Source organism: Oreochromis aureus, linkage group 3 (genome assembly GCF_013358895.1).
Source record: "Oreochromis aureus strain Israel breed Guangdong linkage group 3, ZZ_aureus, whole genome shotgun sequence".
In the NCBI taxonomy this organism is placed as follows: domain Eukaryota; kingdom Metazoa; phylum Chordata; class Actinopteri; order Cichliformes; family Cichlidae; genus Oreochromis; species Oreochromis aureus.
Genome location: NC_052944.1, coordinates 50,496,298 through 50,640,476, shown reverse-complemented (window position 1 = coordinate 50,640,476; position 144,179 = coordinate 50,496,298). Strand labels below are relative to the sequence as shown.

The 144,179-nt window shown below is 40.6% G+C and overlaps 7 protein-coding genes, 1 long non-coding RNA gene and 2 other non-coding genes across 14 annotated transcripts; 6 read left to right on the top strand and 4 right to left on the bottom strand.

Moving 5' to 3' along the window:
* Positions 1-18,014: 18,014 nt before the first annotated feature.
* Positions 18,015-18,096, bottom strand: trnas-uga. Its single transcript has one exon. It is a non-coding gene; the product is annotated as a tRNA-Ser (tRNA).
* Positions 18,097-18,976: 880 nt separating this feature from the next.
* On the bottom strand, positions 18,977-19,058 carry trnas-uga. The gene has a single exon. It is a non-coding gene; the product is annotated as a tRNA-Ser (tRNA).
* Positions 19,059-22,054: 2,996 nt separating this feature from the next.
* LOC120439205 (type-2 ice-structuring protein-like) lies at positions 22,055-25,204 on the top strand. 2 transcript variants are annotated; one of them, XM_039609984.1, is made up of 6 exons: positions 22,055-22,512; positions 22,593-22,628; positions 23,876-23,985; positions 24,089-24,223; positions 24,601-24,712; positions 24,850-25,204. In XM_039609984.1, the coding sequence occupies exons 1-6, from the start codon at positions 22,452-22,454 to the stop codon at positions 24,915-24,917; spliced, it is 522 nt and encodes a 173-aa protein (XP_039465918.1). In that variant the 5' UTR covers positions 22,055-22,451; the 3' UTR covers positions 24,918-25,204. The 2 variants fall into 2 exon arrangements, with proteins under 2 accessions (XP_039465918.1, XP_039465917.1); XM_039609983.1 differs by having other exon boundaries at positions 22,055-22,521.
* A 26,218-nt stretch (positions 25,205-51,422) lies between these two features.
* LOC116318832 (ladderlectin-like) lies at positions 51,423-54,307 on the bottom strand. Its single transcript, XM_031737983.2, has 6 exons — positions 54,200-54,307; positions 54,042-54,119; positions 53,668-53,777; positions 52,759-52,881; positions 51,998-52,109; positions 51,423-51,759 (listed from the first exon to the last, which is right to left on the bottom strand). The coding sequence occupies exons 2-6, from the start codon at positions 54,100-54,102 to the stop codon at positions 51,692-51,694; spliced, it is 474 nt and encodes a 157-aa protein (XP_031593843.2). The 5' UTR covers positions 54,103-54,119; positions 54,200-54,307; the 3' UTR covers positions 51,423-51,691.
* Positions 54,308-61,769: 7,462 nt separating this feature from the next.
* On the top strand, positions 61,770-65,869 carry LOC116318831 (ladderlectin-like). The gene is made up of 6 exons (XM_039599269.1): positions 61,770-61,814; positions 61,895-61,972; positions 62,235-62,344; positions 63,075-63,197; positions 65,272-65,383; positions 65,587-65,869. The coding sequence occupies exons 2-6, from the start codon at positions 61,912-61,914 to the stop codon at positions 65,652-65,654; spliced, it is 474 nt and encodes a 157-aa protein (XP_039455203.1). The 5' UTR covers positions 61,770-61,814; positions 61,895-61,911; the 3' UTR covers positions 65,655-65,869.
* A 9,283-nt stretch (positions 65,870-75,152) lies between these two features.
* Positions 75,153-78,172, bottom strand: LOC120433263. Its single transcript, XM_039599263.1, has 2 exons — positions 77,873-78,172; positions 75,153-77,285 (listed from the first exon to the last, which is right to left on the bottom strand). Exon 2 carries the CDS (start codon positions 77,021-77,023, stop codon positions 75,404-75,406), a length of 1,620 nt encoding a protein of 539 aa, XP_039455197.1. The 5' UTR covers positions 77,024-77,285; positions 77,873-78,172; the 3' UTR covers positions 75,153-75,403.
* Positions 78,173-90,832: 12,660 nt separating this feature from the next.
* LOC120433270 lies at positions 90,833-91,617 on the top strand. The gene is made up of 3 exons (XR_005608445.1): positions 90,833-90,876; positions 90,957-91,035; positions 91,564-91,617. It is a non-coding gene; the product is annotated as an uncharacterized LOC120433270 (long non-coding RNA).
* A 6-nt stretch (positions 91,618-91,623) lies between these two features.
* On the top strand, positions 91,624-93,027 carry LOC116332534 (ladderlectin-like). The gene is made up of 4 exons (XM_039599282.1): positions 91,624-91,670; positions 92,460-92,594; positions 92,766-92,877; positions 92,951-93,027. Exons 1-4 carry the CDS (start codon positions 91,650-91,652, stop codon positions 93,016-93,018), a joined length of 336 nt encoding a protein of 111 aa, XP_039455216.1. The 5' UTR covers positions 91,624-91,649; the 3' UTR covers positions 93,019-93,027.
* Positions 93,028-102,068: 9,041 nt separating this feature from the next.
* Positions 102,069-110,150, top strand: LOC116334932 (sialoadhesin-like). The gene is made up of 10 exons (XM_039598798.1): positions 102,069-102,289; positions 106,525-106,881; positions 107,004-107,228; positions 107,448-107,801; positions 107,948-108,178; positions 108,301-108,549; positions 108,661-108,924; positions 109,114-109,201; positions 109,291-109,348; positions 109,663-110,150. Exons 1-10 carry the CDS (start codon positions 102,190-102,192, stop codon positions 109,708-109,710), a joined length of 1,974 nt encoding a protein of 657 aa, XP_039454732.1. The 5' UTR covers positions 102,069-102,189; the 3' UTR covers positions 109,711-110,150.
* Positions 110,151-113,786: 3,636 nt separating this feature from the next.
* Positions 113,787-143,895, top strand: LOC116319915 (B-cell receptor CD22-like). Of its 4 annotated transcripts, none has more exons than XM_039598782.1 (12): positions 113,787-113,839; positions 114,477-114,554; positions 115,418-115,774; positions 115,897-116,121; positions 116,338-116,691; positions 116,838-117,068; positions 117,191-117,439; positions 117,554-117,817; positions 141,351-141,432; positions 142,413-142,467; positions 142,802-142,944; positions 143,040-143,895. In XM_039598782.1, the coding sequence occupies exons 2-12, from the start codon at positions 114,503-114,505 to the stop codon at positions 143,110-143,112; spliced, it is 2,085 nt and encodes a 694-aa protein (XP_039454716.1). In that variant the 5' UTR covers positions 113,787-113,839; positions 114,477-114,502; the 3' UTR covers positions 143,113-143,895. The 4 variants fall into 4 exon arrangements, with proteins under 4 accessions (XP_039454716.1, XP_039454702.1, XP_039454723.1 ...); XM_039598768.1 differs by having other exon boundaries at positions 113,802-113,839; positions 114,455-114,554; XM_039598789.1 differs by lacking the exons at positions 141,351-141,432; positions 142,413-142,467; positions 142,802-142,944; positions 143,040-143,895 and adding exons at positions 118,006-118,093; positions 118,183-118,240; positions 118,555-119,009 and having other exon boundaries at positions 113,802-113,839; positions 114,455-114,554.
* The last annotated feature ends 284 nt before the right edge of the window (positions 143,896-144,179 follow it).

The window sequence follows — 144,179 nt, the reverse complement described above, 5'->3', positions numbered from 1 at the left end:
GTCATACACAGGAATTTGAAATTACAATGCTCCCATGGCCCTCAGTGTACACTAAAACAATCTAAAGATAAAGAGATAAAAATAAAATAGGTGTCTTATGCTTGCGTCTTACAACGCAATATAATACTATACAATTATATAAACGGCATTGTCCAACACAATCACAGTGATTGTGGGCAAGTTTGTGTGCAAGTGGGGGCGGGGCAGTCAGTGAAAAGCCAATGTTGGTGGTTCAGAGTTTTGTATGTTTGGCAGGGGTTGGGGGATTCAGAGGGAAGAGGTGAATGCAAGTCTGGAGTTCGTGTGAGTGAGAGCAGGAAGTGAATTCAGCATCCTGACAGCCTGATGGACGAAGCTGTCTCTCAGTCTGCTGGGGCTAGAACCATATTAATTATTTTTAATAAGCAAAAGCAATCAACTTTACGTAAAGGAACAGTAATAATCACAGTAATTATCACCTTTTCAGCAGATTTAAATGCTGAAAAGGTGACAAGGACTTATTGAGGGCCTGTCACCATCATCAGGTTTAAATAAATAACACATTTGTGATGCAAAGTGATGCACGTTTTCTCAGAATCTCATGTTAAATTACAACAGGCAAATTGTCTTTTCACACTTCCCCCCACAGGAAATAAAAAGGAACACATGTTTAAAAAGATTTACAATCAGCTACATTATCAAGTGTACTAATATTACACAATGAATATGCATGCAAAATCTATGCATCAACCTCTAAAGTACATATGAAGGAAGAGTGATGAGAGTCCATTTAGTGGTTTAAAAAACATTTTCACAGCCTCACTAAAGCCTACAAGTTTAAAAAATGATTTAATTATTAAGCTTCAAAGCAAATATATTCAACTTGTTGTTTGTAGAGTGCATTTATTAGAACATATATGTAGAGCTACCTTTTTACTGAGGACTGGCTTCCATCTGGTCACTCTACCATATTGGCCTGATTGGTGTAGTGCTGCAGAAATGGTTGTTCTTCTGAATTGTGCTCAACAGAGTAGTGTTGGATGCCTGTCACAGTCACCACTGGGTTCTTAGTCTACTGCAATTGCTCAGACTCGCTGGGTGGCAAACTCTGGGAAGAGTCCTAGTGGTTCCAAACTTTCTTCCATTTACGAACGATGGAATGGGACAGTAAGAACTTCCAGTGGCAGCAAACAGCGCTTTCCATCCCGGAGTGGTAGCTGAGGCAGAATCTGTGGTTCATCCTTGAATATGAGTACATTTTCAATGGGATTCACCTGGCTCTTGGTGGTCCTGAAGGCGCTGCGCTTCTCCACATCTTGCTTTGCCTGCACTCGAGCCTCCACAGTGGAGACTGAGTGCCACTCATCGATCTTTGGCTGCTTACTGTCCCGCATCTCTTTTCCTTCCTCATCCGCCTGCCTCCTTACCAATTGGCTCTTCATCTCGATGTGGCTCAGCAGCTCTGCTTCCCATCTCGGCTTGTCGAAGGCTCAGTCATTCATTCTCCCTGCTTTCTCCACCAAGAGGAGGCAAGCCTCCTCATGTCGCTGCTCTTCACATTCGGAGCAGTTTCCTATGGTCAGTAAGACAGACTTTTTTCTCCTATTCACAAGTCAAAGACTACTGTTCAAACCTCCACTAGCCTAGCAAACGCCAAGACTGCTAATTGTGAACTTTCTATTTCCATTAAAACTGTTCCACCCTCTGAGGCTTTCATCAAGGACATTTCCGCCTGTGAATCTGATAATTTTTCTCATCCTGTGACCATCCCAGAACCTGTCCCTCTGCCTGTTCCTGCTCCCAGGAGTCTCAGACCCTGCATTCCCTGCACCCACTCCAGCTCCCCAGGTGAGTGTGGATAAGGCCCAGCCAGTCCCTGTCCGTGTTTCCAGAGTGGCTGGGGCTCAGTGTGTCCCAGCACCCATACCAGTTTCTCATTTGGGGCAGCTAGGAGGCCGGGACTGTGACACTCACCAGTCCCCGGCCTCCTTTCTTCCACTTAGCCACTCTCCCATATGCTCTTCCAGTATTTCTCCATCTCCAGCTGGTGGTGCTGTTCTCATATTGTGCCCCTGCCACTGAAAGTACACCTTTGATGGTTCTGTGGAGAACAGCTGGTTTATTCTCTTGCCTTCTATCTCTCTGGTGTACCTCTTCAAGCAGCTGGCCAAGGCTGTGAGTCTTTGCTTGGCAATTTCCATGGCCTCAGGTATGGACAGCTTGCTGTACTTCTTAGGCACCTTCTTCATTGCACCTTTCAGCATCTCTGACAGTTGCTACCTTGATCTTGGCCTCTAGTCACTAGGAATTGCTCTTTGTGGCTGTTCATCTTGTAGGCAGCAACATACTGACACTTGCGTCTTCCATCCCACTTGGGACTTAGTACCCAATGTCGGTGTGGGGTAATATGATATCATCCTGCCTCATAGTGTGTCACAGCTATTTCAGCTCACTTTCATAATGTTTCATAGTAATTGTTTCATTGAATACCACTGAGTCACCTAATCCCCGTGCACTGTAGAGAAGCCATCTAGCTGATTAGCTAATAGTTTATGTTTTCCTTCTTTTGTTCACTACAGATGTGTTTCGACATCATTGTAAATAAAGTAATTGTTCACGTCACAGCTCGAAGTCTCAGTTTGAACCTGTTTTGTGTCCACTCCACGCTCTGGTGTCAGCCCATGAAAAGAACACACCAGTTTTTCCAGTTGTTTATTGCAATTCAAGTCGTTCAAGTCCAATGAATACCTTGAAATGGTACAAAGGTAAGTGGTGAACTGCCAGAGGTTTAAAAAAAAAAGGTAAGGTTACACAAAACTGAAAAATAATGTACATTTCAGAATTATACAAAAAGGCCTTTTTAAGGGAAAACAAAATGTGTTAACATTTTAAAGCTAACTTACATACAAGCCCTCTGTCTGCATAAAAGCAGTGTTGGAAAACACTGTGCTACCATACGCTTGTGAGCATCAGTTGAACAGTGTTATGTCTGCAGAAAGTCATGTGTTGCTACAAAAACTGTGAGAAAAAGGCAGTTAACAATGGAAGAGAGACAGACCATCATAACACTTAAAAATGTAAGTCTTTCCTACAGAGAAATTGCAAAGAAAGTTAAGGTGTCAGTGAGTACAGTTTCCTTTACCATCAAAACGCACTCAGAAATTGGGCAAACTCTGAAAAGAAGATATCTGGCAGAGCCAAAGCCACAACTGAATCAGAGGACAAGTTTCTGAGAGTTAACAGGTTCTGTGAAAGGTGGCTCACAGGACAACAGTTCTTCAAGAAGCTCACTTCTTGTATTAAGAATAAAAAAAAAAAAAAGCAATAATAATAATGTCATGGTGTGCTGTCCAGCAGGCAGGATAAGGACCCAAATGCAGGACTCAAAATGGAGGGGTGAATAAAAGGAGGCAGCTTTATTTCTGCTGTAGATAACTCTTCATGCAGAAAAAAAACGAAAGCCAGGAACTAGAAATACAAACTAAAATCCAAACACTAAGACACTAGGAAGTTAATGAACTAAACTGAGAAACAGAGCTAGGAAACTATGAAGAGTACAGAGGGTAAAACACACAGCCTGGTGAGGGTACAATGCAACGAATCATCACTTTCTCAAAAATATTTGTAAAGGTAGACAACATGACTGGGTGTTTCTTTTTAATCGATTGGCCTTTAAAAACGTGAAATCTTACTTGTGACCCAATATTTTGGTTGATGTACATGTAGTGTATCTTGATATCAAACAGTATTGTCTATGAGTTTCTGGGCAGAGATAAATATAACCAGATTTATGCCTTAAAATTAAAGCCGGATGTTTTACTTGCAGTGCTAGGCTGCTCCCTAACCTCACTGGCACTTCGACATCCTCTTCAGGAAGCCTTACTGTTTGGCATGATTGTAGCTAAAAGACATATTCGTAGAGCTTGGAAATCACCATCTCCTCCCTTGTTTAGGGTTTGGCTATGTGACATGATTGCATATTTGTATACTGAAGAGGTTCGTTATCATCTGGCTGACAAGGACTTTCAATTTGTTGAAATCTGGGGCCCTTTTCTCAATCATATTAATGGGGATTCAAAATAATTTTAACCCATTTGACTGCACTTTGTGTTTATGCAAAACCACACTTCTGCTGGAGCCTGATTCTTTCCTGGACTTGTTCCCACATTTTTTTTTTCTTGTTCCTCTTTTTCTGTTGTTGGTTTTTTTCTGTTTTTTGGGGGGGGTTTTGTCTTTATTTCTGTGCTTGGATGTTATTGTTTTTCAATTTTGTTTCCTTTGTCTGGTGTGATTATGTGTCATTTTGAACTTAAAATCTTATAAATAAACACAAAAAAACATTCAAAGCTCCAATCTTACTTTATCTAAAATGCCATTTCTCTGTGTGTTTGGCTGTGTCACTTCCTCATGTTGTGACAGATGATGAAATAAGAACTTGTATATATTATCTTTGCTTTCCTTCAAAATTTGTAGCTACAGGCTGATGCTAAGAAAGAAGAAGAAATGGTCATTCTGCATCCCTCTGACACACATTCTGATGTTTTGTAACTTTGCTGTATCATCTGCATCACCATGAAGATGTTTCCTGTGCGTGTGTTTGTTTGTGCTGTGATGACTCTGACCCATGCTGCTGGTGAGTATTGTTAGTATTTCACTGTACAGTTTTACTTGTGAATGTGGCAAAAGATTCAACAAGTGTCCTTTTTTTTAGTTTCCCAGAAGGAGGGACTGCAACTAATCAAACAGGTCAGTCAGCATACTGCAACATTTTTGCAAAAATGTTTAAGTTTCTGTCTAATTATATATGGTAAATGGCTCAGATTTGTATAGCGCTTTACTAGTCCCTAAGGACCCCAAAGCGCTTTATACATCCAGTCATCCACCCATTCACACACTGGTGATGGCAAGCTACGTTGTAGCCACAGCCACCCTGGGCCACACTGACAGAGGCGAGGCTGCCGGACACTGGCGCCACCGGGCCCTCTGACCACCACCAGTAGGCAATGGGTGAAGTGTCTTGCCCAAGGACACAACGACCGAGACTGTCCAAGCCGGGCTCGAACCGCAACCTTCCGATTACAAGGCGAGCTCCCAACTCTTGAGCCACGATCGCCCTAATTATATATGTCATCTGCAGCTACACAACATGATTTGAAATTTAGGTCCCCTTTATTTTCTATTTACATTTACATTTCCTTCATCTTTGGGGGGCACTGTCACTTGGTGTTCGCTCTCTCTGCGGTAGAGTATCATTTCCTGTTCCAACACACAGTGGTGTGTTTGAGTAGTTTATCTGCATAGCAATTTAATTTAAACAGTTAGAGAACTTCTTTTTTCATAGTATAATCTTCACGTGCTTCATCCGAAGCACCCTCTCTGTGTACTCACTCACTAATTATTCACTCAGTGCGTCTTTACTGTTTCGCTAGCTTAGCTCGTAGCCGACTCACTAGCAGCATGGCCTCTTCACCTGTTCCTGCACTTTCCTGCTCATTGTGTCGGATGTTTAGTGACTCCCTGGCCTCCGTTATCAGCATTGATACTTGTAATAAATGTAGCCTATTTGCAGCTCTGGAGGCCAGGATTACTGAATTGCAGACTCGGCTTCACACCCTTGATTCACCCGTAGCTAGCCAGGCCCCTGTAGCAGGTGCAGCCGAATGTCACGTATGCCCCGCTAGCTGTCCCCCAGCAGACCCTGAGCAGCCAGGGAAAAAGGATGTCGGTGATGGCGAGGAGGAAGCATAGTCTTAAACAAAACCTGAGAACTAGAATTACTAAAAATTACTACTAAACTACTAAGAATTCTTGAAAGTGTAGTTAACAGCTAACAGATCATCTGCAGAGAAATGGTTTATTTGAAGAGTTTCAGTCAGGTTTCAGAGCCCATCACAGCACAGAAACAGCTTTATTGAAGGTTACAAATGATCTTCTTATGGCCTCTGACCAGGGGCGATTATAGGATCAGAGCTTCAGGGGTGCTGAGCACACAGAGAGCGGCCCAGCCAGGCAAGATAAACTTTACTCGTCACAATGAGACTTCTTCCCTGTCTCTGTCAGTCCCTGCACCCTGGTTGGTTCTTTCTGCATCTCCCCATCGCTACCTTTTCTGATCTCTCAGCGTCCCTCCCTGTTCTTCTCCTCCTTGTGTAATGAAATGAACCAAACACTAAATCATATAGATAATTAGGAAAATGTAATGAAGGTGTTCTGTTCAGAATGAAGTCTAATGATATAAGGTCATGGTTCTCAAACTGTGGTACATGTACCACCAGTGGTACGTGAGCTCCCTCTTATGATACTTGGAGGAAAGTCATAAATAGTTTTTGAAAATAAAAATACTTCAAACATGTACAATTCGATCAAAAGAAGTACAAAGAGAGCACTCTGCTTCTCTTTACAGCTCCTCACTCCACCAGGCCACTGTTTGGCACTTTCTGATGCACCAAATGTGGTGCACATACTGCTAGATGGTCCAAAAGTTGGCCTACCGATTATTGGCTAAGGTTTTAGTAGAGTTGTTAAAATATATCATCAATTTTAATCTCCCCAATCAATGGTAAATGGCCTGTATTTATACAGCGCCTTAACAGTCCCTAAGGACCCCAAAGCGCTTTACATATCCAGTCATCCACCCATTCACACACACATTCACACGCTGGTGATGGCAGGCTACATTGTAGCCACAGCCACCCTGGGGCGCACTGACAGAGGCGAGGCTGCCGAACACTGGCGCCACCGGGCCCAATCAATGTTAATGTTATGTTGGAATGTTGTTAAAGAGGGTAAAAAAAATCTTTGTTTTGCAGATTCTGTATAGCAGCTTTAATATAGGGAGAGCACAACTTCCCGATTGTATGAGTAAAATTAGTTTTTTTTCTTTGTCAGTTAAACAGTTTCTGTTTTGCCTGTCACTATTCCCTGTCTGTTTTCCTACCTGGTTCTTCCTGACCTTGTACTTTCTCCTCGTGTCCCCTCTTTCCTCTCTCCTCTTTGGACTGACAATCATACACAAATAGATTGTATTTAATCAGATGAAAAATTACATTAATATGAAAAAAAAAATACAATTGTAAACATACACGGCAGACCCAGTGGCATTTTGATCATTTTATTAATACTTTGACAGTTGCTGGACCCACACAGAGCGGCAGCTCTCCGCTGCCAGCTCAACACATAACAACCAGCACATTCGCCAAAAACTCCGAACTTTTAATCCAGTGAGGCGTGATTGCAGATGCTGCTCAGGTGGGTCAATCGCACCTGCAGCAAACCACGCCCTCCACACACCCCTATCACCTGAATGAGGCCGGGAACCACCCGGCCGAACCTACTCCCCTCCCCAGGAGCGGGAACCGGCCGCAAGCCCCTGGGCCAGCGACAGGAAGGTGTCTGTTCTAGTGGCTGCCCACCCATCCAGCGGCGTCGGTGATGAGGTGGGTCCGGGGGTCACCCCCGTATCCAATGGCAGCCCCGGAGCTGGACCGGGGGCCACCCATATGGCAAGCAGCGGCACAGCTGGCGTGGCATTGAGCCGGGCTAACAGGCAGCTGGGCAGGCGCCCAGCACGCTGGACCCCACCACGCACCGGCCACTGGTGGAGGTGAGACCACTCTCCTCAGCCCCGAACTAGGCAGCTCCCTCGCTGCACCTCCGCTCCTCCCAGTTGGAGTGGCTCCCGCGCTGCGCCTCCGCCGCTGCCCCTCCCGGCTGGAGCGGCTCCCCGCGCTGCCTCTCCCCGCCGCTACCGGATCCTCGGCTTTTTTCCGGGGTGCAGGAAAGGGCACCGGCCCCTGCCACAGCGCCCGTTCCTACGTGAAGGGTGGGAACGAGCGCTGTGGCAGGCTGCGTGCTGGCTGGTCGCACCCTTTGGCCGGAACAGGCGCCGGATCTGACCGGTTCTCCTCCACTGCCACGCCGTTGGAGCACACTGGTGGGGTTGGCGGTGGTCCGGACCAGAGCTGGGCAGCCAGGCCCTCCATCCTCTGCAAGTGGAGCTCAGTCTGGACACGCAGTTCTTCTTGCCGGCGTTGTGCCACTACTGCCTGCTCCCGCTGGGTGGCCGCCAGTTCAGCCACCATTCGGGCCAGCTCCTTGCCTTGCCGGCCTGGTCGTCGGTCTGCTGTGCCCCCCATCCTGGGTTTCGGCACCACTGTAAACAAAGCTCTCCCGCTGCCAGCTCCACATAACAACCAGCACATTCGCCAAAAACTCCAAACTTTGTAAGCCAAACTTGCTCATGTGGGTCAAGCGCACCTGCAACAGCACCGCAAACCCCGTCCTGCCACAACTATTAAGATCACTAATAAAAAAGTCCTCTCTCAGTGTACTTTGAACCAAAAGGCAAATAACCAAACCACATGCACATCTAATAAAAGCTATAAATATTGAAACACTGAGCCAACATTATTCTTGATTGACTGATCATTTGATCTTACAATTTTACCTGAATGTGGTTCCTTTTTTTTGAAAAAAATTCCTTATATCCATTATGAACCTGGCTGTCTCTCTGTACACACACACACACACACACACACACACACACACACACACACATATACTTACACAACGCACAGACAAGGTATTCTCTGTATGTAAGACGTTATATGTTAATGACCCTATGCATATTCATGTAACCACAATAAAAGGAGTGCTATAGGGCTTTGGAGCGTGATGTCACTGGAGGTGGGCCACGCCCCTTTCCGCCATGACAGTAGGCTAGACACAGGATACAGCTTCAGCTATGGTTCGTACGTGTTGTGTTATCAGTTGCAACGTTTGATCACACGATCGTGAAGGCAAGAACCTGGATAATGGGCTCTCTTTTCATCGTTTTTCAACCTGGAGGCAACGTGAGGGATCCCATGTATCCGATATTACTAAACAAAGACGTCAGGCTTGCATTGCAGCGGTGAGACGAGCGGATCGAGCTCTGTGCAATCCCCAGCTTTTTGTTGGTTTGGTCTCCGCATCTTCTTTCCGGTGAGTTCTAAATTAATTCATATCACTATTAAAATGCTTTTAGTGTTATTTTCAATGTGCTGAGGTCATAGATAATGAGATAAAACATGCTAATGTGTGATGCTGCAGAACCACGTCATGTCATCATGTCGACTGAGTAGCTTATGATTTAGCATTATTGCAGGCAAACCAGCATATGAAATGGATGTAACAAATCCAGACTGGGCACCAACACTGCTCATGGGCCTCTAAAACATACTAAATTGCTCTCATTGTACACTAATCCGCACATAACTTCCAGATGAATCACACACCTGTCATGTGCACTAATTTTATCTTACAGGCTTTTATGCAGCTGCAGAGTCTGAAGGTGTGCCCTGTGCAGAAGTAATCGATGAAGATCTGACAGAAGAACAACAACAAAATTACAATGTCATAGCTGTGGACAGCAGTTGTGTTGGACAAGTGGAGGTTGAGGTACCACCTGTAAATGTGGACAGTGGCGATCGGACAGACAGCATCACAGAAGCTAAAGGGCAGACGAAGCATTGTGTGTGCAATGAACAGGGCAGAGCAGAAATAAACACAACACTGCTTGATAAGATTGTTAAGGTTTGCTGTGTTTTGGTGAATATGTGCCCCAGTGTGGTTGTCAAACCAGCGCCAAATGAAACTTGCTCTTGTTGAGTATTCATAAAGCTGTTGTGTTGCATGTGTAGTTCATTGTAAATAATTGTACTTTGTGTGAAGTAGTTTCAATAAAACAGAAAAGAATAGTATACATGTTTTTTTTTTTTTTATTCTTGATCTTATCACATGTACTTAGCAAGTACATAGAAATGAAATGCAAACTATTTACATGGCAACACACAGCTGGCATCAATCTTGAACCACAAAATGAAACATTACAGGCTATTTAGAGCAGCACGTTGTTTGGTGAAGTATTTCCCAACAAGTTCAGGAAGGCACACTTTAAGAAAGAAGTCTTGTGCTTGCTTTAAACGTGGTTCCCAGAAATCCACATCAGGGAAGATGCGTATGACAGGTCTCTCTGTGTCCACACAACGAGGTCACAGTGCAGTTTCATTCAGTCGTTGTGAGTGCAGTACCTGAAACACACAAGAACCACTTTTAATAAAAGGTCTGTAATGAACCAAGGCAAATATAGATGGGTTGGCTGTACGTGCAAATCAAAAACTGTAACAAGGAAGTTGTTTAGAAAGTTATCATGTTCAAACCGACTTACCTTTGTCTTAACGACAACGTACTCGCAGCGTGGAGGCATAAAGATGGACAAATCTTGCACCCAGCCGTTCGTGAATTGGATGTGGGCCTCCAGGATTTATAATTTTAAACTGGTTTGCTGTGTATGCGCTGACTCCACAGACAAGGTATGCAAAGATCGGGATAGGACAAAGGCGGTAAGATAAAATTAGTGCACATGACAGGTGTGTGATTCATCTGGAAGTTATGTGCGGATTAGTGTACAATGAGAGCAATTTAGTATGTTTTAGAGGCCCATGAGCAGTGTTGGTGCCCAGTCTGGATTTGTTACATCCATTTCATATGCTGGTTTGCCTGCAATAATGCTAAATCATAAGCTACTCAGTCGACATGATGACATGACGTGGTTCTGCAGCATCACACATTAGCATGTTTTATCTCATTATCTATGACCTCAGCACATTGAAAATAACACTAAAAGCATTTTAATAGTGATATGAATTAATTTAGAACTCACCGGAAAGAAGATGCGGAGACCAAACCAACAACAAGCTGGGGATTGCACAGAACTCGATCCGCTCGTCTCACCGCTGCAATGCAAGCCTGACGTCTTTGTTTAGTAATATCGGATACATGGGATCCTTCACGTTGCCTCCAGGTTGAAAAACGATGAAAAGAGAGCCCATTATCCAGGTTCTTGCCTTCACGATCGTGTGATCAAACGTTGCAACTGATAACACAACACGTACGAACCATAGCTGAAGCTGTATCCTGTGTCTAGCCTACTGTCATGGCGGAAAGGGGGCGTGGCCCACCTCCAGTGACGTCAACTCCAAAGCCCTATGGGGAACCTGGCTGAGAGTCCGACGGAGGTCCAGTGGGTGGAACGACACTTGGCTCCAGGCAGGTCTCCCTCATGCATGAGTAGCATAAGGAACTTTGCCTACTTGGTGTTCAATGCTTTTGCTGTGTAGTTAAATTGTCTCGTTCCAGCGGTGGGCCTGTGCTAGACAGACCCAACAGTTTCCAAAACCCCACAGTCAGGACATGCTATATTGTATTTAGATGGAAGCTAGCGAGCTAACTTCCTGCTAACTTCTAACTCCGTTAAATGTCATAAATTCCGTTTTCATGGATGCCTGGATGTTAAACTCAATTATTACACCTGGTAGAGCAGAACGCTGACCATTTTATTAAAGAAGAAAGACTTTAGACAGTTTTTCAACTCTCAGTAATGCCACAGTGATCGTTTGATATATGGACCTGCAGCGGAGTTTAGGCCCAGACACGGCTAGTGACGTCAGACTTAAAGACCGGATTATTTGAATCCAAAATCAAATTTTTAAAAATGCATTAGGTTAATTTTAATTTGACAAATTTTACTAATGTAATGTCACAAAATGACATGTATTCTAGACAGACAATTGAGATTGAGACCCCTGCAATATGTAGTACATGTGGGAGATATATGCAATATCTCCTACATGTTTTATCATTGTGCACACATTTTACAGTTTACAACTCAGGTTTTATTATATCATAGTATTTTAATACAGTTATGTTCGTACAGTTCTGTTTAGCCATCTGGGTTATGGTGACTGTTGCTAAATTGGATGGCCATAAGGCACACCTATATGCTTTTATTTTGGATTTCTGTGAAATCAGCAATTTGTAACACTGATGAAGCGCTAATGAATTAATACAGGCTAGGTATTGAGTGAAATATTAGGTTATTATTAATCAGAAGATTTAGGAATGCTACTGGAGCTGATGGGCAGTAATTAATTCTTCCTGGCATCGTTGTATTTTTTACTCAGTTGTATATAGCATTTGTATTCTATTTTTATATTATTGTATATTTTATTCTGCTGTATATAGTATTTTACTTTATTCTATTCTGTACAGTTGTGTACTGTATTTATTCTTATTTTATTCTATTCTAATTTTTGCTTCATAACTTTTGCACTGTCCACTTCCTGCTGTGACAAAACAAATTTCCCACATGTGGGACTAATAAAGGTTATCTTATCTTAATAAATACACACAACACAAAATGCTTTTCCAGGTACCATGTATTTAACCAAACCCCAAAGAAAAATAACAAAAAAAGAAAAGGAAAACTTAAATAATCACTCCTGCTGCAGCTATTCAATCAATCAAAAACCCAGTGGGGGTGCACAAAGACAACTAAGCAAATTCTTCTGGCTTATGGCTTATACCAGGCAATATAGATTCTCAAAAAAAACAAAAAAAAACAGTTCCCCATAAATAACACATGTTAACATCAAAACCACTGATCCACACTGAAGTCCATGAGTTTTATCTAAATGTCCATGAGAGATGTCCAAGCGCTATTGTCCATAAACGGGGGGAATGGTGTGTATGATTGTGGAAATCAGTGCGTTTGGAAAATGGGGACAGAGCGTCGTCTTTGATAGCTTCCTACCCAACCAGTGGAAGCTTCAATGCAGAATGAGTCCTGCTCCTAGCCGTTCATGGGCTCGCCATCCTTTTTCACACTCAAAAAGGTCCACCTGGCCTGTCACAATGCCATTCATCCAACACTTCTGGTTCATCCAACAATACCCATGACACTGTCCTGAGGTTGTCAATTGTGCTTGTATAAAACCTGCCACCTCTCCCACCTCTGTTTTGTTCTGTCTGCAAAAGTCGGTTGTTGCGTAAAATCCTTTTGAGTGTACGTTTGCTGATAGTAACGCTATGTGATTCAGCTAATAACCCAAGCATTTCCTCATTTTTGAAGCCACGCTGAAAATACTCAGCAATTTGTGAATTCATCACCGGTCGCTGTAATACTGTTAGCATATCTGTAGCATTTGTAGCTGAGGGCTTCAGCTTCCGGGTAACAAGGAAATGACGTCATTCATGTAGATTACTGATTGGCAGAGCTAACTCAAAATTTTCAGTTATTTTTTTGAAATTTTGAGTAATTTTTCTCAAAATTTTGAGGTTTTTTTTCTCAAAATTTCGAGTTACTAAGTCGAAATTTCGAGAAAGGTAACTCGAAATTTCGAGTTATGGATCTTTTTTTTTTTTTTTTTTTTTTTGTGGCAGAAACAGGCTTCCATAGGGCGTGAGGTTCTGGGGGCACTCCGTCTCTGGGCTGGGGCCCTGGCCAAGCCTCAGGGGCTTGGGTCCTGGTTGGTGTGTTGCCGGGGTTGTGGGCGGGTGGGTGTATGGGGCCCAGTCCTGGCGCAGGGTGCCGCCTGTGCATCGAACCACCTGGGGGCTCTTCAACTGGTGGGGAGGTTGTCACATCCTGCAGGAGATTTCCTCTCTTCAGGAACTCTCTCTGCAGGAGGGGAGATACAGGAGAGGTGGAGGAAGATCTCAGCCTGGGCGTCTATTGTCTTGTGTAGTCTGGAAGATGAGTGGATGATGGGGTGGGTGCAGTTTTTCTGTGGTGGGGTCAGGTGGACTGTCCCGGGCTCTGTGGGGCCGGGTGGCGTTGCTGCACTGGGCCCGGTCCGGATGGGCCTGGGCCCCTTTCCTGGCGGGTTGCAGAGTATGGGGTGCCTACTGGGGTCAGCGGGGAGCTGGCCCCAGGAGGGGTCACTTGCCCTCCCTTCCTTCCCTCCCCATCTCCAGCTGCCTCTCTCTTCCCGCTCCACCACAATCACCCACACATGCAGGGCTTTGGGGTAGGGGTGTGTCACCAGGGTGCAGAGGAGACATCCCCCCTCTGTCCCCTTCTGGCTGCCTCTGCCTCAATTTTATCCCACAACTTAGACATTCACATTACTCACACTCTCATTACACATACATATAGGATCTTGGGGTGGGCACGCTACACGGATTCCAATTACCATCAGGGTGTACACCTCACCCCTGGCGTCGCTGCCCACCTCTCAATTTTAAATACACGTAGACATTGAGGGCTAGCAGGAGGGGCTATACGCTTACCTGCTGCTCTGGCAGGTAGCTCCATGCCCTCCTGGGTTTTAAATGCACCTTAGAACACACATACATCAACACTACATATGAGCGGGTGGAGGGAGGTTTGAGTCTTCCCACACCCCGTTCTCTGCGGCCTGCTGGAGCGGGGGCTAGGAGATGGAGTTGGCCGTCCGACTGGGGTCTGGAATGTGGGGCCTCCCTGCTGCTGCGGAGTCGGGGCAGTCTGCTTCTCCCCACCGCAGGGAAAAGGGTAACACCACCTGGGTCTGGGCGCAGTTTCCCCTCCAGGGGCAAGGGCACGTAGACCCGGGGCTTAGAGTACGCTTGGGGAGTGTGATTGTGTGTACAGTGTCTCTCTATGTCTGTCTCCACGTTGGGTGAGTGTTGAGTAATTGTATATGAGAGCATGAGGGTGGGAATAGATGTTTGTATCTGTGTGTGCCTGTTTGTCTGTGTCTATATGTCAGGTTGGGTATCAGACACCACCTCTCTGGGGACATCTCAGGCCCTCCAAGGTTTGGAGGCCCATCTCCCCACCACTTCCCTGCCGGTGGCAGACTCCCTCGGACATCGGTGCGTTGGTGGTTCTTTGTGTCCGGGTGGGCGCCCAGGTACCCACCGCTCACTCCTTGGCAGCTGCTTATCGGGGCATGGAGCCTGGGGCTCGCTCGGGCCACCGGGATGGGGTGCCCTTGGCCTCTCGGCCCGGGCTCGGTCACTCAGGCACAGCTGGTTGCCGGCGGAGCTCACGGGCACGCCACTGCAGCCCCCCTGGCTTCTGCTCCGCGGCTGCTGAGTGACCCCTCATCTGGGACTCTCCTCAGCTCTTTCTGGGATAGTGGCGCGGCTGCCCTCTGTTGGTCTTCCTTGGTCTCTTGTGTTCTGGGGGGCCTCTGGATGTCTGGAGTTTTGATCTCCTCCATACCTGCTTCATGCCCTGGAGGACGGGGCAGTGGCCCCCACACCCTCTAGCAGATCATTACATGAAGGAACCTTTTAAAAAACAAGCTGTTCATGCTCACAGGTGTACACACGGGTGATCACACACACAAACTACACCCTTTTTGGCTCCTACCTCAAAGCACAGACTGCGCTGTCGATCTCACGTGCTGCACAATAATGTTTAATATTTAGTATTTACTGTCATATTCCCATATATCATTGTGATCTTGTTTATTACTCTCGTTTTCTTCTGCTTGCTTTCTTTTTTCTTTCTCAACAGGTGATCCAGGTGATCGATATATGTATTTTTTGTCTGCTTATTCTGTTGGTTTTTGTTTTTGCCCTTTTTCCCCATCCTCTTCTGTTTTTGTTTTTTTTTTTCCTCTTTCTTTCTCCCTTTCTTTCCCCAGTCAAGTCTGTCCCGTATTCAGCAAGTGAAAATAAAATAAACAATAAAGGTGAATCAAATGGACCATTACGGCAAGGCTGGGATGGTCCATTTGGTAAAGTAAATCCGTTGGGCATCTTTCTTCGCCTTTAGACAATAATTCTGATGGCAAAAGAACCAAACGGGACAGGTTAAAAAAGAAAAAAAAGAAAAAAAGAAACAGGCTTCCATATACTTCTCTATTCCGATACAAGCCAAATTTTAGACATCAATAACCTACAACCCAGTAGCATGGCAAAATGTGCAATAGACACGCTGGTCCAATGTGTCCATTTTGCACTTTGCCTTTTGTGTTCAATGGACACGCATGCAGAAGTTGCAGTAAGCTGCAGTACCAGCAGAGGGAGACATTTTATTTCAAGCCATCTCTCTGGTGTACCTCTTCAAGCAGCTGGCCAAGGCTGTCAGCCATTGCTTGGCAGTTTCAAGGCCTCAGGTATGGACAGCTTGCTGTACTTCTTAGGCACCTTCTTCATCGCACCTTTTGCAACTCCGATAGTTGGCTAACCTCCTCCGTGCTACCTTGATGTAAGCCTCAGCCTCCTTCTCCATGGAGGGTACTGGCCCTTATGGCCAAGCCAAGCATCTCAGTGATCACTACGCTATCCAGCTGCTATATGTATGTATATATATATATAAACTCATTTCATATTATTAAAAATATTATTAGACAACAGCAGCCACATTATTTATATGTATAAATTAAGAAGTGTTGTACTAGAAATGTCTAAGTTTAAAGATGACAAAAATTATTTGGCATTTAAGTTCAGAAATCAGAAAATTCAAGTTATTCTACGTACCATGTACTTGTAATTAATAACTTGCTCTAACTTAGTCATCTTAAGTAAATTGTACATAGTTCAGGCTGCGAAATGTAGTTAAGAATTAACATTTCAATAATATAATATAAAGAGTGGTTCTCAAGTCTTTATTAAGACAAACTTACAAGCTTGTATGTAACACATTGCTTGAACTCATTTAAAAATAATAAGTTAGCATATTTTTTAAGTTCAATAAGTAGCTAATATGTCCTGTTTTAAGGCAGGTGCTTCCACCTCCGCGCTGCGCCATGCCTCAGCCACTATCGCTCTGGCAGCAACGGAGCTAGAGCCAGAGTAGGGGAGAGCCGAGCTGGAACAAACCACTTTGGGAGGGGGGAGGGGTTATCTATACTTTTGTTGTTAAAATGTTATGTCTCAATTACGTACTGTATGCTTTTTATATTTTTAGTTATGTGTCCCACAAACAGCAAATATTGTCAAAAAAAGTAAGAAATCTTTAAATGGGCAAAAATCGCCCCTGGGTAGAGGACCCAAGCTCGAAGGATAGACCGCCCCGCAGGGGTGAACGGGGAATTTTATAGATATATATGAACAACAATCACATTTTATATTGATCCTAATCCGCATATTGTAAGGCTAATGAAGTTTTAAATTTTGTAACAAGCTAATATAAACTTTTCATATTGTTTAAAATATTATTAAACAACACCAGCATAATTATTTATATTTATAAATTAAGAAGTGTTGTACTAGAGATGTCTAAGTTTAAGGATGACAAAAATAATTTGGTATTTAAGTTACATTAAATTTGTAAGAAGCAATATTAACATTGTAAGTTACCACAAAATATGTATTTTCATGTAGCTGAAATAACATGTTTATGTCAGTGGAACTGTATCATTTAGTTATTGCTCAGTCAGAAAAATCAAGTTATTCTACGTACCACGTACTTATAATGAATAACTTGCCCTAACTTTGTTCCCAGAACTTAAAAAAAATATGCAAGACTATTTCATTAGAAAAACTAAGAACAATTTACTTAAGATGACAAATTAGATTGGAATTTCAGTGTACAACTGAAAGAAGTGTATTTTTAATTTTACAAAATATATTAGCTAATGAGCATGTGCAATGGAAATTTTCAAAGTAAACTGTCAAGCATAGTAAACTGCTACAATCCTGGTTTATTATTTCTTAATCCTCTGATGACAACCCTACCCTAACACTGTATTTTTGAAAAGGGCAGAAAGGACCCCATAAAAAAGCAACTTGTGTTTCTTTACGCTACGTCCAGATGAACAGATTCAACTGTTGGAGATTTACTTTCCTGGATGATTGAGAATGCATCAAGACTTGTCTTTCTTTACTTTAATACAAATGACAGCCTCAGAGGTTTAAGATAATGAAACAATGCAGAATACAGTTCTTCTTTTGCTCAAATTCTATTTTTAACCATTAGTTGCAAAAAAAAAAGAAGTCTACCTAGAAGTCTTGTGTAACTTTGTGCAACTTCTCATTTATTTCACAGTGCAAATGATTTTACTCATTCAATATGTTTCCATGCACAATTCTTCTTTTCTTTTGATAGTTTTAGTGCTTACTTTATATCTGTGAGAAGGAAAGCTAAAGTAGGCTGAGAAGTGTAGTTCAGAATTAACATTTCGATAAAAAGATTAGATTAGATAAAACTTGATTAATCCCTTGGGTGGGTTCCTCTGGGAAAATCAGCAAAACTTTACCCGCCCAGAGGAAGACCCTAACGCTGTGAGTAGGGTTTGAACCTGGAGGGGGAATCCCCATTGGAGTTCAAGTCCAACACCTTACCCACTCAGCTATCACAGCTGTAACAAGCTCTATGGAGTGGTTCTCAAAAATTCAAGTTAAGACAAACTTACAAGCCTGTATGTAACACATTGTCTGGACTCATTCAAACAAATTCTTGGTTTCTGCACTTGTTCTATGTAGGATTTGAACAATCCATTTTAAACATCACTCCAAAATAGGAAAATACATATGCAGTTAAGTCCAATTATATTTTTTGGACAATGACACTTTTTAATTTTATTTATTTTACTTTCTTTTTTGTGTATTTTTGCCTCTGTATAATGCAACACTGTGTTTAGATAAAACCATTACGATGTCACTGAAGTTTTTTTTTTTTTTCATTTTCAATATACAAAACATAAAAATAGGGTAGGAACTCATATAGGTCTGTGACTTGAAGATAAACTATCTTGGTTTCATCAGTTAGCCAACAGCTTTGGTAACGTCTCGAAGAAGTTGGAGCTTTTAAAACCACCCTTCAAAACTGAAGTTGAGACATGTCACAAGAGTTTTGGTTTTATCTTTACGGCATCATTTTTAACTATGTTGACAATGGGTACGCACATGTTTGCGAATTTAAGTTACATTAAATTTGTAAGAAGCAATATTAACATTGTAAGTTACCACAAAATATGTATTTTCATGTAGCTGAAATAACATGTTTATGTCAGTGGAACTGTATCATTTAGTTATTGCTTAGTCAGAAAAATCAAGTTATAGTTTTAGTCTTAGTGCTTCCTTGATATCTGTGAGAAGGAGAGCTAAAGTAGGCTGAGAAGTGTAGTTCAGAATTAACATTTCGATAAAAAGATTAGATTAGATAAAACTTTATTAATCCCTTGGGTGGGTTCCTCTGGGAAAATCAGCAAAACTTTACCTGCCCAGAGGAAGACCCTAACGCTGTGAGTAGGGTTTGAACCTGGAGGGGGAATCCCCATTGAAGTTCAAGTCCAACACCTTACCCACTCAGCTATCACAGCTGTAACAAGCTCTATGGAGTGGTTCTCAAAAATTCAAGTTAAGACAAACTTACAAGCCTGTATGTAACACATTGTCTGGACTCATTCAAACAAATTCTTGGTTTCTGCACTTGTTCTATGTAGGATTTGAACAATCCATTTTAAACATCACTCCAAAATAGGAAAATACATATGCAGTTAAGTCCAATTATATTTTTTGGACAATGACACTTTTTTATTTTATTTATTTTACTTTCTTTTTTGTGTATTTTTGCCTCTGTATAATGCAACACTGTATTTAGATAAAACCATTACGATGTCACTGAAGTTGTTTTTTTCTTCTTCAATATACAAAACATAAAAATAGGGTAGGAACTCATATAGGTCTGTGACTTGAAGATAAACTATCTTGGTTTCATCAGTTAGCCAACAGCTTTGGTAACGTCTCGAAGAAGTTGGAGGTTTTACCAGCTTATAACTTTTACCTTTTAACCACCCTTCAAAACTGAAGTTGAGACATGTCACAAGAGTTTTGGTTTTATCTTTACCGCATCATGCTTAACTGTGTTGACAATGGGTACATAAATGTTTGTGAATTTAGTTTTATTAGGTTTTAAATTCGTGATAATTTAGTATGAAGCCCTTGTGAACCTGAATTTTCACACTGAATCTAAACCATACTGAACATCACTGGGGAAATTTTTGCATTTATTATCTCTGTTCAATAACTTCAGTTTCAAATTTTTATTCATAAACACAAAAGGCCCTTAAGCTACATACACAATGACTACATTGGATTGTGATTAGGTAGAGGATCATCAGGGGGTCCTTTGTCCCTCTTTGGGGGGGAAACTCCCACTGGGTTTAAAGCTGGGACTCTCGGCCATTTGACCTTAGAACTGAAGAAGCTTCTCGGATGAGAGGTGAAACGTCTTCAAGCAACTCAAAGAAGTCCAGACGCTTTTCTTTCCAAGCTCCTTAGACTACGATGACCTGGATGACTGAGAACCTTCACAGACAGACTAAATATTGTTCCTCATCTCTTATTTATTGTTCCTTTTATTGCAGCTTACTGGTATATACACCGGCTAGCGAATGACAGCCCGCTGGCCTGAGGCACTGTTCCACAACATCCTTGATGTGTGTGCTTACAACACATATATGGTGTGGACAGCCATCGACCCAACCTGGAATCAGGGGAAGAGTTTCAAGAGGAGACTTTTCTTAGCAAAGCTGGGGAAAATTTTGGCAACTCCTCTTATTCAACGGTGCCAGCACATTCCCCGCACACCAGCCTCTGCCAGTCTGGTTAGGAGTGTGCAAGCCCCGGCCCCAGCCGCTGCTGCTCTCCACCAACAAGAAAATGGGCAGAAAAGGAAGCGCTGTGAGCTCTGTTCCCCTAGAGACAACAAAACAAGCCTAAGATGCTGCAAATATGATGCCTATGTTTGCAAGGCCAAGCTCACCTGAGTGTCACATGCCACTCATGTGCATGAATACACACACAGACACACACACACACACACACACACGCACGGCTTCATGTTGAGTTTGGTCTTTGATTTTCAATTTATTTTTTACATTACATGGTCATTTTGTAATTCATTTTCAGTGCCTATTTGTATTTTCACTGCAGTTATTTTATGTCTAACTCTATTTATTCATCTTAAATACTACTTTGAGACATTGTTCACAGCAAAAAAAATGTTGAATAAAAAATTTGGTGGTGAAAAATATTTTTTGTAATAATTTAAGAGCAGTTAACAAGGACCGGTCAATTTTGACCAGGAACACTAAAGTAAGGGGGTCGAGGTGCACAAAACCGGAGGGCTAGACCAACACTAGACAGGAGACGTGGGACCAGGACAGGCACAGAGAAAACAAGGGGAAAGAGACTGAATGCAGAAAAATGTTAAAATAAAACATGAAGCACACGACAGGCAAAGAGACACAGACTAGATACAGAACAGAGGGAGCACGGGAACCAAAACCTAAGAACTAGAAATCCTAGCAGAAGACAGAACCAGAATAAAACTGAAACATAAGTTAATAACTATCAAAACAAAAACACTGAGTCATCAGACTCAGGACCATGACAAATAATACCTCTATGTTCAGTTTATTCAGTATAAAAATAAACCAAGGTATCAATATTTCTTTAGTTAATGACTATTTTGTCTGCCTTTCAAACAGGCTCCAAGGGACGAAGCAGACTGTATGAGGACCCTGCAGATAGACCAGCATGAAGTCACTATAAAATTGATTTAGTTCCCAGAATTAAAAACAAAAAACAAAATGCAAACTCTTTGCTTCAAAAGAACTAAGTAAACCTTGCTTAAGATAACTAAGTTAGGGCAAATTATTAATTCTGAGTGGGGCACACTAAGCTCAGAAGGACCTTCAGGGTGCCCATTGTGCATGTGCAAGATACAAAAGAGCCACACTGTAGTTCTGTCCAGTGTAGTACGATTATGGATTGAGTTTCATTTTCATTAAATTGCCTTTGCATTCCTGGGCTGTCTCATCAGACTTAATAGTTTTTTGGGGTTTTTTTATAATGACTTTTCTGTTTTAGTTTGTTTTGGTTTGTTTGTTTTTTAATTTTGGGTCCCTTTTGGATGCAATTTTAGAACAATGTCTTAGGGATCAATAAAGTATTCTGATTCTGATTCTGATTCGATCTTCACCTACATTGGTTGAGTTAAGCAATCACTCTTGGCATGTTCCGTTCTTAAATGTTCTTATATTGACCAAATATTATGATTCCATTCCGTTGCCTAGCAAACAACTAAACATTGGCCTAAAATAACCCATTGTTTAGCACTGTATCTTTGTTATTTGAGAACATCAATACCAAATTTATATCCACATTATCTCTCTCTCTCTCTCTCTCTCCATATATTTATATATATATATCAACTACATCAGTTTGCCAACATGTTTGTATAACAAATCTTGTTATCCGATATTATCATGAGTTTTTGTTGCATTGTTACATTACTAGAGGCCATTTCCACCATGAATGGATTTAGAAAAGGTTCAAAGAGATACATAAAAATTCACCACAATGCAGGGGCATGCCAGAAATCCCACAAAAAACAAACAAACAAACAAAAACAGAAAACAAACAAGCAAAAACTTATGTGGTGGGTATTAACAACTTCATAGCTGGATCAAACATTCAAAGCTCCGATCTTACTTTATCTAAAATGCCATTTCTTTGTGTTTGGCTGTGTCACTTCCTCATTTTATGATAGATGCTGAGATAAGAACCTGTATATATTATCTGTGCTTTCCCTTCAAAGTTTGTAGCTACAGGCTGATACTAAGAAAGAAGAAGAGACGGTCATTCTGCATCCCCTCTGCCACACACTTTCTGAAGTTTCATAACTTTGCTGTATCGTCTGTATCACCATGAAGATGTTTCCTGTGTGTGTGTTTGTTTGTGCTGTGATGATTCTGACCCATGCTGCTGGTGACTATTGTGAGTATTTCACTGTACAGTCTTATTTGTAAATGGTGGCAAAAGATTCAACAAGTGTCCTTTTTTTTCAGTTCTCCCTGAAGGAAGGACTGCAACTAATCAAACAGGTCAGTCAGCATACTGCAACATTTTTGCAAAAATGTGCCCCTTAAGTTTTTGCCTAATTATATATATCATCTGCAGTTACATAACATGATTTGAAATTTAGGTCCTCTTTATTTTCTATTTACATGCGGCCAAATGCCTGAATGATTTAACATCAAAACATGTTTTTTCTATATCACCTTATTGGGTTAATAAGAAAGAAAGATATACATGAATAAATAAAAAATGACAAGGAAAAAATACATTTTTAAGATTTAGATTAGTGTCATACATTAAGGAGAAAAACAAACAAAAGAGGGGCAAAAAAAAGAAAAAAAACTGTGTAAACTAAATAGTGTAAATTACTGGAGTTCACTTTTCAAGCTGAAAAGAAGTTTACACATTTGAACTCTTGTGATCACAAACTACAAGATCAGTTATTTAGTCTAGTTGTTCTCTGACTTGGCTTTCAGATCAGTGTTAATGACACAGTAAAATGCCTAACCTACCCGTCTTCCTTGACATTTAAAGTTACAATGATGGACTACAAATAAAATAAAATAAAATAAACGCATCCAATGTCTATCTTAAATTGGCATAGGAAATGTTCCCTTAATATTTCCTTCAATGCCATATGCTACAACTTAGAGCTCCTGCATTCTGATGACAATACATTTTTACGAATTTTTCATTGTTTCATGTAACTTGGTATTTCTTTTCTCTAAAAGAAAATACAACAAAACATTAGCTTAATGTTATTTAATCAGCAGTGTGTTGTGGACTATGTGCTCTGCCACTTTGTGGTTGAGTAAACGCTTTGACTTTGGAATAATCAGTTGACACTTGCAGGTGATTTGTTTAGGAGCATCTATAAGGGAAGAGATTTAATGAGATTTAATGAGCTGGCTTCTTGCAAAGGTGGCATCCTATTACTGTATCATGCCTGACATCAGTGAGGTCTTTAGAAAGACCCATCCTTTTACAAATGGTTGTAAAGGCACACTGCAGCATTACTGATAGAGATATGGACAAAAATCCAAACATGCAGTTTGAATTTAAAAGATAATGAGTTGAGTTGAAAAGAGTTGAGGTCATGGTAGTTTAGAGAAGGGGTCTACAGTTTTGTTTTTTTTTCATACTCTCTAAACAATTAGTTTTATCATTGTAATGGTCACTTACAATCCCCATCTGGGTCTGAATTAAGTCTACTGAGTGGAAATGTTGATCTCATGTGGAAAAACCAAAAATGTACAATTTTATTTTCCCCCAGTCAAAAGGCACCTGGCCAAGAGGTCCTCTGATTGTCCTGGAGGCTGGACTCTGTTGCGTGGTCGCTGCTTCCTCTATGTTCCAGGACCCATGACATGGGCTAAAGCAGAGGTAAGTTTATTTTATTTGTATCGTCGTCCACACTTGATTAATCCATATCCTTTTACTGTAACTGAGTCCAGATGTTGCTCCCCGCTTTCCATCTCCATTGAAGAAAAACTGCTTGTCCATGGGGGCCAACCTTGCATCTGTACACAGCATCACAGAGTACCATGGGATTCAGCACATGATAATGACTGCCACTCATGGCAACCAAGAAACCTGGATTGGAGGAAGTGATGCACAGGAGGTATTTTGCTCAGTCTTATACTATTACTATTAATTTATGTGTGAATGACTTTGAACTAGACCCTCCCTGCTATTTTAAATGAATATATGTAAAGCCTACAGCAGAGAGAGTACTTACAATGAAACAGACAATGACAATAGATTAAATCAGAAACAGCATGAAGAATACCTGAACTGGAGGTAGAAAATGCAGAGAATGCAGAAACAGTAGACTGGCCAAAGCAGCTTTAATAGTGTATCTGTGAGATTTAACAAATTAATTTTTAAGAGGATATGATGTGGGCTTGCATTAATGTTAGCTCATCTGCTGGGACAGTGGCTACGCTTGACCATTTGGTGTGAATAAAATCGATGCAATGCACAATTTCCCTCATCTAGGAGAATGCCTGGTTATGGACTGATGGAACGGCTTTCCACTATTCTAACTGGTGCCCAGGAGAGCCCAATAATTACGGGCGCAACCAGCACTGTCTGCAAATTAATCATAGCGGTAAACCAGAACACAGTATTTCACATGATTAATAAATGTCTTAATTATTTTAAATGATAACAAGTAAAAGTCAAAAGGATTGTCTCAGGTGTTGATTTGTGTAGAATTTTACTGATTTCTTCTTTTGGATCTCACAGGTTCCAAGTGCTGGGATGATAAAGGGTGTCATGAACATCGACCTTCTGTTTGTGTTAAGAAAATATGAAATATCTATCAAAATACACACTGTTTGGTGTGCAATGACTTTTGTTTTTCATTCTTCATTTGGCTTTACAATTTTTGTTTCATCTTTTGTCTCTAGCATAAAAGTTTAGCAACAAAATAAAAAATCTGTGTCATGAATAGTGGCACTCCCAACCCTAGTTCTAAACCGTAGCTTAAATTTTCAACTAAATTTTCAACTGTGGAAAAGTATAAAAAGTATTGCTCGTCTTTGCGCATCTTTTCTCTGTAAACTCTTCCTCCTTTGCAATAATAAAACTCTCAAGCATGGTTGTGTGTTGCATCACTTGTGTTTTAGTGATATGTGTGTGTGTGTGTGTGTGTGTGTGTGTGTGTGTGTGTGTGTGTGTACAAAGCAACCTGGATTGGAGGAACTGATGCACATGAGGTGTGGTTAAAAATGTTTGAGTTAAATATTAAATTAATGCAGGACCACTGCAGTCAAATGAAGACTAATTTCTGTCTGCAGTATCTTATATTTGGTGGTTTGAATCCATCTGGGTCATATCTGTGCTTCCATGTGCATATTTGGAAAGCCACAGATGGGGGAAATGGAGCTCCATGCAGAACAGAACAGGCATTGGGGACAGCAGATATGACATTGATTAACAACATGCAAGAAAGTGTTGGGGCTAGAGGTTGGTTGGGGGGGTTTGATGCACAGGAGGTAGTTTAATCATGCAAAATAGCTATTACCCTCACAAATCTTAAGGAACTGAGGAAGAACTAGAAGAAAATTGTTGCTCTCGCTCTAAGGGAAATTGACAATTCAATTACCCAGTTTAGAATAGACCCTTTGGTGTTCCATAAGAGTCCTTCTCTGGCAAAGGTTATTTTCAATAGCTTTCCTTTCAACCTGATTAAAAAATAAAACTAAAAAGCATTACCACTGATTTTTGATCTTGCATTCTTTGGTCATAACCATTTTTGACCAAGGTGATCAAACTGGTCAGAAAATGTGACGTTGGCTTTTCTTAAGGTCATCTGATCTGCTGGGACTGTAGCATGGCTTGATTTTGTGGCCTGCCTGAAAAAAAACATTGCCCTATCCTAACTTCTAGAATAATGTTTGGTTTTGGAGTGAAGGGATACCCCCTCCACTATTCAAATTAGTGTCCAGGGGAGCCGAATGATCACGACCAACAGCACTGTCTACAAATTAATTATGGAGGTAAATCAGAACACAATATTTGAGTGTTAAATGTCTGAATGGTTTAAAAGATAAAAAAATGTTTTTTTATCTTTTGGTGTTGAACTGCCTAAAGGCTCTTCATATCTTTTCTCTGTGTAATTAATTCCTCTACCAGAGGCCTGGGAGCTATATCTTTCTGACGTTTTGCCAAATTAAATGTTTCAAGCAAGTTTCTCCATGATTGTGTTTTTATGAGAATATTATTTTCCTTTATCTCCTTCTATACTATTATAATGTTCAGTACATTGACCCATTAAGAAAGCACTTATACTATAGAGACAATCAGACTGACTGGCATTAACTGCTCTTCAGGACATTCTGATAAGCTATTCAAAGTTCTAGATCTGCCAATTAACACTGTCAAATCATAATGTGATGTCTTAATTCACAGACAAACTCAGTTGCTCCATGTGCTGCATATGTCTGTGCAGCATTTCTTTATGTCGCTCCAACAATAGGGTTCTGTTTTACTCTTTGACCGACTGGTACCAATCCCTCAAACAGCAAATTAAATAGCTGTCATTCTAAAAACACTTTATTATTGTATCATCAATTCACAGACAGTCTTAGTAACATTTTGCAGAAGTAACACCCAAAGCTGTTTCACATTTTTTTTTTTTTTTTAATTCTGGCTGTCTATGTCTATGCCTAATCATTACTGAACTTTGCCATTTACTGACAAAATAGCTCACAAAACGGCAGTAGTTCTGCTCTATCCGATGAAACAATGTGCAAAACATTTCTTTAAGAGATAAAAATTTAAGCAGTTTTGTGAAGCATTAAGCATGATGGCAGCTATTTTGAGTTCATAACACAAAATCAATATTGTGAATTTACACTTAAAAATTTCTCACTTTAAAAAAAAAGAACTGAAAAAAAAACACAGTAGGGTCTTGATACAATGTAAAAGCAGACGAATTAAAATAAATAACTCAAGATAGGTTGGGGAAAATGGGGACGTTTTCTTCTGAAAAAAAAAAACAATCACTGAACTGTACTGTAGCAGGGATTGGCAACTGGCTTCGTGAATTACCTTTGTTCATTACATTGTTTAGTACATAGTGCAAGGGATTGTGGTAATTGGAGGGTGCAGACTAACACTAATACTCTGACAGTAAATTCACACATTCTGCATCACATAAGCGGTCAGGATTAGGCAATCGTGAGAATCTAAGTACAAAGTTGGCCAGTGCCCAAATATGATAAAACAGTGATATGGTGTGGAAACGTTTTTGCACAGGGTGAGAATATTTGCATGCACATATTAGTAAATGAGGGACATTGTTCCGGAAGCCTTGTGGTTTACTAAGATTAAAGTTTTCAAACCTAGGCTTTGCTTCCGTGTTTTTTATAGCGAGAAGAGGATCTGTAATGGCAACTTTTCCAAACATGGTTATCAGGATTGCTGTGTACAATTATTTGCAATATGTGCAAAGTTACTAATCTGGCTCTTGTAGCCAGATAAAGCTCAGCACTGCTCTCTGTGTGAAAGAAGAGTCTGTTTGAAAGTCTGAAAGAGGGTGGAGTTCAACCAGTCGAGTCAAACCCCAGTTCAGAGGAGGTGGCCTCAGTCTTCATCCAATGGTCTGCTGCGATATAGAGCTTACATATAGAAGACACATAACAGAAGGAACAGCACCACCCTCATGTGGTGAGAAACTAAAATGATATTCACACAGTCAATACAAAGTATGACCTAGTAACAATAACAAACTAATCCCCAACACACATCCCCAAGGATGTGTGTTGAGCCCCCTTCTCTTCACTCTGCTGACCCACAACTGCAAACCATCACACAGCCCCAACCTTGTCATCAAGTTTGCTGACGACACAATTGTGGTAGGTGACATCAGCAACAACGATGAGACCTACTACAGGTGTGAAGTTAACCATCTGGCTGAGTGTTCCAGCAACAAAAACCTGTCCTTAAATGTGGAGAAGACTAAGGAGATCATCATAGACGTCAGGAGAACTCACACCCAGCACACCCCACTAACCATCGATGGTGCTGCTGTGGAGAGGGTAAGCAGCACCAAGTTCTTGAGTTTGCACGTCTCAGAAGATCTTGGTCAAAAAACACAGCATCACTGATCAGTAAAGCCCAACAGCCACTCTACTTCCTCCACAAACTGAGGAGAGCAAGAGCCTCAACCCCCATTATGAGCACTTTCTACGGATCCCCCTTTGAGAGTATCCTCACCAGCTGCATCACTGTGGTATGGCTCCTGCGCTGTTACAAGTTACAATGGGTACTGAGACCAGCAGAGAGGATCATGGGTACTTCGCTTCCCTCCCTCCAGGACATCTCATCCTCATCCGGAAAGCCCTCTGCATTACAGATGTCTCCACTCATCCATCCAACAGCTCTCACACACAAGAACTCCAGACCTACATTCACCTCTTCCCTCTGAACCCCCCAAACATACTAACTCTGAACCACCACCATTCCCTTTTCACTGACTGCTCCACCCCCACTTGCACACGAACTTGCCCACAATCACTATGATTGTGTTGGACAATGCTGTTTATATAAATGTATAGTATTGTATTGTGTTGTAAATAAAACCTCTATTTTATTTTTATCGTTATATTTTTTTAGTGTACGCTGAGGGCCATGGGAGCATTGCAATTTCAAATTCCTGTGTATGACTGTATATATGATCTTTGACAATAAAGCAGACTGTGAACTTTGAAATTCAGATATTTTTTCACAAACACTGCACTTGATTTGAGAGAGTAAAAGCTGTCACCAAATGATATAAGCTGTAGCCACCTAGTGAAACTTATTTTTTCGGCAATCCATTATTCATGGTAGCATCACTCCATTCATTATTGTTGACAAAAATGAGACAAAGGCAGGACAAAAAAATACAAAAAAATCGGCATCTGCATCAAATAGAACCTTGAAAATACTAAATACAACAATAAGCATAAGAAAACAGTAAAAACTCCTGTTGAATTTTGGTGGTATTTGATGAGGGTGTTAACTGAGCATCCACCCTTCTCTAACGAAACACCAGTTTCATGTGTGACTGATAGAACCAACAGAGCTTTTTTTAATGGGAGTTGGTACAGTAGCACATGAAGAAGTTAGTCCGTAGCTGCTACTGTGTCTTTGTAAACACTCTCATGTTACAACAAATATTATAATTATACTTCTCTCATGACAACTTACTGTCTACAACTAACTTGGTGCGCATAAAGGAGAAGATGGTCTCCAGGGCTGGGACACATTTGTGACTACATCTTACTTTTTGAGGTGTAAACTGTGGTATGATAAAGATGATTTTTTTTTCTCAATCAGCTTCTTGTACAAACTTACAAATGTACAAATACTTTTACCATTTTTGCAGTTAGTGGTAAAATAATTCAGTCCAAGCTGTAACTTGCTCAGTGCCTCCCAATAACCAAGCCATGTTATGCTATGTTTAAATGATGCTTTTCCCTCTTGTAATGATTGTTGTTACATATAACTAACAGAACCACTTAATCTAAAAACTTTAAGATTATCAGGTGAGTCTGTGGGAATTATTGAATTCTATTGATTTAAAGCACAACGTAAGTCATCTCAGGGCAATTAGCTGGATAAAGACCTTAGTACTGTGACAGTGATTCTCTTTGATCTAGACGGGGGGAAAAAAGGTACCTCAGTACAACAGACTTCAAATGTGTCTCCATCAGATGGTGTCAGCTGAGTGGAGAAAGCTGTGAGGTATGCTCAGAAATAAACACTAACCAGGGTGCTCAGGAACTACCTTTGTTTGTGTTTTAAATTGATATAAAGTTACTAAAATAAAGCGTTACAGGCATGATACCTTTCAGTTCAGTCTAGAGAAAGTCTCTACATAACACAAATGTGAGTAATAGAAATGTGACAAATGTAACACAAAAAGTTATGGTGACTTAACTTTCCCACTAAAATGAAGAAAAATAATTACAATACATGCATTTAGGAATTAGTTACTTAGGTAGTTTAAAAATTTCAGTGACTGAATAATTGCAGCTCATTCGTATGCGTACTGTATTATATAAAATATGTAAACTAAATCTCTTTGAAACATATAGAAGAACACATTCTGTTTCTATTTATTCTCTAGCATTCATTTCATCCTGTAACTTATTTGTGTGGATAGATGGGTTGTAAAAATTTCACAAAGCTGAAAACAGGGTTATTTTTGAGTTCACAAAACAGCTTAGTTACACAGATGAAGTGTATGAAATTTAAGTCTTGTCACAGCGTATTAGAATATTTTAATTAAGCTTAATAATCAGAATAATGCTTGATCTCTTAAAATAAATGAAATCATACCTTTCTACTAAAACTGTTTATGTTGTTCTCCACCTTTCCTTAACCAGACCAGACCCTTGTACTGCAGGATTAACCTGAGTGTCCCAGTCCTGGACTGTTTTTTAACCAGGAGGATCCCAGGCCTGATTTTTGTTGATGTATTATAAATATTCTGTTTTATTGTTATTTACATTATTATCATTAAAGAAATATCCATTTAAAACTGTTCAAAGTTAGCGTTATGTTCATACATGTTAAAAATACCTGTAAATAAAATGAGTTCAGTGACAATTACTGCTTGTTTCAATCAGTTGATTCATAACATAAAAGTTTTAAACTAACACAACACATATAACAACTTAACAAATATATTCAAATAAATACATATCTTAATGCAAAACTCATTTTGGAACTGATCTTTCAAGAAGTGAAAACAGTCTGTCCATCCTCTCCCTGCTCTCCTCTCCTCAGCCTCTCTTTGCTGCTTCATGTCCCCTCTGATGAGGTCTAGCAGCTCATCATCCCTGTCTCTTTTCCTGTTCCTCCTTGTTGTGGGTGGCTGACCCTCATCGCTTTCGCTTTGGTCACCCACTGCTGTGCTTGGCCCTGGAGTGTCCTCAGGGAGAGAGGAAATTAGGACAGGAGGCTTAATGGAAGGTCTCTGTCCTATCACCTCATCCATGAGGTGATCGTTTTCTCAACCAAATCAAAATTAGCTGTACATAAGCAGCAATACATGAAAAACCGCGGGATCCACCATACAAGCTAGTTTACGGGCAATTTTTACAAAGATTATTTTAATAAAAAAAATAACCATAAGCAAATGACCGAAGCCTAACAACACAACCACTACAAAAATGTAACTTTTGTACCACCAGATTTTCCTATACTTAAATTTAAAAGTGTATTCCTCTCCTGAAATAATTCCCACTGCGTCCGGGATTTTTATGAGAAAAATTCTCTTGTATGACCCACAATAAATCCTTGGATATGGTGGGCCACGAAGCATACACCCGACCCATCCTTCAAATCTGGGGAAAAGGAAGACGCATTTGTCTCCACGTTTGGAGGACTTTTCGAATTTGGACAGCATTCGTTGTGTTGCTGTGGCGTAATTGCCCACAAATGCAGCCATCGAAGCATGCTACCCCCGAATTTGGACACAGCCATAGTCTGTTTGATAGTCTGAAATAAGGTGGAATTCATCCAGTCTAGTCAAGCCCCAGTTGAGAGGAGGTGCCTTCAGTCTTCATCCAATGGCCTGCTGTGACCTAGAGCTTGCGTAATAGAAAATATATAACAGGAGAAACAGCACCACCCCCATGCAGGGAGGAACTAAAATGATATTCACACACTCAGTACAAATTATGATCTATGTAGCTGCAGTGTGGTCACAAATAATGCGATGCTCACATTTAATACAACATCAACAAATTCAGATATTTCAATAGGGAAGAGCCAACATTTCAAAAATATTTCTGTTGGTTTGAGAGACTGAACGCTAACACAAAAGTACATCAGCACCCAGTGACCTTCTTTCTACCATTTATTATTTGTGAGAGCATTATTAATATTTATTATTGCAGACAAATAATAATATTAATAAAAAAATGAAGTAATATCAAAAAATTATTGAAAATACCAAGTAAAACACAAACAGTATAAAAAAAACTGGGAAACCCCCGTTGCATTTCACTGGTATTTGATCAGGGTTTTGACTGAGTATCTACCCTTCTCTAAAGGAACACTGATTCAGTTTCATGTGTGACTTATATGCCAACACAGTGTTTTTTTTAATGGGGGTTGATAGCACATGAGGAGGTGAGTCTGTAGCTGATACAGTGACTTTGAAAACAGTCTCATATTACAGCAAAAATAGTAATTATATTTCTCTCATGACAGCTTGCTGTCTACTACTAACTAGTTGCCCATAAACATGAAGATTGTCTCCATATAGGATAAAGATTAACATTTTGCTCTCAGTTAGCTTCTTGTGGGAACTTACAAATGTTTTATTATTTATTATGTTCTCTATTTTCTTCCTGCTATATGATGGTTGACTAGTCATCCACAGTGTTGAATTACACTCATTAAACTTCAGCTTGTACTTCTAATTATGAGCAATGTAATCCCAATACATAATCATACAGAAAAGATTGCTCTGGCTGCTAAACTCATATGACCATGAGAAAACTGATGTTGTAAACTGGAGCTACATAAATAAAACCCAACTGAACTTAAAATCAAATAGAATTATACTAACCTTCTGATTCCTTAGTAGCTAGCCAGAGTGAGACAGACTATATACACTCCTGAAAAAAAAAGCACTTAAAAAGAACATGATCAATAAACCTCTAGGATATTGATCATTTTTTTCATTTTTTGTTGTTGTTTTGCAGTTGGCTTGGGTCAGTGTCACTACTGGTTGCACGAAGTGATAATTGGTCACTTCCGAAGTTGCACAGGTAGTCCAACTCCTCCAGGATGGCACATCAATTTGTGCCACTGCCAGAAAGTTTGACTTGTCTCCTGTTACAGTCTCAAGAACGTGGAGGAGATACCAGGAGACCGGCTCTAGTAGAGCTGTCCAGGCTGTAGAAGGTCCTTAATCCATCAGCAGGACTGGTATATGCAAGCAGGAACAGAATGAGTACTTCAAGAGCCCTACAAAATGATATCTTCTAACCCAACAATCAGAAACAGAATTTATGAGGGTGGCCTGAAGGATCTAGATCCTCAAATGGGCCCTGTGCTCACTGCCCAACACTGTGGGGCCTGATTGGTATTTGCTATATGGTACAAGAATTGGCAGGTCCACCACTGCTTTTTCACAGATGAAAGCAGCTTCACCCTGAGCACATGACATGGGTCTGGAGACGGCTGTTACATCGCATGAATGGTTTGGTGGTGGGTCAATGATGAACTGGGGAGGCATATCTATGGAGGGACACACAGACCTCCAGAGGCTAGGCAGCAGCACCCTGACTGCCATAAGGTATCAAGATGAAATCCTTGGACCCACTGTCGAACCCTACGCTGGTGCAGCGGGTCCTGGTTTCCTCCTAGGAAAGTAATATGTGTTAAAAGTAAGTAGGCAATTCCTGGAAGATCAGTTAACTGATACGACTGACTGCCCCCCATGTGCACTTGGCCTAAATCTAATGGAATATTATGTGCCGTTATGTTTCACTCCATCTGACACCACAAGAACTTTAGACTGTGCAGGAGGTCAGTGATTCCCTGGTACACATGTGGGAGCAGATCGTCACAGGGCACAATCTATTGTGCATGCATACAAGAATGTTGGGGCCATAAAAACTACTGAGCGCCATTTTGAGTTGCTGCAATGAAACTTTTAGAAGATGCTCTAGACTCTGATGAAGGTCACATGCTGAAATGCGTTGGTCAAGTAATAAAGCTGTTCCTTGTACTACAAGTAGAGCTGCAGCTTCAACCTTTTCAAAATGGACTTTCCTCCTGCATCATTTTTTGACTTCAATGTTTGGGGTGTCTTTAGGTTGATTTCCTACAAACATTGTGACATCCATTATTTCCTAACATTACATAGTCCATAGATATGATTTTACCCTGTCGGGTCGCAAATTTTGAAGCCAATATGATAACCTTATCCCACCAACACTGTTGAGGTCCAGCTTTTCAAATCCAATTAAAATCAAATCACTCATAATGATTCTCTGGAAAAGAGTAAAATTCTTAGAACAGAGTTTATTACACAGTATCATATGAACAGCAGAACAGTACATTTAAATGCAGAAATAACCTATAGAAAGCAAAGCAAATGAAAAGCGAAGCAACCCAGGGGTGTAGAGCCTGAAAGCACAAACACAAACAAAAGACATACAGGAAAGAAGCAGCAGAAAGAAGAGAGAAAGAATGCATATTGGACTCATCTTATATGGGGACAGTGATCCAGGGCTGTTTACTGTATAGGCATTGAAAGGGCTGGACACACCATGGGACAGTACAGATAAACAGAGATGAATGCTGAGTTAGGGTCCTATGTGCATACTTTAGCAGTGCCGAGCTGCATGAATGCTTTGTTGGACTAGTCACAGTAGGCCATAACACTATCAAAGGTTTCTTACCGATCTTCATTGTTACATTTTCAAACAGTATTAATCAACATGTGTGTTCATACAACAAGTGGCACAACTTTTTCATTAATATAGTGGGAGCTATATATGACCTAAATATATGGGTCATGTGCTTTGAACATACAGGTTAAATGCTTAACACAGTGACTCCACTATATAAACACTTCATTGTGAGTATGCATAGTCTATATGAGTATATATGATTACACACAATTTATGAAAGCAACTATGATTACATGTCTAGTGTATACAGATATATATGTCATAATAAAATCCACAACAACCTCCTTTGGATCTTTTGTTTTCTATAGAAATACCCCAACATCACCATGAAGCACACGGGTTTGACACTGAGACCAGTGGAGAAACAGACATGGGCACAAGACTGACTGGGAGACAGAAAGAACACCGAATGCAGAGACAAGAGTAAAAGTAGGGATAAGAGTGACTAAACATGGGGCATAGAACCTCCCGTGTTCCGTGCCCCATGATAACAGAAACCTACAGAGTGGAAATAAAAACTAAGAAGATCTAAGAAAAAAATATAAACAGTGTTGAAAGTTGAATTTGAAATCCTTTATTGTCATAAACACTATAACGAGATTAAAAGTAGCTCGGTAAAAGTGCACAGATACTCAGCACATTATAAGAAACATACAATAAAATAACCATACAAATAATATAAATACACAGTACCGGAGTGACACAGAAAGACAATTTGAGCACCAACAATTTAAACACATACATAAGTTCAAGCTAGAGTCCAAGGGTAACTTGTGTCTAGAGCTGCAGTGGTCAGTGCAGATATTTCAGTGCAAATTACTTTGTGCAAAGTTGAGTATGGTGATAGCTTTAGGGAAGAAGATATCCCTGACTCTGTTTATCCTGGCCCGTATGGATCGGAAGCGCTTGCCAGAGGACAGTAGGTTAAAAAGATGGTGGCCAGGGTGGCTAATGGGTAATGGAGGGATTACAACTATAAACCAAAATGAGGAACATAATCTTAACCACAGAATATTAAACAAACCAGAATCAGAAGTCCAAACACATTTACACTGGGCCAAAGACCCAAGACCATGACATCTTTTTGACCAGCAGTCAATATATGAAATTAAACATCCATGAAATCCAAGCTGGGTGGAGAGAATTGTGTAAGGTTGATAAAGACAGGGGTAATGAAGCATGGAATCCAAACATACTTAAGTATTTTTATTTTGTTCCTGGTATTGAAATGTAAATATGAGAAAGTGTATATAAGTGCTCATCTTGACACTGGAGGGTGAAGCTACAGGCTGACACTTGAAAGAGTAGAAGACATTCTACAGACAGGTATGTTACAAACAGGGCTGGACTGGGACAAAAAATCGGCCCGGGCATTTTGACTAGAGACTGGCCCACCAGGTATTATAGGAAAAACCATAAAGCCTTTGAATGAAAACAAACGCTGTTGTCACAGTGATGTACACTGTCCTGTTGGTATATATGTATCAGTCTAATAAACTTAAACCTTCACCATCCTCCCTATTCTGGTATTCTAAACAGTACCCGAAAGTCGACTGCTTGGTCGAGTTAACCTCCTGAACTATCTACAACACATGGTGAAAACCTGAAATTAAGACAGAGAAGACTAGAGGTGAGACATGATCATTACTGATTACTGATGACAGATTTAGATATATTTTCATAAACCATTCATTTGCCACATCAGTAAACAGCATGGCAGGGCAAAATATTTTTTCTAACATGGTAACCTTTAAAAAGTGAAAGGAGACAGAAAGACAGATGAGAAAGAAAAACGTAATTGACTTTTTGATGGCATTTTACACACAGTACTGGTACAGTATCTAGAAAATGTGGGAAAATGCTGGCATCATATACAGTACTTAGCTACTTCTGAAGAAATCATGATGGGACCCTAAAAAAATACTATGTATAATAATGGATTTCTATACATCTTACATCAGATGAAAACGTTTGTTGTAAGATTCAGAGCGATAAACAAACAAGAGAGAAAAGCCGATCAGCTGATCACTGATCAGTTTCATGATTGAAGTAGAAACAGGAGAGGGAGGGGGAGAGAATGAGAGGAGAAGAGGCAGCTGTGCAGCAAAGACACAGAATAACTCCAGCTTTGTGTCTTTTTCATTGTAGCTGAAATACGTGACAAACTGTCTTCCTTTTCACCTCAATACCAAACGCACAATATTTTCTCTGTATACAAGACGATTCTATTTTTAGGGGACGGTTGGAAACTAATAACTAACCTTATAAATAAGATAAAGCAAATTCAACATCAATAATATCATAGCACCCGCCCAGCAGTATAGAAACGAGTTATTGTAACTGACTGTAAAAAGTCAGCATAACGAAAATAAACTCCACCTAAACTTGGTTTATATCTGACCCAGATAGACTGCAGGTCATAACTTCTTACCTGAAGTTCAGTTCACCGCCTCGGGTCTCTGCTCCTCCTGCCTTTCCGTCATCCACCTGCCAGCGTGTTGCATCTGCTGGCCTCCACCACTTGCTAATGTTACTGAATCTGTAGAAGCTCTGCAATAGCCAACACCAAACAATTGAGTTATTTTTACACATCTCCCTTCATCTGGCCAATCCACCACCTTTCAGTGTTTATACCGTTACGGAAAAAAACGAAGAAAAAACCGATGACCAGTCCAGCTATGGTTACAAATATGCTGAGGATCTTCTATCCTTTCTTTACCGAACTGCCAGTCACTTTCCTTAATGTGTTTCTTACAGAGACACTAAATATCATAATGAAGCTGTTCTGTGCAATGATGGTTCTGACTACTGCTGAGGGTAAGTATAACATTATGTTACTAGTATCATACTGAATGTTGTGCATGTCAATCGGCTATATACAGCTGTCCAAAAAATACGGTCTATTTTTAAATAGACGTGTACTGAAAAATAGAAATCTAAAGGAAGAAAGTGACACATTTTCCAATTGAAATCTGTTGAAAAAGTAAAACTAGTGCCAATAAACACTAGTTAATGACCATAACTATAATTATTCCATTGAAGGGGGAATTGGGTCAGCATTATGTCACACAATATTTTTGCTTTGTCTTCAGATGAGTGTTATGTTCTCAGGAAGTCCCTGTGATTGGACTGAGTACAACAACCAATGCTACTTCTATGTTTCTACACCCTTAGCCTGGGGTGACGCTCAGGTAGTAACAGTGATCAGGACTCACCAGTAACTGTGACTGTGTTTCTTTGATACTTTGATATTTGGATAAGACCTTATACTCACCTGTTTGTTTGTTTGTTTGTTTTATAATTTTATATTGGTTTTATCAAAATCATTTTACTGTCAAAATTTGTGTAAAATGATAATAGTATGTATTCATCATTATTAATGTTATCATTTGTTTTAATATGTATCTATATTATATGACTTTACTTTTTAACAAGTAAACAATAACAATATATAAGTAAACAAAAGAAACAAACAAGCAACAAAGAAACCAAACTACAGTCTCCAGTTTCACATTCCTATAATTTATGCCATGGATATATCACCTGTCCAATTTTGCTTCAATTAAAACTTATACATATTGTAAAATATGCATCCAAGCTTTTAATAGCATGTATTATTTTTAAAAAAGTTATAAAAATAATGTTAATAAATGCAGTAAATGGTTTTAGCCACCAACATTAATAGCATAAAATAATTCTGAATGATAAATGATTATAAATGTATTAATCATTCATCATTTCAGTATCAATAATAGTTATAAAAACCTTTACTGTTTTATTGTTTGTTGAAAGGTAAAATGATTAATTAAAGTTCAGTTAATTAAAATCAATCATTTGTCAGTCAATGCAATTATTTCTTATTATGTTTTATTATTATTTGTATGTTTCCTGTGCTGTAATCCTGAAGGTTGTTTTATATCCTGTAACTCTTCTCTCTTTTTGTCTACTGTAGAAAAACTGTCAGTCTATGAGTGCAAACCTTGCATCTGTACACAGTAGGGCTGCCACAATTAGTCGACTAGTCACGATTACTTCGACTATAAAAATCGTCGACGACTAATTTAATAGTCGACGCGTCGTTTGAAGCTTTGTAAGATCCCAAAAGATGCAGGAATAAGTAGTAGGATTTAATAGTGTAATAACGGACTGAAACAGAAGATGGCAGCACCGCATGTACAAGGATGCCTGTTGCCGTTAAACCCCGAAGAAGAAGAAGCAGTGTCCGGTATCGTAGCTGTGTCCAAATTCAGGAACCGCATCCTCCTGTGCCCGCATTTGTAGGCCGATTATGTTACAGCGACACGACGAAGACTGTCCAAATTCGGAGACTCCGACAAATGCGCCCTTCATTTCCCCAGATTTGAAGGATGGGTCGGGTGTATACTTCGTGGCCAAACCTATCCCAGAATTCATAGCGCGGCCCTGCTCAGTTTCCAACAATGGTGGCAGCTAGTTAGTTTTAATATTACTGTCTTTCTGGGTCACAAAATAAATGTTTAAGATATTTTCAGGCGAGAATGTAACTGTATAAACTTCAAATATCTGCTCAGTTTATCAAAACACCACATATTTTCAAAAGCGCTCCGACATTTTCGGAGACACCTGTTACCCGCCAGCTCGATAGCTAGCCGGGGTTCAAGGCTCACTAGAGCCGGTGAAAACACCGGACTCCCGGCAAATCATTTTCAAACCCACCGCTGTCTTTTGCTACTCAGGTTAAACATAATATATAAGTCACTTAGATAACTTAAAAATGTTATTCTTTGGCTTTTTTCAGTATTTTATTTGTTCCTGAGTAAATCGGTTTGGCTGAGATTAAAGTTATACTTTTTAGACAGCTGAATAAACGTCAAGCAGACAACTGATTATCAGAAGTGTGAGATGCTCGAGAATTTACTGCAGTGTCCTGTTATATTTTAGATAGCAAGGAGGATAGCAGCTCCACCGAAACAATCTGCAAATTTCATAAAAATTTAATAAACTATCATCTTGTCTTTATTTTTAGTTAGCACATACCTTAAACACTTCAAGCTGTAAGCTAATGATAGTTATATAAGAGCAGATCAGATGCATGCTGGTGCAATAAGCTGTACGTTTTACGTCCAGTGGATGGATGATCTGATTAGTCGACTAATTGCAAAAATAATCGGTGACTAGTCTACTGTACTATCAAAATAATCATTTGTGGCAGCCCTAGTACACAGCCTTGAGGAATACCAGCTGGTAGAGAGGGTGATATTTGATGGCAGTAGAGCTAATGGACGAACATGGATTGGTGGTACTGATGGTCAACAGGTATGCCAGTCTGCCAGTTAAAAGACAAATCTATACATTGGATATGTTACTTCTTTACACTCCTAGATTTTACACTACCAGTCAAGGGTTTGGACACCTTTAATTTAATGGTTTTTCATTTTTTTCATGACTATTTACGTTGTAGATTCTCTCTAGAGGCATCAAAATTATGAGTAAGCACATATGGAATTACACAGTAAACAAAAAAGTCTGTAATAACTTAAAACATATTTTATGTTTTAGATTCTTCAAAATATCCACCCTGTTGGGTCTGCGCTTCCACAGGCCCCGCTGGTTTAGAAACTTATTCTCGTTAACGACAAGCAAGGAAACAAGACGAACAGCTTTTAGCTGTGTGTTTGTGTTTGGGGGGTGCGTTTGTGTGACCTACTGCTCACCAAAAGGATCATAAAGGCAGGAAGTTTACTAAACAACAAAACAGAACCCTCACATAGGATGTCCCTATAATAAAACACTACAGCCTCCCCCACCAACAAACTGGTTGGAGGCGTGGTCAGAGACAAAGGAATGTCTTTGATCCTGCTGCTTGAACTAAGACTTACAAATTTAAGTAACACAATGACAACATTTAACAATTTGACTCCAACACACCCTTTGCTTTGATTATTGCTTTGCACCCTCTTGGTATTCTCTCGATGAGCTCTATGAGGAAGTCATTTGAAATAGTTTTCCAAAAGTCTTAAAAAGATGCTTAGATGCTGAGCACTTGTTGACCCTCTTGCCTTCACTTTAGGTTTAGGTCAGATGACTGTGGAGGCCAGGCAAACTGTCGCAGCACTTCATCACTCTCCTTCTTTGTCAAATAGCCTTTACACAGCCTGGAGGTCTGTTTGGGGTCATTGTCCTGTTGAAAAATAAATGTTGATCCAACTAAACACAAACTGAATGGGATACATGTTGCTGCTGGATGCTGTTGTATCCATGCTGGTTCAATGTGCCTTGAATTTTGAATAAATCCTGAACAGTGTCACTAGCATAGTACTCCCAACACCATCACACCTCTCCTCTATGCTTCTTGGTGGGGACCATGCATGTAGAGACCATCCGTTCACCTTTTCTGCATCGTAAAAAGGCATGGCTAGTCAAACCAAATATCTCAACTTTGGACCAAAGCATAGATTTCCACTAGTCTAATGTCCATTCCTTGTGTTTCTTGGCCCAAACAAATCTCTTTTGCTTGTTGCCTTAGTAGTAGTTTCTTAGCAGCACACAAAAGCCCGGTTCATGCATTCTTATCTGAACAGTTGATGTAGAGATGTGTCTGCTACTGGAACTCTGTGTGGCATTTATCCAGGCTCTAATCTGAGGTGCTGTTTACTTGTGATTTCTGTGGCTGATGACTCGGATGAATTTATTGCTTGATCGTTTTTCAGATTCAAAGTTTCATTAATTTCCTGGACTGACTGATCTTCGGCTCTTAAGGTAATGATGGACTGTCATTTCTCTTTACTTCACTGATTGGTTCGTGCAATTATATGAATTCTAACAGTTGTCGAATACGGCTGTCAGCTGTGTACCAACTTGACTTCTGGACAACACAATGGTCCCAGCCCCATGAAGAAGGCAATAAATTCCACAAATTCCACACCTGTGAAGTAAAAACCATTTTTGCTGACTACATCATGAAGCTCATTGACAGAACGCCAAGGGTTTGGAGCGCTGTCAACAGGAATCCAAAAATAATACATATTTAGAGTTATTTATCATTTTTTTCTTTGCTACGTAATTCCATATATCTTGTTTCATGTATTTGATGTCCTGAGTTTGTATCTACAATGTAGCTAGTAGTGAAAATGAAGAAAAAGCATTAAATTAGAAGGTGTGTTCAAACTTTTCCCTGGTAGTCAATTTATAATGTAAAAGTGTAGTTTCTTTAAAAAGGTATTTATTATTTTTTTCACTTTTTTTCTATTCTCAAGGAGGGTTATTAGTTTTGGATCGATGGAACAATTCTCAAATATACAAACTGGTGTGAGAAGGAGCCTAACAACATGGGGGGCAAGGAGCAATGCATGGAAATGAATTTTCCAGGTATATCTATATATGTACAAAGAAAAAAAAACCCAAAAAACAAAAACAAAAACAAGAAAAACATGTCTTTCACTTTCTCATATATTTCTATATTTTTGTGTCTATGTGATGAAAGCTTTGGTTCAAGATGACTTTTGGTGTTTACAGGAGACAAATGCATGAATGATATGCCTTGCGAGCAAAGATGGGCATAGTAATCCAATTACTTTTTTCAAGTAACGAGTAATGTAAGGGATTACTATTGCAAAAACGGTAATTAGGTTACCGTTACTTTCACGTAGGAACGCTGCGTTACTGCGTTACTAAAACCGTGATTTTTTTGCGAGAATGTCTCATGACAGTGATGTAAGCGAGTGCGACATTCGTGACAGCAGCTGTGTGCAGATCAACAATGGATAATATATCGAGTGCGGGAGAGAGTATGAGCATGCAGCGTTTAAAGCGTGGAAGTACTGACCTTACTTTGAGTTTGATTCCATAAAAAGTGACAAAAACATTAGTGTCCGTTGTGCGTGGGAAGAAAACTTCTTTTTACAGTGAAAAAACCCCCCTAAACTTCCAAGCAAGCACCGAATGCGCTACGACGAAACTCACAGAGAAACTCGCGGATTCTTCCACTGACCGCTGCGGCACACCTGCACCAGGGTAAACCTCCGCCTACCCCACTCTTGCTTTACAGATGAAAATAGAGCAACAGGACCGCTATTCTTTGATTTTATTTATTTTCTGCTGTGTTTTACTTGCATCTATTTGAAAGAGTGAGTGTAAACTGTAGAAATGTTTAGCTTATTTTAGAGTTTAGACATGTAGGAATGTTTAGTTTGTTTTAGAGTTTAGAAATGTGTTAAGATAGAATGTAGAATTATGGTAGAGACACTGACACTGCCCTGGATATAAATAAAGGCCTGACTGTGTCATGAACTTAGGAGTAGATCTTAGGAGACCCTCCCAGTTGAACTGTGAAAGTAAGACAAAGAGGAGTTAATGCTGAGTGGAAATTCCCAGAGGATACCTGTGTGGGGTCTCAACATTTAACTTGATAACTGTGGTCTGGGGGAGATGGTATTTATGGCCCCTAGGAAGAGACACATACCCACAGTGTTTTAACTGATACACTCACACATCCACATGCACACTCACTCACGTGCACTCACATAGACATGCGGGTATGCGCACACTCAGGCACTCACGTGCTCGTGCACATAGACACAGACACAGAGTTTGCAGCACATTGTGGGGGATTTATGATGGGGTCGCTGCTATAAAGCTGGGTGTAACTAACAAAGAGGTGAAGATTGTTACAGAGGGACACCGGCCTCGTCTTCCCTTCTAGAAGTCCATGCTTAAATGAAGATGAATAAAGATGAATAAAGTTTTTGTAAAAATGACTACTGGGTCCGGTGCCATCTCTGGAGGCCCGAGGAATAAAAAAGAACCGGGGTAAAACTGATTTCCCAACAAAACACAAAAAAATATTTTATTTCATGTGCTGGAATGTGCAGAAAATAGGTTTAAATGTTAAACAAATTTCTTCCAGTCAGAGAATGTTGCATATAATTAAATTTTTGCTTGATGCATAAAGTTAAAATATTAAAACTAATAAAACAAGTTTTAAAAAGAGACTTTTCCATTTGATTACATTTTGTATGATAGATTATGCAGAAAAAGTAGAATTGGGCTGAAAGATCTATCGCTTTATCACCTATTCAGGTTGTAAATCGTGTTTTTAAAAAGTAACTAAGTAATTAATTACTTTTGAAAATAAGTAATCAGTAAAGTAGCGGGATTCTTTTTTGGGGAAGTAATCAGTAATTAGTTACTGATTACTTTTTTCAAGTAACTTGACTAACACTGCTTGCGAGTACCAACTCCCATCTGTCTGCATTAAGAGAAAGTGATGATTCCTGGACTGATATGAAGGCACATCATCTGAAAAAGAAACAAATCTTCTCATATATCACTCAAAATATCTGTTTTCACATCTTTACGTTTTTCTTTTGCTGTAACAATGCATAAGGAATGAAGCAAGTGACATAAAATAGAGTTGGATTGTTTCTTTTAAAAGGAGCAATTGAAATGTGTAATGGAAAGAATGCTTTTAGCAAAAACTTTCAAACAACAACAACAACAACAACAAAAAAACAACTTCTTTCTCATCTTCTGCATCAATAAAACATTAAGCATTGAATCAAACTGGTCTGTGAGTATCTGTGCCAGCATGTAACATTATGTAAGCTTTGAATTCAGTTTTTAAACACTCACTGAGAATACATCCACTTTAAGCAGTAAAAGACGAAAGATCAACAACCTTCTCTGTTGCAGTCTGTCATTTAATAAATAAATTCACCAAATAGCTCATCTAATACAGACATTACTCCAGAAAAGGACTGAACACAAACATTTAATGATTATTTGATTAGTAAAATATATCAGCCTAAAATGCCTCTCTGAAATCATGTTTCCTGTTTTATTGTGAAGGTCCCGAGTTTTCATGATCATTCTGTTCAGTCTAGCTTCTTCTATCTCATTAGGGTTATTCGTGTCAGCTGTGTTCATCATGTCTTATCACGTCCCTGTTATCCCTCTGCAAGGCCATTATGGAGACTTTAAATATGTCATAATTTACAGTACATAATATAATCAAAAGAGTCAGATAATCTGGAGAAATCTCTGTGTCCAAAGGACAAGGTGAAAAATTAATACTGGATCACCATGCTCTTTAAGCATGAACTGTTCCTGAAATTGCTGTTCAAAGAAGAAGCCACATGTAAATGTGATTGAGACATGCATCCATCTTTTTCAACAAGCTGATTTACAAAGTATAAAAGTTATAATAGCTTTTGGTCTGAAAAATATAAATTTTAAATAATTTTTGGAAAGCCTGGATGGCATATCCTTTAAGCTAAAGAAAAGAGGAACCAGCCAGCTTGCTATCAGCACTCAGTTTAGAAGCCTGGGTCTCTGATGGTATGGGGCTGCATTAGTGCCTACAAACTGGTACCTTGCACATCTAGAAAGGCACCATCAGTGCTGATAAGTATATACTGCTTTTACATCAATATATCCTCCCATCCAAAAAATTTATTTTGGGGGATGGCCTTGCATATTTGGGTAAGACAACAATAAATCTGCATCCTGCATCTTTTGCAACAGCATGGCTTAATAACACAAGAATTTCTCTTCTCTTCTCTTCTCTTCTACTCTATTTTCTAATATTTTCTCTTAAGATTTTTAATTTTTAGTTCACGTGTTTTCTGAATGACTGACTAAATAACTTTTTGTAGACAGACAAACTCAGTAGTCACACACTCTGATGCCGTGAGCTCTGACCCCCATGCTGTCTTGTTGCTGACTGCATGAGTGCCAGACTGAAAGAAAATTTACTGATCATAGGAGCTTCCTCTTCCTATGTTTCTTGTGGTGACTGAGAGAGTCAGTCTTCTTTTCTGCGAAACCCTTCTAACAGATATATATTCCTAATTATTTCATATAAGAAGCAAAAAAAAAGGTTCATTAAAAACCATTTTGAGTTGGTCTGACATGTGTGTGTGTGTGTGTGTCTGTATAACATATAGACATACAAAAGACAGAAGGTCTTTTGTACACTCACACGCACACATATGTGTGAGTGTGTGACTTAATAATTGATCAACAAATCAATATGTTGTGTGTGTGTGCTGTGGCGTGTCCAGCGGGGTGGCCTGGGGGGGCACAGGCCACCCCCCCAACCAGACTGGCCACCCCAGGTGCCACCCCGAAGCCAAAACAATAAAATCCAATGAAATATCAAATGTACGATTATGTTTTCACAGTGAAGCTCAGATATCCGAGTGTAAGTGAATGCAGCATCGGCTTCTGCGCTATGAGCATCATGTTAGCAAAGGTAGGAGAGCCAAGCACGAAAGACAGCATCACAGAAAACAGTTTTTCGGCGAAAGATTAACAGTTTAACATAGCTGGACTGGCCATCGAGCATGGTGGAGCTTCCACGGCGGCTAGCAGGTGGATGAGGGAAGGGTAGGCAGGAGGAGGAGAGACCCGAGGCAGCCGCCGGTCCGAGTGTCAGGTGAACTGAACTTCAGGTAAGAAGTTATGACCTGCAGTCTATCTGGGTCAGATATAAACCAAGTTTAGGTGGAGTTTATTTTCGTTGTGCTGACTTTTTACAGTCAGTTACAATAACTCGTACTGCGTACTAGCTAGTAGTGCTGGGCGATATGGAAAAAATATTTATCCCGATATGAATTATTTTATATCACGATAACGATATATATCACGATATACCACCTGACCTGTGGTCATCTGGACAGTATGCAGTCTGTAAACAGCGAGTGGAGAGGGTGCAGTCTTTGTTTTGAGTTACCGTAAAGCATGTCGCAAATCCGGGTGCACGTAAAGCAGCACCATGTCGCAAAACCACAAGACGGAGTTTCTTTGCGAAAAATATCATTTTTTTTATACTTTATTTTCTCTTGCATAAAGTTAAAAGTATGTATAGTGAGAAGACAACACTAATATATTTGCCACAGGCTATTTAACCCTTTAAGACCTACCATAGAACCAAGTCTGCCAGAGCTTATCTTTACATTTTACATGCTGTAGTGCCATTTGTGGGAGCATTTCAAGTTGCTATACATCAATACAACCGTTATAGCCCAAATTTTAATAATATATATGTATTAAGTCCATAGTAACTACATAAATTGCAAAAAAGTGCAATAAACTACAAAAAAATTTAAAATTGTTTGTGTTTTGTTTTTTACATATATTTCTAGTTAGAGAAATTTAAGAGGCTTATCCCTCAAAACTGTAAATACAAAAAAGTTGCACAAAATAGTTTCCAACCACGAGAAATTTATTTTGAGTGTCTTCATAGTTTTATTTTTGAGATACACTAATTTTTATATACTACAGGAAAAATGAAAATTATTATAATGCAAATTTCCAAAAAAACAGCATGTGCATCAAAATAAACTATTTCCAACAGTGTCATTTGACTTCTAAGCCTCCCAGAAACAATACAGAAAAGCATAAAGTCAAACATGACTTTTTAAAAACTACATTTTCCGCGAAAATGACGTCACTTCTGGCTTCGGACAGGTAATGGCAGACATGCAATAGTTCGCGCTGACTTATATTCCAACGTAGGAAGTGTTATGAACAGCTGATCGGATCGGCAAAGCGTGTTTCTGGAATATTGTTTTTCTTGCTGCAAGTCTGGAATATTATGTTTTTGTTGCTGGAAGTGCTTTTTATGCAATTTTTGCAAAGCTATATGTGGAAGGAAACCGTGACTTAGGACAAGCTAATGGAATAAGATGTAAGTACAACTCCTACGGTTTCATATGCAAAAAGAATTATTGCGCTACCTTACCTGGTTCCAGTTCTACAGGGATTTAAAAATAGTTAGGCAAAACGGAGTGTGCCTGCTCCGACCGGTTGTAAAGGGTTAATGATATATTTTATGTAATAATTTATAAAATTAGGGTTAGAAATGATAGAAACGATAGAAAACAAATGGCACGATAGACACTTTTCTATCGTCCACACGATATATATCGTCATATCGCCCAGCACTACTAGCTAGCATGACGGAGTTTCTATACAGCTGGGTGGGTGTTATGATGTAACTGATGTTGAACTTTATTTTATTCATAAGGTTAGTTTGTAGAGTTGCCAACGGCTCCTTAAAAAATGGAATGGTCCCTCATTCAGAGACAATATTACAGGTTTTGTATTGAGCTGAGAAGAGACGGAGTTTGTCCCGTAGTTAAGCTAGAATGAAAAAGACACAAAGCTGGAGTTATTCTGTGTCTTTACCCTGCACAGCTGCCTCTTCTTCTCTCATTCTCTCTCCCTCCCTCGCCTGTTGCTACTTCAATCATGAAACTGATCAATGATCAGCTGATCAGCTTTTCTCTCTTGTTTGTTTATCGCTCACTTTGCGCCAGAAAGAGGAAACCAGCAGATGTCGCGCTAAACAACAGCAGCACCTTTAAGCTTGATCAGCTGTTGTTAGAATTTATTTAATATTAATTTCTAGTATCAGCTGATGTTTGCTGGAGCCACAGCTGTAAAGCTGCTGGTCATGATATCGGTTTGGATATGTGGTGAGAGGGAAACATGCAGATGAAACCAGGAGATGTCCTTACTGAATCATCAGAGCTGAACAGGTGATGGAGAAACAGGTTTACCTTTTAGGTGACATGAATGAGTTGAAGGGAAGTTATGAACTGTTTCTGAGAGACAAATAACACCAGGATCCTTTTCTGAGTAGCTGACAGCTGGTAACTGTGCAGGGGCGGATCTAGCAAAGTTTTGCCAGGGGGCCAGGTAGGGCATTAACAGGGAAAGGGGGGGCACAAAGAAATACTTTTCTTATTTATTCTCATTTAAAATATCTCGCTTTTATTAAATAATTATCTGAATCTTGCGAACAAAGTTTTTATCTGATGTAAAATGTATAGAAATCATACATATACCAACAAGACTGTACATCACTGTCACAACAGCGTTTGTTTTCATTGAAAGGCTTTATGGCTTTAATACCTGGTGGGCCGGTCTCTGGTCAAAATGCCCAATTTTTTGTCCCAGTCCAGCCCTGCAGGTTAATACTGGCAGTTTCACCATGCCAGCTGACTGTATTTCATCATCAGCCAGTGTTGTTCTTTATACATCAATATTACCAAAGTTTATCATAAGGCAGCATAGAAAGTATTTACTTGCTTTCAGGTTTTATTCAAATGTTAGTCTTTTCATTTGTTTCCCCACTTTTTTCCTGTTTCAAAATCAAACACCAGTTTGTGAGAAGATTATCTGCCTATTAAAAAAAGAAGCTAAAGTTTTGCATTGGCTAATTTGCCAATTGTATGTTAAAAATGTTTGTATTTTAATATTCAAAAATGTTTGTGCCCAAAACATATGTGCCCTATATGTCAGTAAAAATACTATGCAAATATTGCTGTCCTTGAACGCTGAATAAACACTGACAAAGCACTGATTGTATCTCTTGTACTTCATCAACGCAGTATCTAAAAACTTTGCACCGTAGTGGTTAAAACCTCATTCTAATAAGAGTCAAAAGCAAATTCAGTTATTAGGTTTACAGGGTTACTGAATGATGGTTAACTGTTGGTAGAATTTTTTTTAACATTATCTGCCAATTACATCTGCCACCCTTCTCCAAATCTGTGCCCCTACCTGGCCCCCCAACAAAAATTTTCTAGACACGCCACTGCTTAGATGACCTCGAAAAACTTTTATTAACTTTTATTAATTTAAAATGACAGCAGCACAAGCAAAAACTTTTTGCAGCACAAACAAGCACAAATGTACAGCAAAACATTTGACACCACTTTTGTTGGATTTGAAGAAGGTAGGGGGGCAACGTCACTCACACAAAAAAGGTGTCAAAGTATTAGCGCAATCTATCTTTTTTTTTTATTGCCTTATTTTATTTTTGCTGTTACATTTTAAAATAAAAAAGATGTTATCTGTTTTTTGTTTTTGTTTTTGTCTGCCTTATTGTACGGTTGTGTGTGCTCATGCCATCAAAAGCAGGAAGTAGATGGAGGACACAGAAGCAAAAAGCATCAGATTAAAAAGAAAGTAATTTCAAGAGAAATTAGTGTAGTTTCAAGGGATTTAGCAGATTTAAATGTGGGTTAATCTAAGACAGACGTGAATGTGACGCATTGTCAGACTTATTCTAGGGACTACATTTGAGAAATTTTACTTCAGTCTTAAGTAAGTAAGTAAGTAAAGTTTATTTATTAAGCGCTTTTCATAGACAGGTAGTCACAAAGCGCTGCACACAGAGATTAAAATAAACAGTACAATAAATAGCAAAATGCACAATATACACAATATATAATTTAAATGTAAATTAAAAAATATAAAAATGTAAAAAGCATTGGTCAACAGAAAGCTTGTTTAAACAGTAAAGTTTTTAACTGTTTTTTAAAGGATTCCACAGAGTCAACCAAACGTAGTTGTAGAGGTAGACTGTTCCACAGCCTTGGTGCCACAGACTGAAAGGCTCTGTCCCCTTTTGTCTTCAGACGTGTTCTGGGAGCAACCAACAAACTCTGAGTCTGTGAGCGGAGACGGCGAGCAGTAGTGTATTTAATCAGGGTTTTAATAGTTTTGCAATTTTCATTAGTTTTTATTTTTATTTCGTTTTGACTTCAGATTTTCAATTTTATATTAGTTTTTATTAGTTTTTACCAATTGTTTGCTAGTTTAGTTTAGTTTTTATTTTTTGGAAAATCCTTAGTTTTAGTTTAGTTTTGATTAGTTTCAGTTATAGTTTTAGTTGTGTTTGCAATAAAGTGTAACAAAATCCCAGTTTCATCATATCAGTCATTGTCTTCTGCTTATCCTTGGGTATGTTGCTATTCCAGCTACCATACCCTGCACCCTGGACAGGTCGCCTGTCTGTCGCAGGGCTAACACGCAGAGACAGACAACTCACATTCCCACCTATGGGTTCTTTAAATAAATAAATAAATAAATTAGGGCAGATGAACAACCATTGATACCAGGCAACTATAAAATGTATATCTTGGCCCCAATGAGACTATTAACTCTTGCAGCACCGGGTGTTAAGGCAATTGACTCACACAGTTATGTAGATATCCCAGTCCTGTTGTCTCGGGATGCATCACGCTGCCTTGCCTGGTGTTAGCTTCTGTTTCTGGGGATGAGGGTTGGGCGTGCTCCCTTACCTTCTCCAGGTAAGCTAGGTTAACCTTCTTGTGTGAGCTTTTCAAGTGCACTTTAAGGTTTGTGGGATTTTTTTCCTCTTAGAAATGTCCCTCATAATTTGTCTCTTTCCAGTACAAGACACTTGCTTTATCCAAAACACAGTCATATTCAAAGTAATCCCAAATTGGAAGCTGGTGCTTTCTCCCGACTTTTCCTGACATGATTCTCATGCGTGGGACGGAGCAGCAACACAGACGACTCGACTAACGTACTGCCACCTGCTGGCATAATGAGACACAGCAAGAAAAAAACTGGAAACTAAACTTCATTTTCACCCTTGACTATTGTATGACACGCACACATCAACGAAAACTAAAACACATTTTGCTATAAATTCAGTTAATTTTAGTTAGTTTTGTGAACACTCATTACAGTTTTAGTTAGTTTTCCTTTTTTTGTTTTTATTTTTATTTCCGTTAACGAAAATGTTTTTTCACTTTAGTTTTCGTTATTTCGTTAGTTTTCATTAACGATAATAACCTTGGTCTTAATCAAAATGAATGAAAGACCATTTTTTTCAACGAGGCATTTCAGGCTGATATAGTTTACTAAACAAACAATCATCATTGTTCTTGTTCAGTCTGGTTATGGAGTAACATCTGTACTAGATGAGTTATTCAGACCATGTATTTATTACATGATTAACTGTAAAGGTTATTGATCTTTCATCTTCTACTGCTTAAAAGAGAGTGGATGTATTCTCAGTGAGTGTTTAAAAACTGAACTCAAAGCTTACATAATGTTACACGGTGCACAGACACTCACAGACCAGTTTGATTCAATGCTTTATATTTTAATGATGCAGAAAATGAGAAAGAAGTTTTTTTTTGTTTTTGTTTTTAAGTTTTTTGCTAAAAGCATTCTTTCAATCACACATTTCACTTACTCCTTTTAAAAGACACAATCACACTCTATTTTATGTCACTTGTCGCTTCATTCCTTATGCACTGTTACAGCAAAAGAAAAACATAAAGATGTGAAAACAGATAGTTTGAGTGATATATGAGAAGATTTGTTTCTGTGCCTTCATGTCAGCCCAGGAATCATCACTTTCTCTTGATGCAGACAGATGGGAATTGGTCCTGGCAATTCTGATCATTCATACACTTGTCTCCTGTAAGCACCACAAATAATCTTGAACCAAAACTTTCATCACATGGACACAAAAATATAGAAATATATGAGAAAGTGAAAAACATGGGGATTTCCTTTTGGTTTTCTGCTCTGTATTATGACAATAAGACTTGCGTATATTATGTACAATATTAACTGCTAATAATAAAAATATATATAAAATATAATATATCTGCATATATTACATATGTGTATTTTGTAAGTATTTAAAGATATACCTGAAAAATTCATTTCCATGCATTGCTCATTGCCCCCCATATTGTTAGGCTCCTTCTGACACCAGTTTGTATATTTGAGAGGTGTTCCATCAATCCAAAACCAATAACCTTCCTTGAGAATAGAAAAAAAGTGAAAAATAATAAGTAGCTTTTTAAAGAAACTACACTTTAACATTATACATATATTACCAGGGAAAAGTTTGGACACACCTTCTCATTTTTGTTTTTCTACAATGTAGATACATACTGAAGACATCAAATATATGAAACAAGGTATATGGAATTTTGTAGCAAAGGAAAAAAAAGTCAAATATCTCTAAATATGTTTTATTTTCTGATTCCTGTTGACAGCACTGCAAACCCTTGGCTTTCTCTCAATGAGCTTCATGATGTAATCACCTGAAATGGTTTTCAGTTCACAGCTGTGCCTTGTCAAGGGTCATTTGGGGAATTTCTTTCCTTCTTATTGGGTTTGGGACCATCAGTTGTGTTGTCCAGAAGTTAAGCTGGTACACAGCTGACAATTCTCTTGACAGCTTATTGAGAAAATGCCAAGTGTGTAAAGCACTAATCAAAGCATGATGCCTCTAGTGAGAATCTACAATGTAAATAGTCATGAAAAAGAAAAAAAAAAGAAAAAGAAAGACCATTAAATGAGAAGGTGTGTCCAAACTTTTCACAGGTAGTGTATAATGTGGGGGTGTAAAATAAGTAAAATATCCAGTGGAGAGATTCATCTTTTAACTGGCAGACTGGCATACCTTTTGACCATCAGAACCACCAATCCATGTTCGTCCACCGGACGATATCAGCCTCTGAATCAGCTGGTATTCCTCAAGGCTCTGTACAGATGCAAGGTTTGCACTCATGGACTGACAGTTTTTCTACAGTAGACAAAAAGAGAGAAGAGTTACCAAAGAAAATAAAACAACCTTCAGGATTACACCACAGCAAACATACAAGTAATAATATAACATACTAAGAAATAATTGCATTGATTGACAAATTATTGATTTTAATTTTCTGAACTTTAATTAATCATTTTACCTTTCAACAAACAATAATAAGTACATTTTTTACAATAGTTACCAATATTGAAATGATGAATGATTAATACATTTATAATCATTTATAATTCAGAATTATTTTATGCTGTTAATGTTGGTGGCTAAAACCATTTACTGCATTTATTAACATTATTTTTATAACTTAAAAAAAAACAATATATGCTATTATAAGCTTGGATGTAGATTTGACAGTACGTATAAGAAGTTTTTTTTAATTGAAACAAAAACTGACAGGTGATTTATCCATGGCATAAATTGTAGGAATGTGAAACTGGAGACTTTAGTTTGGTTTCTTTGTTGTTTGGTTTTTTTTGTTTTTGTTTACTTATATATTGTTATTGTTTACTTGTTAAAAAGTAAAGTCATATAATATACATACATATTAAAATAAATGATAACATTAAAAATGATCAATACATACTATTATCATTTTAGACTAATTTTAACAGTAAAATGACTTTGATACATTTTTATTAATTACCAATATAAAATTATTTTTAAAAAAACAAAACAAAAAGACGTGAATATAAGGTCTTATCCAAATATCAAAGTATCAAAGAAACACAGTCACAGTTACTGGTGAGTCCTGATCACTGTTGTTACCTGAGCATCGCCCCAGGCTAAGGGTGTAGAAACATACAAGTAGCATTGGTCGTTGTACTCAGTCCAATCACAGGGACAGGATGAGGACTTCTTGAGAACATAACACTCATCTGAGGACAAAGCAAAAATATTGTGTGACATAATGCTGACCCAATTCCCCCTTCACTGGAATTATTATAGTTATGGTCATTAACTAGTATTATATTGGCACTAGTTTTACTTTTTCAACAGATTTCAATTTCAATTTTCTTCCTTTGGATTTCTATTTTTAAAAACGTCTATTTAAAAATAGACCTTATTGTTTGGACAGCTGTATATAGCTGATTGACATGCACAACATTCAATATGATACTAGTAACATAATTTTTACTTACCCTCAGCAGCGGTCAGAGCCATCATTGCACAAAGAAGTGCAGATGCAGTCAGCAGCTTCATGATGATATTTAATGTCTCTGTAAGAAACACATTAAGGAAAGTGACTGTCAGTTCGATAAAGAAAGGATAGAAGATCCTCAGCATATTTGTAACATACCTGTCTGTAGAATGTCTTCTACTCTTTCAAGTGTCAGCCTGTAGCTTCACCCCTCCAGTGCAGAGATGAGCACTTAAATACAGTCTTATATTTACATTTCAATTCCAGGAACAAATGCACTAAAAATACTTAAGTATGTTTGGATTCCATGCTTCATTACCCCTGTCTTTACCAACCTTACACAATTCTCTCCACCCAGGTTGAATTTCATGGATGTTTAATTTCATATATTGACGGCTGGTTAACAAAGATGACATGGTCCTGGGTCTTTGGCCCACCGTAAATGTGTTTGGACTTTTGATTCTGGTTTGTTTAATATTCTGTGGTTAAGATCTTGTTCCTCGTTTTGGTTTATAGTTGTAATCCCTCTGTTTATATTTGTTTTCTTAGGTCTTCTTAGTTTTGTTTTTTTAGTCTATAGATTTCTGTTATCATGGAGCACGGAACAGGGGAGTTTCCATGCCTCATGTTTAGTCAGTCTTATCCCTACATTTACTCGTCTCTGCTTTCAGTGTTCCCATGTGTGTTTTTCCACCAGTCTCAGTGTCACACCTGTGCGCTTCATGGTGATGTTGGGGTATTTCATATAAAAAAACAAAAGGCCCAAAGTGACTGACAGATCATTATAGAACTTTGGACAGCCATAAAATATACCATGAAAGGAACACTTTGAAAACACATCAGATTTGATACGACAACGTTTCATTGCAGCAACTCAAAGAAAAGCATCATTTAAACATAGCATAACATAGCTTGGTTATCGGGAGGCACCAAGCAAGTTAAAGCTTCGATTGAATTATTCAGAAGACTTTATTTATCCCTGAGGGGCAATTAAGAGACTTACCTTGCTGACCGTACATACAATACATAAACATCACATTGGGGAGACAGATCAGGCTAGGTAGCTGGCTGGTCAGCCGCACGAACAGTGACCCGGAAGCGAACAATGGAAAATGCACAACATCAGGAAAGACAAGGAGAAAAAAGAACTCACCCTAGACTGAGCTCCAACAGGGAGATCAGTTTGAGAACAGAAAAAAAACCTCTGCGCATAGCACATGAAAAACTCTTAATACACCATAGAAACACATGACAAGCAACAGGGATGGGTGCAAGGTTAGAGACAGCCAGTGTAGGCAGCGCATCCGGGCCTGCAGCATATGCGCTGGTCCCCATTGATCCACCGTCTGCATCGGGAGGGAATGAGCCTCGAAGGCGTTTGGAAGGGAGGGGGGATGAGTGTATATCTGCATGTGTATATGTCTGTGTGTGTGTGTGTCCAGAGTTCAGCTGAGACAGTGTCCTTCACCCTGCCAGGCTAAGTAAAGAGTCTTCCAGCGAACCCAGGTGGCCTTGCGTAGGATAGGAAAACCCAGTCTATGCACAGTCTGTTATCAGGGTGTTTTTGTTCAGCTCCAGCTTTGAGACCACAACTGGCGCAGAAGTGGTATCCGCATGAAATGATGGTGGTTTTTACTTTAGTGCGAACAACTCATATGAATTTCAAAGCTGTTCTAGCAGTCCGACACTGGTCTCTCAATCTCCCGTTGGAGAGCCGTGAGCTTCTCCATGATGTTATCAATCTTGAGCTCAAAGAGCAGATTCTGAGAATCCGCGACCGCCGTGAGCATCTCCACCAACTGAAAAAATGGCAAATATATTTGTATTTGTAAACATTTGTAAGTTCGTACAAGAAGCTGATTGAGAAAAATTTTATCATCTTTATCCTACCACAGTTTACACCTTAAAAAGACAGATTTTTTCATGAATTTTTCCCAGCCTGGAGACCATCTTCACCTTCATGGGCAACTAGTTAGTTGTAGATGGGAAGTTGTCATGAGAGAAGTATAATTATAATATTTGCTGTAATATGAGAGTGTTTACAAAGTCCCTTTATCAATTACAGACTCACTTCCTCATGTGCTACTGTACCAACTCCCATTAAAAAAACACTGTTGGCAGCATCAGTGACACATAAAACTAGAGTGTTTATTTAGAGAAGGATGGATGCTCAGTCAACACCCTGATCAAATACCACTAAAATTCAACAGGGGTTTTTACTATTTTCTTATGCTTATTGTTGTTTGTAGCATTTTCAAGTTTTATTTGATTTGTCTCTTTTTTGTCTGCAATAATGAGTGGAGCGATGCTTCCATAAATAATAAATGGCAGAAAAAAGTTTCACTAGGTGGCCACAGCTTATGTCCTTTTGTGATAGCTTTCACTTTCTCAAATCAAGTGTAAGGTTTGTGAGATGCTGACTGTTCTTTATTGAAATATCTGAATTATCAGTTTTGAAAATGTTAAAGCTGCAGCTCTCCTTTTAGTATAAGGAATAGCTTTAGCTTTACTTGACCAACACATTTCAGCATGTGACCTTCATCAGTGTCAAGAGCATTTTCTCAAAGTTTCATTGCAGCAACTCAAAATGGCGCTCAGTAGCTTCTATAGCCCCAACATTCTTGTATGCATGCACAATAGATTGTGCCCTGTGAGGATCTCCTCCCACATATGCACCAGGGAATCACTGACCTCCTGGACAGTTTGAAGTCCAACCTTGTGCTGTCAGATGGAGTGAAACATAACGTCCCAGATGTGTTCCATTGGATTTAGGTCAAGTGCACGTGGGTGGGCAGTCAGTCGTATCAATTAACTGATCTTCCAGGAATTGCCTGCTTACTTTCAACACATTTTCTAGGAGCAAACCAGGATCCCCGGCACCAGCGTAGGGTCTGACACTGGGTCCAAGGATTTCATCTTGATACATAATGGCAGGCAGGGTGCTGCTGCCTAGCCTGTAGAGATCTATGTGTCCCTCCATGGATATGCCCCCCTCAGTTCATCACTGACCCACCAACAATCCACTCATGCGATGTTACAGGCATCTCCAGATCCTTTCATGTTGGTCACATGTGCTTAAGGGGAAGCTGCTCTCATTGGTTATTGGGAGGCATGTGTGAAAAGCAGTGGTGGACCTGCCAATTCATGTACTCTATAGCAAATACCAATCAGGCCCCACAGTGTTGGGGAGTGAACACAGGGCCCATTTGAGGATCTAGATCCTTTATGCCACCCTCATGAAGTCTGTTTCTGATTGTTGGGTCAGAAACATTCACACCAATGGCCTACTAGAGATCATTGTGTAGGGCTCTAGAAGTACTCATTCTGTTCCTGCTTGCAAATACCAGTCCTGCTGATGGATTAAGGACCTTTTACAGCCTGGCCAGCTCTACAAGAGTAACTACCGGTCTCCTGGAATTTGCTCCATGTTCTTGAGACTGTAGCAGGAGACACGTCAAACTTTCTGGCAGTGGTACATATTGATGTGCCATCGTGGAGAAGCTGGACTACCTGTGTAACTTCAGAAGTGACCAGGTATCACCTCATGCACCAGTAGTGGCACCAACCCAAGCCAAATGCAAAACTGCAAAACAAAACCAACAAAAACTGACCACAACAATATCCTAGAGATTTAATTGACTGGGTTCTTTTTAAGTGTACTTTTTCTTTACTTTTTTGAGGAGTGTATATAGTCTGTCTCACTCTGGCTAGCTACTGAGACATCAAAAGGTTACTATAATTCTATTTGATTTTAAGATCAGTTGAGTTTTATTTATATAGCTCCAGTTTACAACATCAGTTTTCTCAAGGCTCATATGAGTTTAGAAGCCAAAGCAATCTTTTCTGTATGATTTTGTATTGGGGTTACATTGCTCATAAATAGAAGTACAAGCTGCAGTTTATTCTGTGTAATTCAACACTGTGGATGATCAATCAACCATCATATAGCAGGAAGAAAATAGAAAACATAATAAATAATAAAACATTTGTTCCTACAAGAAGCCAACTGAGAGCCAGGTTATAATCTTTATTGTACCAGGGGTTTTCCATGTTTTCTTATACTTTTGGGGTTTTTTTCAGTATTTTTAATCATTTTTAAATATTGCTCCATCCATCCATCCATCCATCTTCATCCGCTTTATCCGAGGCCGGGTCGCGGGGGCAGTAGCTTAAGCAGGGAAGCCCAGACCTCCCTCTCCCCAGCCACCTCCTCCAGCTTATCCGGGGGAACACCAAGGCGCTCCCAGGCCAGCCGAGAGATGTAATCTCTCCAGCGTGTCCTGGGCCTGCCCCGGGGCCTCCTCCCGGTGGGACATGCCCTGAACACCTCACCCAGGAGGCGCCCAGGAGGCATCCTTGTCAGATGCCCGAACCACCTCAACTGGCTCCTTTCGATGTGGAGGAGCAGCGGCTCTACTCTGAGCCCCTCCCGGATGGCTGAACTTCTTAGCCTATCTCTAAGGGAGAGGCCAGCCACCCTTTGGAGGAAGCTCATTTCTGCCGCTTGTATCCGCGATCTTGTTCTTTCGGTCACTACCCACAGCTCGTGGCCATAGGTGAGGGTCGGGACGTAGATCGACCGGTAAATTGAGAGCTTCGCTTTTACACTCAGCTCCCTCTTCACCACGACGGACCGGTGCAGCGTCCGCATCACTGAAGCCGCAGCACCAATCCGTCTGTCGATCTCCGGCTCCCTTCTCCCATCACTCGCGAACAAGACCCCGAGATACTTGAACTCCTCCACTTGGGGCAGGAACTCATCCCCGACCCGGAGTGGGCACTCCACCCTTTTCCGGCTGAGAACCATGGCCTCAGATTTGGAGGTGCTGATCCTCATTCCCGCTGCTTCACACTCGGCTGCGAACCGTTCCAGTGCGAGCTGGAGGCCTTCACCGATGAAGCCAACAGAACCACATCATCCATAAAAAAGCAGAGATGAGATTCTGAGGCCACCAAGTGAAAGCCCTCCGCCACTTGGCTGCGCCTAGAAATCCTGTCCATAAAAATTATGAACAGAACCGGTGACAAAGGGCAGCCCTGGCGGAGCCCATCACCCACCGGAAACGAGTCCGACTTATTGCCGGCAATGCGAACCAAGCTCTTGCAACGGTTGTATAGGGATCGAATGGCCCGTAGCAATGGGCCAGACACCCCATACTCCCGCAACACCTCCCACAGGACACCCCGAGGGACACGGTCGAATGCCTTCTCAAGTCCACAAAACACATGTAGACTGGTTGGGCAAACTCCCATGCACCCTCAAGTATCCTTGAGAGGGTAAAGAGCTGGTCCAGTGTTCGCGACCAGGACGAAAACCGCATTGTTCCTCCTGTATCCGAGGTTCGACTAGCGGACGAACTCTCCTTTCCAGCACCCTGGCATAGACTTTCCCAGGGAGGCTGAGAGTGTGATCCCCTGTAGTTGGAACACACCCTCCGGTCTCTCTTCTTAAAGATGGGGACCACCACCCCGGTCTGCCAGTCCAGGGGTACTGCCCCTGATCTCCACGCAACATTGCAGAGGCATGTCAACCAAGACAGCCCCACAACGTCCAGAGCCTTCAGGAACTCGGGGCGGACCTCATCAACACCAGGGGCTCTGCCACCAAGCAGTTGTTTAACTGCCTCAGTGACCTCACCCCCGGAAATTGGCGGGTCATTCCCCTCATCCCCAGACTCTGCTTCCTCCTCGGAAGACGTGTCAGTGGGATTAAGGAGGTCCTCAAAGTATTCCTTCAGCACGTCAGCAGCGCTCCGCCAGCACTATACACAGTGCAGGTAGAGCACCGCTTTCCCCTCCTGAGACGCCTGACGGTTTGCCAGAATCTCTTCGAGGCAGTTCGAAAGTCTTTTTCCATGGCTTCTCCGAACTCCTCCCACACCCGAGTTTTTGCTTCAGCCACTGCCCGAGCCGCATTCCGCTTGGCCTGTCGAAAAAAAAAAATATTGCTCCATTTTGTTATTAATATTACACTGCAAAAACTCAAAATCTTACCAAGAGTATTTGTCTTATTTCTAGTCAAAATTATCTCATTACACTTAAAATAAGACAGAATCAGCTAAAGGGCAACATTTTCAGTAGCTAAAGGAACTTGTTTCAAGACAGTAAATCTTAAAACTAGAAAAAAACTAGACAATTTTCACTTGTTTCATTGGCAGATTTTTTTACTTAATACAAGATATTTTAGCTTGAAATAAGTGAAAAAAATCTGCCAATGAAACAAGTGAAAATTGTCTAGTTTTTTTCTAGTTTTAAGATTTACTGTCTTGAAACAAGTTCCTTTAGCTGATTATCTTATTTTAAGTGTAATGAGATGATTTTGACTAGAAATAAGACAAATACTCTTGGTAAGATTTTGAGTTTTTGCAGTGTATTATTTGCCTGCAATAATAGGTATTAATAATGCTCTCACAAATAATGAATGGTAGAAAAAAAAGTTACATTGGGTACTGATTTGGTGTTAGCTTTCAGTCTCTCAAATCAACTGAAATGTTTTTGAAATGTTGGCTCGTCCTTATTGAAACATCTGAATTTGTTACTGTTGTAAAAAATGTGAACATCACATTATTTGTGACCACACTGCAGCAGCTGCATAGATCATAATTTGTACTGAGTGTGTGAAAATCTTTTTAGTTTGTCCCTGCATGAGGGTGGTGCTGTTTCTCCTGTTTTGTGTTTTCTATTAAGTAGGCTCTAGCTCGCAGCAGGCCATTGGATGAAGACTGAAGGCACCTCCTCTCAACTGGGGATTTATTCGCTGGTTGACCTCCACATTCTTTCAGACTATCAAACAGACTGTGCTGTCACACAGAGGGAACAGTGCTTTGCTAACAAATGTTTATGTGTCAACAAGAGTCAGATTAGCAACTTTGTACACATTGCAAATTATTTTACAAAGAAATCCTGATAACCATAGGGGTGGAAATTCTTTTTCTCTTCATTGTATTGTGAGGATATTAAGCAAACTAACTTTTTTTTCTTTTTTTTTTGTCACCTATCTTTTTGGTGATAGGTGAGACAGTTGTTGGGACACTGATCAATTTGGGTTATGTAGAGATTTTCCCAAGACTGGGGCATAACATGATAATAATATGATATAATTGAGGTTTTATACTGTAGTTGTAATTTTTTTTAATGAAATTTAAACATAATCATATGTAGTTTCTGAGCAACCTGTCCAGTTTATAATTCTGAACATGCCCCAAAGCTTTCTCCACTCTCTTAATACCACCTGGTAGAGGTACATAGGCACCTGAGTCTGTTCTACTGGGTTATTTTTTTCTCCCCACTATCACAATAGGACCCTGATGATTCCTGATGATCACATCAGGAATCATTAGGGATCCTATTGTCAGGGTCTTTATCCAACTAAAAAGATGGTGGCCGGGGTGGGTAATGGAAAATGGAGGGATCACAACTATAAACCAAAATGAGGAACAGAATCTTAACCACAGATTATTAAACAAACCAGAATCAAAGGTCCAAACACATTTACACTGGGCCAAAGACCCAGGACTATGACATCTTTATTGACCAGCCGTCAATATATGAAATTAAACATCCATGAAATTCAACCTGGGTGGAGAGAATTGTGTAAGGTTGATAAAGACAGGGGTAATGAAGCATGGAATCCAAACATACTTAAGTATTTTTAGTGCATTTGTTCCTGGAATTGAAATGTAAATATAAGACTGTATATAAGTGCTCATCTCTGCACTGGAGGGGTGAAGCTACAGGCTGACACTTGAAAGAGTAGAAGACATTCTACAGACAGGTATGTTACAAATATGCTGAGGATCTTCTGTCTTTTCTTTATCGAACTGACAGTAACTTTCCTTAATGTGTTTCTTACAGAGACATTAAATATCATCATGAAGCTGCTGACTGCATCTGCACTTCTCTGTGCAATGATGGCTCTGACCGCTGCTCAGGGTAAGTATAAAAGTATTGCTAGTATCATACTGAATGTTGTGCATGTCAATTGGTCATATACAGCTGTCCAAACAATAAGGTCTATTTTTAAATAGACGTTTTTAAAAATAGAAATCCAAAGGAAGAAAATTGAAATTGAAATTTGTTGAAAAAGTAAAACTAGTGCCAATAAAACACAAGTTAATGACATAATAATAATAATTCCAGTGAAGGGGGAATTGGGTCAGCATTATGTCACACAATATGTTTGCTTTGTCTTCAGATGAGTGCTATGTTCTCAAGAAGTCCTCATCCTGTCCCCGTGATTGGACTGAGTACAACAACCAATGTTACTTCTATGTTTCTACACCCTTACCCTGGGGTGACGCTCAGGTAACAACATCAGGACTCACCAGTTACTGTGACTGTGTTTCTTTGATACTTTGATATTTGGATAAGACCTTATAATCACCTGTTTGTTTCTTTTTATAATTTTACTGTTAAAATTTGTCTAAAATGATAATAGTATGTATTGATCATTATTAATGTTATCATTTATTTTAATATGAATGTATATGTAATATGTATATTATGTGCATTTACATTTTAAATTAAACAACAACAGTATCTAAATGAACAGAAAAAACAAACAAGATAAAGAACTACAGTCTCCCAATATGCACTTCCCTACAGTTTATGCCATGGATAAATCAGCTGTCAATTTTTGCTCCACTTAAAACAAGTTCTTATATTTATTATTAAATATTCATCCAGGCTTATAATAGCAAATATTTTAAAAAATATTATGAAAATAATAATAATAAATACAGTAAATGGTTTAAGCCAACAACATCAACACCACAAAATAATTATAGATCATTTATAGATCATTTTGTAATCATTAATCATTTCAATTTTAATTTAAATTACTAAAACTTTAACTGTTTTTTTAAATTGTTTGTTAAAAGGTAAAATGATTAATTAAAGTTCAGATAATTAACATCAATAATTTTGTCAGTTCATGTAATTATTTTTTAGTATGTTTTATTATTATTTTTATGTTTGCTGTGGAGCAGTCATGAAGGTTGTTTTATAACCCTTTTTGTCTTTTTGTCTACTGTAGAAAAACTGTCAGTCCATGAGTGCAAACCTTGCATCTGTACAGAGCCTTGAGGAATACCAGCTGATTCAGAGGGTGATATCATCCGGTGGACGAACATGGATTGGTGGTTCTGATGGTCAACAGGTATGCCAGTCTGCCAGTTAAAAGAAGAATCTCTCCACTGGATATTTTACTTATTTTACACTCCTAGATTATACAATATCAGTCAAAAGTTTGGATACACCTTCTCATTTAATGGTTTTTCCTTTTTTTAATATTTACGTTGTAGATATTCACGAGAGGAATCTAAACTATGAATAAGCACATTTAGAATTATGCAGTAAACAAAAATGTGTGAAATACCTTAAAATGTGTTTTATATTTTAGATTCTTCAAAATAGCCACCCTTTGCTTTGATTACTGCTTTGCACACTCTTGGCATTCTTTTGATTAGCTTCATGAGGTAGTTACTTGAAATGGTTTTCCAACAGTCTGGAAAAGATGCTGAGAAGACCCTTTTGTCTTCATTCTGTGGTCCATCTCATCCTAAACCATCTCGATTGGGTTTAGGTCAGATGACTGTGGAGGCCAGGCCATTTGCCGCAGCACTCCATCACTGTCCTTCTGGGTCAAATAGTCTTTACACAGCCTGGAGGTGTGTTTGGGATAATTGTCTTGTTGAAAAATAAATAATAGTCCACTAAACACAAACCGAATGGGATACATGTTGCTGCTGGATGCTGTTGTATCCATGCTGGTTCAGTGTGCCTTCAGTTTTTAATAAATCCTGAACAGTGTCACCAGCACAGTACCCCCACACAATCACACCTCTCCTCCATGCTTCATGGTGGGAACAATGCATGCAGAGACCATCCGTTCACCTTTTCTGCATCGTAAAAAAAACACGGTGAGTCAAACCAAAGATCTCAATATTGGACTCATCAGACCAAAGCATAGATTTCCACTGGTCTAATGTCCATTCCTTGTGTTTCTTGGGCCAAACAAATCTCTTTTGCTTGTTGCTTTTCCTTAGTAGTGGTGTCTTAGCAGCAATTTGACCACAAAAGCCCGATTCATGTATTCTCATCTGAACAGTTGATGTAGAGATGTGTCCGCTACTGGAAGTGTGTGGCATTCATCCAGGCTCTAATCTGAGGTGCTGTTAACTTGCGATTTCTGAGGCTGATGACTCGGTTGAATTTATTGCTTGATCGTTTTTCACATTCAAAGTTTTAGCAATTTCCCGGACTGACTGACTTTAAGTTCTTAAAGTAATGATGCACTGTCGTTTCTCTTTACTTACCTGATTGGTTCGTGCAATTATATGAATTCCAACAGTTGTCGAATACGGCTTTCAGCTGTGGACCAACTTGACTTCTGGACAACACAATGGTCCCAGCCCCATGAAGAAGGCAATAAATTCCACAAATTCCACACCTGTGAAGTAAAAACCATTTTTGCTGACTACATCATGGAGCTCATTGACAGAACGCCAAGGGTTTGGAGCGCTGTCAACAGGAATCCAAAAATAAGGCATATTGAGAGTTGTACTGGCCTCATAGAACCACTTTCTACTATCCAGGAGTTAAACACCTCCACACAAAAGTCACTGACGCCAGAGTGGGTTTAGACTTTGCTTTATATGGCAGGTGTGAAACTGTAACAACAAATACAGTGAATATGAGTGTCAAATTAAAATAATTACTTGAGGAGCTGTGTGACCAAGTGCTAATGCTAACACCAAACAACTGTCTACAAACCATAAATTAGCACGCGTAATACAGCACCTAAGTAACTGCTATTAATCAACATAAAGTGCCAAACAATAATGCATACTCACAGGGAATGCCTTTTATCAGCCTTTCACAGCATAGAATCACATTAATCAGTCAATTGTCTGAGTCTTTTACACTTCCCCTGTCCGCACACACACCATGCCTTTCTCTTAAAGGGCCAGTGCACTAACCAAACAAAACGTACAAATTTGACAATAGTCAGAACAAGAGTTATCATTTTTTTCTTTGCTAAATAACTCCGTATCTTGCTTCATATATTTGATGTCTTCAGTTTGTAGCTACAAATTAGGTAGTAGTGAAAATGAAGAAAAAACATTAAATGAGAAGGTGTCCAAAATTTCACTGGTAGGAGATGTTTAATGTATAAGTGTAGTTTCTTTAAAAAGCTATTAATTATATTTCACTATTTTTTTGTTCTCAAGGAGGGTTATTGGTTTTGGATCGATGGAACACGTTTCCAATACACAAACTGGTGTAAGGACGAGCCTAACAACTGGGGGGGCAACGAGCAATGCATGGAAATGAATTTTTCAGGTATATCTTAAAAATAGTCATGAGAGACAGGAAAGTGCATGTATATATATATGATTAGCAGTTAATATTTACGAGTGTTATTGTGATAATACAGAGCACAAAACAACAAAAAAAACCCCATTTCTTTCACTCTCTCACCTTAGATGTATTTTTGTGTCCATGTCATGAAAGCTTCAGTTCAAGATGATTTTTGATGCTTACAGGAAACCAGTGTATGAATGATATGCCTTGCCAGTTCCAATACCCATCTGTCTGCATTAAGAGAAAGTGATGACTCCTGGGCTGACATGAAGGCACATCATCTGAAAAAAGAAACAAATCTTCTCATATATCACTCAAAATACATTTTCACATCTTTACTTTTTTCTTTTGCTGTAACAATGCATAAGGAATGAAGCGACAAGTGAGATAAAATAGAGCTGGATTGTTTCTTTTGAAAGGAGCAATTGAAATGTGTAATGGAAAGAATGCTTTTAGCAAAAACTTTTTAAAAAAGCACCCCAAAAATCCCAACAACTTCTTTCTCATGCATCATTAAAATGTTAAGCATTGAATCAAACTGGTCTGTGAGTATCTGTGCTACTTTGTAACATTATGTAAGCTTTGAGTTCAGTTTTTAAACACTCACTGAGAATATATCCATTCTCTTTTCTGCAGTAGAAGATGAAAGAGCAACAACCGTCTCTGTTGCAGTCTATCTTGTAATAAATGAATGCTTTGAATAGCTCATCTAGTACAGATGTTACTCCATAACCAGACTGAACAGAAACATTTAATGATTATTTGATTGGTAAAATGTCAGCCTGAAATGCCTCCTTGAAAAAAATGGTCTTTCATTCATTTTGATTAAGACTGAAGCTAAATTTCTCAAATGTAGTCCTTAGCATATCTCTAACAATGCTTCATATTCACACCTGTCTTAGGTTAATCCGCACATTAATCTGCTGAATCCCATGAAAATGTTACCTTGTTACTTTAATCATTTTACTCTGATGCTTTGTGCTTCTGTGTCCTCCATCTAATTCCTGCTTTTGACGGCATGAGAACACACAACCGCACAATAAGATACAAAAAAATAACACATGATGAGGAGGTGTCATGGTACTGGGTCTTTTTGACCCAGTGTTTTGAGTTTCTGGTGTTTTTTGTCATTTTCTATTATGTTAGTCTACGTTGTTATTCTAGGGTTGATTCTGTAGTGCCTTGGTTACTCTGTTTAGCTTTTGTTTATTAGATTCGCCCTTGTGTGTTTCCCCTCTGTGTCTCCCTCTGTGTGTCTGTGTTTATTTAATAGTGTGAGTTCTTGTGCCGTGTTTCTCCTTGTGTTTTATTCCCTCATGTTTATCCATGTTTCCCCATGTCTGCTCTCTCCCTCACTCCCTCTCGTCGGTCTACACGGGCCGCGTACTCAAAGACCGCTAAGGCCGGAAGTGCGAGGCTTGAGAAATTGGACGGTCTACCCCGTTACGCTGCCCAGGTTGCCTAGCAACCATGATACTAACCGTTGGACAAATTTCATACAGCATTGTTTGCTCATTTGTTTTTACATGACCACGGGACGGTAAAAACATGATTGTTGGGTGAATTTCTGTACTGAACAGTCATTTTAAGATTAGCTATGAATAACAATTAGCGGATGTTGTTCATGAGACTAAAGTCATCTCACTTTCAACTCAATTCAATTCATCCATCCATTCGCTTCCGCTTATCCTTTTCAGGGTCGCGGGGGGCGCTGGAGCCTATCCCAGCTGTCATAGGGCGAGAGGCGGGGTACACCCTGGAAAGGTCACCAATCTGTTGCAGGGCCAACACACAGGACAGACAACCATTCACACTCACATTCACTCGCACATTCACACCTAGTGACAATTTCGATTATCCAATTAACCTATTCCCACAAGCTGCATGTCTTTGGAACATGAACATCAATTCAATTCAATTCAATTTTATTTATATAGCGCCAAATCACAACAACAGTCGCATCAAGGCACTTTATATTGTACAGTAGATCGTACAATAATAGATACAGAGAAAAACCCAACAATCAAATGACCCCCTATGAGCAAGCACTTTGGCGACAGTGGGAAGGAAAAACTCCCTTTTAACAGGAAGAAACCTCCGGCAGAACCAGGCTCAGGGAGGGGCGGGGCCATCTGCTGCGACCGGTTGGGGTGAGAGAAGGAAAACAGGATAAAGACATGCTGTGGAAGAGAGACAGAGATTAATAACAGATATGATTCGATGCAGAGAGGTCTATTAACACATAGTGAGTGAGAAAGGTGACTGGAAAGGAAAAACTCAATGCATCATGGGAATCCCCCGGCAGCCTACGTCTATTGCAGCATAACTAAGGGAGGATTCAGGGTCACCTGGTCCAGCCCTAACTATATGCTTTAGCAAAAAGGAAAGTTTTAAGCCTAATCTTGAAAGTAGAGATAGTGTCTGTCTCCCGAATCCAAACTGGAAGCTGGTTCCACAGAAGAGGGGCCTGAAAACTGAAGGCTCTGCCTCCCATTCTACTTTTAAATACTCTAGGAACAACAAGTAGGCCTGCAGAGCGAGAGCAAAGTGCTCTAATAGGGTGATATGGTACTACAAGGTCATTAAGATAAGATGGGGCCTGATTATTTAAGACCTTGTTTGTCAGGAGCAGGATTTTGAATTCAATTCTGGATTTAACAGGAAGCCAATGAAGGGAAGCCAAAACAGGAGAAACATGCTCTCTCTTTCTAGTCCCTGTCAGGACTCTTGCTGCAGCATTTTGGATTAATTGAATGCTTTTCAGGGAGGTTTTAGGACTAATGATAATAATGATAATAATGAATTACAGCAGGGCCATGCAGAGATGTTTAGGGGCGGGTGCTCAAAGTTAAAAAGGGGCACATTGAACCAGGCTGAATAACAACAACACACATTCATCAAGAATCTGATATGAGATCGCATCATACTATATCACTGTTGTGAGGCAAAGCAAACGTAGCCTATGTTTTACCCGATGGGTACAATGTTGCTGTTGAAGAGTTGCTGCTGCTCATGTTGCTGATAGTGCTGGGGGGCAGGGCTGTGTTGATCTGAGACTGTAGACATTAAAAAGTCCATAGGAGAGATGGTAGCTGATTAAACAAGTGTCATGAGATAACAACAAAATGCAAAGATTGGTGACAGTGCTTGGAACCATAAGGCAACAAAAAACTGAGAAATAAACAAGGCTCTGCCTGTGAATCACTCTTTGCCTCTCTTCCTCCTTCCATCCCCTGTCATGGTCCTGGGCCACGTTGGCCCAGTATTCTTAGTTTTCATGTATTTTGTTCCTTATTTAGGCCATGCTTCCTGGGTTTGCTCTGTTACATTGTTTCCTTATGTGTTTTCCCCTTGTGACTCTTACCCCCTGTGTGTCCCTCTGGGTCCCTCTGTGTATCTGTGAGCCCTCGTCTCTCCTTGTGTTTTATTCCATGTTTTCCCCTGCCCGTTATGTCTGTGCTCTCCCCGTGCTCTCTCTCCTCCTGTCTGAACCTCTGTACTTCCTGTTGTACTTTGACAGTCTCCCGTCAGTGTTGTGTTCACTCCTGCCGTGTCTTGTTATGATTATCAGTGTCACCTGTGTTCCCCGTGTGCTCCCACTTCCCTCGTTAACCCTCTGTGTATTTATGTCTGTGTCTCCCTCAGTTCTGTGTCGCGTTCTCCCTCATGCTGTGTGTGATTCTCCCCGTGTCTCCTAGTGTACATTATAATTAGCTTTTCCCAGTTTAGTTTGTATGGTTTTTCTGTCCAGCAATAAAGCTGTGTTTTCAGTTCATTCCTGCCTCCGTGAGCTTGCGTTTGGGTCCTCATCCTGCCTGCACACAGCCTAACCATGACATCCCCTCATTTCATCTATCACTCTCCACTTGCTGTACATCTGAGAACAAGGCACAAACTGCTATTGCAATAAACTATTATTTAATTATCCACACTTAACAACTCTTACACTTAATCTATAATAAAATGATGACAGAAAAATGTTATAGAAGCAAAACATTCCAGTTGTGCTTATTATTATTTTTATACTGGAATACCTCTCCAACAACTGGTACATGTGTTAATGTTACCAGTGCTCTTTGTAATCCAGCTGCTGAGGGATCCACTGCCTTTATTAGCCTCACACAGCTCCTACTGTTTCCTCCTCATGTCCTTACCAGCCATGTCTGGACAATGTTATATTATGAGTAATAATTTAAAAAATCCATATACATAAAACACACACATGCACACACAGTGACATTTTAGACCTTCTTCAGAATACTGTATATACTGTGGGCACAAGTTTGCATCATGGTGCTGATCCAGAATCCTTCCCTTATTATTTATTACTAGAGCTACAATAATAAAGCAATGAGGGAAAAAAAGTAATAAATTTGAAATAATGTATTTATGATGATTCCATTTGTTTCACTATCCACTCTGTGCAGGGAGAAAGCTTATTACATTTTTAAACTGTAGAGATACAATAATTTTGCTGCTGTAAAATCAGCATTTTGTCTTATTTAAAATATAAATCTAATATAATCTGTTTCTTAATGCACGTTCTTTAAAATACAGCGTGTTATATTATAATTATAATAATCCATTATTATGTGGACATGCATATTAGATCGTTTTAAGTGAAATATAAGCCCTCCAGTGCATTGAAGGACATGTCGTGGTCAAAAATGACTCCAAGGTTCCTCACAGTGTTACTGGAGGCCAAGGTAATACCATCCAGAGTAAGAATCTGGTTAGATACCATATTTCTAAGATTTTCAGGCCCAAGTACAATAACCTCAGTTTTATCTGACTTAAGAAGCAGAAAATTAGAGGTCATATGTTACACCCTGAAAAGGGGCTGAAAAGGGGATAAGTCAATGACAACGCTCAGACACGATGCTTCTCTTTCAGCAGCTTCATTGCGAATGAGGCATCGTGGCCAGAGCTCCCCCTTCCGGCAACGGCAGACATAACGAATCAATCATGATCACTAAATCACATGGATTATTCCCCAGGCTCGACAAGTAGATCACAGATTGAATTTTACACAGGTTATAGTCACATTAAGGATTGTTATCCGGTTGAACAAAGTCATGAACTCTTTTAACTGTTTTGTGTTACATTACACCTCTTTGATGGGACTTCTTTTACCCTTGTTTATACATTTACATATTTGAAAGAAATTAAATAATACATTGAGTAACTTTTAACCATTATGAACTTGAACTAATAATCAATCTATCACACACTCCCCCACAAAATTAGATGTCGTCCCGACATCACAACTCTTATGAACTAAAAATTAACAAAATGTCACAAAATCCAGTCATTTTTAATCTTAGTTCCCTCTTTTGTACTGAGTCTTAAGTCTGTTCGTTGGTCAGTATCTTTGCATGAACAGTGGCTGACAAATTTGGAAGGAATTAGGCCACATGGTTATTGGTTGAATGTCTCTGTGTTGTATGGGCTGATACTGGTAGGGAATCTCGTTTGTACACACTGTATTGTAGCATGTTGGAGTACCCAGCTGATCATAGGTGAAAACCTTAGGGGCTCGTCTCTCCCTCCTTGGCAAACTATAGGTCCCTTCTCTGTTGCTTTCAGGCAAGCATGGGCATGGAGATTCTAGAGTTTCATCCATTACCTCTCCAACTACTTGTACATCTTCCTCTCGATGGTCTTCTTCCTGTGGCCTGTTTTTCGTTCTGTGTCTCAGGCTCCTCTGTGTACAACATGAGCCTTTCTTCACCCGGTGGTTCATTACCACCAATCTCTGGTTTCTCCTGGCCATCACCATGCTCTGTGACCCTCTCTGTACTGGGCACTTGAGTCTGTGTTACGGGCCCATAATAGTACCCCCATTCCTCCTCATCATCTTCCACTTCCTGGTTCACCTGTTCTGCGTCTTTTCCCTCACCCTTCTTTTTTTTGCTTTGGTGATACTGCTGGTGGCCTTTCCAGGGTAAGTAATCACATGGCAGCAGCAGGTTGCGGTGCATGATTCTCGACCTTCCCCTCCCTTGCTCTGGTTTCACTTCATACACGGGGAGGCCTTCTGCAACTTGACGGATGACAACATGGATGTCCTGTTCCCAGTGATTACGAAGCTTCCCGGTTCCTCCTCTAGGGGTCAGATTTCGGACAAGAACACGATCGCCAGGATATAACACAGAGCTTCTCACTTTCCCATCATAATGTTTTTTACCCCTGTCTGCTGACTTTTTTGCATTCTCCCGTACTATGTCATATGCCTCTTGCATTTCTCGTGTCCATTTCTCCATGTAGGTTCGGTGGTCTGTTGTCCCTGTCTCAGAGGTGAGACCAAACAGCAGATCAATAGGTAACCTTGGGGACCTGCCAAAAAGAAGGTAGAAAGGAGAAAACCCAGTTACCTCACTTCTGGTACAGTTATAGGCGTAGATAAGCTTGTTCAAGGACTCTTTCCAACTTGTCTTCTGCCTATCAGTCAGTGTCCTTAACATTTGTAGTAACGTCCGGTTGAACCGTTCAACTTGTCCATTCCCTTGTGGGTGATATGGGGTAGTTCGGGATCCCAATATGCCACAGTTCTTTTTCAGCTGGGCAAAGAGCTGGTTCTCAAATTCACCACCTTGGTCATGGTGTATCCGTGCTGGCAGTCCAAACTTCAAGGCGTAGTCATTAAAGATGCGATCAGCAACCGTTTTGCCAGACTTGGAGGTGGTGGCATAAGCCTGTGCAAAACGAGTAAAGTGGTCAACAATCACCAAAATATACTCGTAACCACCCTTACACTTGTCCAAGTGGAGAAAATCTATTGACACCAGTTCAAACGGCTGTGTGGTAACAATACTGGTGAGCGGTGCCCTCGCTTCTTTACATGGTATCTTTTGTTTCAGGCAAGTGCAGGTCTTTGTCACATAATGTTCAATGTCTCGTTGCATGTAAGGCCAAAAGAATCGATCTCTGATCAGTGATGTTGTTCGATCAGTGCCCTGATGACCCATCTCATCATGCAACTCTCTCAGTACAGTTTCTTTGTACTTTCCAGGCAACACAAGCTGTCTCTTGGTTGTGGTTTTTCTGCGAAGAATACCATCTTCATCAATATGAAGTCTTTCCCATTCACGCAGGAGACACTTGCTTTGGGCACTTAGTGTGTTAAGCTCATGCCTTGTTGGCTTTTCATTCCTCATTTTGCACTGCATTATTGGGCCAATATTTTCATCGTCTTGCTGTCCTTGTTTGATCTCTGTAACCGAAAATTGGTTGTGTGGTTCTTCACTCACTGATGTAAACTGGAGACAGGTGAGTATGGGGCAAACCATTGGTGAGTTGAAATCTGGAGTCTCCACAACTTGGGTTATTGCTGCCACACAATCTGAACCCACTTCCTCTGTACACCGTTCCGTCGTTTCCTCTATCTCAACAGGCATTCTTGAAAGACTATCAGCATCCACATTCTCTCTACCTGGGCGATATCGGATGGTGAAATGGAAGTCTGCAAGCTCTGCCACCCATCTACATCCAGTTGCATTTAGCTTGGCACTTGACAGGATGTAGGTGAGGGGGTTATTGTCAGTGAACACAGTGAAAGTAGGCGCATAATAAAGATAATCTCTAAATTTCTCTGTGACGGCCCACTTCAGCGCGAGAAACTCCAGTTTTCCTGAGTGGAGATGATAGTTTCGTTCAGCTGCAGTCAATGTCCGGGAGCCATAAGCAATCACACGGAGTTTATTATCCTGTAGTTGGTATAGAACTGCTCCGAGGCCTTGGGCTGAGGCATCGGTGTGGAGGATGAATGGTTTAGAAAAATCTGGAAACCCGAGGACTGGTGGCTCAACTAGGCAGTCTATTAGTCGTTCCAATATGCGCTGATGTTCTTCAGTCCACACAATTGACTTGTGTGATGGAACCCCTTTACGGTTTCTTGTGACTTGTTTTGTGTTTGTCTGATTTTGGGGTACATTGTTATCTTCTGTTGTGCCTTTCAACAAGCTATACAGTGGACCATAATACGGGAGAAGTCCCGTATGTACTGCCTATAGTAACTTAACAAGCCCAAGACAGTTCGCAGCTCTCCCACATTGCTTGGTCTCCTGTCCTTCAAGGCTCTTACTGCGTTGGTGTCAGCTGGATCAATTTTGCTACCTTCGGCTGAAACAATTCTCCCTAGATAGCGAACCTCATGTTTGAATAATTCACATTTACTAGGTTTAAGCTTGATCCCATACTTCCTCAGTAGCTGGAGCACTTTTCTGACATGACTGACATGATCATCAAATGAATGACTGTACACTAGAGTGTCATCAAGGTAGGGTACACAAATGTTGTCTCGCACCTCTTCCAGACACTCTTCCATGCAGCGTTGGAAGGCTGCAGGTGCATTCATCAGCCCGAATGGAATCCTTATCCATTCGTACAGGCCCCATGGTGTCACAAAAGCAGTTAAAGGTCGGCTGCCTTCATCCATAAAGCCCTGATGGTAGGCCTTGCCTTGGTCTAACAATGAAAACCATGAGTTGCCGCCAAGACTGTCGAGAATGTCCTGCACTCGAGGGATTGGTTGTCTGTCTGGATGAGTCTTTTGTTTAGTTCTCTGTAATCTATACAAAGACGTAAGCTGCCGTCCTTCTTTCTCACACAGACAACGGGCGAGGCATAAGATGAGTTGGATTTCTTGACCCATCCTTGTGCAATAAGGTTGTGCAGATACTCTTTCATCTCTTTGTATAGCGGCTTTGGTACCGACAGGTAAGTGCGTGCTACAGGATCCATATCCTTCAATGATATCTTCAGTTTCAACTTGTCGATACATCCAATATCATCATCTGATTTGGAAAAGGAAAAGCATTCCTCACGGAGCATCTTTTGCACCACCTCTCTTTCGGATTCACTCAGGTGAGTAAGGTCAATTGGTGGGTCCCATGAGGTGTCAGGGATTTGCTCACTCTCTGCATTCACTTGATTCACCAATAATGGGGACCACTGGTCAGATTTCTCTAAAACCGTTGCTGGGTACACAGCTTGAATTTGCTCTAAGGTGCCCACAACAGTTTTTCCTGACAGCTCAATATCATGATCAGTGGGATTTTGCACATCAAGAACAATATAGGGGGGGACCCCCCTCCTGAGTTCTACCAGTGTCTCACAAAACTCCAGGCCTTCAGCCCACTGAGGGTTTATGTCAGGCTCAAAGAGAAGTGTAGTGTCTTTCTTCAGCAGGCGGGTCTGCACCTTACAGTCAATCTGAACAGAAGTGTGTTTGGGTACAATGACTTTCTCTTTGTTGTTCTCACAACAAAATCATGTGATTGTTCAGCAGTCACTAAATCAATAAAGGTTGTGACATTTTCTCTTTTAAGGCAAGGGAAAGCCCCTCTTAATGCCTCGTGCAACTGCTCAGTTCTTGCAGCATCCATTTGCTCTATAGTACTAGTTTTCAGTATTTGCTCAATGACATTAAAGCCTAGAATGGGCTGCGAAAGACTTCCGCCTTTCATCACTAACATGGGGACTACAAGTTCTTTAGGGTTTGCTCCCTCAGCAGCTAGACCAAAAGTGACTTCAATGAAACCCTTGTAAGGGATGTTTTGACCATTAGCAGCTGAGATTTTTAAATCGTCAGGTGCATCAAGTAACTCACAAACATCTCTTAATTTCTCATGTGGTAAGTACTTCTTTTCCACTTTTCATCAACAATACACACTTGAGAGCCTGTATCCCATAAGGCTTGAGTTTGGTGGCCTTGTATATAACAGTCAACTATACACTGTTTCCCGACAAGAGCAACAAGATGGGACTGGCTGTCCACCCTTTTGGGGTGAATAACACTTGCCTTTGGGTGCGTGTGCTGATTTACCTGAGGCTGAGAGTGTTTGTTGCATTGTCTTCTGTGTCTGGGCCAGTGCTCGGCTTGGCACATCTTAGAACAATAAGTGCTTTTTTTACAAGCTGCACACCTTCTGAGTCTTTTGAGTTTCCCCGGAACACGACAGTAAGAGCAAAGCTGTTGGGACGTTACACTATTGTTGGTTACTCCCTGTCCCGTGGGGGCAACCACCGTCCGTTTAAAGGTTGATCTTTGTCTGGTCTAGTTAGTTTCGCCCTGCAACCTGCGAGGAAGTGTTCACTGCTACCACATCGATAGCAATGGTTGCAGTACTCAGTCCCACTTTGCTGGCAGCCAAAGCACTTCCTTAGGCGTGCTCGGTTTACAGCAGGATACTGACGTTGTGGTGCGAACCCCTGTTGATACTGAGCTGTATCACCTCTCCGTCCAGGTCCCACAGGAAGCCAGTAGTTGTGTGGCAGATGCTCGAGATGAGAAGAGGGAACATATTCTGGTGCTGCAAGTGAGGCAGAATACTGTGTTTGTGCCGGACTAGGCTGTTGAATTATTTCTTTGATTTGTGCAACTTCAGCACCAAGATTTTTCAATAATGCCATATCAGAACGGATTTCTTTAAGTTCATTTAGTAGGTCAGGCTGAGCTTTGCTGATGGATTCTGGTTTCAGGTTTTTCCCTTTTTTATCTGCAGGGGTGTCAGACAGAAGTGAATGCACAGTGGTTGGCCGCTGCTGGGAGAGTAACTTCTTTTTATTTTGTCTCTCTGCTTCATTTGCACAGGCAACATTGAGTTTCTCAAGGAGGAGCTCATCACTGGTTGTGGTTTCCTGTAGGTAGGGCTGGAGGTCACTTTTAATGTTATCATTTTGCAGGCCTGTCAGAACTGTATGAAGGAACATGCTCTGTACAAGCACAGGATCATATCTTAAGCCAGATTCAGCTTCTTGCGATGCAAACAGAATTTTCTGTCTTAAATCTAGGGCACGGATTAAGAAAGTTTGTGGGGTTTCTTTAATGCTTTGGACTTCTGACGTGAGTTGTTTGTAAAGTTCTGTTGCACCTCGTTCTTGGTAGTGGGACCTTAGAATCCTCCTCAGAGTAGGCAACGTAAGGTTAGTTTTGCCCTCCAGGTAGCTGCGCAATTGTAAGCCTGGTGCTATTGCCCTGATTACTGCATCAACTATTTCTATTTCAGGGACTCCTTTGCTGATGCCTTGTTCAATCTGGTGAGCTAGGCTGGAGAAAGTTAGTTTATCCTTTTGGCCGGGCTCACCAATCTGACCTGATATTTTGAATTCTCTGCCCCACGGTAATGTCAGAAAAGGTGGAGTGGTTTGTTTAGCATTATTGTCCCCCACACTCCTCGACAGTTTGGCTGGACTAGGTTGCTTTGCCTTGTTCTGTCGTGATAATGCAAGAGCCAACTGAAGCGTCTCTATTTCCTTTATCAACTGTTCTTCTTCTGAGGCCTCACCAACCTGTTCCTGCACCTCATCTGTCTGGTTAGCATCTGGGGTTTTGTGTCCCGATGTACCATTCTGAGCAGCCTGTTGCAACTCAAAAATTTTATCTTTCAAAATCAGTAGCTCTGACATACCCTCATCTTCAAGCTCACCCAGCTCCTCTCTTTCTAAGTGCTGTATTATATAGGAAATGAGAAAGGTACGACTTTTACCCGATACCTTTTCAAGTTTTGAACCAGCAATATTTAGGAAATCACAAACTTCGATCAAAATGTCTCTTGTCACTGTATACAATGTACCAGCAACTTCTAACTTCAGGTCCTCTAGCCCTGAAGACTCCATTTCAGTCTATGGTTTGTGGAAAAGATCAGTGTGATGTAAGACCTCTTTGCAGAAGACTCAGTGCAGCTTCCCTGGCACCAGCAGTTAACCTCAGGTTGCATGCAAGTCCCTCTGCATAACTGTCGAAACCAGCACACTGTATCTCCCACCGTGGTATTTGATGTGAGGGGTTGAATGATGACTGGGGCGTCTATCTGGGACAGCGGGCCCTCATCACATTCATCCCAGCGGTGCCTCCAAAATGTTACACCCTGAAAAGGGGCTGAAAAGGGGATAAGTCAATGACAACGCTCAGACACGATGCTTCTCTTTCAGCAGCTTCATTGCGAATGATTCAGAAATATAAACACACATACAAAAGTAGTAAACATCTTAATAACAATGTACAGTCTCTATTAGTTGTAAGAGAAAATATCTCAAGACTGTTTTCTTTCCTTTCCTTTAAATTACAGATTAAATTGAATGTAAGAATTCACAAAAACAGCTTATGAATCAATAAACAAACTTAGATCATTAAACTTAAATGTACAGAAAATAAACAAAATATTCATATAAAAATACTAACAGGCATTTGTCCCTTCACACAAAATAAACATGTTCTTTGTCCAGACCAAATGCAAAATGCACACAATGCTGTATGTTTCATACACAGTCTGGCACGATAATGCTTCATGCTAGCCACCAACAGAGCGCTTAGCTTAGCTAGCTGCTTATAGCTTATCCTGACAACACAGTTAACACAGATCATCTAAATATTCCTAGTATCCTCTTGGTACATTTGGAAACACGGTCAGTACAGCTCAACATACAGATTTATAAAGTTCAAAAGCAGAATCGCTCAATTATTACCTGAAAAGGGGATAAGTCAATGACAACGCTCAGACACGATGCTTCTCTTTCAGCAGCTTCATTGCGAATGAGGCATCGTGGCCAGAGCTCCCCCTTCCGGCAACGGCAGACATAACGAATCAATCATGATCACTAAATCACATGGATTATTCCCCAGGCTCGACAAGTAGATCACAGATTGAATTTTACACAGGTTATAGTCACATTAAGGATTGTTATCCGGTTGAACAAAGTCATGAACTCTTTTAACTGTTTTGTGTTACATTACACCTCTTTGATGGGACTTCTTTTACCCTTGTTTATACATTTACATATTTGAAAGAAATTAAATAATACATTGAGTAACTTTTAACCATTATGAACTTGAACTAATAATCAATCTATCACACATACAGGTCTTTATGTTTTTAAGGCATTCCTGCAGTTTAACTAATTGGTGTGTGTTACCTGGCTTCATGGATAGATAGAGCTGTGTGTCATCTGCATAGCAGTGAAAATTTATGCTATGTCTTCTAATGATGCTGCCTAAGGGAAGCATGTATAATGTAAATAGAATTGGTCCTAGCACTGAACCCTGTGGAACACCATAATTGACCTTAGTGTGTGAAGAGGACTCTCCATTTACTTGAACAAATTTGAGTCTATTAGATAGATATGATACAAACCACTGCAGTGCAGTACCTGTAATACCTACAGCATGTTCTAATCGCTCTAATAGGATATTATGATCAACAGTATCGAACGCAGCACTAAGGTCTAGCAGGACAAGCACAGAGATGAGTCCACTGTCAGAGGCCATAAGAAGATCATTTGTAACCTTCACTAAAGCTGTTTCTGTGCTGTGATGAGCTCTGAAACCTGACTGAAACTCTTCAAATAAGCCATTCCTCTGCAGATGATCTGTTAGCTGTTTGACAACTACTCTTTCAAGGATTTTTGATATAAAAGGAAGGTTGGAGATTGGCCTATAATTAGCTAAGACTGCTGGGTCTAGAGATGGCTTTTTAAGTAAAGGTGTAACTACAGCCACCTTGAAGGCCTGTGGTACATAGCCGATTATTAGAGATAGGTTGATCATATTTAAGATTGAAGCATTAATTAATGGCAGGACTTCTTTGAGCAGTTTTGTAGGAATGGGGTCTAAAAGACACGTTGATGGTTTGGAGGAATTAATTATTGAAGTTAACTCAGAAAGATCAATTGGAGAAAAAAAGTCTAACTTAACATCAATGGTACTAAAAGTAGCTGTAGATAATATTACATCTGTGGGATGATTATTGGTAATTTTTCTCTAATGATAAAAATTTTATTTGTGAAGAAGTTCATGAAGTCATTACTAGTTAACGTTAAAGGGATTGTTGGCTCAGTAGAGCTCTGACTTTTGTCAGCCTGGCTACAGTGCTGAAGAGAAACCTGGGGTTGTTCTTATTTTCTTCAATCAGTGACAAATAGTAAGATGTTCTGGCTTTGCGGAGGGCTTTCTTATAAAGCAGCAAACTATTTCTCCAGGCTAAATGACGATCCTCTAAATTTGTGACACGCCATTTCCTCTCCAGCTTACGAGTTATCTGCTTTAGGCTACGTGTTTGAGAATTATACCACGGAGTCAGGTACTTCTGATTTGAGACCTTAGTTTTCACAGGAGCTACAGTATCCAGAGTCGCATGCGTAGTGAGGAGGTAAAATTTTAACAAGATAATCGACCTCTGTTGGAGTAGTGTTCAGATAGCTGCTCTGCTCTGTGTTGGTACAGGGCATTGAAGATGATAACAGTGGGTGGATTATATTCTTAAACTTAGTTACAGCACTTTCAGGAAGACATCTGCTGTGATAAAGTCTACTCTCCACTGCTGTGTAATCAATTATTGTAAATGTAAATGTTATCAGGAAATGATCAGACAGCAGAGGGTTTTCAGGAAACACTGTTAAATGTTCAGTTTCTATGCCATATGTTAAAACAAGATCTAGAGTGTGGTTAAAGTGGTGGGTGGGTTCTTTTACATTTTGAGAGAAGCCAATTGAGTCTAATAACAGATTAAATGCAATGTTGAGGCTGTCATTTTTAGCATCTACATGGATGTTAAAATCACCCACAATAATTATTTTATCTGAGCTGAGAACTAAATCAGATAAAAAGTCTGAGAAATCAGACAGAAACTCTGTGTAAGGCCCAGGCACCAACCTCACTAAAATAAAGAGAAAAAAAAGAACTCCCACCTGTAAGCTATTAGAGGTGCATTGTAAAGGTATTTACAAAATGTGCTTAATTCTTCTGGGCATCAAAACATGGCAGTATAGGACACGGTCTGTTTGACAGGTGGAAAGAAGGTGGAGCCCAAAAGGCCGAGTCAAGTCCTAAATCAGTGGAGACATAATCAGGCTTCATGCAATTTAAGAAGGAAAACACAAAATAGGATTAACATCGCCGTCCTCATGGAAGGAGGAACACAAATGATATTCCCACAATGCAAATTATGACCAAGGTCATTTTAGTAAAGTACAAGCAAGTCCTCTGCCTCGAGAAATCTTTGACCAAAGACCCTACACAGGATAAACAATCTGGCAGTCGCTTCTAAAATATTGAATCCAGCAGAAAAAAACAAATCTGTCCCACAAAATAAGAAAGAACTTGCTGTCCACAGTTTGTCACTGTTTCACCTGTAGCTGCTGTTTATCCACAGCCATAATACCAAAAACAAATATTTCCATAGGGAACAACAAACATTTCAGAAAGTTTAGACCTGATTTGAGACACAGAAAGAAATCACAAAATGATGTCAGCTACACCCATTGCGACCTACTAATGGCACCCATTGCTTATGCAATCATAATTATTATTTAACACTGCAGACAATTATGAAAGAATTATTAAAACTGATCTTTGTCTTCATAAACACAGAAATCAGGGATCTAGGCATCACTGTCACAGGTTTCATTTAGAGAAACATGAAATAACTGATGAGGACAACACTTCAGGCTTTAAACTATCCTTTAATATCAGCTTATTAGTTTTATTTATTCAGGCTGTTGGTTGAGCACATAACCTTAGAGCAACATTGTGATTCAGTTTCATGTGTGGCTGATGATGCAAACACAGTTTGTTTCTTTAATAAGAGTTGGTGACACATGGAGAGGTGATACTTTAGCTGATACAGTGGATCTGAAAACATTCTCATATTACAGTAAATATACTAACTGCAATTGTCCCATAGAAAGCCCCATCTCGTTGTCTCAGATCTTCTTCTTCCCTTTCACTCTCCGTCCCCTCCCCCCGTCTTGTCACCATGGGGAGCAGGGCTTTCAGCTGCTCTGCTCCTCGACTCTGGAATTCCCTACCTCCTGATTTAAGAAATATCTCTTCCTTCTCTCTCTTTAAGTCCCAACTCAAAACCCACTTGTTCAAAATAGCTTATCCCACATAACCTCTCCATTTGGCTATTTTAAATTTGTTTATGTTTTATGATTGTGTAAACTCTTTGGTTTTATGTTGCTTTTTTATTCTACTGTGTACAGCGACCTTGAGTGTTTTGAAAGGCGCTTTCAAATAAAAATGTATTATTATAATAGTTTTAATGTCTAAAGGGAAGGATGTAGATTTTAAAGTTTATCACAATTTACTCTGTGAACAACCTTCAAAACCTGACAGTGTACACTTCAACCCTCAGCCTCATGCCGTCCCAAAGATCTTTACAACAGAATCACTTTTTTGAGGTTACAGAATTTACAGCTTGCAGCACAATAATGTCAGACATGATTTCACCTGTAGCTGCAGTTTCCATGTTCAATAATAAGACTCAATCAAAGATCCATCATTATCGAAGAATGACTTAAAAATACTGATAAAGCGAATAACTATAAAAACAAGCTTCAAACCACTGTTTCATTTCTCTGGTATTTATTCAGCATGTTGACTGAACATCCACCCTTTTCTAAGAAACATCCCTATTCAGTATCATGTGAGACTGATGGTGCCAAAAAACATGTTTCTTTAATGGGAGTTTACATAACATTCTCATATTACAGAACAGAGTAAATATGTTTGTCTCATGCACCTCAAGCATCTTGTGAAGTGGTGCAATATAAATGAAACTGAATTCAACTGAAAATTAAAATGAATCATTAGGACAGAAATATACAGTTAACTGTTGGTTTAAATAATAATAATGGATTGCATTTATATAGTGCTTTTCGAGACCCTTAAAGCGCTTTACAATTCCACTATTCATTCACTCATGCATTCACACACTGGTGGAGGCAAGCTACAGTTGTAGCCACAGCGGCCACATCGTGCTATCGGCCCCTCTGGCCATCACCAGTAGATGGTAGGTGAAGTGTCTTGCCCAAGGACACAACGACCGAGACTGTCCGAGCTGGGCTTGAACTGGCAACCTTCTGATGACGAGGCGAACTGCCAACTCTTGAGCCACGATAACCCTAAATGACAATAATAAAAATCATTTGATGTACAAAAAGTTTGTAAGAATCATTTTATATATTTTTCCATAGCATTACATTTGAATTTAACAGTTCAATCTTTCAAATAACGGACAAATATTTGTGAAATTATGATACATTTGTGAATGTATTTTAACAATCTAAATATGCATATGTACAGACAAATACATTTAAAAAACAAGAAAATTATGTTTTTTTACATTACAGTGATTTTATGTTATTTTACATTTGAAATGTGAAATCACAGTCTATTTATGTAAATTTAATGATATTCTAGAAAAACAGTACAAAACTGTAAAATACACAGTACAATACTTTTATATTACAATTTTTTTTACAGTGTAGGAGTAGACAGCCTTTTATTCTGATCCTAGTTTCCTCCCATTTATCTTAGTTAGGGAGGTAAGTTATTGTCATCTGGTTCAATTTGAATCCAGTCTTTGCAAACTACCCTGTGTTTAATAAGGCTGTTGTGTTTTGTTTTAATGCTTTGTATAGGTAGGTTTTATTACCGCTACTCATTTTAAAGCTCAGTTTTTAAAACCTTACGATGTAACTATAGCTCAGCCCATGCAGCAGTATATTAATGACTAACCTCGTATTGTGGATGGATTATCTGAGTTCTCCTGACTGAAGTTTGGTCCGTTTACAGCATCCTGCCATGCGAATGCATTTGTCCCTGAACTTCGGGAACTCTCACGTTAACTTTTATCGAGTGGAAAAAAATTAGTGTCCATCCTCCAGCTTCACTTTTTATATTAAGATAAGATAAGATAACTCTTTATTGTCATTGCACAGTCATACATAGTACAGTAGTACAATGAAATTGGAAAACTGTCCTACGTCGGCACTACATATAACACAACACGACACGATATGACACATCACAACGCAACACAGTATATTAACTTAGTAAATAAAAAAATAAAAAAATAAGAAGAAGTGTATGTGTCGGGGGAAATTTCCCAAATAGAAGGCTGCCAAAGTAAAACAGAGACACAGTGAGACAATATAATCAATCACATGTACATGGGTGAACGTCTCTGAGAGTCACACAGTACTCTTCTTTACTGCAGGTTATATAGGCACGTAGGTTACTCAACAGGGCGGAGGCAGTCTCCGCCTGTTCTCAGAATATAGATTGCAAATGCATATCTTGCTAAAGTCAAAGGAGTTTGCAAGGAAAAAGCGTCTGGACTTCTTTAAGTTGCTGGAAGACGTTTCACCTCTCATCCGAGAAGCTTCTTCAGTTCTAAGGTCAAATGGCCGAGAGTCCCAGATTTAAACCCAGTGGGGTATCCCCAAGGAGGGACAAGGACCCCTGGTGATCCTCTAATCACATGCGCCCAGGTGTGAAAGCGGGTGTGGGACCTAATCAGCCAGGGTTTCGGGTGAGCCCATTGTGAAACCTGGCCCCACCTTGTCATGTGAATTCCTGAGGTCAGATGGCCCAGGATGTGAGTGGGCGTTAAGGCGTCTGGGGAGGGAACTCAAAACTGGATTATAGATGGCAGACAGTTGGTGTCAGTAAACCACCGCCTCTGTTCAAAGATGGTCGCTCACAGTGGACATAGATGGCCTCTTTCACTCCTCTTTCAAACCATCTGTCCTCTCTGTCCAATATGTGAACATTGGCATCCTCGAAAGAGTGTCCTTTATCCTTAAGATGCAGATGGACTGCTGAGTCTTGTCCCGTGGAGGTGGCTCTTCTTCTATGTTGTGCCATGCGCTTGTGAAGTGGCTGTTTGGTCTCGCCAATGTAGAGGTCTGGGCATTCCTCGCTGCACTGTACAGCATACACCACGTTGTTAAGTCTGTGTTTTGGAGTTTTGTCTTTCGGGTGAACCAGTTTGTGTCTGAGTGTGTTGCTGGGTCTGAAGTACACTGGGATGTCGTGCTTGGAGAAAACTCTCCTGAGTTTCTCTGATACACCGCTACATAGGGGATGACAACGTTGTTGCGTCTGTCTTTCTTATCCTCCCTCGCTGGTGTCTGATCTTCTTTTCTGTGCCTCTTTGCTGACTTTATGAACGCCCAGTTCGGATAACCGCATGTTTTCAATTCTTCCTTTACGTGTGTGTGTTCCTTCTTTTTCCCTTCAGGCTTAGAGGGAACATGTTCTGCCCGGTGGTGTAGGGTCCTAATTACTCCAAGTTTGTGTTCCAGAGGGTGATGGGAGTCAAAGAGGAGGTACTGGTCCGTGTGTGTGGGCTTCCGGTAAACTTCAATGTTGAGGTTGCCATTCTCTTCAAGGTGCACAGCGCAGTCCAGGAAAGGCAAGCAGTTGTCCTTTGTGTCTTCCCTGGTGAACTTGATGTTTTTATCCACAGCGTTAATGTGCGCAGTGAAGGATTCCACTTCTTGTGTCTTGATTTTGACCCAGGTGTCATCTACATATCTGTACCAGTGGCTGGGTACTCTGCCTTTAAAAGAGGCAAGAGCCTTTCTTTCCACTTCCTCCATGTAAAGGTTGGCTACAATAGGTGACACGGGGGAGCCCATGGCACAGCCATGTTTTTGTCTGTAGAAGCCTTCGTTGTATTTGAAGTATGTTGTGGTGAGGCAGAGGTCTAACAGTGTGCAGATCTGATCGGGTGTGAAGTTGGTCCTGTCTTCCAAGGAGCTGTCTTCTTGTAGTCGTTTTCTGACAGTCTCCACTGCCTCCGTGGTGGGTATGCAAGTGAAGAGAGAGACTACATCAAAGGACACCATGGTTTCATCTGGATCCAGGGTAAGTTTCTGGACCTTGTCGGTGAAGTCGGTGGAGTTCTTGATGTGGTGTGGGGTGTTCCCCACGAGAGGCGCCAGGATGGTAGCAAGGTGTTTTGCAATGTTGTAAGTGGCTGAGTTTATGCTACTGACTATGGGTCTGAGTGGGACCCCTTCCTTGTGGATTTTAGGAAGTCCATAAATGCAGGGTATGGCATCCCCTGGATAAAGGCGGTGATATGTGAGGCGGTCAATGATTTTGTCCTTTTCAAGGTCTTGAAGGCAAGCTATAACTTTCTTTTTGTAGCTGCTTGTGGGGTCTCGGCTACATAGGGGATGACAACGTTGTTGCGTCTGTCTTTCTTATCCTCCCTCGCTGGTGTCTGATCTTCTTTTCTGTGCCTCTTTGCTGACTTCATCCCCTATGTAGCCGGTGTATCAGAGAAACTCAGGAGAGTTTTCTCCAAGCACGATATCCCAGTGTACTTCAGACCCAGCAACACACTCAGACACAAACTGGTTCACCCGAAAGACAAAACTCCAAAACACAGACTTAACAACGTGGTGTATGCTGTACAGTGCAGCAAGGAATGCCCAGACCTCTACATTGGCGAGACCAAACAGCCACTTCACAAGCGCATGGCACAACATAGAAGAGCCACCTCCACGGGACAAGACTCAGCAGTCCATCTGCATCTTAAGGATAAAGGTCACTCTTTCGAGGATACCAATGTTCACATTTTGGACAGAGAGGACAGATGGTTTGAAAGAGGCCATCTATGTCCACTGTGAGCGACCATCTTTGGTTTTTTTTTTTGGTTTTTTTAACCTGTCCCGTTTGGTTCTTCTGCCATCAGAATTATTGTCTAAAGGCGAAGAAAGATGCCCAACGGATTTACCTTACCAAATGGACCATCCCAGCCTTGCCGTAATGGTCCATTTGATTCACCTTTTATTGTTTATTTTATTTTCACTTGCTGAATACGGGACAGACTTGACTGGTGGAAAGAAAGGGAGAAAGAAAGAGGAAAAAAAAAAACCTGAGAAGAGGGACGGGGAAAAGGGCAAAAACAAAACCAACAGAATAAGCAGACAAAAAAATACATATATCGATCACCTGGATCACCTGTTGAGAAAGAAAAAGAAAGCAAGCAGAAGAAAACGAGAGTAATAAACAAGATCACAATGATATATGGGAATATGACAGTAAATACTAAATATTAAACATTATTGTGCAGCACGTGAGATCGACAGCGCAGTGTGTGCTTTGAGGTAGGAGCCAAAAAGGGTGTAGTTTGTGTGTGTGAGCACCCGTGTGTGCACCTGTGAGCATGGACGCGCTTGTTTTTAAAAGGTTCCTTCATGTAATGATCGGCTAGAGGTGTGGGGGCCACTGCCCCGACCTCCAGGGCATGAAGCAGGTATGGAGGAGATCAAAACTCCAGACATCCAGAGGCCCCCAGAACACAAGAGACCAAGGAAGACCAACAGAGGGGCAGCGCGCACTATCCCAGAAAGAGCTGAGGAGAGTCCCAGATGAGGGGTCACTCAGCAGCCGCGGAGCAGAAGCCGGGGGGGTGCTGCAGTGACGTGCCCGTGAGCTCCGCCGGCAGCCAGCTGTGCCTGAGTGACCGAGCCCCGGGCCGAGAGGCCAAGGGCACCACACCCCCGAAGTGGCCCGAGCGAGCCCCAGGCTCCATGCCCCGATAAGCAGCCACCAAGGAGTGAGCCGGTGGGTACCTGGGCGCCCACCCCGGACACAAAGAACCACCAACGCACCGATGTCTGAGGGCGTCTGCCACCGGCAGGGAAGTGGTGGGGGAGATGGGCCTCCAAACCTTGGAGGGCCTGAGATGTCCCCAGAGAGGTGGGGTCTGATACCCAACCTGACATATAGACACAGACAAACAGGCACACACAGATACAAACATCTATTCCCACCCTCATGCTCTCATATACAATTACTCAACACTCACCCAACGTGGAGACAGACATAGAGAGACACTGTACACACAATCACACTCCCCAAGCGTACTCTAAGCCCGGGTCTAGGTACCCTTGCCCCTGGGGAAACTGCGCCCAGACCCAGATGGTGTTACCCTTTTCCCTGCGGGTGGGAGAAGCAGGCTGCCCGACTCCGCAGCAGCAGGGAGGCCCCACATTCCAGACCCCAGTCGGACGGCCAACTCCTCCTCCTAGCCCCCCGCTCCAGCAGGCCACAGAGAACGGGGTGTGGGAAGACTCAAACCTCCCTCCACCCGCTCATATGTAGTGTTGATGTATGTGTGTTCTAAGGTGCATTTAAAACCCAGGAGGGCATGGAGCTACCTGCCAGAGCAGCAGGTAAGCGTATAGCCCCTCCTGCTAGCCCTCAATGTCTACGTGTATTTAAAATTGAGAAGTGGGCAACGACGCCAGGGGTGAAGTGTACACCCTGATGGTAATTTGGAATCCGTGTAGCGTGCCCACCCCAAGATCCTATATGTATGTGTAATGAGAGTGTGAGTAATGTGAATGTCTAAGTTGTGGGATAAAATTGAGGCAGAGGCAGCCAGAAGGGGACAGAGGGGGGGGGATGTCTCCTCTGCACCCTGGTGACACACCCCTACCCCAAGGCCCTGCATGTGTGGGTGATTGTGGTGGAGCGGGAAGAGGGAGGCAGCTGGAGATGGGGAGGGAAGGAAGGGAGGGCAGTGACCCCTCCCTGGGGCCAGCTCCCCGCTGACCCCAGTAGGCACCCCCATACTCTGCAACCCGCCAGGAAAGGGGGCCCAGGCCCATCCGGACCGGGGCCCAGTGTAGCAACGCCGCCCTGCCCCACAGAGCCCGGGACAGTCCACCTGACCCCACCACAGAGAAAACTGCACCCACCCCATCATCCACTCATCTTCCAGACTACACAAGACAATAGGCGCCCAGGCTGAGATCTTCCTCCACCTCTCCTGTATCTCCCCTCCTGCAGAGAGAGTTCCTGAAGAGAGGAAATCTCCTGCAGGATTTGACAACCTCCCCACCAGTTGAAGAGCCCCCAGGTGGTTCGATGCACAGGCGGCACCCTGCGCCAGGACTGGGCCCCATACACCCACCCGCCCACAACCCGGCAACACACCAACCAGGACCCAAGCCCCTGAGGCTTGGCCAGGGCCCCAGCCCAGAGACGGAGTGCCCCAGAACCTCACGCCCATCCCGGACCCACCCAGGGCAGCCAGGCTACCAGGTCAGTAACCCACGTCCGTCAGCACAGACCCTCCCTAGCCCCGCTGCACGCAGCCACGAGGAAACCGTCACCTAAGAGCCAACAGAGCCCCTAATTGGCCATGACCGCTACCCGGGTTGAGCCCCCCAAGGAAGATGCTCCCGGGGAACCCCCCGATGCCCTAAGCCTGTCCCTACCCCCACACCAATCACAACAGTGAAGGTGGGACCAAACTAAGACCCCCACCCCACTAGGTGATGGAGCTGATCAAAGGAGCCCAGAGCAATTGATCTGATGTGGTGGCAGAGGCTGTATCAAGACTAATGTAATCTAATAGATAATTTCTATATTGGTTAGAATTAAGATTATTTTTATTTTTCCAGTTCATGAGGACTGTTTTCTTGGCTATGCATAGGGCAGTGAAAACCATATGGGCTATATTCTTTTCTGTAGTGACATTATCTAAGCTGCCCAACAAACATACTAAAGGGGAAGTTGGAATGTTACATTTCAGACACTTTGATAAGTCTTCACATATCTCGCGCCAAAACTTCTGAACTGGTGGACAGAACCAAAGAGCGTGGATATAATTGTCCAGTGAATTGGTTTGGCAGTGTGAGCAGTTGTTGGTAGACCTAAAGCCCATCTTGAACATCCGATGGCCTGTATAGTGCACTCTATGTAGTATTTTGTATTGAATTAATTGAAGACTGGGATTTCTAATTAGATGAAAGGTTTTTAAGCAAATCTGAGACCAGAAGTTTTGGTCAAAGTTAACTGATAAATCCGCTTCCCATTTTGCAATAGGAAGTGATATTGATTCGTCTGTTTTAGAAAGCATTCTGTATATTTTGGATAGTAATTTGGGGGTTTTAAGAGTAAGAAATTGAACCACACTTGGTGGCGTTTGTAGTTCAACTTGACCCGGTTTAAATCTCTTTTTATTATGGATTTAATTTGTTGATATTCTAAAATCTTTTCTTGTTGATCCCATATTGTGTAACTAGTCTGTCAAATGAAATAAATTCTGTTCCTTCTAGTATATGTTCTAAATATTTGATTCCTTTACTACTCCAATCTGAAAAGTTTACCATCTTTGAACAGAGGCGGTGGTTTACGACACCAACTGTCTGGCATCTATAATCCAGTTTTGAGTTCCCTCCCCAGACGCCTTAACGCCCACTCACATCCTGGGCCATCTGACCTCAGGAATTCACATGACAAGGTGGGGCCAGGTTTCACAATGGGCTCACCCGAAACCCTGGCTGATTAGGTCCCACACCCGCTTTCACACCTGGGCGCATGTGATTAGAGGATCACCAGGGGGTCCTTTGTCCCTCCTTGGGAGGATACTCCCACTGGGTTTAAATCTGGGACTCTCGGCCATTTGACCTTAGAACTGAAGAAGCTTCTCGGATGAGAGGTGAAACGTCTTCCAGCAACTTAAAGAAGTCCAGACGCTTTTTCTTTGCAAACTCCTTTGACTACGATGACCTGGATGACTGAGAACCTTCACAGACATATCTTGCTAAAGAATATAGATTGCTTAACAGACAAATGCATATCTTGCTAAAACGTTCTGTTCATACTTAGACTAAACATCTGCTTAAGTGGAACTTTCAGTTCCTCTTTACACAGGAACTTGTCTTCACATGCATATGATAAGCATAGGCAAGGCTTCATGTTTATCAGGGTGAATCGTCATTCAGAGTTTACACAATCACAAGCAAAGCATATTTGAATAATAAACAAAATCTTTTCACAGTATGTGTATGTGTATTGCACACTGTTATTATTATGCTAACAATAGTTGTGTCGCTAGCGATCACGTAGAATATTGTTATATACCAGCTAGCCAAACTTCAGTAACCCTACAAATGTCAGTGCTGTTTACTTTCCTGTCTTCATTTATGTCAGAAGTGATAGCAGAGCTCTACCTTTTAATTTGTCTCAGAAATCTCTTACCCACAGTTGAGACAGCACTAACAACACCTCATATTGCCATAGGGAACAGACCATTTCAAAAATGTTAACCTACCTTTAATTTGAGAAACTGAAAACTATCACAAAGTGACATCACCTGTAGCATTCCAGTGTATTTTCTGTCATCCGTTATTTGTGGGATAATCGTTATTATTTAATACTGCAGACAACCATTTAATCAGAATTAGTAAATATGCATATCAGAGATGTGGTGATGCATAACCATCAAATATTATATGTACAAAAGCATAAAATAATTAAAGACATTAAGTTTAAGAAAACAGACTTCAAACCATTGAATTTCATTTGCTATTTGTTGAGCATGTTGACTGAGCATCCAGCTTTCCCTGAAGCAACAACCTGATTCAGTTTCATGTAGGGCTGATGGTGTAAACACAATGTGTTTTTTTAATGGGAGTTGATAGCACATGGAGAGGTGTGTGGTGATACAGTTGCTATATTTCTTTCAAGACAACTTAAAGTCCTAACCTACGTCTGTTTTGACTCTGAGTCAACAGACATATGCCAAGTGTTTGTTTGTGGTTTTGAGATGTATATCTAAGAGTGAATATAAGTGCAGGACTGAGACTTGTTTAGCACATCCACTCTGGAAGACTGAGGCTATAGTCTGACACTGACAAGAGAAGATATCCTACAACAGGTGTGATATAAGCTTCCTGATCATATTTCATACTTTCTTTTATTAACTGCTGGTCACTTTGGGCCTTCTGTTTCCTGCAGATACTAAAGATCACCATGATGAAGCTGATGACTGTTTCTGCACTTCTGTGTGCAATGGCGACGGTGACCACTGCTGCTGGTGAATATTATTGTATATTTCTTTTATCATACTGTAAAGGCAGGGAACGACACAGATGCAATAATTTTGACTTCTTAGTGCTCTGATTTATTTGAGATAATATTTAGTATGTCTGGTTAACCTGAACTGAAAATTTAAATTCTAAACCGCAATAAATGCTTCTAGAGTTTCTATCTTTGTCATCAACCATGAAAAAACAACTTTCCTACATATGATATAATGTCTATTTTTCTTTTTTCAGAATTACTTGGAGGCAGTATCTGTAATACATATTTGCTCATACAAAGAACATTTTAAATATATAGTTTAAACACCACATAATATTATCATGTTAATCTGCAAAGTCTGTGGTAAATACAATGATGTTAAAGGCTTATTTTATCGAATTAAACCAAAAATATGCAATAATTGTTTTCATTTTTTTTAAATTCAGATTCTAATTATGAATATTGTAAGCAGTACTAGTGTCGATGAAACCAGTTAATCACATACAATGACTCAATTCAACATCATGCTGTTTGTCAATAGGAGAATGGTATCTTGTCAAGAAGTCCCCATCTTGTCCCTGTGGTTGGACTGAGTACGACCAGTGCTTCATCTACGTTGCTAAGCCCATGAGCTGGGCTCAGGCTGAGGTAATATCAGTGATTATCATCAACCAGTTATTCTGAAAATGTTTTCTCTGATACTTAGGTTATTCAGTATCATCTTCAGTATCAACAACTGCTTTAAATTGATGTTTCACAACAACAATACTTACATTCTGATGACATGTGCACACAAAACAATTTATCCATCCATCTACATTTATTTTCTGCTGCTTATTGTTGCTGTGGTGGGGACAGTAGACCAAACAGAAAAGTTTAAGAAGTTTAAGACGTCCCTCTCCTCTCCCCATCTTCAAGCTCATCAAGGGTCAGCCAAGAGATGTAATCTGCATGATCCAGCATGTCCTCGGTTTGTCCCAGAGACTCCTAGGAAATGGCTGGAACAACTGACCCAGGAGGTACCCAAGAGATATCCACTTCATCTGGCTGAACTCTTGACTGAACTCTTCACCTTGTAATTAAGGGAGAGAACAAATGCTCTTTGGAGAAATCTAATGTTGGCTGCTTGTAGTCTCATTCTTTTGGTCACTATCCAGAGCTCGTGGCCATAGGTCAGAGTAGAAATGTAATACTGAATAACCCTTTGCGTTTACGTTTAATAAACAGTATATATATATATATATATATATATATATATATATATATATATATATATATATATATATATATATATATATATAACTCAATTGTAATTAAAAAATGGTGAACCATTTATTAATTCTGGTTAGTATAAAATGCAAAATTGATTTATGTGTTTACTAATGTAAAAATATATATATATATATTTTGGGCAATTCTCCTGTCTCTTCACTGTAGATAAACTGTCAGTCCATGAATGCAAACCTTGCATCTGTGCACAGCCTTGAGGAGTACCAGCTGATTCAGAGGCTGATATCTGATGCCACTCAGCAGGATGGAAATGCTTGGATTGGAGCTTCGGATGCAATAAAGGTATGCTGCTCATAACACAAAGTCTGAAAGTTATTTACCAGGAAATTAAGAAAAACAAGAATAAAAAAGTAGACAGAGTAGACAAAAGACGAAAGAAAACTCAAAATACTATGCAGGATGTATCAATGTGCCTTATTTAGAAAGCATAATGTATTATTTTGTGTTTCCCAGGAAAAGTTTTGGTTTTGGAGTGACGGGACACCTCTCAAATACACAAACTGGTGTGCTGGACAGCCTGATAATTATGAGGGCAATCAGAACTGTGCATATGTAAATTTCTCAGGTAAATAACTGTGTGGTCATGATAAAATGATCATGTGTTTACTTTGCACTAACTAGGTTTTTGCTGCTTACAGACAAAAAGTGCTGGGATGACGGTGGCTGTGAATATGTTATTCCATCTGTCTGCGCCAAGAAAATCTGATGAAAGCACAAATACAAATGCGTGTGTCGAAAAAAACAACACACTGGTTCAGAAGCACTGTGTCGAGGCTTGCTTCGTTTGGCAAAAGTCACATGACCAGTGACGTCCGAAGCTTCATTACGCACGTAACTGCTTCAGTACCTGCAGTGGCGGTCCTAGCCTGTTTGGCGCCCCGGGCGAACACTCCCTCTGGCGCCCCCCCCACACTCACACAAAACATATTAAGGATTGTACATTAACATGAAACTGTTGTCGAAATTCACCAGAGAAACACACACACACACACACACACACACACACACACACACGAAGAGAGAGAGAGTATGCATAGTATGCAAACGGCTACCAAACAGCCATCATAATTTGTCATACAATGAGAACAGGACAAATCAACAATTGACAATCGTCAATTAATATTAAAATCTGTAATATAATGTATTGTTTGGAGCTTAGTCTGTTACTGTTAATATTTTTACCATTTCTTCTTGGAGCACCCACATAATTTCCTTAGGGATTAATAAAGTATTCTGATTCTGATTCTGATTGTTTCAGGATGACCTGCCATTATCCAATCACACATCTGCTTACCTGTATCTTTTGCTCGTTTCTCCTCCTCTTCTTTTCTATTTTTTCCAAACTGAGCACCTGATGGCTTTGAACTTTTCTTCTCCATCTTCCATTGGTTTTAATTTTGCACTCCAGTATGAACACAAATCCCCCAACCTGAGGATCACCACAACATAACCTAACAGACCTACACCTTAGTTCACAGATTAACTTTGTCTAAGGTGTATTTCTGGGATTTCGCACAACCCAGGATTCAAAACATGAATACATAATGGGCTTGGATTTACAACATTATGAATGAAATGTGCTCTATTTGGAAGCAGCCGGCCCCCCTCCCCTTTCGACGGGTTGTGTGTGAGACTTTAAATCATCAAACTGTAAATTATAAATTTTAAATTGTTATTGATCCCGTTACCCCGAGTCCTAAAGTGTATATTTATTTTCTTACTCTTCTTATATTTATTGTTTGTTTACTTGCACTGCTGTAACTGGAGCCTCGTCGTCTCGTCTCTCTATATACTAGACTGTGGCTACGTCCACACATACACGGGTATTTTTGAAAACGGAGATTTTCCGTTTTCGTTTAAAAAAATAATCCCGTCCACACGTAAACGCAGAAATGAAGGAAAACGCTGCTAGGAACATGCCAAAGCAACAGGTGGCGATATATTCCTAACCGTGTAGAAATGTTGGCCAATCAGAAGTCTAGAAGCCTCGGTGGGAAATAGTAAACAAAGATGGGGCATAGAAGCAGAACCGAGTCGTGTGTGGAGGCACAGTAACTGTGTGTGTATATGTAAGCATTTAAACACTGCAGAGAGTACAATTAACAGTAACAGTATTGTAGAAATTCATTTCACCGAAACAATAACGTGGCGCACAGTGTGACGTCAAAAAAGGCGCACACCTTTGACGCTGCGTTTTCCCCGTTTTTCTCGTCCACACGTAAATGCAAAAACGGAGTTTTAGAAAATATCCACCCTGGCAGGCGTTTTTAAAAATCTCCGTTTTCAGTGACCAAAAACGCCGTTTACGTGTGGACATAGCCTGTATGTAGCGGAGATGACAATAAAGTTTACTTTGACTTCAGCAGCGAGCAGGCGCACTGAGGGCTCTCGCGCTCACTTTTCGTGTATAGAATTTCGAAAAAACATCGGTGCGAATTATAAGTCTGTATCATAATGTCTGGTGTTTTCGTGTTTGTTATTTTTTTTTATTTTGTTTTATTTTGCGAGTTGATTATTAGATGCTGCTCCAGCCAGAGAATCCCCCGCCGCCCCGCCCTCTCCTCCCTGTGCCGCAAGCAGCAGGCGCACCTCGCAAACAGAGGGCGCCCTTACTCCCAGCAAATGGGCGATAGAAAACCTATCGGTGCCTATGCCATTCCCAATATGCGCTGGCATGACGTCGGGGCAGCATGAGTACGAGCAATTTTTTTTTTTTTTTTGCCGATGCCCGTGATACCGCCCCCCACCACGATGCCGCCCCGGGTAACCGCCCGTGTCGCCCGTGTCAAAAACCGCTACTGAGTACCTGATTCAAATGGATATAAGGAAGTGAATCATTCACGGGATTTGTGGAGTGTGTTGATGGTGACAGATGGCGAAGTACCTGGAGGCAGGACCTCACAGCAGAGGCATGCGCCATAATGTGTTGTATGTTATTATATGTATTTTGCATCTATTTTATTTACCAACATCAAGGAGTCATAAGCAAAGAAAGGCCACACCATGGTGCATATTTACATAAGGAAAGTTTATTGATCAAAATGTTTTTTTTTTGTTTTTTTTTTTTTTTAATTTGTTCATTTCAGGCACAACAATAAAGTTGAACATAAAGTGCACAAAAAAGCAAATAAGCATTACAATTTTTTCAGCCCCCCCAATCGAGGAAAAAAAAAATAACAATTACATGTTCAAAGCAACGCAACTTTGGCCCAATATCAGAGAGAACTCCACTCTGGAGTGAGCAGTGAGAATTAAGCAGTCCGTTTTATTTTGCAGATTCAAGCTGCTCTTCATAATTTTCGCCTCCAGGGCCCTGTTTCAGAAAGCCGGTTTAGAAAACTCAGAGTTAAAAATGATACTCAGGGTTGAGTAACCCCGAACTGTCCAACTCGGAATATTCGGTTTCAGAAAGGCTGATAACAATTAGTTCAATCAACGCGGAGTTGCTTTAACCCCAAGTTAAGCAAGCGCATAAAGCCCTGATTAGTGGAGCACAGATTAAGCGAGTCACCATGGAGACGGAGGGAAAGAAGGCGCGGCCAATGTATTTTACAGCGCTTGAGGCCGAAATTCTGATGGCAGCATATGCCGATAACATGCAAATTTTGCGGAAAAAAAGTAACACAGCCTCAGCTGCAAAAGAAAGGGAGCATGCATGGCCGACAGAGTCAATGCGTGAGTGTTAATTTAAAAATTGATCTAGGGATTTCCACCCATTTAACATGTTATTTTATTATATTTCATTTTATTTTATACATTTTATTTTGTGATGTGATGTGAGCGCATGTGCAACCCAACAGGCCCCAAACGTTCCTGGCAGCAAGTAAAATGAAATATAAAAATGTAGAGGAAGAGGGTCCAGCCACTTCTCCAACAAACCTTTCCTCAGTAAGATGTTCAGCACTGATTTACAACCAACCTAAGTAGGCATGTACTATGAATGTCAATGCTATTTTCTGTGTTTCAATAGCTCCCTGTAAAGCAGCTGTACAAGACCTGTTTGATCAAGAAAATAAAAAAAATGCTTTTTGGAAATGGAACACTTCAAGCAGCAGAATGGAATGTGAGTGTCATCTATACAGCCAATCACGCCTGGGAACCCTGAAAATAAATGTAAAATCTAAGTAGTAGTTCAAGTATCACCACATCATGAATTAAGTTTTGTTCATCCTGATACCTGCAATTTTGTGGAATCCTCTTTGATAAATCTTGTGGGTCTATGACCGGGAACACCACAAGCGAGTACAGGAGACGTTTCAGTGCAACTGTAACATTCCTGACTGCCCGACAGACGGTAGCCTTGGAAACGTGCTCAGCGTCACCAATATTATACAGAAAGCTCCCGTTTGCAAAATAACGAAGTGCAATACAAATAATATGTACAGAACTGAGAGAATGTCCGCGATGTGTCACATGAGCAATATAAGGCCTGAGGATGTTATTCAAATAAATTATAGATTGTGCTGAAAACGGTAACGTTCACACAGAAAATCATCAGGAAATGATAAAATGTCCAAACGCGCTCTAATCACTCTCTCCCGGTGGACAGCTCTGCGGAGAATTTGGGCTTCAACATCTACTGGCTCTTCAAGTAAGGGGCACGCCATGTCTGACACTTCCTACAGTCAGGTTTCCGACAAAGAGGCGGAGAAGTTCAGGGTTAGTTGAAGTAAACCTGCTAGGGGGCAGGTTAGCTTCACGGAGTGTGTCGTCATAGTAACTCACTCAGAATTAATCTAAACTCGCTTTGTGAAACCGAAAACCCAGAGTTTTCGTTAACTCAGGGTATACTTACTCAGAGTTTGCACTAAACCGGCTTTCTGAAACAGGGCCCAGACCGGAGAGGACTGTGTTGAAAAGCTTCGAGTAATGAACCGTTTCTCAATACAAGCTTCAGCGCTTCAGAAGGCTTCATTTGGCCATCACTAACACAGACTGACACCCACTATATATACACACACAAGGTAATCAGGTAATGGCACACAGGAGAGGAGCACAGCTGATCCTAATTCACAAGATGACAGGAAGACACAAGCTGACACAGTGATAACAGACACAGACCTTCAAAGTAAAACAGGAAATTCACAAAGACAAACTCAGTGACACTAACAGAGCAAAGGAGGGAGAACACTAAAGCGCTACACACAAGAAACAAACCCTAAGCACTAATACAAAATAAGAATTAACACAAAAAATAAGATGAATCCAAAATGAAACACAAAACGCTGGTTAAATGGGTAAATGACCCAGGATCATGACAGTACACCCCCCCATGGTTTTAAATTAACCATGTGACAATGACCTTGTTTTTACTCTTAGTTGTGGGCATCATTTGTGTCTGTGTGTGATTGTCAGATGACCTAAGGTCTGCTGTGTTGTAGCATTTAGCTTTGCTGTGGTCAACACATATGTTAACAGATTATTATCTGTATACACTGTGAAGGAAGGTACATAATACAGATACTCTGCTAATCTTTCACAAATTGCCCATTTCATTTCCAGAAACTAACTTTCCAGAATGAATGTTAGTTTCTAGAGCAGCTGGGTGTTCTTGAACCATAACAAATGACAGCCAGTTTACCTTGTTGTCTCTGGTTCAATACCGCTTCAGTTCTTTTTGGGAGGCATCGCAGTGCAAAACAAATGGTTTTTCAAAATCAGGATAGCCCAAGAGTGGTGGACTTAGCAGATTGTCAATAAGATGGCATAGCACTGCCTGATGTTGGTCTGTCACTGTGATTGGCTGGCTTGAGGGAATTTGGTCTGATTTCTTCTTGTGCATGCTTCCACTTGATCCTTTGTCTTTGTCTTTTGGGCAGACTGTAAAGTGGCCTGGGAGTGTGTGAGACGTTTGGTATATATGGACGGTAGTAGAACAAGGAAAACCAGCATTTTTCTCAAATCTCCCACCGTCTCAGACTTGCAAGTTTTCAGTGCTTAAACGGGTGCTAACTCAGTGTGATCCATGCAGTAGCCATCTTTAGACACAATCCTTCCCAGAAATGTCACTTTGTCTTTGTATTGGAATTTCTTTTACTGATGTATTGGTCACTTGGTTTTAATATGTATGTTTCACGCTTTGTTGGATACAGTTAGATGGTGGGGCCTGGTGATTGTATCTTGGGAAGTGGAGGAACATTCAGCTTTAACTTTATTGCAGGCAGGCTGACCCCAGAGTGGGGCAGGATTCCACTGGTAGTGAAGTCTTTTGTTTACCATGTCTTTGAGAATGGGGGAAGTGGCAGAGTGGCAAAGAGCTGGGTTGACCCTGTAAAGAGGTGATTAGGGTAAACTCTTTCCTTGGAGGAAATCATAGGTGAAACAACAGCTGTGTAATACATTTTGTTCTCTTGACTGTATTTAAACCCAGGGCTGTGCAGGGATGGGGAGAGAGAGACTGCTGTCAGTGCTGCGATGGCCTCTCTTTCACTCAAGCTTGGATTTTATTCAAATATGTTAGCTACTCCTCATTGTATCTCTGCAGGCTTTGCTAATTAAATGTCCATAACATCTTTAAACACCTCACACTTATTTGGAGTCAGGTTCACACCATGTGCTTGATAGTAGTACAGAACCTCCCTAATATTATGCAGATGGTACTCAGATTATTTGCTGTGGACATAATTGTTATCCACATATGGCTGAGATATTTTATCGGCACTCCTCCATACTGCACTGGAACTCTGCTGGAGGTGAGTAAAAGCCAAAGGTGTAATAAAGGCTGTGAGTGATCTGCTACTCTCTTCCAGAAAACTAATGCTACCCTAGAAAAACTAATCTAATGATACGTCCAACACTGAGAAGAAGTGCACTCCCATGCAGTCGCACACAGACTGTGGTTGATGAGTGTGGGGACCATGATTTCTGAATTCATCCTCTTCTTCAGCAGGCTTGGGTAATGAGCTGTATGTGCATCTTACTAGAGTTGTGTCACTTCACATAAACATTCCTCCGCCTCAACTTTCTGTGATTTTAGTGTAGTTTTATTGTTTGACTGAGTTTGTTTCTTTGTATTGTTACGTCCCCACGTAGAGGTCTAGGGGTGTGTGTGGGGACTGGTAACAAATGGGTCCAGAACCGAATGAAAGGAAACCATACAGACTGTTCAGTATATATTATAGCTTTATTTCAAATGATCTTTACTGAAAGAGCCGGCAACACCACCAATATTTTTCCAATAACACTAGAAAAAGAAAAATGTCGCAACAACCAAACAAAAATCTCCACACCACGAGGAGGCACTTCTGGGGGCCCACAAGCCCACTCTGTCACTAGCAGCAGCAAGCTTCACTGCTGTTGAGGCCCACAAACCCACACCACTCACATGAAGGCTACTCTTCCTACTGCTCCTACAACTCCACACCACAGGCAGGACAATCACATAATAGGACCTCTTTCGCCACCTTCACACACAACTTGGGGACACCAGAGAAAACCGCTCTCCCACATCCAATTCATCCCCAGCTTATATGACCTCAGAGAGGTGATTGCTGACTGGGCCCAGGTGGTAAACAAGGCCAATGAACAGCAGCTGTGTCCTGGGGAGAGAGAAGAGAGAGACAGAGGGGTGGAGCAAGAGAGGAGGAGGCGGTACAAGGGCAGTTTCAGGAGGCCCTGCTAGGGCCGTAACAGTATTGTGCCTGTTTAGGAAGCATTAAGTCATACAAACAGTTGCGTTAATGGGCTTTATATTGTAAGGTAAAGACTCTTTACCTTAAAAGTAAAATGAGGGAATTTCTAATCATATTTTTCTCACATGTAATTTTCAGTAATGACCTGAATTAAATATGTTTTTTTTCTACAATTTTACTAATTTGACCAGATTTTTAATCATAACATTTGGCCAATAAAGTACAGTGGAGTATAGAGTACCACGAGCTACATTTATTGATGTGATGGACATTATTTCTTATATTCTATTTGCCTGCTATTGTGGTTGAACCTGTCTGCAGCCACAGCAAAGACAGGAGGACACCAACCATGAAACATGAAATCATTTATCAGCTTAATTCTTAAAGAAACAATAAAGTTAATCAAACTTTAGCATGTAATGGCTTTAAACACTTGTGTGTTATTCTATATCCCTTCAAGCCAATGAAAGAGTGCCATTTATATAACTTTGGTTCTGCTTTGTGTTATGTATGACGTATGTGTTAATGGTCACACATGTCAGTTCTGCATTTCTCTGCATTTTTTTCACCAAGCATGGTGTGATCTTATCTCACAGTAAATGAAGAATGACGAATGTGTTAAACACATGGACTATTTTTTCAGTGACTTCTCTCTCAGAAAGGCTTCTCTTACGTTTATCCTTTTCAGTTCAGCTCATACTTCAGTCCACCTTCAATCTAGGGTCTGTGGTTCCCCTGGAGTCTGTCATTGGTATGCTCTTTGTGTTAAAACATTTGATGTGTTTCTGAAAATTAAAAAGGTCCTCTGATAATTTTACACATCACCACAAATGTCCCATCCCCATTTAAAGGGTTAAATGCTATGTCAGGGTTTTATGGCAGATTTTGAGCATGTACCTTTTTGTACAATAGGTGTTGACTCATTTTTGAGTCAAACTTCTATTAAAAGTCAGATTGTAGAACATATTCAGTAAATATCTGGGAACAGTTGTTGATACAAAGCTTAATTTTACTTTAATTTAATTTTAGGCTGTGTGCATAATGTCATGGACCGGCTGTGTGGCAGGCAGGAAGTGGACCCAAACGCAGACTCACAGGAAAACAGGACTGAACTCAAAATACAGCTTTATTGCTGACAGTAGATAATAGCGATACAAAATAACATGAAACTAAACTGGGAAGTACTAAGGTAACTGACTTACGAGGAAACACACGGAGGGGCACACAGTCATGAGGGAGAACGCGACACAGAACTGAGGGAGAGGCAGACATAAATACACAGAGGGTTAACGAGGGAAGTGGGAGCACACGGGGAAACACAGGTGACACTGATAATCATAACAAGACACAACAGGAGTGAACGCAACACTGACGGGAGACTGTCAAAGTAAAACAGGAAGTGCACAGAGGTTCAGACAGGAGGAGAGAGAGCACGGGGAGAGCACAGACATAACGGGCTGGGTAAAACATGGAATAAAACACAAGGAGAGATGAGGGCTCACAGATACACAGAGGGCACACAGGGGGTAGGAGTCACAAGGGGAAAAACATAAGGAAACAACGTAACAGAGCAACTCAGGAAGCATGGCCTAAATAAGGAACAAAATACATGAAAACTAAGAATACTGGGCCAACGTGGCCCAGGACCATGACACATAAAGGGCCACCGGGGATTCCCATGTTTGTTTCCACAGTGATTAAACCATGATGATTCTCTTTTATTGTATTTTAATGAATCTGTTTCATGTTTTTTTTTAATCTTTATGGTTTGGATATCTGTAAAGAACAGAAGTTTAGTCAAATTGTTAACTGGTCTACTTGGCTGACACAGCTGAACCAAGCACCCCTCGAAACGAGTCGGTTACAGCAGTTGGCAGGTCGATGTTTCTTGATGATTTATACCCTTTGCGAAGTACATTTCTGGTCCCACAACGTAAAACAACAAGGTGTAAAATAGCTTTGTTGTGGCAGCAACCTACTTTAATGCAGTCATTGGTTGCACATGCAGAAGTAAAATGATGAAATTGCAGCACTTTTAGTTGTCAAAAAGAGGAAGGAAGCAGCAGGTTAAACTGAGAAGTTTGTGTCTCGACCACAGTGAGATCACAAAGCAGAAATTCTCCACTCCAATAACATTTTAGGCATTTACAGTAACTGTGCACACTAACTACAGTGGACAGCACCATCAGCTACACATCAGATCAATATGATGGACATCATTTCCTGTATATATCATTTACCTGCTGATGTGTTTGAACTTGTCTGCAGCCACAGCAGAGAGGAGGACACCAGCCATGAGACTGAAAGGAGCACAAGCTGCAATCATCTGTCTGCTCACTTTGTCAGGTATTTTATATTTACATTTTCATATTTTACAGATAACTGACTTTTAGAATTAGAATTAGAATTAGAATTCAACTTTATTGTCATTGCACATGTCACAGGTACAGGGCAACGAAATGCAGTTTGCATCCATCCAGAAAGTGCTTTAGTCGTGATATAGATATATTACAATATAATTTAGCAATAATAGAGATGTGTAAGTATATTACAGAAATGGGTCTATTATGGTATGTTCTAATGTACACAGTGTGAAGTATGTTATGAATATTCTATAACTATAAGTATGTACAGGCTGTAATGAGTACAAGCTATGTACAGGCTATGAACAGGATATAAATATGAAATAAAGACTATACAGAAATCTGAGATATACAGTTATACAGAATGTGAACTATGTAAGTTATAAACAGTTGTGGGATTAAAAATTATCGTATGTACAGAATGATTATCTACACAGAACTATACAGTAGTGGTAAAGTGCTAGTGGTTGTGGGTGTGTGTATGTTCAGTCCATGAGTTTAACGTGGGTCAGATGTCAGGAGGCAGAGTTCAGGAGTCTGACAGCTGTGGGGAAGAAGCTGTTCCGGTACCTTGTGGTCTTAGTCCGGAGGCTCCTGTAGCGCCTCCCAGAGGGCAGGAGGGTGAAGAGTCTATGTGATGGGTGACTGGGGTCTCTGATGATTTTCCCAGCCCTTTTCAGACACTGCTTCCTGTAGATGTCCTTTATGGCAGGAAGTGGTGCTCCGGCGATGCGCTGGGCAGTTTTCACGACCCTCTGAAACGCCTTCCGGTCCGAGGCAGAGCAGTTCCTTTTGATTACTTTTGATTAACTATAAGAAAATCCACAGAGATATGGCACATTTGCAGTTGATGGCTTTCTAAACATTTTAAACTCCAGCTCTGTTTATGCAAGAGTTGAAGAGAAGATAGTTTGAAGCTTCTGTTAAACTTTCCTCTGCCTCCATTTTGTCACATTAGCAAGAAAACACACAGACACAACACAAAGAAACAAACCGAGTTAAACAATGAAGCTCCGTTAGAAACACAAAGGTCCAAATGTTATTTGTCATTTTAATGACATTGATATACAATAAACCACCTGAACAAAAGTCTGTAAAACATTTTTATTATCAGCATTGTCACAGTTCCTGTCCGGCTGTATTCTTCATTTGTATTTTGTTGTTATATCAAACTTAAAGATTTTTATTTTTCCAAACACTTGACCAAATGAGTCTCAGATTCACATTTTCAATAAGTTTCAATTAAAGAAAGTAGTAATACAGAGCAGGTATCCTCAGTTACACAATAAGTACTTCAAATGTATACAAGTAGAAGTCCATCCATCCATCTTCATCCGCTTTATCCGAGGCCGGGTCGCGGGGGCAGCAGCCTAAGCAGGGAAGCCCAGACCTCCCTCTCCCCAGCCACCTCCTCCATCTTATCCGGGGGAACACCAAGGCGTTCCCAGGCCAGCCGAGAGATGTAATCTCTCCAGCGTGTCCTGGGCCTGCCCCGGGGCCTCCTCCCGGTGGGACATGCCCGGAACACCTCACCCAGGAGGCGCCCAGGAGGCATCCTTGTCAGATGCCCGAACCACCTCAACTGGCTCCTTTCGATGTGGAGGAACAGCGGCTCTACTCTGAGCCCCTCCCGGATGGCAGAACTTCTCACCCTATCTCTAAGGGAGAGGCCAGCCACCCTTCGGAGGAAGCTCATTTCTGCCGCTTGTATCCGCGATCTCGTTCTTTCGGTCACTACCCACAGCTCGTGGCCATAGGTGAGGTAGGGACGAGATCGACCAGTAAATTGAGAGCTTCGCTTTTACACTCAGCTCCCTCTTCACCACGACGGACCGGTGCAGCGTCCGCATCACTGCAGCCACAGCACCAATCCGTCTGTCGATCTACGGTTCCCTTCTCCCATCACTCGCGAACAAGACCCCGAGATACTTGAACTCCTCCACTTGGGGCAGGAACTCATCCCTGACCCGGAGTGGGCACTCCACCCTTTTCCGGCTGAGAACCATGGCCTCAGATTTGGAGGTGCTGATCCTCATTCCCGCTGCTTCACACTCGGCTGCGAACCGTTCCAGTGCGAGCTGGAGGCCTCCACCCGATGAAGCCAACAGAACCACATCATCCGCAAAAAGCAGAGATGAGATTCTGAGGCCACCGAAGTGAAAGCCCTCCGCCACTTGGCTGCGCCTAGAAATCCTGTCCATAAAAATTATGAACAGAACCGGTGACAAAGGGCAGCCCTGGCAGAGCCCATCACCCACTGGAAACGAGTCCGACTTATTGCCGGCAATGCGAACCAAGCTCTTGCAACGGTTGTATAGGGATCGAATGGCCCGTAGCAATGGGCCAGACACCCCATACTCCAGCAACACCTCCCACAGGACACCCCGAGGGACACAGTCGAATGCCTTCTCCAAGTCCACAAAACACATGTAGACTGGTTGGGCAAACTCCCATGCACCCTCAAGTATCCTTGAGAGGATAAAGAGCTGGTCCAGTGTTCCGCGACCAGGACGAAAACCGCATTGTTCCTCCTGTATCCGAGGTTCGACTAGCGGACGAACTCTCCTTTCCAGCACCCTGGCATAGACTTTCCCAGGGAGGCTGAGGAGTGTGATCCCCCTGTAGTTGGAACACACCCTCCGGTCTCCCTTCTTAAAGATGGGGACCACCACCCTGGTCTGCCAGTCCAGGGGTACTGCCCCTGATCTCCACGCAACATTGCAGAGGCGTGTCAACCAAGACAGTCCCACAACGTCCAGAGCCTTCAGGAACTCGGGGCGGACCTCATCAACACCAGGGGCTCTGCCACCAAGCAGTTGTTTAACTGCCTCAGTGACCTCGCCCCCGGAAATTGGCGGGTCATTCCTCTCATCCCCAGACTCTGATTCCTCCTCGGAAGACGTGTCAGTGGGATTAAGGAGGTCCTCGAAGTATTCCTTCCACCGCCTGACAATTTTCTCAGTTGACGTCAGCAGCGCTTCGCCAACACTATACACAGTGCAGGTAGAGCACCGCTTTCCCCTCCTGAGACGCCTGACGGTTTGCCAGAATCTCTTCGAGGCAGTCCGAAAGTCTTTTTCCGTGGCTTCTCCAAACTCCTCCCACACCTGAGTTTTTGCTTCAGCCACTGCCCGAGCCGCATTCCGCTTGGCCTGTCGATACCTGTCGGCTGCCTCCGGAGTCCCACAGGGTAACCAAGCCCTTCTACAAGTAGAAGTTTACAGTGCAATCATGCTGCGACCGCTTGGTCTTGTTTTTATTATCACCCGACCCAGCTGTGACCTGCTTTCCGTTAGTTTCAGCGTCAGTTTCTTTATCAAGTGTATTTCTTTCTGTTTGACAAGTCTTTCTTCAAGTACATTATAAATAACTGAGCAATATTGTGTCATAGTCCTGGATCGGTGAACCAGTGTTTTGAGTTTTGTGCTTTTGTTTTCTTAGGATGGTCGTGTTTCAGGTTTCAGTTTGTGCTTCTAGCTCTTCTGTTCTCCTTGGTTTGAGATTTCTACTGCTTAGCTTTTGGTCCCTGTACCCCCATGTTCTGTGTTGGTTTACTTCTGTTCAGTGTCTAGTCTGGGTCTGTGTGTCTGCCGTGTACTTCCTGTTTTACTTTGACAGTCTCTCGTCAGTGTGCGTCATCTTGTGTTTGGTCTTTCCCCGTCTCATTATTATTATTATTATTAGTGTCAGCTGTGTTCCCTGTGTGCTCCTCCTTGTTAGCTTTCTGTGTATTTATGTCACAGTCTCCCTCAGTTCCATGTCATGTCATCCCTGGTTGTGTGGAATTCTCCGTGTGTTTCCTGAGTGGTCAGCTAACTAGCTTTTCCCACGTTAGGTTTGTATTGTTTATTTCCCCAGTCTGTAAATAAAGCCATTGTTTGAGTTACGTCCCGTTTCCGAGTCTGCATCTGGGTCTTTTCCTGCCTGCACACAGCTGCTCCCTGACATGTTGTAAGAAACTTTCCCATCAGCTGAAAATCCATCAGCACACATCAGTTTCGCTTTTCTCATTTATTTCTGTCACATCTCTTTTCTCACAAAAAACTTTTCTCTTCAGTTCAGCTTCCTCGTGGTTCACAGGTTAAATTCCTTCGCTGCACTTTCAGAGTGTGTGTCCTCCTGCCTCAGCTCACATACAGGTTAACTGTAGAGAGCGTGGACACACCTTTAAAAGCATAAGAATTCATTGTTTTGTTTCTGATGTGCTCTGTGTTACAGCATTTCAGGGTCAGGATGGTTGGTCAGTGACTTACACCTCTACTCAGATTTGTGCCTTAAAAGGATCAACAGTGGACATACGCTGCACCTACACGTACCCATCCAGAGTAAATGGGAACGTGACTGTAGTTGAAAAAGCTTTATGGTTTACTAAAACGAAGGGTGATGAACATGTGGATGTGAGGACAGAGGCAGAGTTTGCAGGTCGTGTTCAGTATCACTGTGATAACAAAGACTGCACTCTGAGAATCACAGACCTGAGAGAGAGCGACTCAGCTGAGTACAAGTTCAGATTTGTGACAAACCAGCCAGGAGGGAAATATACTGCATCACCTGGAGTCACTCTGTCTGTCACAGGTCAGATTTTTATATTTAAATGTATAACATGTTTTCAAAATGAAAGATTTTGCTTGTACTTTGAGACACTACAAGCTATGAATGTTGTGTATATTTTATATTTTGCTGTGTATAATTTTTAGTTCTCCAGGTACAAGTGATAAAAACTTGGCCAACCTTGTATCCTACATGGAAGAAGGTGACGTGTCAGAGCAGTTGTCATCTACCTGATCCTCATTCATATGTCTGGTACCAGAACGAAGTGAATATTGACAGAAAGGAGTCTTCTTTTGAAAAATACTTTGGTTATACAGACAGCATTTCCTGTGCTGTAAAAGGATATGAGAAGCTTCCCTCTCCTTTAGCGTGTGAGTTTACTTCAGTCTTACACTAACATAAAGCTGCTGCTGCAGTCTTTTTATTAATGATCGTTAATTTCTGTTTCTAATACAAAAGATGTTGCTGCACCTTCATGTTTATTTTAAATCTCAGTAAAGTCAATATATCAACAGTAAGTCCCAACTGCCTCCTGCTCTGTGGTGCTGCAGTCAAATCTTCCTCTAACAAATCTGTTTCATATATTTCAGGTGTTGATGATCAAACCTGTAACAGAGTGTCTTACACCAGCAGAAGCATCTGTGCCCTCAAAGGTTCATCAGTGGACATTTCTTGCATCTACAGTCATACACATCCTGCTGTGTCCAAATTCTGGTTCAGTCCTGAACGTAGTCATCAGCAGCAGCATCGCTCACACCCCGAGGACCTCAGAAAAGACTCCCACTATGCAGGTCGTGTTGAGGTCATTGAAACAGAGAGAGGACGCTCCACTCTGAGAATCAGAGACCTGACAGAGAGGGATTCAGCCGAGTATCACTTTAAATTCAAAACACAAAGCTTTGAATGGAAGAGCAGTTTACCTGGAACAACTCTGACTGTAACAGGTACTGATGAACACACAATGTTAGCAGGTTTAATTAAGTGGAAACAAAAGTGATTGTTTTGTGAGCTCAGATATCAAATGTAGAGTTACATATCCACACATAAAGTCTCTCTCTACATGATGTCACTGCTGTGCTGTCATATTCAGCTCTGCAGGTGAAGGTGAGCAGAATAATATCAGTCCATCAGACTCAGACTGAGGCAGAGCTGAAGTGTGAAAGCAGCTGCAGTCCAGCTGGTCGTCTTTCTTACGTCTGGTTCAAGAACGGAGAGAAAAACACGACACAGCAAACTTCTGCTTATACAGACTACTTTAATCCTGGAGACAACATCTCCTGTGCTTTCTCAGGATACGAGGATTATTGCTCTCCATCAGTGTGTGAGTCTATTTCACTGTGTCACCAACAATATATCACAGCTCCAAGCCAGCTACAGTTTATCATGCTGTAATGTTACATGAGTTTAAACGCCAACTTTAACAAAGAAATCTTTTATCTGCAGATCCTTTAAAGCTTCCCTCTGTGTCAGTGAGTCCCTCTGGTGAGATAGTGGAGGGCAGTTCAGTCACTCTGACCTGTCGAACAGATGCTGATCCAGCAGCTAAGAACACTTTGTACAAAGGCATCCAAATCTTGCCTCTAACACCAGAAGGTATTTATCATTTCACCTCCATCAGCTCTGAGGACAGAGGAATCTATGAGTGCGAGACTGAGGATCAGCTCTCTGTGTCTTTGTTCATAGATGTCCAGTGTAAGTAAACAGATCAGTGATCAGGTTGGATAACAGTTTCCTGTAATGTTTTCATTCTTGGTGGAAATTTTCTCACACTGAATGTAATTTTATTTTCTCGGTTTCCTCCAGATGCTCCAAAGCTTCCCTCTGTGTCAGTCAGTCCCTCTGGTGAGTTAGTGGAGGGCAGTTCAGTGACTCTGACCTGTAGCAGTGATGCTAACTCAGCAGCTAACTACACCTGGTACAAGGAGAATGATAACTCAGCAAAAGCATCTGGACAGAACTTCATCATCACTGCCTTCAGACCTGAACACAGTGGGAGTTATTACTGTGAAGCCCAGAACACAAGAGGATGTCGCAGCTCCACCTCCCATCATCTCACTGTTGTGACAGGTGCTCTTTCTACATTCACAAGTCTGTTTATTGCAACATGTTTCACTGAGCCATTACTAAAAAAACAGTTACAAAGAACATAAGATTCCTCTCCAGGTTTTCAATAACAAAGCATATGCTCTCTCTCTCTCTCTCTCTCTCTCTCTCTCTCTCTCTCTCAATCACATCAATTTCTATCTTTATTTTTAGGGAAATCAATAATTATACAGAATATTATCAGGTTAACTTTGGTGGTCCTGATGCTGATTCCTCTGCTTCTTGTGATTTTGTGGATGAGGTAAAATAAAACATTGCTCTGTTGCAGAAGTGGTCTTTGACTTTCTGATTTAATAGTTTTACATTTAAAATGTGATTATTTGTTATTAGGAAGAAGAAACCTTTGAGCTCTACAGCTGAATCAAATGAACTTATGGAGACAATGGAGGTGAGAGTGAGATAGAGACAGGGTCAGAATTGAACTGATGTTGATGAAACATCTTGTCTAATCTCTTACTCTGTTTAATATACTATCATTATCCATGTTATTGTAAATATTTTAGTAGTTTATTACAAATGGATTTTTAGTAGAAAAGTTAATTTCTGTAAAAACATTTGACCACATTTTAAAAAGAAATCTAATTTTATCCATGACAATCTGCTTTGAGTTTGCTGGATGGAAACATCAGACCAACCTTCAAGCAAAAGTTCACCATCTAATTTTTGAGAAGATCTAATCAGAGACTCTGTTACTTTGTACAGATGCAGTCAAACCAAAGACAGGACTCAGCTGATGGAAACAGAAAGTAAAAACAGCACAGTGGAGAGTGATGCTGATGCAATGCAGATTTATATTTTTACTTTCAGCTCCAGTTATATAAAGCTTGTTTGTCAGCAGCACAACGTTAGACTAGAATTACAGCTTATTTTTGCTCTTCTGTTACCTGTTCAGATTATGTGTAGTACAGAAGTCCTTATCCAAGGTGTATTTTTAGATTCATTAGTTTGTAAAAGTTAACAAAAAGATGCTGATCCAGAAGAAAATATTTTACAGCACTTGCGGCCTGTTTTTTGTTAACAAAAGAGAAAAACCTGCAGCTACAACAGCTCTGTATATTGAAGGTCAGTTCAGGTTGATGCTTGTCCTTGCAACACATTATTACAAAGGTAGAACACATCATAAAGCAAAAATAACTGATCATGAACTCAGACATTGCTGGATTTGATATAAAAATAAATGCCAAGATTATAAACTCTGGCAGTTATCAGCAGCCGGATAGATTTACAAGCACAATCCCAAGACCTGACACAGCATGCTATATGTGACCTACATTGAAGCGGTCATTGGATGCATATGCAAGGATAAAAATAATGATGAGCTTGACCTCATAATGATCTTTACCAGCACCAAACAATTTAGCTAGAGTCTACCTTTATGTAGTACACTGTGTCAAGGAGCCGACACACTCACAAGCAGCGATTCAGGACAAGAGTCCATTTATTCACCTTCACGGTGTCAGGGTTCTGGGTCTTGGACCCAGCTTTTGAGTTACAGCAATACCTCACGTGTCTGAATTTAAAGGGATTTTTTTTCATTTTAAAATGCTCTATTAGCACAATGAATCTAAACAAAAAACATAAAATCTCAGTAGGAAGAAAACAAAAATCAGTGATGTGATGACAGTGGGTGCAAACATACAAGTACTACAGGTGAAGGTTGACAAGCTCATGATTAATTTAATTTGTGAAGGTCATTTTCTGTGGTTGAAAAACCTTCTTTTAGATAACTTTCATTGACACTGAATCCACAATGAAAAGTAATTTGCAGTACAGTACAGTAGATTGTACAATAATAGATATAGAGAAAACCCCAACAATCATATGACCCCCTATGAGCAAGCACTTTGGCGACAGTGGGAAGGAAAAACTCCCTTTTAACAGGAAGGAACCTGGCTCAGGGTTCAGCCATTGTTTTCCATTTGTCTTTTACTTCATAGTTTAGAAACAAAAAACTTTTCACTATGAATTTTTCACAGACATTCCTGATAGCATCCTCCCCTTCTCTTGTATGATCCCTGTGATTCTTTCCAGAGCTATGTATGTTGACTTCCAATGAGTTTAATTGGGCCGGATAAGTTGGAAGATTCATTCACTTTCCACAATTTCTCCTGCCATGTAAGACCGACCCAGCTTATTCCAGATTGCCTGGCATTTCTAAAGGTGGCTTGTGATAGCCATTTGTATGCATCATGCATCTCTTGCAGCATCTGTTGTGGCAACTAAATTTAATAGGTGGCATGGATACCTTTGATGTGGAGGAAGCTGATAATCAAGACTGGCATCTTGCTCCAGAATGATGAATGTCTGGGTAGTCCCTTTTGGTCTCTTCAGAAGTCTTGATCCAACTCTGATGCCGCTTTCTCAGGCTGACGTTGTTCACCAAACACAAGGAATGCTTTTAAATAGTTTGACCCACTGTCTGGTGTAGTTCTTACGACTTCCCACCTTATTCTGTATTGACAATGAATGTCATCAAGGGCACCAGCTAGGACATCAAAGGTGTGGGACCCTTTCAACCCCTGGCAAGCAAGGCCAGCTGTCAGTATTTTATTTATTTATTTTTTGCACTGTGTTTTGTAGAGACACAATAATTCCATCAAGGCGAGTTAAAATGTATCCCAACAATAAACCTTGGGTGACTAAATCTGTGAAGTCCAGCATACAGAAAAGGAATCATATCTTTAAACATGGTATACCTTCTGACCTCCACATAGCCAGTAAGGAGCTGAAAATTGAAAGTCTGACGGAAATAAAAAGACTTGGAGAGCAAAATAGCTGCAAATAAGCTGGTTCGAGTCCAGTATCAGAAAAACAGCAAGCCTTTGGGACCCAAAGAATAGCAGCAGTGTCACTCTGCATGGCTTCCATTAACACTCGGAGTTACCTGATGCTAAGTAAGAGTCTGGCCTTCCACTCCATAATAAATAAGTCTTAAGGACCCGATAACATACATTTATAGTCATTTACTTAAACCTTGCACTCAAAAACAGAAAGTTTATGTAGCACTAAATCACAGCAGCTGCCTGAAGATATTGTTCAGCAAAGACTCTACAATAAAATAACTTATACACACAAAATCATTTCTCTTACACCTCTGTTAAAGCTCACATTGTGAAGTATGTTGAATGTTATAAATATCTTAGAACAGATGTTGATTCAAAGCTTTATTATGATGCATTTAAGCTGTGTGCAAAAAGGGGCACCAGCAATACTGATGTTTGTTTCTCATTTCCACAGTGATTAAACCATGATGATTCTCCTTTGTCATGGTTTTGTTGAATCTGTTTTTCTTTTTCTTTGGTGTTGTGTTTTGGACATCTGTAAGAAACAGAAACTTAGTCAAACTGTTAAGTGGTCTAATTGGCTAAATGGTGAATCACCAGCTGAACCAAGCACCCCTGCAAACAAGTCGGGTACAGCAACGGCAGGTCGATGTTTCTTGAAGATTCACATCCTTTGTAAAATAGCCAGCCATTATTTTTAGCCATTTTTTTTTTCTTTTCTTTTAGTGAGTCTTTATTTTTCAGTATCTTGTGCTGTGGGCAGTGTCGGAATTGATATTTTTTGTATTGTCATTTATGCTTAGAAATATATAATCATTTGTATGCCGATAAAGTATCTTATCCTTATTAGGTCTGATAAGGGTCTGTGTGCACTTGTGCACCATGAGATGAGCGGAAGCAGCCTTAACGTTATAATTTCCATTATAGCTGTAGAAACCAGACTGTCTTGTTCGTTATCTCCAAGTGTAAGACTTCACACCTTTAAATGTCCTACTGCAAGTTCATGTTTTTATATTTCAGCAAGACGTTTACTTCTGCTTTTCTGCATACCTCATACACACAGTTTAAGTTCACTGAAAGGTTGTATGTCTATGTATGGTATAACTGGAAACACACACACACACACACACACACACAGAATATAGACACTGATGTTGCTTAAGAATGTCACGTATTTGTAATGGCATATTCATGAATGATTGCTTGACAATAAAAAGTGCTGTAGCGAAGGAATCAGTTGAAGTTGGCTAAGGACAGGTGAAGGCCTGGGCTGGCTTCCCTTGTGAGCCACAAAGACAAAAAACTCTGTCTTATCTTGTTTTGTCGCGCAGTTTGTTGGTCTTATGTTCCACTGGCCTAGATTAACCCTAAAGTTGTCTGATGTGGCTGCATATATGTATATATATATACATACACATATATATATATATATATATATATATATATATATATATATATATATATATATATATACACATATATATATATATATATATGTATATATATATTTGGGGTGCAACAATACACAAAATTCACAGTTCGGTTCGATACTTTGGTGTCAGGGTTCGATATTTTTTCGATAAAAAAAAATGTTCATACCTTTTTAATTTGTCATTTATTAAAATTATAAATATAAATTTTAACTCAAAAGTACAGTTTTTAAATTAATGTTGCTGAAACAACAAAATAATTAAAAAAATAAATCTATCTGATCGAGAAATCACTCATCTTTGGAAAAGAGAGTTTATTACAGAGAAATGGCTCTTTCCGAAATAAAAGCTATACTATGCGCTTCTTCTGGGGTATATTCTCAGCAGCATATTAAACATACCAGGTCCCCATAAGGCGAATCATGTGCTAACGGCTGTCTAAATGACTCGGGATCGCCCCGTGCGTGAGGCTGGACGGCGTCACCACGTTAACAAGCTAACTGCGCTAACGCACTAGTTCCCACAAATTGAGCATTGCGTGGCACATCCGACATACTGTTTTACTTTTGCCCATGACGCGCTTACCATCAGGGTGATGCTTCACATGAAAACCAAGATAGGTCCAAACGCCAGATCTGAATGAGAGTGGGGGAGGTTCAATTTCGGGTAGGATTGAGGCAGTTGCCATGTTGCAATGAGCTTAGCGTCTGTATCGCTAGCTTGCTCTGCGTTCAGTGGATCTGCGCTCGACAGTGCAGCCTAGGCGGAGTAGTCAAACGCAGATCCACTGAGCGCTCAACACAGACAGCATCGTCAGAAGAAAAGTTGATAAAATAAATTTAAAAAATTGTATCGTTCGATACATATGCGTACCAAGCCAAAAAGACTGCATCGAACCTAAACTTCACGTGTACCCTATGGGGTTTTATTATTTTCACATATGTGTAATAATAGTGTGTGTGAGGTGGTATATTTGTCTTGGCTGTGCAGACCACTTCAGTTTGTCTTTGGCTGTTTATTCTTGTCACTGGTTGCACATGCAGAAGTAAAATGATGAAATTGCAGCAGTTTTAGTTGTCAAAAAGAGGAAGGAAGCAGCAGGTTAAACTGAGAAGTTTGTGTCTCGAAAAGAGTGAGATGACAAAGAAAAAATTCTGCACTCTGATAACGTTTTAGGCATTTACAGTAACTGTGCACACTAACTATAGTGGAGAGCGCCATCAGCTACACATCAGATCAATATGATGGACATCATTTCCTGTATATATCATTTACCTGCAGATGTGTTTGAACTTGTCTGCAGCCACAGCAGAGAGGAGGACACCAGCCATGAGACTGAAAGGAGCACAAGCTGCAATCATCTGTCTTCTCACTTTGTCAGGTATTTTATATTTACATTTTCATATTTTACAGATAACTGACTTTTGATCAACTATAAGAAAATACACAGAAATATGGAACATTTGCAGTTGATGGCTTTCTAAACATTTTAAACTCCAGCTCTGTTTATGGAAGAGTTGAAGAGAAGATAGTTTCTGTTAAACTTTCCTCTGCCTCCATTTTGTCACATTAGCAAGAAAACACAGAGACACAACACAAAGAAACAAACTGAGTTAAACAGTGAAGCTACACTAAAATCACACAAAGGTCCAAGTTTCATTTTTTTGCCGTTGATATACAATAAACCACCTGAACAAGAGTCTGTAAAATATTTTTTAAAATATTTTGAACAGTACAATGTCTCGACCTCTCTTATAGCGGGCTTGTATCCTCAGTTACACAATGAGTACTTTAATTGTATTGAGTTTACAACTGTGAATGCAGTCACGCTGAGACCGCTTGGTCTTGTTCTTATTATCACCCGACCCAGCTGTAACCTGGTTGCAGTTAGTTTCAGCATCAGTTTGTTTTTTAAGAGCACTTTTCCTGTTTGACAATTCTTCCTGCAAGTGCATCATAAATAACTGCTCACATGCAGACAAAGGTTGAGCAATGTTTTAAGAAACTTTCCCATCAACTGGAAATTTATTTCTGTCACATCTCTTTTCTCACAAAGACTTCTCTTATTTTTTCCTGTCTTCAGTTCAGCCTCCTCGTGGTTCACAGGTTAAATTCCTTCGCTGCACCTTCAGAGTGTGTGTCCTCCTGCCTCAGCTCACATACAGATTAACTGTAGAGAGCGTGGACACACCTTTAAAAGCAGCAGAATTCATTGTTTTGTTTCTGATGTGCTCTGTGTTACAGCAGTACAGCGTCAGGATGGTTGGTCAGTGACTTACACCTCTACTCAGATTTGTGCCTTAAAAGGATCAACAGTGGACATACGCTGCACCTACACGTACCCATCCAGAGTAAATGGGAACGTGACTGTAGTTGAAAAAGCTGTATGGTTTACTAAAATGAAGGATGATGAACATGTGGATGTGAGGACAGAGGCAGAGTTTGCAGGTCGTGTTCAGTATCACTGTGATAACAAAGACTGCACTCTGAGAATCACAGACCTGAGAGAGAGCGACTCAGCTGAGTACACGTTCAGATTTGTGACAAACCAGCCAGGAGGGAAATATAGTGGATCACCTGGAGTCACTCTGTCTGTCACAGGTCAGATTGTTATGTAAAAATTTGTAACATAATTTCGAAATGAAAAGTTTTGCTTGAACTTTGAGACACTACAAGCTATGAATGTTGTGTATATTTTATATTTTGCTGTGTTTAATTTTTAGTTCTCCAGGTACAAGTGATAAAAACTTGGCCAAGAACATATCCTACATGGAAGAAGGTGATGTGTCAGAGCAGTTGTCGTCTACCTGATCCTCATTCATATGTCTGGTACCAGAACGAAGTGAATACTGACAGAAAGGAGTCTTCTTTTGAAAAATACTTTGATTATACAGACAGCATTTCCTGTGCTGTAAAAGGATACGAGAAGCTTCCCTCTCCTTCAGTGTGTGAGTTTACTTCAGTCTTACACTGACATAAAGCTGCTGCAGTCTTTTTATTAATGATCATTAATTTCTGTTTCTAATACAAAAGATGTTGCTGCACCTTCATGTTTATTTTAAATCTCAGTAAAGCCAATATATCAACAATAAGTCCCAACTGCCTCCTGCTCTGTGGTGCTGCAGTCAAATCTTCCTCTAACAAATCTGTTTCATATATTTCAGGTGTTGATGATCAAACCTGTAACAGAGTGTCTTACACCAGCAGAAGCATCTGTGCCCTCAAAGGTTCATCAGTGAACATTTCTTGCATCTACAGTCATACACATCCTGCTGTGTCCAAATTCTGGTTCAGTCCTGAACGTAGTCATCAGCAGCAGCATCGCTCACACCCAGAGGACCTCAGAAAAGACTCCCACTATGCAGGTCGTGTTGAGGTCATTGAAACAGAGAGAGGACGCTCCACTCTGAGAATCAGAGACCTGACAGAGAGGGATTCAGCCGAGTATCACTTTATATTCAAAACACAAAGCTTTGAATGGAAGAGCAGTTTACCTGGAACAACTCTGACTGTAACAGGTACTGATGAACACACAATGTTAGCAGGTTTAATTAAGTGGAAACAAAAGTGATTGTTTTGTGAGCCCTGATATCAAATGTAGAGTTACATATCCACACATAAAGCCTCTCTCTGCATGATGTCACTGCTGTGCTGTCATATTCAGCTCTGCAGGTGAAGGTGAGCAGAATAATATCAGTCCATCAGACTCAGACTGAGGCAGAGCTGAAGTGTGAAAGCAGCTGCAGTCCAGCTGGTCGTCTTTCTTACGTCTGGTTCAAGAACGGACAGAAAAACACGACACAGCAAACGTCTGCTTATACAGACTACTTTAATCCTGGAGACAACATCTCCTGTGCTTTCTCAGGATACGAGGATTATCGCTCTCCATCAGTGTGTGAGTCTATTTCACTCTGTCACCAACAATATATCACAGCTCCAAACCAGCTACAGTTTATCATGCTGTAATGTTACATGAGTTTAAAAGCCAACTTTAGCAAAGAAATCTTTTATCTGCAGATCCTTCAAAGCTTCCCTCTGTGTCAGTGAGTCCCTCTGGTGAGATAGTGGAGGGCAGTTCAGTCACTCTGACCTGTCGAACAGATGCTGATCCAGCAGCCAATAACACCTTGTACAAAGGCAAACAAACCTTGCCTCTAACACCAGAAGGTATTTATCATTTCACCTCCATCAGCTCTGAGGACAGAGGAATCTACGACTGCAAGACTGAGGATCAGCTCTCTGTGTCTTTGTTCATAGATGTCCAGTGTAAGTAAACATCAGCAGATCAGTGATCAGGTTGGATAACAGTTTCCTGTAATGTTTTCTTGGTGGAAATTTTCTCACACTGAATGTAAGTTTTTTTTTCTCGGTTTCCTCCAGATGCTCCAAAGTTTCCCTCTGTGTCAGTCAGTCCCTCTGGTGAGTTAGTGGAGGGCAGTTCAGTGACTCTGACCTGTAGCAGTGATGCTAACCCAGCAGCTAACTACACCTGGTACAAGGAGGATGATAACTCAGCAAAAACATCTGGACAGAACTTCATCATCACTGACTTCAGACCTGAACACAGTGGGAGTTATTACTGTGAAGCCCAGAACACAAGAGGACGTCGCAGCTCCACCTCCCATCCTCTCACTGTTGTGACAGGTGCTCTTTCTACATTCACAAGTCTGTTTATTTCAACATTTTTCACTGATGCATTACTAAAAAAGAAGTTACAAAGAAAATAAGATTCCTCTCCAGGTTTTCTAAAACAAAGTGTATGCTCTCTCTCTCTCTCTCTCTCTCTCTCTCTCTCTCTCTCAATCACATCAAATTTTTATCTCCATTTTTAGGGAAATCAATAATTATACAGAATATTATCAGGTTGACTTTGGTGGTCCTGATGCTGATTCCTCTGCTGCTTGTGATTTTGTGGATGAGGTAAAATAAAACATTGCTCTGTTGCAGAAGTGGTCTTTGACTTTCTGATTTAATAGTTTTACATTTAAAATGTGATTATTTGTTATTAGGAAGAAGAAACCTTTGAGCTCTACAGCTGAATCAAATGAACTTATGGAGACAATGGAGGTGAGAGTGAGATAGAGACAGGGTCAGAATTGAACTGATGTTGTTGAAACATCTTGTCTAATCTCTTACTCTGTTTAATATACTATCATTAGCCATGCAATTGTAAATATTTTAGTAGTTTATAACAAATGAGTCCTTAATAGAAAAATTAATTTCTGTAACAACATTTTACCACATTTTAAAAATAAATCTGATTGTATCCATGACAATCTGCTTTGAGTTTGCTGGATGGAAACATCAGGCCAACCTTCAAGCAAAAGTTCATCATCTAATTTGTGAGAAGATCTAATCAGAGACTCTGTTACTTTGTATAGATCCAGTCAATCTACAGACAGGACTCAGCTGATGGAAACAGAAAGTAAAAAACAGCACAGTGGAGAGTGATGCTGATGCAATACAGATTTATATTTTTACTTTCAGCTCCAGTTATTTAAAGTTTATTTGTCAGCAGTAGAATGTTAGACGAGAATTACAGCTTATTTTGCTCTTCTGTTACCTGTTCAGATTATGTGTAGTACAGAAGTTCTTATCCAAGGTGTATTTTTAGATTCATTTGTTTGTAAAAGTTAAAGATGCAGTAAAAACTTCTTTCCCAACAAAAAGATGCTGATCTAGAAGAAAATAATTTCCAGCAGTTGTGGCTTGTTTTTTGTTAACAGAAGAGAAAAACCTGCAGCTACAACAGCTCTGTATATCGAAGATCAGATCCCTGTGAATGCTACAGAGGTCATCACTATGCAACAAGTTTTGTTTTTCAACTTGAAATAAACTCTATTCGTTTTTTCAGAATTGTTTCATGTACTTCTTTCAGAGGTTGATGCTTGTCATTGCAACCCACTTTTACAAAGGTTGAACACACCATAAAGCTAAAATAACTGATCATGAATTCGGACATCGCTGGATTTGGACCCAGCTTTTGAGTTTATTGGGTATTTCTAAATGTTTTTGTTTTATTTTGATTCAAGTTTCATTAGTCAGTCCTGAATGTCTCCCATCGTGTTCGTTGTGAATTTCAGCTTCTTCCCTCTGGACGGAGGTTTCTAATGCCAGGCTGTCTGACAAAGCATTATAAAAACAGTTTGGTTTTTTTCCCCTGCGGCTACGTTTGTGTGTTTGTGTGTTGTTGTTGTTTTTCTGAGGGGATGCCAAATGTTAATTTGCATTTTTTTTTCTGTAAAGCAAATTAGCCTACTGGTATAAATAAAGTAACCTTGAACCTTAACCCTTTGGGGTCCAGGGTATAATTGGCTGTTTTTCACTACTTTAATTCATTTTCTGTGGTTGAACAACCTCCTTTTAATGAAGTTTTATTGACACTGAATCCTCAATGCAAAGTCATTTCCAGACACACTCTCAGGACCAGAATAGAGGGAGCTGCCAATCAGATGAAAAAAACTTTGATGTTGCACCTGAGTAAAGTCAGCCATGTTCCCACCATTACAGATTGTTGGACAGCGCACCAGCAAAGTTTCATAGGGGTCACAGCTCATTGGATAGACGAGGAAACCTTGGAGAAGAGATCTGCTGCCCTTGCTTGCCACACCTTTGATGTCCTAGCTGGTACCCTTGATGACATTCATTGTCAATACAGTATACGGGGGGAAGTGGTAAGAACTACAACAGACAGTGGCTCAAACTTTATAATAGCATTCATTGTGTTTGGTAAACAAAGTCGGCCTGAGAAAGCGGCATCAGAGTCGGATCAAGACTCTTCTGAAGAGACCAAAGTGGACTACCTAGACACATTCACCATCCTGGAGCAAGATGAAGGTCTTGAGTATCAGCTTCCTCCACATCAAAGGTGTGCATGGCACCTATTAAATTTAGTTGCCACAACAGATGATGCAAGAGATGCATGATGCATACAAACGCCTGTCACAAGCAGCCTTCAGAAATGCCAGGCAATCTGGAATAAGTCGGGTCGGTCCTAGATGGCAGCAGAAATTGTGGAAAGTGAATGAATTTACAACTCATCCGGCCAGATCAAACTCAGTGGAACTCAACATACATAGCTCTGGAGAGAATCACACGGATCATACAAGAGAAGGGGGAGGATGCTATCAGGAATGTCTGTGAAAAATTCATAGTGAAAAGTTTTTTGTTTCTAAACTATGACGTCAATGACAAATGGAAAACAGTACCTGAAGCCACCTCAGTTATTTAGTATTATAAACTTTTTTGAATTTTTACAATTCATATCCATACTTGGCTCTACATTCCACATCTAAGCCTGAAGGTAATTTGCTAGAAATTGTTTTGCTTTATCTCATACAGGCCGAGTCCAGTTAAAATTGCTTTCCTGGCTGAGTGCTGCACTGTGATGTAGCCTGTGGTGAAGGCTTTAAACATCCTTCAGTCTGAGACTAATACGCACATGGGGTACCTTCCAGTGATCTTTGAGCTAAAAGCTAAACTCAGCAGACTGGAGACCTCCACCAAGATATGTCTCCCACTCATCAGAGCCATTCAGGATGGTGTCTAGAAGCGCTTTGGTGGGATGATGGAAGACCCTGAACTGATTGCAGCTGCAATCCTCATTGCAGTTCAAGACCACCTGGACTGAGAGGCCTGATGTCATAGAAGCAGGTCAGATTTCATATTTTAATATCATGTGCCGTAATCAGTTGTTTCGTATGAATTTCCTGTCCTTAATAATTAATTAACTAAAGTGCAATAATATGTATCTTTCTACGCAAACTCTAGTTTTTATAATTTAGGCATTATTATAAACTGCTGTTGCCTCATTTATCCAAACTTAATTGTCAAGAATATTCAATATGTGTTATGTATTTGTCATTCAACAGGTCTGATGTATGTGAGACAACACCTTGACCAGATGGCAGAGGCTAGGGTGAAGTAAGTCAAGCAACATTCATCAGAGGAAGAAGACTTCTTCTTTTCAATGAAGTCCAAAAGGCCACAATTTATAGGGGAGCTGGATGGGTACCTTGCCTGTGTCTCAGACAAGATGGATCTGCTCAACTCATTTCCACACATCAAATAACTTTCTCTCAAACTCAACACTGGCCTGCCTCTCTCAGCTGCCTGTGAGCATCTCTTTAGCTGTGCTGGACAACTGTTCACTGCAAAGAGTAACACTCTAGGATGGACACAAAGGAACTGTAATCTAAAGGTAAGGCAGGGCCAATTTTAAAATTGGGATATTTATGGATGTCCCCATGTACACACTTCACCTCCAGTCACTCTGCCTCCAACAAGCCAGGGTTTGATGAATCAGGGTTTGCATACAGCCCAAATCCACCAGAACCTGGCGTGTACCCACTTGGCACTTTACCGGTATGCAGTTAGTCTCTCCTGGACCGGGGGAGGGCATTGGAGGGCTGGCGATGCAGAACACCTTTCCCAACTCTTTTAATGGGCAGTCCAGGAGGAGGAGCCCCAGTCGCCCACACCTCCACACTGGGGAGAGCCCCAGCCGATCCAGGAGCGCTTTCCTGATGTCCGGAAAGGACACCCTCGCCGTCGCGGGCAGACTGAGAGATGCTACCTTGCTACCTGGGCTTCCCCAGACAGCAGCGGGAGCAGGCGGAGAGCCCATTCTTCCGTCAGCAACCGAGAAGCCTCTGGGGTGGACTGGAACACCTCAAGGAAAGCTTAGGGGTCATTCCCACCATTGTGTAGTATTTCACTGATTTCTGCTTTTGGATCTCACAGATTCCAAGTGCTGGGATGATGTAGCATGTCAGGAACGTCGACCTTCTGTCTGTGTGCAGGAAATGTGAAATATCTGTCAAAATACACTGTTTGGTGTGCAGTGGCTTTTTTTTCTTTACTTATTCTTCATTTGGCTTTACAATATTTGTTTCATCTTTTGTCTTTAGCATAAAAGTTTTGCAACAAAATAAAAAGTCTGTTATGAATCATGGCAATCCCAACACTAGTTCTAAACCTTAGCCTAAATTTTCAACCGTGGAAAAACCGCTGTGAAGTTTTCGGTAAAAAGTATTGCTCGTCTTTTCTCTGTAAACTCTGGATGTGAGTGTTGCATTACTAGTGATTTTGGGATGTGTCTGTGTGTCTGTGTGTGTGTACGTATATATATATATATATGTATTAGTGCTGTCAAAATTAATGCGTTAACGCAAATTAATCCACCATCACAGTCAACGGAACAGAAGACTGACATAAAGTATCTTGCACATTGTGCAAGAAGGAATTTTCTTTTCACCGAAGCACTTCCAGCTTAAAATATCACATTGACGCGTAGCATACGTTAGTTGGGGATGCTGCTAGGAGTTTGGCTAACGCGTCACCCAGCTTGCGACAAACCACTCACGGAGCATCGGGGGCTCAGTAATTCTACCTCAGAAATAATGACTGACACAATTGTCAAGTGGATTGAAACAAACTGCAGGCCTATTGATATCACTGAGAACAAGTGCTTTAAATAGCGTTGGTTCCTCATTTCGAGGACTTGAAGTGCCTCTCCAAGAGTGAAAGAGATAAAATGGATGACGGTTTACAGAGATTTTTGTTAACATGAATGTTCAAGATGTTCAATAAATCGTTAAGTGCGCATATTTTCCCTTTTTTCTCAAGTCTGTTTGCTCATGCAAAATGAAATGTGATTAATATAGAATAAAAATGAGTGATTTGTATTCATTCAATTTAAATCATTTTAAATATAAAGGTAAAAAAAAAAATGTAATTCCAACCAGGCTATTGATCACGGAATTGCGATTAATCGCGATTAATTACAGAAAATTGTGCGATTAATTAGTTTTTTTTTAAAAAATCCATTTAATCAATTTTTTTACTACATTTACATGTTGTAGCTACCGACTTGCATGACCATTCTTTATAAACCCTAGAAATAGCTGGGTGGAAAAGTCCAAGCTCATCAGTAGTTTCTGGAATGCTCTGACCAGCCCACCTTACACCAACAACTATCACATGTTCAACGAAACACCCATTTTCTGATGCATTGTTTAAAGATCAGCATGTTGTTTTGATTATGTCTACATGGCTAAATGTACAGAGTTTCTGCCATGTAACTGATTGTTAGGTATTTATGTTAATGCACAGCTGGAGAGGTGTTCAACTCTATTCCTCCTCTTGCCCTCATATTGTTTCCATTGTTGGCATCCACGTAGAACATTTGAGTTGTTAACAACTGAGGTCAGTACTGTAGTTGAATCTAACTCCTGCCTTTCAAAATATTTACTGATTCAATGAAATCACATTGCAGAGGATGGATTTGGCTTACAAAATTCACTTGTTTTCACAATTCAGAAAAACAGAAACGACATTAAGGGTTCAGGACTGTCCGGCCTTCAGTTAGCCATTCTGCGTGTCTCTCTTTGTCTAGCAGCTGGTCCATTTGTACAGCCATATGCTCATGGAGTGTGTGCACCATGTTGGGGTCTGGAGCTGTCCAACTCATCATATTGGAGACCCTTTCTTGAACGTCTGCTACTGTGATGGTTACTGTACCCTGCTCAGAGAGGTTGCTGTGGTCTGCTCTTAGATCCACTAGCTACTGAGCATTGCTGTTATGGCCTGCATTCCATATGCTCTTCCAGCATTGCTCCGTCTCCCGCCTTGGCAGTGCTTCCCCTGCCACTGAGAGTACACATGGATGGTTCTGTGGAGAACAGCTTGTTTCTTCTCCCGCTTATTGCTCAGGTAAACCTCTTCAAGTGGCTGGCCAAGGCTCTGAGTCTTTGCTTGTCAGTTTCTTCACCTTCTTCATCGCACCTTCTGCAGCTGCGATAGTTTCACTCTCTGGTACAACTCACAAATGTGTACTTAAATATAAAAACTGGAGAGAAAATTGCATTACATTTAAAAAAAAAAAAAAAAAACCCTGTATTCCACCATGCCAAAAAAACATTACTATTCATCACTGATAGAGGGAAAACAGGAACAACCCTAGGTTTCTTTTCAGCTTTGGCCAAGATTGAAATTTGACATGTTCATTCCAGAGCTCTCTAATCAGTCACAGTGTTTTATTGGGGTGTCATGACCAAATGCTTAGGGATATGCTATAGCTAAATGACACTGGTTCAATTGTTCAACAACTCAGTCCAACTAATTCATTAGCTGTGAATAATGACACAAACAATAAATCTGTCGTGTGTATAAGGATGTTCTTCACTAAGAGACGAATTAAGAATTTAGATTTAATTTTGCCATTTGTTCAAAAGCATACATAGCTAGGAACATATTGAAGTCAATTCAATTCATGTTTTTACTGCCTATCTTATAGAATAGTTTTAGATGCTTAAACTCATTATTATTGTATAATCAATGAGTCAACATCCTTAGTAACACTTTGGGGGAAGCAACAGCTTTTAAGAACACTATTCAAAACAAAAGCTGATACTTTGTTTCACAACAGTTATCATTTAATCACTAACACATCTTTTTAAAGTGTTGTTGCTGTGAGTATAAATGTTTGTAATAATGTCTAATCATTGTCGAACTCTACCATTTTCTGATAAAACAGCTGGCAAAACAGCAGTAACCCTACTCTACAAAACTCTAGTAATCTCTTGCAATCTTTTAAAGTATTTGCAAAAATTATGCATGTATGATAAAGAGTGAAAAAAAAAAGTTGAAGCTGAAGCCTCACATCAAAAATTCATTTAGTCATTCCTTTAAAGGAAGTGGAAATGAAGCACCACTTGTCAGAGTATTGCAGTCTGTATTGTATTGTGTTGTATTGCAAAATTATACAGCAGCATAGTAAATGAAACATTTATTGTTAACTGTTAACTGTTAATTTCATATATATATATATATATGTATGTATGTATGTATGTATATTTATATATATGTATGTATATATATACTATATGTATGTATACTATATACTATATATAACTCAGATTTCTGTAAAGTTATTTATTTCATATTCTGTATAGTTTTTCATATTTATATCATGTTCATATCCTGTACATAGCTTGTACTCACTACAGCCTGTACATACCTATAGTTATAGAATATTCACAACATACTTCATACCGTGTACATTATAACATACCATAATAGACCCATTTCTGTAATATACTTACATATCTATATTATTGCTAATATATATTGTAATATATATATCACTAAAGCACTTCTGGATGGATGCAAACTGCATTTCGTTGCCCTGTACCTGTGACATGTGCAATGACAATAAAGTTGAATTCTATTCTATTCTATTCTATTCTATATATACATATATGTATATATATATATATACACGTTGAACCCCACTCGTGATAGGGATTGGGGATTGCAATTATTTCCCATGAATGAGGAATTCCCAGTAAGCACAGGTCATAAGCTCGCGTTGATTAAGTCCCTGCCAAAGGGCAGGGATTACATATATATATATATATATATATATATATATATATATATATATGTATATTTATATGTAAAACTGAACTTTCATTTATTAAATATACATACAAGGGTGCACATAAGTGGTCCGCGGGTCAAAATCACTGTCAAAATAAAAGACACACACCACATAAGAAGTAAGCACATTTGCGTACATATAAAAGAGAGAGTGGGATTTTCACTGCATATTCTGCACCACATCTCTATACATTCATCATTTGTTTGAAGCCAGCTCACCTCCTGCAACCAGTTTTCCGAGAATACGTGCTTCTTTTTGCGGTTCGGACTCATTCTGACATTTCTTTGGAGGTGGAGGAACGCCAAAGTAATTGCTTAAAGGAGCTTGTTTCTTCGACATCTCTTTGTGCACCCCTGTATATATATATATATATATATATATATATATATATATATATATATATATTTAAAAACACCCAGCACGCCCGGCGGGCGGTTTATCCTTCAAGCTCGGGTCCTCTACCAGAGGCCTGGGAGCTTGAGGGTCCTCTTGCAGTATCTTAGCTGTTCCCAGGACTGCGCTCTTCTGGACAGAGATCTCCGATGTTGTTCCCGGGATCTGCTGGAGCCACTCGCCTAGCTTGGGAGTCACCGCACCTAGTGCTGCGATTACCACGGGGACCACCGTTACCTTCACCCTCCACATCCTCTCGAGCTCTTCTCTGAGCCCTTGGTATTTCTCCAGCTTCTCGTGTTCCTTCTTCCTGATATTGCTGTCATTCGGAACCGCTACATCGATCACTACGGCCGTCTTCTTCTGTTTGTCTACCACCACTATATCCGGTTGGTTAGCCACCACCATTTTGTCCGTCTGTATCTGGAAGTCCCACAGGATCTTAGCTCGGTCATTCTCCACCACTCTTGGGGGCATCTCCCATTTTGACCTCGGGACTTCCAGGTTATACTCAGCACAGATGTTCCTGTACACTATGCCGGCCACTTGGTTATGGCGTTCCATGTATGCCTTGCCTGCTAGCATCTTGCACCCTGCTGTTATGTGCTGGATTGTCTCTGGGGCATCTTTACACAGTCTGCACCTGGGGTCTTGCCTGGTGTGATAGACCCCAGCCTCTATGGATCTTGTGCCCCGAGCTTGTTCCTGTGCTGCCATGATTAGTGCCTCTGTGCTGTCTTTCAGTCCAGCTTTGTCCAGCCACTGGTAGGATTTCTGGATATCAGCCACCTCCTCTATCTGCCGGTGGTACATACTGTGCAGGGGCCTGTCCTGTCCTGTCCGTCTACCTCCTCTTTCTTGGGTTTCTGCTGCCTGAGGTATTCACTGAGCACTCGGTCAGTTGGGGCCATCTTCCCAATGTATTCTTGGATGTTCGTTGTCTCATCCTGGACCGTGGTGCTTACACTCACCAGTCTCCGGCCCCCTTCCTTCCGCTTAGCGTAAAGCCTCAGGGTGCTGGACTTGGGGTGAAACCCTCCATGCATGGTCAGGAGCTTTCTTGTCTTGATGTCAGTGGCTTCTAGCTCCTCCTTTGGCCAGCCTATTACCCCAGCAGGGTACCTGATCACGGGCAGGGCGTAGGTGTTGATGGCCCGGATCTTGTTCTTACCGTTCAGCTGACTCCTCAGGACTTGCCTGACCCTTTGCAGGTATTTGGTGGTTGCAGCCATTCTAGTGGCCTCTTCATGGTTCCCATTCGCCTGCGGGATCCCCAGGTACTTGTAACTGTCCTCTATGTCTGCAATGTTGCCTTCTGGTAGTTCAATCCCCTCAGTTCTGACTACCTTCCCTCTCTTTGTTACCATCCGACTACACTTCTCCAGGCCGAACGACATTCCAATGTCATTGCTGTATAGCCTGGTAGTGTGGATCAGTGAATCGATGTCTCGTTCACTCTTGGCATACAGCTTGATGTCATCCATGTACAGGAGGTGGCTGACAACTGCTCCGTTCCGTAGTCGGTATCCGTAGCCAGTCTTGTTAATGATCTCACTGGGGGTTCAGGCCTATGCAGAACAGCAGTGGGGACAGAGCATCTCCTTGGTAGATCCCGCACTTGATGGTGACTTGTGCTATGGGCTTGGAGTTGGCCTCTAGTGTTGTACGCCACATCCCCATTGAGTTCCTGATGAAGGCTCTTAGGGTCCTGTTGATCTTGTACAATTCTAGGCATTCCAGTATCCGGCTGTGGGGCATTGAGTCATAGGCCTTCTTGTAATCAATCCAGGCAGTGCACAGGTTGGTCAGTCTGGTCTTGCAGTCTCGACTGACTGTTCTGTCTACCAGTAGCTGGTGTTTTGCGCCTCTGGTATTCTTGCCAATCCCTTTCTGTGCCCCGCTCATGTATTGACCCATGTGCCTGTTCATCTTAGCCGATATGATGCCTGACAGGAGCTTCCATGTAGTACTGAGGCAGGTAATTGGTCGGTAGTTGGATGGGACCGGTCCTTCTTGGGGTCCTTGGGGATCAGGACCGTCCGACCTTCGGTTAGCCATTCCGGTGTCTCTCGTTAACTAGCAGCTGGTTCATTTGTGCTGCCAGACGCCGTGGAGTGCAGTCAGCTTCTTCAGCCAGTAGGCGTGAACCATGTCGGGGCCTGGTGCTGTCCAACTCTTCATACTGGAGACCCTTTCTTGGATATCTGCCACTGTGATGGTTACTGGACCCTGTTCAGGGAGGTCGCTATGGTCTGCCCTGAGATCCACTAGCCACTGAGCATTGCCGTTATGGGTTGCGTCCTTCTCTGGAAAACTGCCAAGCAATGACTCACAGCCTTGGCCAGCCGCTTGAAGAGCTACACTAGAGAGATCAAAGGCAGGAGGATAAACCAGCTGTTCTCCACAGAACCAGCCAAGGTGTACTCTCAGTGGCAGGGGAACAATATGAAATCAGCACCACCAAGGCGGGAGACGGAGCAATACAGGAAGAGCATATGGAAGAAGGACGTAACCCATAACGGCAATACTCAGTGGCTAGTGGATCTGAGGGCAGACCACAGCAAGCCCCCTGAAAACTGCTGTTCACAAACGCTGTCCATCTAATCTGACTGAGCTGGAGCTGTTTTGCAAAGAAGAATGGGCAAGAATTTCAGTCTCTAGATGTGCAAAGCTGGTAGAGACATACCCTAAAAGACTGGCAGCTGTAATTGCAGCAAAAGGTGGTTCTACAAAGTATTGACTCAGGGGCTGAATAATTACACACACCCCACTTTGCAGTTATTAATTTGTAAAAAAAATTTGCAGTCATGTATGATTTTGGTTCCACTTCTCACGTGTACACCACTTTGTATTGGTCTTTCACGTGGAATTTCAATAAAATTGATTCATGTTTGTGGCTGTAATGTGACAAAATGTAGAAAAGTTCAAGGGGGCCGAATACTTTTGCAAGCCACTGTAACTGCAGGGTGTAAGATGCTAGCAGGCACACATGGAACGCCATAACCAAGTGGCCGGCATAGTATACAGAAACATCTGTGCTGAGTACGGCCCAGAAGTCCCAAGGTCAAAATGGGAGACGCCCCCTAGGGTGGTGGTGGGACTTCCAGATACAGACGGACAAAATGGTGATGACTAACCCACTGGACATAGTGGTGGGAGACAAACAGAAGAAGACGGCTGTAGTGATCGATGTAGCGGTTCCGAATGACAGCAACATCAGGAAGAAGTAACACGAGAAGCTCGAGAAATACCAAGGGCTCAGAGAAGAGCTCGAGAAAATGTGGAGGGTGAAGGTAACGGTGGTCCCCGTGGTAATCGCAGCACTAGGTGCGGTGACTCCCAAACTAGGCGAGTGGCTCTAGCAGATCCCGGGAACAACATCGGACATCTCTGTCCAAAAGAACGGAGTCCTAGGAACAGCTAAGATACTGTGCAGGACCCTCAAGCTCCCAGGCCTCTGGTAGAGGACCCGAGCTTGAAGGATAAACCGCCCGCAGGGGCGAGATGGGAATTTATTTTTTTTATGTATCACCCAATCAACCTTCTGTGTATATATAGAAGGTGTCTCCCTTTCTCCTTTGTCAGATTGCCTGTGGTTCCAGATTTTTGAGTGGTTACTGTTTGTCAAGTTTTTTTGGATTCTATAGCAGTGTCTCCATTTTGGATTTTCATGGACAATTAATTTATAATTTATACATGAGTTTAGACTCCCTTCAACACCCCTAAAAATAACTATAGTAATAGTTGTAATAATAATTATGGATTTTTGTATTATTTTCTGAGATAATCTTTTAATATAATATTTACCAACTCATTTACTGCAGACAAGATTGAAAACTGTCCAGTGTTCTTGATATCTTAATCCCAAAAGGTTGATTCTGTTCTTCTTGACGAAATTTCATTTGGCTGAACAAGTACAGTGGAGTGCACAATACCATCAGCTACATGTGAGCTCGTCAGTGTATTTATTGATGTGATGGACATTATTTCTGAAAGGAGAATTTCACTGATGCTGCAGATGGATTTCATTTATCAGCTTAATTCTAAAGGAAACAATAAAGTTAAGCAAACCTTTACATGTGACGGCTTTAAAATGTTGTGTTTTGTTCAGGTCCAGGTAAAAATTTAATGTTGAATACAGACATTTAACAAGTTGAAAAAACAAGTCATTGCAGGAACATTTTGTTGTCAAAATACTTTTATCACAGTTCAGTATTTCACACTTTAGTTCTGCATTTCTCTGCATTTTTCACACTAACCATGCAGTTATCCGATCTCACAGTAAATGAAGAATGACAAATGTGTTAAACGGAGGGACTATTTCTCCAATGACTTCTCCTTTCTCAGAAAGGCTTCTTTTAGATCTTTCTCTACAGTTCAGCTACCTCATACATCAGTCCACCTTCAGTCCAGAGTGTGTGGTTCCCGTGGAGTCTGTCACTGGTATGCTCTTTGTGTGAATACATTCGATGTGTTTTTGAAAATGAAAAGCTTTTCTGATAATTTTACACATGACCACCAATGTCCCATCCCCATACTATTTATTATATGGAAAATAACAGTTTTTGTGAGTTTTTGCAATAAATAAAGAATTATTCAACTGTTTAAACTGGCATTTAAAGGGTTAGAATAATTTAATGTTTGATTATTTTGAAAAGGGCTATAAGTGATTCAGCGATTTTTAAAAAGGGAGAAAACATATTGCAATATGAGGTTTTCATGGCAGAATTTGTGCGTATACATTCTTGTACACAAAGGTGTTGAAAGGATGCACAATGCATCAGCAGAGTATGGATGACATGTAAGAGCAAAAGACACTATATTTTAAAATTTGACTAAAAAGAAGATTTCTTGCAATAATCCACACCAAGAGACAGCCAAAATGATCCCCCCCCCCAAAAAAAAGTTGAAAAAAAGGACAAAAATGCTCCAGGAGGGCACGATGATTAAAGAGACTTGTGGGATTCAGCTTTGGATTAGAATCTTCCTCAAAGATATTTGGCATGCAGACTGGAGAGCTCACCTTCTGATTAGCTGATGACCTGCTCTGCCACCTGAGCTACAGCCACCCGGCCAGCTGTCTGTTTTTTTTTTTTGGGGGGGGGGGTTGCACTGTGTTTTGCAGAGACATGATAATTCCTTCAAAGCGAGTTAAAATGTATCCTAACAATAAACCTTGGGCGACTAAATCTGTGACATCCAGCATAAAGAAAAGGAACCGTGTCTTTAAACATGGTACACCTTCTGACCTCCACATAGCCAGTAAGGAGCTGAAAATGTAAATTTAAAGTCTGACGGAAATATAAAGCAGACTTGGAGAGCAAAATGGCTGCAAATAAGCTGGTTTCAGCCGAGTCCAGTATTAGAGTCCAGTATTAGAGCAGCAAGCCTTTGGGACCCGAAGAATAGCAGCTGTGTCACTCTGCATTGCTTCCATTAAGACTGTGAGTTAACTGATGCTCTTAACTGTTTTTGCAATTGTTATAACACTTGAAATGTTAGTAATGATATTAAGTAGCTAGAGTGTAGTCTCCAGCATAGATCTCATTTTAACATCAGCAGGGGAATGTGGAAAAGGCCTTCCACTCCATACAAGTAAATAAGTCTGAAGAACCTGATAACATACATTTATGGTCATTTACTCAAACCTTGCACTCAACAACAGGAAATTCAGTTCAATTAAATTCATGTTAAGTTCATGTAGCACTAAATCACAACAGTTGCCTCAAGATATTGTAAGGCAATGACACTACAATAAAATAACTTATACACACAAAATCATTTCTCTTAAACTTCTGTTAAAGCTCAGATTGTGACATATGTTGAATGCTGTAAATATCTGGGAACAGTTGTTGGTTCAAAGCTTTATTCTGATGTAATTTGAAGCTGTGTGCAAAAAGGGGCACCAGCAACATTCATGTTTGTTTCTCATTCCCACAGTGATTAAACCATGATGATTTTCTTTTGTCATGCTTTTGTTGAATCTGTTTTTCTTTTTCTTTAGTGTTTTGTTTTGGATATCTGTAACAAACAGAAACTTAGTCAAATTGTTAAGTGGTCTATTTGGCTAACTGGTGGCTCACCAGCTGAACCAAGCACTGCTGCAAACGAGTCAGTTACAGAAGTGGCAGGTCGATGTTTCTTCTTTTTTTCTTTTTTTAGTAAGTCTTTGTTTTTCAGTATTTTGTACTATGGGCAATAGTTGTCTGTTGTGGCTGTATTGAGAGTGTGCAAGTAAGGATGGATGAAGCACAACTGCAGAAGAAATCTACCTACAATAAATAAAGGAACCTGAACGTCACGTTTACCCTATGGGGTTTCATTATTCTCACATATGTGTTGTTATTTTACTTTATGTAAATGACTTGCCCAATGCATGCAAAAATGTGGACACGATTATGTATGCTGATGATATGGTAATTTTTACACAACCCAAAACTGCTGATGATGCAGCCCATCGGCTTTTATTGGCTTTACAGGGTTTACAAAAATGACTGAATGACTCTTGCCTGTGCCTTAATGTTAAAAAGACCCTATCAGTGTTTTTTAGTTAACCTAAAACAACTATGGCTGCAGTAAAAGTTTGCTTGGGTGCACAAAAACGAATTAATGTTGAGGAATTTAAGTATTTGGGAGTGCTAGACTCAAAATTATCCTTTAAAAAACATGTTAAAAAACCAGTGAAGTGTAAATGTTGATATACAGAACTTTAGACATAGCGATTACATTCCTGCACTCTATGATACTGGCTCATATTGAGTACTGTGTTACAAGTTGGTCCTATATGAGCTTTGCTGCTATTGGGCCAATCGAAGTATGCTGCAAACAAGCATTGAAAAATATTAGATAAGAAACCTTTTTCATATCACCATTGTCAACTTTTAGGTAAATACAAGTTTCTAAATTTTACTAATTTCAAATTATTTAAATCTGCCTGTCTAATATACAAAGTTATACATGGTCTGGTGCCTCCACCAGTGAGTGACTTAATTAAGTAAAAGTCTAGCAGCATTGCCGGGTCTCGACTGACTTGAGCCACTGTTAGAGGTGATTGTGAATTGGCATTTAGACGCACCACCTTTTCACAGAATGCTCTGTCATATCAGGGAGTGAGCTGCTGGAATAGTCTTCCACTGTCAGTGAGGAAAAGCAGAAGTCTTCCTATCTTTAAGAGTCACTTAAAAGGGTGGCTGAGGGACACACAAACATGTGATCATGTTTAATTAATCATGCTTTATATTGGACGTGAAAAAGAGTTAGTGTATTACAAAAAGGGAAACAACTATTATTGCAATGGGTCAGTGCAATATCAGGACAGTCAGGACATGTGTAATACTGGGGTTTGTGCAATACAATTAATGCGTTTCTGTTGTTTTTCTCTATATTGTCCTCTGTTGTCCACTCTTCTTGTCATTGTTTGTTCTAGTATAATGTAATCACTGTTTTTCTCCTTGTCACATGATCTGTAAATAGTGTCTCTGTATGTTTTTACTAACTTGTGTGTAACACCAACCTGCCAGAGGGTCTGCAGATGGAAATTAGCCCAAGGCTATAATCTGGCATATTTACATTTGTTAAAATGTTCATTAATATGTATTGCCTCTCTTTCTAAATAAAATAAATGAAATAATAATAGTGTGTGTGAGGTGGTATATTTGTCTTGGCTGTGCAGACCACTTCAGTTCAGTTTTGGCTGTTTATTCTTGTCACTGGATGCACATGCAGAAGTAAAATGATGAAATTGCAGCACTTTTAGTTGTCAAAAAGAGGAAGGAAGCAGCAGGTTAAACTGAAAAGTTTGTGTCTCAAACGCAATGAGATCACAAAGCAGAAATTCTGCACTCCGATCACGTTTCAGGCATTTACAGTAACTGTGCACACTAACTACAGCGGACAGCACCATCAGCTACACATCAGATCAATATGATGGACATCATTTCCTGTATATAACATTTATCAGCTGATGTGTTTGAACTTGTCTGCAGCCACAGCAGAGAGGAGGACACCAACCATGAGACTGAAAGGAGCACAAGCTGCATTCATTTGTCTTCTCACTTTGTCAGGTAATTTATATTTACATTTTCATATTTTACAGATAACTGACTCTTGATCAGCTATAAGAAAATACACAGAAATATGGAACATTTGTAGTTTAGTACTTTCTAAACATTTTAAACTCCAGCTCTGTTTATGCAAGACTTGAAGAGAAGATAGTTTCTGTTAAACTTTCCTCTGCCTCCATTTTGTCACATTAGCAAGAAAACACACAGACACAAGACAAAGAAACAAACTGAGTTAAACAGTGAAGCTACACTAAAATCACACAAAGGTCCAAGTATCATTTTAATGATGTTGATATACAATAAACCACCTGAACAAGAGTCTGTAAAATATTTTAAAAATATTTTGAACAGTACAATGTCTCGACCTCTCTTATAGCAGGCTTGTATCCTCAGTTACACAATGAGTACTTTAATTGTATTGAGTTTACAAGTGTGAATGCCGTCACGTTGAGACCGCTTGGTCTTATTCTTATTTTCACCCGACCCAGCTGTAACCTGGTTGCAGTTAGTTTCAGCATCAGATTGTTTTTCAAGAGCACTTTTCCTGTTTGACAATTCTTCCTGCAACTGCATCATAAATAACTGCTCACATGCAGACAAAGGTTGAGCAATGTTTTAAGAAACTTTCCCATCAGCTGGAAATTTGCACACATCAGTGTTTTGCTTTTCTCATTTATTTCTGTCACATCTCTTTTCTCACAAAGACTTCTCTTGTTTTTTTCCCCGTCTTCAGTTCAGCCTCCTCGTGGTTCACAGGTTAAATTCCTTAACTGCACCTTCAGAGTGTGTGTCCTCCTGCCTCAGCTCACATACAGATTAACTGTAGAGAGCGTGGACACACCTTTAAAAGCAGCAGAATTCATTGTTTTGTTTCTGATGTGCTCTGTGTTACAGCAGTACAGGGTCAGGATGGTTGGTCAGTGACTTACACCTCTACTCAGATTTGTGCCTTAAAAGGATCAACAGTGGACATACGCTGCACCTACACGTACCCATCCAGAGTAAATGGGAACGTGACTGTAGTTGAAAAAGCTGTATGGTTTACTAAAATGAAGGGTGATGAACATGTGGATGTGAGGACAGAGGCAGAGTTTGCAGGTCGTGTTCAGTATCACTGTGATGACAAAGACTGCACTCTGAGAATCACAGACCTGAGAGAGAGCGACTCAGCTGAGTACAAGTTCAGATTTGTGACAAACCAACCAGGAGGGAAATATGCTGGATCACCTGGAGTCACTCTGTCTGTCACAGGTCAGATTCTTATATAAAAATTTGTAACATAATTTCGAAATGAAAAGGTTTGCTTGAACTTTGAGACACTACAAGCTATGAATGTTGTGTGTATTTTATATTTTGCTGTGTTTAATTTTTAGTTCTCCAGGCAGAAGTGATAAAAACTTGGCCAACCTTGTATCCTACATGGAAGAAGGTGACGTGTCAGAGCAGTTGTCGTCTACCTGATCCTCATTCATATGTCTGGTACCAGAACGAAGTGAATATTGACAGAAAGGAGTCTTCTTTTGAAAAATACTTTGGTTATACAGACAGCATTTCCTGTGCTGTAAAAGGATACGAGAAGCTTCCCTCTCCTTCAGTGTGTGAGTTTACTTCAGTCTTACACTGACATAAAGCTGCTGCTGCAGTCTTTTTATTAATGATCATTAATTTCTGTTTCTAACACAAAAGATGTTGCTGCACCTTCATGTTTATTTTAAACATTGCACTGCAGATTCAAAGATGGCGCCAGTGTGTACGGCAGGCCGTCCTCGTCTCTGTTGTCGATCTCTCAAGGATATCAATTTCCTTGATATTTGTTTATTATTTGTTATCTTTCTGGCACTATGCCCCCCAGATGGTTATGCATTAATCACCTATGACCGGGATACTCTGTTAAATCTTCGTTTCCCTCCCTATGCTGGGTTGGATCAAGGTTGGAATTTGGGAGACGCTACCTTTCCACGTATCATCTCTTCCACTGGTTCATACGGGTCCCCCTCTGCTCCCCGCCTAAGAAGCGCTATAGGAAGCGGGCAAACGGAGTGGGTTTCGTGTTCGCTAAAGGCTTACCTTAAAGTATCAGCTGCTGCTAATTCCCTCACCACCGCAGGGATTATACGACTTCCATCCGCCGGGATCCAACACCCTTCAGGCTGCTCAACCATCGCTGGATCTGTCCGGTCGGTAAACAAGCCTGTCCGGTCTCTCCGGTAATCTCTTTGCCTGTTCGTGTTTGGATTGGGTCCACTAGTGATGGTGTACGGCACAGGCATCTAAGCCAGCTAAGACGTACTTCCAGCAGAGATAAGATGCCGATCTCTCGGATGGCTTTATTAAACGTAAGATCGCTGGTGAATAAAACCTTCATCTTAAATGACCTCTTCCTCACCTCTCGACTTGATGCTCTGTTATTGACTGAAACTTGGATTCGTCCTGGTGAGTCCTCTTCCTTTGCAGAGCTACTACCACCGGACTGTGTATTCTTCAGTTCACCGAGGCCCTCGGGAAGAGGTGGAGGCGTGGCCTCCGCGTTTTTAAAAACAAACTTAAAGTTCGGCAGCTGCCTCTCCTACCTACTCTAGTTTCGAGGTCCAACTATTGGAGCTTGCCGGACCTCCGGCGACTTTATGTGCTGTGATTTATCGACCACCTAAATACAATAGGTCTTTTATTTGTGAATTTGCTGACTTCTTAGGTTCTTTTTTATTGAGTTATGATCAAGCTCTTATCACTGGTGATTTTAACATACATATTTGTTGTGCTGATGACCCCCTAGCCAAGGACTTTCTTGCCCTAATTGACTCTTTTAATCTTACACAGTGGGTCAGGGAACCAACTCATCTTAAAGGCCATACTTTGGATTTGGTCCTCTCATATGCACTGGATATTTCTACTATGGACATTGATAATGCTGGTATTTCTGACCATTTTTTGGTCATGTTTGATGTTGAGCTACGTGCAATTGACTTAAATTCTAAAGGCTGTCATCGCCCTGTACGTATCATTAATTCGGAGACTGTGGCTAACTTCATTACGACCTTCTTAAACTTTGCCCTTTCTGATCCAGACTTCACTGACTTAAACTGTTACACACCTCCATTGGTTGATGATTTTGCCAATGCTATGCTATCCACCAGTTGTGCCATCTTAGATATTGTGGCCCCTAAAAAGATGAAGCGTCCCAGAACTTCTCATCAACCATGGCTAAATGACACTATACGAGCTTTACGTCGTGTCTGCCGTCAATCCGAAAGGAGGTGGAAAAAAGATAGGCTTCAAATATCCTATGACATTCTTTGTAGGAGCCGCTTTCTCTACCAGAACTCCGTAAAGGCAGCTAAAGCAGCTTTCCTATCAGACATTATTGAGACTAATAGCCACAACCCCTGAATGTTATTCAAAATTTTTAATTCAGTGATAAATCCCTGTCCGGACTCTTTGAGTTCGGCCTCTCAGGCTCTCTGTGAACAATTTCTTAATCATTTTAGTGGGAAAGTTTTATTACTGAAGGCTTCACACTCTCACTCTCTTGTGCTGAATCCCGTTCCGGTTTTAGGATGCATGTCCACCTTTTCTCATTTTGAGCTGCTATCACTCCCCACTCTTAAGGGAATAATTGAAAAACTGAGAAACTCGAATTCTGTGCATGATATCCTTCCATCCCGAATTATCAAAGAAGGTTTTGAGGAAATTGGGCCTTGCATTTTATTCTTAATGAATTTATCATTGTTTGTGGGCTGTGTCCCGACTGCTTTTAAACATGCGGTAGTGCACCGTTCTTAAAAAAAGTAATTTTGATCAGAAAGACCCTGCCAATTATAGGCCAATCTCAAGCTTCCGTTTTATCAAAATTTTAGAGAAAGCCGTCTTTCTCCAAATACAGGCTTATTTAGTTGCAAATAATATCACAGACAAATACCAGTCTGGTTTTAAGCCTCACCATAGCACTGAAACGGCCCTGTTAAGAGTCTATAATGATCTTCTTATATTCGCTGACTCTGGTCGCCCTGCCGTTTTAGTTTTACTGGATCTGTCTTCAGCCTTTGACATGGTTGATCATAATATACTCTTGATGAGGCTAGAGCATGTTGTAGGCATCAAGGGTTCTGCCCTTAATTGGTTCAATTCTTACCTCACTGACAGATCCTACTCTGTTGTGATAGGAGGATACTCTTCCTCTGTTGCCCCTCTCTGCTGTGGTGTGCCCCAGGGGTCTGTCTTGGGCCCTTTATTATTCTCTTTGTATATGCTACCCTTGGGCTCCATATTTGAAAAATACAATATTTCCTATCACTTTTACGCTGATGACATTCAAATCTACTGTCAACTGACTGATGATTTGTCAGCATCACTGAACTCTCTGTATGATTGCCTGAGTGAGGTTAAAGATTGGCTGTCAGAAAATTCTCTTGTTTTAAATGAGAAAAAACTGAAGTTATGGTGTTCGACAGCCATATTCCTCGAGACCAGCTTGTTGCCCTGCTGGGGCCCCTAGCTAACTCTCTCTCTGACTCTATGCGTAACCTGGGTGTTTATTTGGATAGCTCCTTTAAGCTCGATAAGCAAGTATCATCTGTAGTTAAATCTGGTTTTTTTCAACTGCGCCAGATTTCTAAAGCTAAGCATTATATACCACATAGGGACCTGGAAAAACTTATCCACGCTTTTGTGACCTCCAGGTTAGATTATTGTAATTCCCTCTGTCGTCTCCCAGCCTTCTCTCTTCGAAGGCTGCAACTCGTTCAGAATGCTGCGGCTCGCCTTCTTACTGGAACTAGGAAGTTTGACCCCATTACCCCAGCTCTTGTCGATCTACACTGGTTACCAATCAAATATCGTATTGAGTTTAAAATCTTGTTACTCACGTTTAAAATCCTGAATAACACTGCACCCAGCTACCTCACTGATCTCCTTAATTTGCACACCCCTTGTCGTGCATTAAGATCATCAGATCAATTACTTCTGGCCCAACCTAAGCTTAGACTGAAGACCAGAGGCGATCGTGCCTTTGCTTCAGCTGCACCCAAACTTTGGAACAGCCTCCCTGCTTCTATTCGAGCCTTGGATTCTGTCCAATCCTTTAAATCAAGATTAAAAGCATATCTATTTGACTTGGCTTTCCTGAGCAGTTAACACCCTTTTAATCTTTTAAATTTTAATCTGTTAAATCTTTTATTAGATTTTATTAAATTTATTATTATTTTTTATTAATTTTACTGCTGTTTTTGTCTCAGCAGATTTTGTATTTACCTAAATCACCTGGTCTGTTAGTGCCTCTATCCTGTCTGTGCTAGTGCCTGATTTGTACCCTGTTATTGATTTATGTTGACTCTACATGTTACTGTGAAGCACTTTGGTGTGCCTTCGGGTTTTTAAATGTGCTATATAAATAAAATTGTATTGTATTGTATTGTATTAAATCTCAGTAAAGCCAATATATCAACAGTAAGTCCCAACTGCCTCCTGCTCTGTGGTTCTGCAGTCAAATCTTCCTCTAACAAATCTGTTTCATATATTTCAGGTGTTGATGATCAAACCTGTAACAGAGTGTCTTACACCAGCAGAAGCATCTGTGCCCTCAAAGGTTCATCAGTGGACATTTCTTGCATCTACAGTCATACACATCCTGCTGTGTCCAAATTCTGGTTCAGTCCTGAACGTAGTCATCAGCAGCAGCATCGCTCACACCCCGAGGACCTCAGAAAAGACTCCCACTATGCAGGTCGTGTTGAGGTCATTGAAACAGAGAGAGGACGCTCCACTCTGAGAATCAGAGACCTGACAGAGGGATTCAGCCGAGTATCACTTTAAATTCAAAACACAAAGCTTTGAATGGAAGAGCAGTTTACCTGGAACAACTCTGACTGTAACAGGTACTGATGAACACACAATGTTAGCAGGTTTAATTAAGTGGAAACAAAAGTGATTGTTTTGTGAGCTCAGATATCAAATGTAGAGTTACATATCCACACATAAAGTCTCTCTCTACATGATGTCACTGCTGTGCTGTCATATTCAGCTCTGCAGGTGAAGGTGAGCAGAATAATATCAGTCCATCAGACTCAGACTGAGGCAGAGCTGAAGTGTGAAAGCAGCTGCAGTCCAGCTGGTCGTCTTTCTTACGTCTGGTTCAAGAACGGACAGAAAAACACGACACAGCAAACGTCTGCTTATACAGACTACTTTAATCCTGGAGACAACATCTCCTGTGCTTTCTCTGGATACGAGGATTACCGCTCTCCATCAGTGTGTGAGTCTATTTCACTGTGTCACCAACAATATATCATAGCTCCAAACCAGCTACAGTTTATCATGCTGTAATGTTACATGAGTTTAAGCGCCAACTTTAACAAAGAAATCTTTTATCTGCAGATCCTTCAAAGCTTCCCTCTGTGTCAGTGAGTCCCTCTGGTGAGATAGTGGAGGGCAGTTCAGTCACTCTGACGTGTCGTACAGATGCTGATCCAGCAGCTAATAACACTTTGTACAAAGGCAACCAAACCTTGCCTCTAACATCAGAAGGTATTTATCATTTCACCTCCATCAGCTCTGAGGACAGAGGAATGTACGACTGCAAGACTGAGGATCAGCTCTCTGTGTCTTTATTCATAGATGTCCAGTGTAAGTAAACAGATCAGTGATCAGTTTGGATAACAGTTTCCTGTAATGTTTTCTTGGTGGAAATTTTCTCACACTGAATGTAAAAAATTTCAGAGTAATTTTTCTCGGTTTCCTCCAGATGCTCCAAAGCTTTCCTCTGTGTCAGTCAGTCCCTCTGGTGAGTTAGTGGAGGGCAGTTCAGTGACTCTGACCTGTAGCAGTGATGCTAACCCAGCAGCTAATTACACCTGGTACAAGGAGAATGATAACTCAGCAAAAGCATCTGGACAGAACTTCATCATCACTGACTTCAGACCTGAACACAGTGGGAGTTATTACTGTGAAGCCCAGAACACAAGAGGACGTCGCAGCTCCACTTCCCATCCTCTCACTGTTGTGACAGGTAAGTTACTGATGCAACTGATGTTGAAACTGATATTATTATTGTTTGGTTTTCACCTCACAATAAAAACTACTGTGAGCGAACTGTTGTGATTTTTCATAAATAAAATTAAACTGAAAAAATAAAAAAACATCCTGGAATCCTCGATTATCCAGTTTTGGTTTTAGTTCACAGCATTAAGTCCTGATATTTTAACATTTTTAGAGAAAATTGTATTGTTTAATGATCAATCATTGATTAACTTATTAAGTTCAACGTTTTTGTTTCACTTATTTCCAGGCTTATGGACATTTCCTGTCATGCTCTCAGTCTCTGTTACTGCTCTGGTCATCATACTCTTCTTTCTCCTGCTCTGGATTAGGTGGGATGTTTTAATAACTAATTTGGATTTTAAAGGTGTTTTTTGTTCAAGTCAATCTTAAGAAAATAGTCAGAAATACAGTTTTTTGTCAAAAATATTCAAATTTATTGTTTTAGCCTCATAATCTAGTTTTTTTCCGCATTGTGTGATTTCATGGCATCTTTAACAAAAATGTGTAATATAATCCTTCAGCATTGAAAAATGCAAAATGTAATCACAATTTTGATAAACAATTTAATTTTGCTGTTTGCTAATTGGTGATTATTATGTAACGTTACAGAATTTGGCAACCTTTTGGGAATAAACAAAACATTGAAATGACTTCATCTGACAGATATTAATTCTGTAGATGTACAGGTTCACACTGAGAGCACAGTAAAGACCAAAAACTAAGAGATCATTTTATTAGTCCACTCGAGACACTTAAAGTTCTCTGAGACTTTGTTGGCAGTGTTATTGACAAGTTTAAAAATCATGGTACATAATGAGAAACTGATCAGTTAGTACAGATTATAAGAACATCGCTACACAAACAAGCAAGCAATAAGTGCACTTGCTGCAAAAACATATCAGCAAAGGGTTTGTTTAGCATTAAAACATATGACTAACCATCTCAGTCCAAATTTTTAATGTAATTAAAAAAAAAAAAAAATGAGCATGGAAATTGCAGAATGATTGTGAGCCAAAACCTTTTATACTGGCAAGAATTTTAAAAGAGAGCTGCATACAGATATGGCCTCATATCTAATGTTTATTTCCTTTGAATGTTTATCCAGACTTTTCTGGACTTTTCTGATATATTTACATTACAACTAATGCTCATAACAATACTTTACTGCAGATTCGGTGGGCTGAAGACTGCTTCTGTTAGTGACAATTTATCTTGTTCATACTGTCTGAACTTCTGCCATTGGACATTTGTATGGTTAAAACATGAATCCATCCTGTTTGTTGAAATGTGTATTTTATTGTCTTATCAGAAGGGCATTGAAACACCAATCAGAGGCTGCAGAGAGGCCAGACAACGGAGCACAGGTGAGTGATGAGAGTTCAGATATTCCAGTCAAAACATCCTAAAACATAATGTTCAGACTTCAGAGTCACCAATTAGCTCAACCCATCACACAGACTGATTACATCCATTGTATCAATGTTCACCCATATTATTCATCTCCTACTTCCACATTCAGGCTTTTCTGCATTAACTTATGAGCAAAGTCAAGACACCTTGAGGTAGTAACAGATATTTAACTGTAAGAGGGGAGGAGGGAAGAAAGTTTTATGATTTTAACGGTTTTAGTTTATTAGTTCCATTTTCAAAAAGTCAAAAAGCCCCAAAAAATAATACTCTCATCCATGTGTTTGACAGACGGATGAAATTCAATATGCTGCTGTACAATTTGCTACAACCCAGCCAGATTTTGCTAACTCCAACTTCAGCTCAGCCCAGTTTGACAGATACCAGGAAGAGAGTGTTACATACTCCACCATGAATGTCAGAAGTGCTAGAAGGTGAGCAGCTCCTCACACAGGATAACTGCACCTTACATTTAATGTTTTAATACTTCGTGTACAATAGTAGTATCATTTTATTGTTTACTCTACAGATCAAAACACCAAGCTGCTGTGGAGGATGCCTCTGCACAGTACAGCACCGTTAACAAACCTCCCAGAGTGTGAACACAGCTGCTGTGTGTTTCATCAGGCTCCTCTGTTTCTGGGGGTAATAAGTGACTTGCCATGAATATAAATCATCACCACAAACCTCCAAAATGACCATAAAGTACAACCAGCATCTCTTAAATCTAATGTGAACAAACTTCTCATTTCATGTTTGTATATTTTTCTTGCTTTGTCTTCACAGCTCATTAAATACCGAGTACTTTGCTGTATGTATGATCAATTTTGAAACATCTCTTTATATTTCCAATGTTAACTTTTGTTGCTTTATCTCACCAGTAGTCAGTAGGAACACGGATTTTATTTCCCAGACTAACTGTGTGACAATTCAGCTTAACTGTTGTTTAAATATCTTGTTTAAAGTTCAAAGAGAGAGATTAGTGATCTCTGGTGCCACCTTGTGACCAAAATGCTTTGTGCTCAACAAAAAAGTAAAGTTGTGGCTGTGTCTTAGTTTTTCCAGATGGTAAAGAAATGGTAATTTATTTAATTAGTACTTCATTGAACAACCTGTCCTGCATTTATAAAACAGAGTTTCTGTTTACAGTAATGTTAACAGAAAATTGCTTTTTTTGTTGACCCATTGTAAAAGCTTAATTGTTTTATAGTTCATATTGAAGAAAAGTGAGGATTTTTTTCTGTAATTTAACTTTCTATATATTATTTAATAATTAGTTTGGTGTGGTATGAATAATAATGGAAGTGGTATTTATCAAAAGAGAGAAAAAAACAAATAAAAAAAGAGGACGTCATGATGTGCATGAATAGTTGTTGATTCAGATGCAGTTCATATGGAAGCCAGAGGGGGGAGGTGTTATGCAAATAATAAAAGCTATGGCAGAAACCTGAGAACACGGGGTCATGTCTGCTCCATAAAGCCATATTGTAACGTATTGTGGCTTGCACTTCTGGCCCATGTGTAATAAACCAAATGCTGGGGTCGTTGATTTTACACTTTAGGGTAACACTCAAGCAAATGACCAAAGACTCTCAGATTCGCTGCTTTCAACAGGTTTTACTGGCAGCAAGGTCTGAACTTCTTTGCCTCCTGAGTTACACAATCAGTG

Bases quoted from the DNA above. Each gene is read 5' to 3' on its own strand.
- LOC120439205 (XM_039609983.1), top strand. From the start codon at position 22,452: ATGAAGATGTTTCCTGTGTGTGTGTTTGTTTGTGCTGTGATGATTCTG. The intron at 22,522-22,592 runs GTGAGTATTTCA...CTTTTTTTTCAG, and splicing joins CCATGCTGCTGGTGACTATT to TTCTCCCTGAAGGAAGGACT. The intron at 23,986-24,088 runs GTAAGTTTATTT...TCTCCATTGAAG, and splicing joins TGACATGGGCTAAAGCAGAG to AAAAACTGCTTGTCCATGGG.
- LOC116318832 (XM_031737983.2), bottom strand. From the start codon at position 54,102: ATGAAGCTGCTGACTGCATCTGCACTTCTTTGTGCAATGATGGCTCTG. The intron at 53,778-54,041 runs GTAAGTAAAAAT...CTTTGTCCTCAG, and splicing joins GGCTCTGACCGCTGCTGAGG to ATGAGTGTTATGTTCTCAAG. The intron at 51,760-51,997 runs GTATATCTTTAA...TGGTGCTTACAG, and splicing joins CATGGAAATGAATTTTTCAG to GAGACAAGTGTATGAATGAT.
- LOC116318831 (XM_039599269.1), top strand. From the start codon at position 61,912: ATGAAGCTGCTGACTGCATCTGCACTTCTCTGTGCAATGATGGCTCTG. The intron at 62,345-63,074 runs GTAACAACATCA...TGTCTACTGTAG, and splicing joins TACCCTGGGGTGACGCTCAG to AAAAACTGTCAGTCCATGAG. The intron at 63,198-65,271 runs GTATGCCAGTCT...TTTGTTCTCAAG, and splicing joins GTGGTTCTGATGGTCAACAG to GAGGGTTATTGGTTTTGGAT.
- LOC120433263 (XM_039599263.1), bottom strand. From the start codon at position 77,023: ATGGAGTCTTCAGGGCTAGAGGACCTGAAGTTAGAAGTTGCTGGTACA.
- LOC116332534 (XM_039599282.1), top strand. From the start codon at position 91,650: ATGAGCTGGGCTCAGGCTGAG. The intron at 91,671-92,459 runs GTAATATCAGTG...TCTTCACTGTAG, and splicing joins TGAGCTGGGCTCAGGCTGAG to ATAAACTGTCAGTCCATGAA. The intron at 92,878-92,950 runs GTAAATAACTGT...TGCTGCTTACAG, and splicing joins TGCATATGTAAATTTCTCAG to ACAAAAAGTGCTGGGATGAC.
- LOC116334932 (XM_039598798.1), top strand. From the start codon at position 102,190: ATGTGTTTGAACTTGTCTGCAGCCACAGCAGAGAGGAGGACACCAGCC. The intron at 106,882-107,003 runs GTCAGATTTTTA...TATAATTTTTAG, and splicing joins AGTCACTCTGTCTGTCACAG to TTCTCCAGGTACAAGTGATA. The intron at 109,202-109,290 runs GTAAAATAAAAC...ATTTGTTATTAG, and splicing joins CTTGTGATTTTGTGGATGAG to GAAGAAGAAACCTTTGAGCT.
- LOC116319915 (XM_039598768.1), top strand. From the start codon at position 113,813: ATGAGAGTGGGGGAGGTTCAATTTCGG. The intron at 116,692-116,837 runs GTACTGATGAAC...TGTCATATTCAG, and splicing joins AACAACTCTGACTGTAACAG to CTCTGCAGGTGAAGGTGAGC. The intron at 141,433-142,412 runs GTGGGATGTTTT...TTGTCTTATCAG, and splicing joins TTTCTCCTGCTCTGGATTAG to AAGGGCATTGAAACACCAAT.